General features: G+C 35.4%; 2 protein-coding genes and 1 pseudogene across 4 annotated transcripts in view; 2 read left to right on the top strand and 1 right to left on the bottom strand.

Moving 5' to 3' along the window:
* The first annotated feature begins 18,646 nt into the window (after positions 1–18,646).
* Positions 18,647–84,010, top strand: PCMTD1 (protein-L-isoaspartate (D-aspartate) O-methyltransferase domain containing 1). Of its 3 annotated transcripts, none has more exons than XM_011372122.2 (6): positions 18,647–18,902; positions 46,615–47,045; positions 59,730–59,832; positions 70,934–71,105; positions 73,429–73,552; positions 80,880–84,010. In XM_011372122.2, the coding sequence occupies exons 2-6, from the start codon at positions 46,739–46,741 to the stop codon at positions 81,245–81,247; spliced, it is 1,074 nt and encodes a 357-aa protein (XP_011370424.1). In that variant the 5' UTR covers positions 18,647–18,902; positions 46,615–46,738; the 3' UTR covers positions 81,248–84,010. The 3 variants fall into 3 exon arrangements, with proteins under 3 accessions (XP_011370424.1, XP_011370425.1, XP_023393585.1); XM_011372123.2 differs by lacking the exon at positions 46,615–47,045 and adding an exon at positions 65,795–65,986 and having other exon boundaries at positions 18,651–18,902; XM_023537817.1 differs by lacking the exon at positions 46,615–47,045 and having other exon boundaries at positions 18,651–18,902.
* LOC111746789 lies at positions 39,902–40,020 on the bottom strand (annotated as a pseudogene).
* Positions 84,011–90,528: 6,518 nt separating the features above from the next.
* Positions 90,529–103,518, top strand: part of LOC105300086 (peroxidasin-like protein) — a 519,573-nt gene continuing 506,583 nt past the window's right edge. The window contains 2 exon segments of the mRNA XM_023537816.1: positions 90,529–90,624; positions 90,626–90,693. Of these exon segments, the coding sequence (XP_023393584.1) occupies positions 90,529–90,624; positions 90,626–90,693 (164 nt within the window).

Raw genomic sequence — 103,518 nt, 5'->3', positions numbered from 1 at the left:
ATCCGTGCATTTGAAATCCAACGATCAGGGGGGCTGCAGAGCATGGTTTCCACCACATGGGGGGCTATAATCTGGATAGTCTGCCCTAAAGTCAACTTCAGTGCTTCTTTGGTGAGGATGACCGTGGCCGCAATGGCTCGCAAGCAATTAGGCCACCCTGCTGCAACACAGTCCAGTCTTTTGGAGAGGTATGCAACAGGTCTCTTCCAGGGTCCTAGTGTCTGGGTGAGGACCCCCTTCGCTATGCCTCTAGTCTCAGTCACAAAGAGTTGGAATGGCTTGTCTAAAGTAGGTAGAGCCAAAGCAGGGGCTGTAGTCAAGGCTATTTTTAGGGCTTCAAAAGCCTCATTTCTTCTTTTCCCCAGCTCAAGCCCTCAGACTTTCCTCCAGTGCTGGTATACATGAGCTTGGCTAACTCTGCAAACCCTGGAATCCAGAGCCTCCAGTAGCCTACGGCTCTGAGAAACTCTTGGACCTGCCGCTTAGTGGTGGGTTGGGGTATTTTTAAAATGGCTTCAATTCTGCATAATGACAGAGTCCGGTGGCCTCCTTGTATTAAAGTCTTTTCTTTAGGTAGGGGCGTTGGGTATTCTGCAAAACTGAGTAAGTAGCCCCCATATCCACTAAAAAGTTTACAGGTTGGCCCCCGACTTGCAATGTTACCCTGGGCTCCTGGGGGCTCATAATGTAGGAGCCCTGACCTCCTCATTCTGCATCCTCCAACCTAATGAGTGGGGCCTTTTTCCCTGGGCCCTGGCCCTTTTCAGGGCACATGTTCTTCCAATGTCCTTTCTTCTTACAGTATGCACATTGGTCCTTCTCTAAGTTACTCTGACCCCGGTCCGCCTTTCCCTCGGGGCGTTGGCTTGGCCCTTGCCCATCCTGGTCCCATCCCGGACAGGCGGGACCCGTGACTTATCCTGTCCAACAAACATAACCTTCTGGACATCATCCCTGTTGCTGAACACTTTCTGGGCAATCTCGAGAAGCTTAGATAAGTTCTCTCCCTCAAACCCTTCTAGTTTTTGCAATTTCTTTTCTGATATCTGGGGCCACTGACTAACAAAGGCTAGATTAATGGCTCCCGAATATTTGGGTCCTCGGGGTCAATGGGAGTATACAGTCTATAAGATTCTAGTAACCTCTCTAAAAATGCTGCCAGTGACTCATCTTTAGTCTGAATAACCTCACTTACTTTGGATAAATTAACTGGTCGGCGAGCCACTGCCCAGAGGCCTTGGAGTAACAACTGGTGATACCTCAGGAGAGCCTCCTTACCTTGATCTGTGTTGGGATTCCAGTCGGGTCGGGTGCTGGGAAATACAAGTTACCCATGTGGGGTCACTAGTGGGCTGCCCAGTGGGGTCCGAGACCCCTCTTGCAGCTTCTCTTAGAATACGTTCCTTCTCTGTAGTGAACAAAACCTGTAAAAGTTGCTGGCAATCATCCTACATCTGTTGGTGGGTAAAAAAGATGGATTCTAAAAGGGAGGTCAAGAATTGGGGTTTTTTCTAAGGACAGAGTTTGCAATTTCCAATTATACAGATCACTAGTTGAAAAGGGGACATACCACCATGAAAGAGGTCTGGGTGTCTCCCCTAGGTGGGGTTGTCTGTCAGAGAGGCACCAGGACAGCTGCAGGTTGCAACGAATTGGGGATGGGGTCAGGATCCTGTGGAGGGTAGTAGACAGCCCCTGTCCAAGTGTATGGTGGGCTCCGAAGAGGGGCTGCCTCCCGAGAATCAGGAGGCCTAAAGGGGTTACCAAGAGAGCAATAGGGAGGGGGATTGAGGATCTCTGGATCCTCCCGGAGGTGCCTGTAGAACAGGTTCAAGGGGTTTCTGAGGTGCCGGAGTGCTCCTTGGCTCTGCCAGAAGAACCGTATGAGAGGCAGGCACCGGCAGAGAGTCAGCCACTGGAGAGTCTGACTTACTCTGACAATTTTTCAGATACTTAGGAGCATCAGACACGATGTCTATCCAAACATTTTATGTAAGGGGCCTGATCAGGGTGACCAGGATTTCCCATAAACAACACTTCTGACTCTGAATGCAGTCTGCAAATCAAAGGAACCCTCAGATGGCCATCCAACTCCGAAAGGTCAGTCAGTCTACTTGGCAGAGCCTCTGAGATCGAACGGAGTGACTGACGACCCATAACCTTCGGGGCCTGTCGCCTGAAATCTTAAAATTGTCCACAAGGCACTACAAGGGAGTGGGTTTAGAAGAAGCCTGTCCCAGGCGGCAGGAATGGATGTGAATGAGAATAAAAGTCCTGTGAAAGATAAGAATGTTAGACAAGGTCCACTCGGTGACTAGGTGGCCACTCGGGCGGTGCTGTAGTAGCGGTGCTGTAGCAGCAAAAAGAAGAATTAATAAACTAACAAGAAAAATCACATGAGATATTCAGGGACCAGAACAATCAGACAATGAGACAAACTTGACGGAAACCAAAGTAAGTAAACTTATGAGGACCAAGGCAATAGGAGGGTAACAGTACATTCGACCAGTCCGGACAAACATACACAATACAGACAGACAAAACAGACTACAGATAACACAAAATGCTAGCGTATCAGAAACCGAATCCGAAACAGGTACTGGGTCAGGGTCTGAGGTCTCACACCTGACAGTACTAGGGAAGTTGTGCCGCGCGCGTCCAGCCTTCCACTAGTTCTCAGGGCCCACAGACAGAAACAGGTCTAAGAGGACTCTTAGACTAACTCACCAGTGAGACTGGAACAGAAGGCTCGTGTCCAATTTTCAGAAATTTTTGTCCACCGGTCTCTCCGATCTAGGGCCGCCCGATGTCCGGGGCTGAGGAACATCTCTCAGTGGCCGCCCCCTGGACACGGTCGTGCCCCGCCCGGAGCGACCGGGGTCTTGGGTCTCGGAGAAAACTCCCCTTCTCTCTCTGGGGAAAATCTCGCTGGGGCCTCCAAATGTTATGGCACGAACGATTCTGAGACCCATGGAGCCAATTGAGATTAATTATGAGCCTTTATTAGCCAGCACTAGATCAGCCCCGGCACTAGATCAGCCCCCGAGCTTTCGGAGGAGGCAGCTTATAAAGTTTAAGACCACATCCTGGTGGTCTTCTGAACAAGCAAGCAGATTACTGAAGTGGAAGTTGGCTGTTAGCATATCTTTGCCCAGAACCACACCCTTAATTAACAAGTGGATTACAGAAGCAGACATTGGCCATCTTCATGTCTTATACAATACAATTCCTAACCCACACCCAAGCAAGTAGGACAACTTCTGGTATCTAAAGATATTTCTTCCCTGTAGCTGACTTAGCTAGTTGGTTCACTTGAAAATTTTCCACTCTTTAACATGCTGAAACCTAATGGAGTTTGCCCAGTTGGATTTCTAAATTGCTTATAATCAGTAACTCCTTTTTTTCTTTCCATTTTCTCCCATCTTAAATAGGAATGTCAGTAACTAGTATCCTATACCTGTCCCACCATTATATTTTGGGAACAGATAACTTGTTTTCTAGTTTTACAGGTCCACAGACTTACTGGAATTTTGCCTCAGGCTGGATTATGCAAATTTAAAAGAAGTCATACAGAGCATGTTCTTTGAGTACAATGAAATCAAACTAGAAATCAATAACAGAAAGATAACAGAAAAAAATATCCAGACTTGGAAATTAAACAATATACTTCTAAATAGTCCATAAATTAAGAAGGAATCTCAAGGGCAATAAAGAATACATTAAATTAAATGAAAATTAAAACCTAATATATCAAATTTTGTGGGACACAGCTAAAGTAGCACTAAAAGGAAAGTTCATAGCACCCAAATGTTTAAATTAGAAAAGAGTAAATTTCCAAATAAATTATCTAAGCTCTTGAAGCACTAGAAAAAGAGCATAATAAATCCAAAAGAAGCAGAAGTTATTAATAAAGATATGAACAAAAATGAATAAAATTGAAGGAAAAAACATTAGAGAAAATGAAGGAAACAAAAGTGTGTTTTTATTTTTATTTTTTTGTAAAGATCAATAAAGTTGACAGGCCTCTAGGAAGACTGATAGAGAAAAAAGAGAGAACACAAATTACTAATATCAAGAATGAAACAGGGGATATCCCTACAGATCCTGCATTCATTAAAATGAAAAAAGAACACCAAGAAACTCTATACACATAAATTTTGCAACTTAAATGAAATTACTACAACTCATCCAATATGAAATAGATAAGTTGAATAGCCCTATAATTCCTAAGTAAATTGAATTTTTAACTAAAAACTTCCTGGAAAAAGAAATCTCCAGGCCCAGATGGTTTCATTGATGAATTCTACCAAATTTGGGTTTAAAAAAAATAACACCAATTGTACACAATCTCTTCCAGAAATTATAAGAAGAAGAAATACATTCTAACTCATTCAATGAAGACAGTATTACCCTGATATCAAAACCAGACAAAGGTGTTAGGACCAGGAAGGTCCTAGATACACACACACACACACACACCCCCTCTGTAGTGTGGGATGCAGACTCCTCCCTTACCTTCGTGTGGGAATCAGACCTTGCATCCTGGTTAGCAACACTACATGCTCACCTCCCACTTCACTGGATGTTCTTCCCTACCCCGCCAATTTACCCACCCAAAATATTTCCACAAAAAAAAAGCCTGCCTCAAGCCCCATATAATTTTCAGGTCCGCTTGCATTCGGAGCTGATGCCATCTTCAGTTCAGCCAGGCTGTCACTCTGATACAATAAATCTTGCTTAACCCCTTTGGCCTTGTGTGTTCCTCCTTCGGTGAATCTAACAAAGCCAGTATTAAAAAATGAAGACTACAGATCAATATCTCTCATGAATATAGATGCAAAAATTCTTAACAAAAAATTAGCAAACAGAATTCAGCATTAAATAAAAAGAATTTTACATCATAAGCAAATGTTATTTATTCTGCAGATGCAAAGCTGTTTCAATATTTGAAAATTAATGCTATCCACCATATTAACAGGCTAAAGAAAAATCACATGATTAGGTCAAAAGAAATAGAAAAAGTTTTTGACAAAATTCAACATCCATTTATGATAAAAACTCAGCAAAGTATAATAGAGGAAGAACATCTTCAATTTGATAAAGACTATCTATAAAAAACCTAAAGATAAAATTACGCTTAATGGTGTAAGACAATTCTTTTCCCCTAAGATCGGGAGTAAAGAAGAATTTTTATCGGTAATCAACATATTACTGGAAGTTTTAGGTAGTTCAAGAAGATAAGAAAGAAAATAAAGGCATACAAATTGGAAAGAAATACACTGTCCCTATTTGTAGTTGGAATGATAGTCTATATTAAAATCTCCAAAAATCTATTGACACATAAAAACTCCTAAAAGTAATAAGTGAGTTCAGCGAGGTCACAGGACACAAGGTTGACATACAAACACCAACTGTATTTTATATACTAGCAATGAATATGTGGAAACCAAAATTAAAAATTAAATATCACTTATAATCACTCAAAAAGTGATAAATACTTAGGTGTAAATCTAACAAAGTATATACTGAATTTGTATGTTAAAAAATACGAATAAAAAAATCAACAATGTTATTAATTGAGAGCTATCCTGGGTTCATAAATGGGAAAATTCAACATAGTGTGTCAATTATCTCCAAATTTTGAGATATAGGCTTATCATAACTCTTCAAAAAATCCCAGAAATATATTTTTATACATACAAGATTATTCTAAAATTTATATGAAAAGGCAAAAGAATTAGAACAGCTAAAAGAATTCTGAAGGAGAATAAAATGAGTTGAATCACTCTAATTATTATTATATAGCTTATTATATAACTAAAATAGTAAGACTATGTGGCACTAGCAGAAGGATAAAGTCATAAATCAGAAGAGAGAACACAGAAATGGCTCCATATGTATATATTGCCAACTGAGTTTTGACAAAGGCGCAAAAGCAATTTAATGGTGAGAAGACAGTCTTTTTAATGTTGCTCGAGCACTAGAATGTTACAGGAAATAAATGAACCTCAATTTAAACTCCATACCTAATATAATACATCAACTCGAAATATATCATAGATTTAAATATAAAATGTAAAACTACAAACTTTTAGAAGATAACATAAGAGAAAACCTCTGGGACATAGGGTTTAGTGAGGTGTTCTTAAACATGATTCCTAAACATCAACTTATAAGATAAACTCGATATATTGGACTGCATCAAAATTAAAAACTTTTGCTCTGTGAAAGACCCTGTTAAAAGATTAAAAAAAGACAAGTGATAGACTGGGAGAAAACATTTGCAAACTACAAATTTGACAAAAGAATCACATATAGAATGTCAAGAACTTTCAAAACACATTTAAAATACCAAAAAATTCAATTAGAAAATGAGAAAAAGACAAAGAAACACTTTACTAAAGAAGGTATACCAATGATAAGCACATAAAAAATGTTCAATGTCACTACAATTAGAACAGCTAAAATAAAAATATAGTGACAATATTAAAGATTGGGGAGGATGCGGAGAATCTAGTCTTATATAGAGGTGAGAATGTCACATGGTACAGACACTGGAAAATTGCTTGGCATATTCTTAAAAAAAATTACAACTAAACATATAATTACCATATGACCCAGCAACTGCACTTCTGGATATTTATTTCAAAGAAATGCAAGCTTGTGTTTACAAAACAACCTGTACACAATTGTTCATAGCAGTTTCATTTGTACTAGCCCCAAAATGAAAACCACCAAAGTGTCTCTCAATAGATAGATGGTTCAATTAACTGTGGTACATCTATATCATGGAATACTACTTTACAATAAAGAAGGACAAACTATTGATACATGCAACATCTTGGGTGGGTGTCAAAGACATCACCTTGAGTGAAAAATGTCAATCTCAAAATGTCACATATTATATGGTTTCATTTCTATAACTTCCTTTACATGACAAAATATAGACATGAAAGACAGATTAGTGATTAGCAGGGGTTAGGGATAGAAGAGGAAGGGCGGATGTGATTATACAAGGATAGAAGATGTGAGATATTTGTGATGATAAAATAGTTCTGTCTTGAATACAGTGATGGTTTCAGGAATCTACACATGTAATAAAATTACATAGTTATATATACAGAAGTGATATCAGCAAGATTATAGACATAGACTAGGAGGTCCTAGCCCTCCTCCTCCCACAAAAACAATGTTTGAACAAGTACTCATGGAATAAAATAGATCTGGAAAAGTTCCAGAACACAACAAAAATCTTCGGGAACCCAGAGGAGCATAAAAGCCAAGGATGGCCAAATAGAAAGGTGTAGGAAGCATTTTATCAGGGTCAATCTCATACCCTGGCACAGCTCAGCATTGAGAGTGATTCCCTCAGCTGCAACTTCCCAATTTGAGGGAAAAGGAGAGTAGCAGTCCTTACCACTGCAGTAGACACCCTCAGCCTTTGCCACTGACTCCCTTAGTCTACGCTGATGCTGATACAACTGCCCAAAGCTACATTGCTATACTGCACCTTCCCTAGCCAGAGCCATCTCTGCACCAACTGTCCCTGCTCAGCTGGAGCTACCTCTGGAACTCTCTTGCCAGGACTGGAGCCACTGCGCGCGCACATGTGCGCACACGCACGCACACACTCACACACATACACACACATACACACCAGCCATGATGCCATGTGCTCCCTCATAATTGGTATGACCACATATCCCCCAGAACCAGCATGCTCATGGACGTCAAGAACTGGTGTCCCATTTACATCCCTGAAATGGTGGGTGCTAGACCTGCTGCTTCCATGTACCCCAACCAACTGACAAACACACACATACTGCAGGTGAAGTTCTTTCTTCACCAAAGCCACTCCAGTCTGGAAGAGGTGACTATTCCTTCAAATGTGCAGACACCAACACAAAGCTATGAGGGACACAAAAAAAATTAAAGAAACACGACACCACCAAAGGAAAACAATAAATTTACAGTAACTAACTCCAAAGAAATGGAGATCTACAAATTGCCTGACAAAATTCAAAATAATTGTTTTAAAGAAGCTCAATGAGCTATAAGACAGATAAATAATTAAATCAGCAAAACAGTGCATGAACAAAACAAGAAGTTCCACAAAGAGAGAGAAATGATAAAAAAAGAACCCAACAAATTCTGGAATTGAAGAATACAATGCATGAAATGAAAACTTCAATAGAGAGCTTCAATAGTAGATTCAGTCAAGCAGAAGAGTTATACACGCATATTGTACCAACGTCAAGTTCCTAGTTTTGATATTGTATTATAAATATGTAAGATATTAAACTGAATAAAAGGTACATGAGAACTCTCTGTACTACCCTGGCAATTTCTTTTGACTCTGTAACCATTACAAAATAAGAAGTTAAAAAAAAAGAAACAGGTCGAAATGTATTCAAATAACAAAATGATTAAGAATCTTGAAAGATAATTTAAAAGGAATTTTTTTCTTGCTAATACAGAAAACAAAAGTAGTCTTCAGAAGAAAAATGACAACAAAATTTGTAATAAAGCAAAATGAAAATGGCATGATTTTGAGAAAATGGTAGACTATAACAAAGAAGCATCTATTTAAACATTTTTTTCTTAATTGGTATACTATTTCTAGAGTGACCAATATTTGCATAGTCCTAGTAATAGCTAGACTCAGGTAGTGATCTTCTGGCATCATCAGACAACAGCCATCAAAACTTTGGCAAGATTCCCAAGAGCACATTGAGGAGAGAAAAATGATATGAATAAACATGAACTGAAAATTTGGTAAAGACTGACAAAATGTGCAGAACAGCAGGATCCAGTCCAATTTACAGGTAGGTAATAAAACCATGTAGGTTATAAAGAGGTGAAAAATAGCTTAAAAACAATGAACAGGGCTAGAGTCTGATAACCCAAAAGTGTGTTACAGTTTTCTATTGAAACATAGTCAAAACAAAAGGTTAATTTTCACAAGGTATGCTAATAGACCATTAATTATGTGCATTAACTAGTTTATGGTTTTTACTCCTACTATTTAAGTTAGGGGGCTATACAATACACATATGTTTATGAAGTATGTATTTCTGTTGTATGACTTATTTTTTATTGTTAGTGTTATCAAACTAAAAAGATCTTGAATCATATTTTGGGTGTTGTTTTCTTGTCTGCTATTGATTCTCTTATTATTTAGTAACAACACTTTAGACCCTCTTATCTTGCCTTGAAGAACTGGGGCTAAAATCCTCAGAGAGCCATTGTTACTAAGCATGAAGGTAGTGGCAAAGGAACTTATCTGCCCATGTAAGTATAATTTTCAGCTTAATAATACCAACAATAAATAGGCCCCTTGGTACTCAGCTTCTTTGAATATCTAATGGTGATACTTACCATGTTCACATTGTTCTTTTCAGAAAAGTGGGAAAATTATCCAGGCTTCTGCAGATAGACTGAGCCATATAAATAGTTCTGGCCAATGAGTTCTGGGCAGAAATGATGTGGGTCACTTCCAGACTTGATCATTTATTTGCTGGCATAAGACACTTTAAGAGCTCTCTTTTCCCATTGTAAAAACTGTAGAATGCACAGCTTAATATGCTGGTGTCTGGAATGCTGAGCTAATCCATGGAAGACAGCTGCCTAGAACGTCAGCTGATAAACTTTTGTCATGCTAAGCCATTTTAATTTTGTGTTATTTGTTAGAACAGCATAATCTAGCTTATACAGATTGTTATAGTTGAATGAGTTATGTATCGGGAAGCCATGTAATTTATTATACAAACCTGGACACTACTAAGAGTAAACGGGTACACTATTAATAATTACAAGAGAAAAACATTCATAAACTGGGAATACCCTGAGCAAACTCGGATGTATGGTCGGTCACCTTATGTCTGCAGTAAGTAAAGGAAGAGGTGTAATACCTGACCATCAGACAGCTTTCCAATAGTATTTTCAGTGGTATGTTGGGAGTTGAAACCACAGCAGATTGGACAAGTTTTAGATCATAAATCAATATAGACAATTTTTTTCTAGTAATTTTGAATTTGAGTTCATACTTTATGGAACCAATAAGAAATTTTAATTTGAATTATACTTTCATGTCAACTATCTCCAGATGATTAAAAAACTCTAGGTTCTTATATAAGAAATCATTGAGGAGGCTCTGCTGGCCATGAGCCATAAGTTTACAGTGGTTACTCCTGAGATGACCACTGTACCAGGTAGTGGGACCTTTCACTTCTGTTTCTCCTGATCCCATTCTACCTTTCAGGCATGAGAAAATGTAAAGATGGAAAATCCAAGTCTAAAAATCCAGCCTCCCTAAATAAACCGGGCATCCATTTCTTCTGAAGTTTTGCCTCCTGCTTAGAGCACTGCTTGATAAATAGGTTTTTGTTTTATTTTGCTGCTCAGTTGGAGCCAGGGTTGTCAGTTTCATTCCCATTCTGGGGAGGGTATGGGGGTTTACTGTTGTGTAAGAAAGCTTGCTTTCTGCCTTGCCGATAACGTCATCTCTTCAATGAGGAAAAAATACACGACTTGGATACCTGCTAAAACAGATTAAGGGAAAAAGAAAAGGTAGAGAATAAAAACATAAACTAGTATCTCAGAGATATATTTCATCTTTCAGCCTTTTAATTAGAAATTGAAGAAAGCTAAGAAAACAAAAAGTCCTGCCTATCACAATCTAACTACAGCTTACCACTAAGGCCAAAAATTCACTATAATTAATAAAACATCATTATTTAATTCCTTAGTAAGAATTCTAGATTTTAAAAAGAGTTGTCTAAATAAAAAACACTCCTGGAGGAAAATCAAGCTGATTTTATATACTAGGCATCTTGGTGTGAATTTCCCTACTACATCATCTAGTCTTCCAACATGGTTCTAGCTGAGTGCTGAGTCCAACTGGACACACTGTAGAGAAGTAGAGAAAATGCTGGGTCATAGTACAACACAGACGAGGAAGATTGAATGTGACTATAGAGGGGTACCTATACTGCCTCGGGGAGCATGAAGGCACTGTTTACTGAAGTTAGCAAAAGAGGATAGCTGTGATACACTCTGCTCATGTTACACACTGATTTATAGCTAGTCCTGGCAGCAGGGGCAGTGGAAGCATTCTCATCCAACCATTTGTCACTTGGACTGCCTTGACCTTCAAAGTGGGTAACAGTGGACACTTTTCCAGACTGATTGGTGTGAAACAGAGTCTGTAAATATCCTTGAAAATTTGACATAGAATTTAAATCACATTCTGATTTATCCAGCATTTTGCTGAAAGGAATAGAGTTGATTATTTGGGCCAAGGCTCTGTTTTAGAATTTTTTATTTAAAAGTCTTTTTCTGCCCTAATAATGGATTTGTTGTCACAACCCCTATTTTTAATATTATTTTTAGCAAGCTATTCCATTTAATTAAAAAAAAACCTATTTTATCTATTTTAAGACCAGTTGGTTCTAGTCAATTCCTTATAATTACTGTGTTCAAGATTATCAACCTATTTAGAGAAGGAAATACTAGTTATCACTTCAGTGCCTGGACTCATTACTGTGGTTCAGTATCTGATCAATAAAGACAGGCTTCTCGACCAAGAAATTTATCACCTTCATTTCAAAATTCAAATGCCATAGCTTAAGCAAAAGTGTGCGTGTGCACGCGCACACACACACGCACGCACACACACACACACACACACACACACTTCATTAATACTGTGAATCATGAGGCAAAATCAAATGGTTTGATTTCACACCAATACAATGTACAGTGTAATTTTTAGTTCTGAAATAAGGCACTAGAGTCACACATTTATGGAAAATGTGTAGAAACGAACATGGCTCCTTGTTGCCTGCAGCATGAAATCTAATGACCACCAAAATCTGGTTGTAGTTTACCTTTCTAGACTTAGTTTCCATTAACCCTTCTTCTGCACTCTATGTTGTAGATAAATGAGATAAATCTCTGCTCTTTGAAAATGCACCATGAATTATCTATTTCAGTGTTACTCTTTATACTATTCTCTATCCTAAAATGACCACTCTCATCATCTTTGTAATGTAAAAATGCTAAACTTCAGATCTTGATTCAAGTTTGATTTCTAACATGGAGCATTTCTATAAAGCAACTGCATCTTATTTGTACTCTTATGTCATAGGTCACTTTGCATTGTATTATTTTAATGCATTTATTAAAAAGCAATTATGCCACTAATTGCTGTATATTTTCAGCATCTACCATAGTTTTTCAAAAAATGATCATTGAATTTTTTAAGATTCTTTACAAATTAATTTACAAATTATTACATAAATTACAAATTTATTACATAAGTTTAAAAAAGGTTATTTATAGTTTCAATGTATCTAGTTTACAACAGATTTTCAATGATGGAAAAGTGACTATGCAGATTAAAAACCATAATAATTTTATTATTATTTAATTTTTAATTTTTATAAGAGTTTGAGCCAAACTGATGACATATGCCAGGGAACAAGATCTTAAATGCTTTCCAAACAATATTAATTTTAATGTTAGAGTTAGTCACTATTTCCTGCAGATAATAAATCAGAAATACTTATTTTCCTAAGTTTCTTTTGATATTGTTTCCTTTCACTGAAACAATTTACAGTATCCTATCAATATTAAATCTACCATAATTGCCAAGTTGGTTAATACTCAATCTATCTGTAAAACATTAGGAGCTCATATTTTATTGCAGCATATGTAAAACAAAACGAAATACAGAATACGAATATAGAGAATTTCAGAACTAAACTTTAGAAGTCATTTGGTGAGCTCCTAATTATTTAACCTGCAATATCTCCCATGCCCAGCATATCTTACTACCTAAAAAGTACTTGCTGCATGTTAAGTGAATCAATCAATTATCTATAGTGTTTGTCTTCTCTTCCTCATAAGTTTATATATTATGAAAATTCTATTCGATACTATTTGTGGAGCCTCTACCTTGAGCAGGCCACCGTGCTGGGTCCTAGGACTCTATTAAGCTTCTCACAATCTATTTGGAGAGGCCTGTCAACAAATTAAATGTGAACACAGCTATAAGAGAAGTTAAAATTAAAGTAATATGGGAAAGGTAATACAAAAGGAAGAATCAATTAATTTGGCCTGTATAAACTTTATTAAATGGAGAATGGGAGGCACAAATGGTTTTTAATTTTCTTTCTCCCTTTCCTTTCCTCTCTTTCCCCCTCCCTCTCCTCCTCCTTCTTAGCAGAAACATAGTATTTTATTTACAGAATATAATTCTCATGGTATCAGGGAATAAATAGTATAGAAATGAGTACTTTCAGTATTTTTCTTTCTCTATTTGTAAAAAACTAACCTTATCAAATTCGAAGGTTACATGGCATTACTTTTCAAGTTTATAACATGTTATAAATGTTATATGCTAATCTCTGTAATTAGCCTTGGTATGAAAAAAAGAAATCTAAAAATGGATCTGAATCCAGATGCAGGATGAAGGTTAGCTTGTTCTTCTATTACATATTAATCCCTAAAAACTGAGTAATTTATTATTTTTTAAATTTACTAGTGCCTGAATACCCACAGTAGAACGGAGATAATGAAAACTTGGAAAAAGGAGGAGAGGAAGAGGTTGAAAGTTTTCATGGAAACAGAACATTTTAAATGCTATTTTTGTCAATAAAATAACATCCGCATTATATTTACTGCTTTAGTAGTTTAAAATATATATAACTATGATATATAGTTAGCTAATTAGGGCAATTCCTCCCTTAAACTGTTATTTTAATGACAAGGAAAACCACATAATTATATTTGAATTCCATAAAGCAGTCTGTTTTGCAAAATTTGAAACTAAGATATAATGTAAATATTTATCATAGGGAAATAATTTTAACTTATTGTACTTTATTAGGGAGAGAGGCAAAATCTGATATGTAAAGGGAAGACAGGTTCCAGGGAAAGAAGAAAATAGGCAAAGATACAATTATTCCAATTGTTTAAGATGAAGCAATTAAAGTTCTTATACCATCACTTCCAAATTGTTATTTCATATATTTAAATGTATATAGCAATAAATTATCTAACTCATCAACTTCTTAAAGCCTCCTGACAGAAAAAACATATAAAAATAAATATAGCATGTTAGACAACCCAATCTCTCAAATCATTTTATAATTTTCTCTTTCATAAGACTGGCACTTGTCCTTCCCTTCATATTTTCGCTCAATCGCTATCAATTTAATTAAATAGCAGATATTATACATCACTTTAAATACTATTTAGCCAATTTAATATTACAATAGGATAAAATTATAGTAGGCAAATGCAACAAATAACTCAACACTTCTCAACTTAGGTGATCAAAGGGGCTATCTGTATAGCTTTCTCTGTCTATAATGACTTCTAAGTTAGCTGAAAAGAGGTGATGAAGAAAACAGTAGCCCATTATCAGGTAAGCTATTTTAAATAAATTTTGTAAAGTGAGAAATGGGGCCTAAAACAGTCTGTCATTTAAATGTCTTCGATAGTTTTATATATTGTCAGAGAAGAGGGATCTATATATAAAAATAATATGACAGATAAGTACATATATTATGGTTTAACATGATTAAAGACATTACATTCCTAATTAATATTCATTTCTAATTGGATATAGTAAGCACAACAGATTTTGTTTTTAATATTAAACAGAGTAGAAATTTTGGAAGTATCCACTTAAAGAACAGCATTAAAAGAATTTGGGAAAGTATAATTTTATTTTTAATTGCAATTAAAAACATGCAATCCCCTATTAGATTTCAATGGTTATTAAATATGAGAAGTTAAAACAAATTTTCTGCTTTTCAGTATTTTGTTATGAATTCTTTTGGTGGAGGGAAGAGATAGGACACAGCGAGATATGTGCATTTACATTTTCTGTCTCATAAGAGTTGAATTCATTGATGTGCCATGTTGCTTTAAAGATTATTATAATTTTACATAAACTTTGTCATGCCATTTTTTTTTTTCACATATTCGGAAGTTTAAGAAAATATAGAATAGCTTTAAAATGCTGGAGTCTACTGACCAATTTGGTATTCCGGCTGGGTAGCTTCAGAGAGAAAAAAAATAAAGTAAAAATAAAGTATGGTTACTAAAGGTTAAGGCTCATTAAAATAGCAGTGGTGCACAATTATGGAAATTTTTCAAGTGTGGAAACAGTTTCAAGCTTGAGCAGTCCTTTTGGTCACATGCACAATCACGAATAGCATCTTTGAATGTGAACAATGACAGCAACAAAACAACATTATTTCGTGGATCAAAGGATTGAGAAAGGTTCATAAAGGAACAAATATTGGGGTAGGTTCATTGTCAATGAGTACAATTTCCTTAGATAGCAGATGATTATTATAGAGATTAGGAATACCAGAAATGGAGTATTTTCTCCAAAAGAAGCGTATTTTCTACCCAATTTCATGTTATAAATTATATGTATTTTAGGAAAAAAAATGTATGTACTGAAAAAGTATATTTCATTGTTTGAACCCATAGTTCTCAAACTTTAGCATTCTTCTGATTTGTCCAGAGGAATTGTTAATTTGGGGTGAGGTCCCATGAATTTGCACTTCTAAATTCCATTATGATTTGATGCCTTTGGTCCCAGGCCATATTTTTAGAACCACTAGTTTAAACAAAGTCTTTCGCTTTTCTCTAGAGGACAGATATTTTTATGTTGTCCTAGAGCTCTCGATCCTTAATTTTGACTATAATGTTTCTCAATACGTAAAGTAATGATAGTGACAACAGAGGAACACAATACTAAAGAGCTATACTAGAAAGTGCTAATGGCTACAAAGGTTGTAAATTAGAAGATATCCTTTAATCTCTGTAAACTCTAAAATCGCTTCATATTTTCTCAATTTGTAAATTATATAGGTATCACTTTGTAAAGTAGGGTATTAAGCTTTCTCTTTCATTTTCAAATTCTAGTACTACTCTAGAAAACATTACCATCTTCCCAACAAAGTAACTTTGTTTCTTAAAATCAGTAAGGAAATGCTGATGTGTTTTTGTTTTTCAAACAGAGAAAAATAAGTACAGTGAAACTACCAGAGAGGAAGTATGGGGGGGGGGCGGGGAGGAGGTGATGGTCTTATAGCTATACTGACAATAGTACAAGGAAATAAAAGTTGCAGAACAAAACAGTTCCATATTTAGCAGGATTTAGTTCTGGGTTTTTCTAAGACACTGAAGGTCAAATCAAAGATATAAGGAAATTCTTTCAGGCCTCACAGACCAGACTTGGCACTATAATCCAACACACTTTTTGTAAATAACTACATGATTTAAGGTTAATCTTGGCAATAAATGGAGACCTCCAATTCTGAGGCCTTAGAAAAGACACAAAACTCTGCCATGCTGTGGGAAATGTGAATTCCTAGGATGGCGATAGTAGTTTGTATGTTGAATTTGATTTATTTCAATAAGCATTTGTTGAATGTGTTATGTACTGAAAAAACAGAGCATTTCTCATACCACAAGGCTCCTACTTACACAGTATTTTGTATTCGCAAAGTACTCATTTTTTTTTTTTTTTTTTTTGCTTAATATTAAAATTGAAGCAACCTGGTATGAAAAATTAAGTTATTATAGCAAGTGTTACTTGCTGTTGCCAGGACCAGATTTGCTGTAACAATGGACCAACAACACTAGGAATAAATTGTCTGTGGGCTACCTAAATTATTCAAAGTTTAAATGAATCTCTAACTAGTTCTAGATGATGGAATAATTTAAAATGTAAATTACCCATTCAACAAATGCAGAGTACCAACATTGTTGCAGTGTACTAGGCACTGGAGAGTAATAGTGAACACAATGGGCAAGTGCCCAGACTTTGAGCATTACAAATTAGTAGGAACACACACACTCACCAGAAGTAAATTATACATGAAAGATGTTAAAAGGAAGCATAATTATAAATGGTCTGAAGTGGAGATGGGGTGGCACCATGAGGTATACTACAAGCAGGTCCATGCCTTTTTTGCTGTTCATCTATTCACCCACAAGAATAACACTTTGTCCTGTTTATTAACAAGGTATTAAAAACCTTATTAAAAATGATCTGTGGTCAACTTTAATACAGTAGAGGAAGAAGAGGAATAAAAGCCTTAGAACACTGAAAAATTCCTATAACTGAATGGAGAAAGTCAATACTTAAATGGGGAAGACTGTAAACAGTTTAATAATTTCAGCTATTTTCCTAACAACCATTTCTACTTATTTTGCTTATGGTAAGATATTTTCATGTGCTAAAATTTCTGTTTGGAACAGTAGAAAGCTAATCCTGAAAGATTGTTATGATTCCATCACAGGAGTGCTCTAGGACAAGGAAGAGAGCCAAAGCTTCAGTGACCACAGGCTCTAATTCAGAAGACAGATGAATATAGATTCTGCAGTTAGGAGCTGCATATATATATGCATTTATATTTTATATCCACTATATATGCATTTATATTTTAAACCCAAATTAAGTTGTTGAGTTGAATGTCACACCACCTTAGTAGCACTTTTGTTCTTCTTGGTAAGTTATTTTGTGACCTTGCGTGCATGTTCTTTCATGATATATTAAGTACTTTTTGCACACAGTCAACTATGGTGGGAAACAGTAACCTAGACATCAAGGATGTTCTAACTAATTCTAATTTACCTTTACATAACCTATAAGCGTGGGTGGCCTACAATCTCTGCCAACACATTTGAACATCAAAATCGAATAGAATTCAAGCAAAGCGAGCCTACCGGTGGGCTGGAGAGGTATACACAAAGATTAGTGAATAGTATAGCAGAACACCGGCACAAAAATTACAGTACTTAACAAGAAGACATACTGCATTTTATGCATACTGAAGCTCACTCTTAAAATTACAAAGAGCTTGTTGACTAGATTCATCAAGGCAACATTTTCTCAGCTCTCTAGAACCTACGTCTCCTCTCTTCTCAAATTTCTATCCCTCTTCCTCAAAAACCTTTCCTTCTGGTAACGGGCTATGGGATGTTTAACCAAGCCAAGAGAAACCTGCTTGGCATACCACCACCACCGATGGAAAGCACTCAATTTGTTGAATGAAGAACACACGTTACCGTGGGACCAATAAGCTCAAGTCCCTAGCCAGGCCGAAAACGCTGGCTCTACGGGTACTCAGGGAGGCGGCGAAGAAACCGAGGCTACACAGGGAAACACGCGGGCCCCAGCGGCGGAAGCGTTAACGCGAGATGGACAAACTTTCTCAAGGCACAATCTTGAGAAAAATTCTTGGCTCTTCAGATAATCTGGTAAGCACTCTTCACAAAAGCCTCCGTAGAGTTACCCTGCAGGTAAGCACCCTCGCAAATACTCCGACACCGAACGGTCTTGTTCCCGAGCGCGGCGGAGTTGAACGGCCTCACTGAGGTAGGGCGTCCATCCCTGTGATCGCAGCTCCGCCACCACAGCCCGCCTCACGGGCACTCTGCCCCAGAGCCTCCAAACGCAGGCAAGGTGGCGTGGAGGCTGAGATCCTACTCTCGCGGGATCTCTCCCAATCGCTACGGTGCCCAGGCCCCTGTCAAGACCTCGCGTTTTTTGAGCCTGGGGGCGGAGCGATCCCAGAGGGGGCGGAGCCGGATAGAGGCGTCCCCAGGCCTTGTTGACTTCAGCATCCTCGAGCGGCTCTCGCGCCTGAGGCTCTCTGCGCATGCCCAGGATTCCGACGACTCTAGAGGCCGCGACGGTCCGGCTTTCTCAGCTGCGGGTCCGGGCGCCGCCCCTCCCCCCGACGGCGGCGTTGGCGACTTTGGCGGCGTTGTTTGGCGGTGGCGGCGGCCGGCTGCTGCGGAGCCGGCCGAGTCTTAGCGCCTGACCCTGCGCGCCGCTGCGGCGGGTCGGACCGACCGCCTCGCCGCAGGTACTGCCGCCACCCGTGCTCGGGGTCGTGCGGGTCGGCGTGTTGGGCGTGCTTGGGTCAGGCGGGCGGCGGGGTGTCGAGGGAGGTGGGGAGATCCGCGGCCAAGGAGTTGAGGGGGTGAGGGATTGAGGGAGTCTGAGAGGTACGGAGCGGCAGGGAGGTCGGGGGCCAGGCGGCTGAGAGGGGCCGGAGGCGGACTGTCCTGTAGCTCTGGCCGGCTCGGGGGCCAAAGACTCCGCGACGCTGCGGTCCTCAGACACCCGCGGGCCTTTTCAGACCCACCCCGTGACACTGTTGTTGTTTTGATTTTGAAGGAAGAGAACCCAGCCTACGTAAGCTCAGGACAGCCTTGGAGGCCGAGGCTGGGGAGGGATTTAAGAGGCTAGACTAGGCGCTACGAACATTTTCTTACTTTCTGTTTTTCCGTGTAAGCGTTTACTACTGTTTAAGTGTGGTGCCCGCTAGTCCTTAGAATATTTTAAACAGTTTGGAGAGGACTCAAGTGTAGAAGAACCAGAGGGAGTAATTTTGCAAATTCAAGATTTCTTTTTTAACTCCTAGTACTGTTTTTGTATGTCCTCCTTTTAAAATTGGGAAATCATAACTATATTTTTAAATTAAAAATTAGAAGAATTGGGGTGTGGAGGATAAAGTATGGTTTTACCAGTAGTTATTTTCTCCCAGTTATTTTTAATTACAAAAGTACTACGTACTATTTAAGAAAAAAATTAAGCAGCCAAACACCGGAGACGTCGCTACCCTCCCCCCCCCACCTTTCCCCCCTGTTTATACCCATGGTAGCCAGTCTTCAAGTGTGATTAGCCATGCAGGGTTTTTCTGTGTGTATGATAAATATGTTTTAAAAGTAACATTGGGATCATATATAGTATATAGTTTTAGCCACAATATTCACAGATATTCTTCCATTTTATAACCTCATTCTTTTCAAAAGCTACATAGTTACACACTTTCTTATTGCTGAACGTTGTCTCCAAATTTTCTGTAATCTTTTAGCTTTTAAATAGCTTTTTAAAAGGGCTGAAACATTTTGCAACATAATGTGGTAAAACTTTCAGAATGTCTAAGGGCCAGATGGGGATACTTACACATATTAGGCAAGTTGAGTAATATGTTTACACAGAGCTTAATGGTAGTTTACATGAGGCTTAGATGACTTCATAAAGCAGGTTTCTAAAATAGTTTACTTTTTGAGTTTTGAAGTGCATTTTTCAAAGTAAATTTAAATTCCATATGGTCAGTTGAAAATAAATTCAATTCCTTAAACATGAACTGGTTCACGTGTAGTAAAAAGGTAAGGTAGAAGGCCAGTGGCTCAGAAGTTTGTATTTCATACAGGTTAAAAAAAAAAACCCTCAGAAAACAGCCAGGGATAAAATATTTTGATAGTAACCCATAGAGAGTAAGCCGTAAGCCGTAAGGGTAATAACTACACTATTAAGACGGAAAGCTAGGAACTCCCTATTACATTTTGTATTTCTGTGTGCAGAAGAGCTGGAGGCTTTGTTGGTTTAATCACTGATTTGTATTTATTAAAAATGTACTGTGTATTCATCTTGGTGCTAGCTTCCAGGGAAAACAACTGAGTAAGATAATCACAGAGAACACTCTGTCTGGTTCTAAACATGTATAGCCTGAAATCTTAGGCTCATTTGTGTAACATTTTATTATTTAGAGGGCTGTTTAAAAGGAATCCAAAGCATCCATGACATTTTAGTTACCCCTGCTGGTAATACGCTCATATATTTTTCACAACAACATAGGTAGTATTCTCCCTATTCTATAGATTAATAAATAAAAGCTCTGAGAGATTAAGCTGTTCAAGGTCCCATAGCTGTTTTAGTGGTGGTAACTGCATTAAACTCAGGTATGCTTAATCCAAGAACCTGCTTTCTACTCTGCCATGCTACCTTCCATTAATGAAGACTGCCTTAACATGTTCCTTAGAGACGTGAATATAATCATATGTAATAAAAAATAATCTAAAGGATAAATAGTGTGAAACTCAAATTGTTTATTTTTAGATGAGGTTTTTGGTGGTGTAATATTAAAATCTTAAATTCCTTGAACCAATGCCATTAATCAAGAAGATGAAGAGATGTGTTACTTTAGTCACTTCGCTTGATGCTCAGGTAAATTTGGATATGATAGTAAGTCGTAGTTTCTACAGGTGCTTTTGTTTCTTACAAACTTGAATAATCTCATTACATTTAACAAGTTTATGAACCCAGTTACACTATTTGTAAACTATAAACTGATGAAAAGAATAGAAAGAGGGCCCTAACAACATTAAAATGTGCTTATTTCATTTTTGGTTTTTTAAAGTCCCTTAAAAATGCACGATGACAATTTAATAGGATTTGTGTCATAATATTATGTTACATTAATCTATTTTAGTTTTCCAGCAGATCTGACAACTGTAGTTTAAAGAAATATGGCAAATACTGAATTTAATAAAGTATGGTCAGTTGTAACATGTACTTGAGGAAAAAACACCCATAGAGGGAAATATTTGAGCTTTTATTCTTGGCAATTGTTAAGGATAGTAATTGGATTCACATCTAAATGGCATATCTGCCATCTATTATCTCTTGGACATCTTAACACTGGATCTGAGTGGGTTTTATAGTTGTGGTACACAACAATGTTTCTGTACCAGAAAGAAAGTTTATTTTCAACCTTAGCCTGAAAATCCTTTTGGGGACATATATTCCTGAGTAGCCAAAAATCAATAAACTATTTAGATCCTATGAATGCTAACAGAAGCATCAGGTATGAACTCCTGGTGGTTTAACTATAAAACAACTATTGTGATTTGTCATAAAAGACCTATTCCTCGACAGTTCTGTTTTTAAGGAAACTGGTTAAGATGAAAGAGAAGCTGAAATACAGGGAGAAAAACCTGAAAAATGGCTGTCAAGTAGACAAAAGGAGAGAGTTTCCTCAAAGAGAATAGGTCATCAGAGTCAAACCTGTAGATGGATATCAAAGAATATGAGAATTTAGACATTGTAGTTCTTTGAGCTTTGACATACTGAAAAAATAGCTAATTATTGTCCTGTGTTAGAGCTGTGTTTTGCTGGAGGTTGACTTGGAATAAGGAACACTTCAGTAACTTGCAGGCTCTTAAAAACCTATAATAATCACATTATTGTAAATCAGTTCAGATTATAATCTAAAGTAAAAATGAGCATCTGAAGAGCTGTGGAATATGAAGTGCTGTGAAGTTCTTGTCTTCGTTATTTCTCCAAGCCATTATCTCAGACTTGTCCTTTTTGCGATTTTTGTTCATTTTTTAATCTCATTTCTTAAATACAGGTGCTACTTTAGATTGAGTTCTCATCTTTTTTAGAGGTTTTTTTTTTTCCCCCTCTTTTCTGGCCCTACGCAAACCCACGGTTTCCACTGTTCATTCTGTTCTGTTTGTCGAGGCCACAGTTCTGCATCACCAGCCTCATTTTCTTTTTCTGCGTTCACACTTGACTTTTGTTGTTCTCCTTGTTAAACTCTTTAAGTGGCTGTCATTTTTTTTTTTAATCTTGAATCAGTAGATTTAAAATTCAGCTGTTTCCTTTGTAAATTTAATAATTTCTCTCATTTCCTTGTTTATATTAATGAGTTTAAACATTTTCTTAGGCTCAACATCAACGATCATTTTTAATTCTTCATTCTCTCCTTTTTTTCAGAATTTTTTTGTCATTTTATTGCATTGTGGTACCTGATTCTCCTGTCTCTGTTCTATTTTCCCAGCAGCTAAGTACTTTAAATCCTTTTGCCTCAACTTCCATTAACAGGAGACATCCCTAATCTCTAGATTTTACCATTTATCATGCATACTGTTATCAAATTAATTGTTCTAAATGCAGCCCTGATCATGTTTTCCCTGCCTAACAGTAGCCAAACAGTGATTGAATGCTTTATCAACCATTATCCCTCTTTGTTCTAATTGGTCCTCATAATAGTTTTACATTGTAAGTACTATTATCCCACTTTACAGATGAAGAAATTGAGACATTAGCCTGAAGGTGTTGCTAGTAGGTAGAACTGGAATTTGAATCTTAAGCACGTCCTAACTTTCAAATCTGTTCTTGACATACTGCAGATCAACTCTGGAATAAAGTCCTTGTTCCTCAGTGTTACTTTCCAAAATGGCATTATTTGGCCCCAGTGCTCCTTTTCAAATTTATTTCTTTTTTCATTCAAACTTAAATTTACAGTCTTTCTGTAAAAATAAAGTAAAATTTTTTAGCTTCTCATGCATTTTCACTTCTTGGGATTTTCTTCCTGTCTCATCTCTGCCTTTTGAAGTCTTCCATGTACAGGCTAGCTTATATACAATATTTCACGACAGCTTCCTCTTCCCCTGACTTCCATGTACAGGCTAGCTTATATACAATATTTTACGACAGCTTTCTCTTCCCCTGACTTCCTCTCATTCATATAATTGTTTAACTTCTTAATAACTTTCTACTCTGAATTTATTTTTGAGTACTCTAAAGTAGTAATTGAATTATGAAATGCTTGAAAGCAGAAAGCATGTCTAATTGTTCCTTATATCTCTCATTGGATGCTCAAGAAATAATGTGTGAACAAATATGAAAATGATCACTGGTCAGGTCAGGAGCTGCTTTAATGGCATTTAAGTAGTATTTGATTTTAGTCGCTAGATGGCACACGATAGTTTATTGGCGTTTTTATTTGTATATGTAGCAAAACCAGATTTTTTTTTTTTTGTAGGATATCAGGTGAGTTTTTATTTTCAGATTGATTACTAGGTAATTATGATAAGCTGTTTATTTTTTAAAAATTCAGTTTTTTCCCTGTATGACATGTCTCATTGTTATAGTATATAAATTTTTTTAACAAGTAGCTTGACATTTGAATAATTTTCCATACTGTTGAATTTGACACATTTTCACATGAACTATATAATATTTTCATAAGCTCTCTAGCCTCACATTTTCTTCTGTGCTGATATGGATATGAAAAATAGAATAAAATTATGTCTATACTGCAGTGTCATCTTATTCCTTTTGGTGATATCAGGAAGCTTCAACTATGTGATCAGCTGAAATGCCCTCACACAGATTATATGTAACTCTTTGCTTCATAAAGATCCATGTGAAATTTTGGAGTTACTGAATCTCTCAAGATTAATAGTTACCATGAAGAAGTTACAGTGATATATTTCTCCAATATCTTAACCTCTACATCCTAGGTTGTATTATAGTTTAACCACTTAATAAGTAATTCCTGCTTTATTTATAATCTTTGCTGTTAGGAATTGCGAATGTAGGAAACCTTGGTGATGGTGGTGAGGGTGACATTTGATTTTTTCTTTTTGGAATGCTAAATGCATGATTAGAAAGGAATGAGATTGATTCTCTAATTAATTGGTCAGTATATTTGCTCTCAATTTTATAAAGTATTATAATCTCAAGTACTTTCCTGAAGATAAAAGTTTTAAGCAAGTTTGAAATCATTGATTTTTAAAATAGATAACCGTCACATAGTTCAAGTGGTACAAAAAGTTTTATAAACTGAAATTGTCTCTTCCTTAGCCTTTCACTTTCCCCACTGGGAGGTAGCAACTCATCTCTGGAATGATAGGAAAGAAACAATTTATTTGTATAGAAGTAAATATGAGTAGGTGACCTTTTTTTTACACTCACATAAAGATGAGTTGCACTGCAAACCTTTTTTCATTTGTGTCTTTCACTCAATATCTCTCGAATATTCCATATTGGATAAAGAACTTCATTCTTAAAAAAATTTATAGATCGAATATAATTTATTTGTCCATATTCTCTATGGATGGCATTTAGGTTGTTTCCTTTTTTTTTTTTTTCCTGTTACACCCGTTGAGGCAGCACTGTGAAGGAAGAAAATAAGTAGATTTTTCCTTGTGGGGCAAATAAAGTTTGAAATTTGAATTGGATGTTCCTTGGCAGGAAATGAAATAGATTCCTTTTCTGTCCTGATGCTTAATGGGTAAGTGAACAGAGAGGAGGTTGGAATCATGGAAGATGCTAGAATCCGTAGTTGGCAATTGAATTGGAAGGTTAGAGATGGCCTTGGTTGGTAACAGCTCCTATGACCAGTTGTCTGCTCTGGGCAAGAGTCAACCCTGCATGTATTGAGTTCTGTGCTTAGAAGTGATACTAGCCATCTGGAAACTGGTCTTTGGGACTATGGGCTATAATAGTATATTTAACATAGGAAAATCTGTTCAGGGGATGAATTAAGATCCTTGGATCATCTAGAAAGAAATGTCATGGCCTAAGGTGCAACATATTTTCTGTAATTTTTTTGTAGAATTATATGTTCAAAAATAAGATTTAAACTATGAAATAAATGAAGCTAAGCAAATTCCTTCAGTAAACCTCCGCCATTCACATGTTTCATGTGGGTTGCTTGGGTAATAGTTTTTAAACAGTGTGGTGTGAATCCTTTCAGGCTTTTTTATGTAAACAAAAATCATATAGTCATGCATCTTAAGAATGTCAATCAGAATCTTATTGAATAACAATAAGGATGATAAAATAATTTTATGAAATAAATGAATAGATGATGATGGGATATAAGGTAAATAGTGAATGCTATTTGGTTCCTTCAGACCAGGATGTTATAATTACAGAGCATTACTTTGTAAAGTAAAACAGCTACTTAGTTTCTGTACCTGGTCTATCTGGCTACTCCTGGCAAGTCATTTCAAGTTTCCCAAGATGTGCTTTTAATTAGCAGTTTTGACTTACTGAATAGTGATATGTTATTTTTTCTTCATTTTTTAATCATTCTGTGCTGTGAATGGGATTTGAGTGTTTCTGATAGGCATCAAAAATAGTTTTTAGATATTTGATAGCTAGGTCATTTCTTTTTACAGTTATACTGTATATGCTGCCTAGGTCTGTATGTTTAGATTTTTTTTTTTAACGCAAGTAAAAGGTCATTTGTTTTTGCATCTGTCCCCATCTAATAGCAGTAGGAATTCAATATAGAAAGACTAGAAAATATGGATAAAGTAGAAACAGATTATCAGCATATTATCACTAAGGGATAGTATGTCCTTTAGTTAGTTCTGAGAGACTTCTATGTTAACGAGAACACAACTAGAAAAGCCCAGCTTTATACATTTTGTTGCCATATAAGGCAAATAGATTTGATGATGGAAGCATGGAAAATGTGAGTGCTTGAGTTTTCACTGACCTAGATACTTTGTTTGGTAATCACAGCTGTGGTAGGGCCTCAACTTAGCATGTCAGGTGATCTGTGCACATATATGGCCAAGCACTTGACAGTTTAGCTGTTGGTGATGGGAGCTACAAGTGTGTTGGTGGATGGATCAGTCAAGTGATCTCTCCCTGCTTCTGGGTTAACAGTTTAGAGCTTTGGTTTTGATCATATGTCATTGTATTTTCATAGTTCATCTTTGAAATACTGACTTCAAGTTTGTTAGAAATATTTAGAAATGCCATAGTTCAAAAAATAAACACAAAACAATTTTCGTTACAGTAATTAGGATGGTTTATTTTATCCCTGTGACTCTTGTAAGTCCTAGTACTCTGCTTTCATGTTTTCGTAGTTTCTTGATGACTACAGTGGATTTTAAAATCCTTGGTCACCTTTCTATTTAAATATAAGAACAAATTTTGGAACACATAAAGGTAGTCATTATAGTTTGATCATCTGTCAGTGGTCCATGTATTGTAAATACCATCCTAAAAGAATTACTTTAAATACTTGTAAACCATTTTAATGGACTTGACTTTTTTTCTGCAAATAGAATGATTTGGATCTCTTTATGAACCAGAGAAATTGGAAAAATAAAAGATTTAGACTTTTCTGTGATTCACTTAAATATTTTTGTACTGTAACCATGAAATTAATTTGGATCTAGAGGAAAGAGAGAGAGAGAAATCACCATAGACTTATAAAGTAGTTGAGCTACTTGATTATGGCAAAAAAGCTTTATATAAGCTTTTTCTTGTTGAAGAGTTCAGTTATTACTGTATTATTAAAATACATTACTGTATTACTGTATTTTAATAATACAGTAATAACTGGTTTTTTTTTTTTTTATTATTCCGTTATTACTTGTTTTATTGTATCTAGATAATAAAATGAATGCAGTTCATACTCATAAATTTTCATGTCTGTGATTACACACACACATACATACACATACATGTAGACACAGCTCCAGTAGGCATTGTTCACATAGAGTACAACATAATTGGCATTCCCTGTACTGCTTCAGGAAAACTCATACTATGTTCGTTTGAATGGTGCTTCCTCGAATTGTGCAATATAAAATTGTAATATCTTTAGATGCTTTAACATTTTTTTGTTTCCATAGAACTTTCTATTTATTTAATCTTAACAGTTTTGTCAAAGAGGCAGGCAAGTATCATTCTCATTTTATAGATGCGTGAACTAAGACAAAGTTACTTCCTTTTCCTGAATCTGTCTTCTTTTTTTATAAAATGATATATAGTGTTTAAGGACACTGGACTTGGTGTAAGGTAGGTCTAGAACTCAACCCTAGTTCGGCCTCCTAAGCAAGTTATTTAATCCCTTTCTTTGGTTTCTCATTCTTGAAAATAATATTAGAGTTTTGTCAAGGTTGATTTAATGTCTTTAAAACAGGCTAGACCTTTAAATGCAGTTAAGTACTCAACAAATGATAGTTGTACTAATAACAAAGGTAATATTTTTTGAGTCATACTACTTTTTAAAGATTATGAGATTAACCAACACTTGGCAGAGAGCAAGGGACCTAATACAGTGGTGGTATTCATTTAATTAAAGGCCAGACTTGGGGGCAGTCTCACCATCAATACTGTGGACATGGAGAGCAAGGAGTTAAAAAAAAGGGCCTAAGGATAGCAAGAACAGTAATTAATTACAGTCAAGGACAGGCAGTTGAACCACATTAGGTCTAATATAGTTGTATGTAAAATAAAGCAGATTTGAATCTTCTAGTCACACAAGAAATGAGATATTACTGCGTTGAAAGGGACAGAAAAAATTCTAAATTGTGGAGTATTTATACAGTACCCATTGGCCTCTGAGGTGTTCTTGCCATGCCATTATCACTAATGTTTCTTGTAATGATTTGGAACCACTAAGAAATGGTTGAATTATGTTGGATATTCTCTAAGGCCATGGAAGTGTTAACACTATATATAGAAAGACTTTTGTTAATTTGTTTTTAATCTTTGAAACTTAAAGGAGGCATCTTTCAGTATCTAACAGTTCTTTTTCCAGTAGTGCTAGATAAAAATAACTTTATTTTACAAATTCGAATATGTACATTATTTCATTTGATTCTTAAAGCTGAGTTATAGTTGATGGTAAGATTAATGGCTGGTATGAAGTTAATGGCCACTGTTATGGTAAGGGCCAGGAGTTCAAACCTTCATAAATATGTTTGATTCTGGGCTTTTTTTCTTGTTGATAGCCCAAAGCTTGTTTAAAAAGTTTAGTGTCTGCTTGCCTCCTTTTGTACGTGTTAGTGCCTTCTGTTACATAGAGCATTATTAAAATCAAAGCCTACTCCTAAATGTCTTAATTTCCTTTTGCCTAGTATGTCTACCCATTCATTTTTAGTGATACACAAAAAGCATTTACCTGCAGGGCAGTCTGTTTTTAAAAGGGTGCTCCCTCTTGAGGCCAACCTGGAATCATGCTACATTAAAGTTTGGACAATTTTGGATTTGCTGCAAATATCTTGGTGGTTATCAAAAGCTAAGAAAAGGTCAAGGCTATCATGTGCAGAGTTTTATTCATGCTGAATTGAATTTCTTATAAGTACTCAGAATGACTCTGTAGTAGCTTTCCACTACCCTAAAAGGTCAGGAGTTAAGCAGGAATAGCCGTAAGCAGTTTTAAGCTTGATCTTTATATTTAGGCACAATTTTTCCCAATGGTGTAAGATAGTAGAAATATTGAAAAAATATTTTGTGTTACTGTGTCCAGGGGTTTGGTCTGGGCAAACATTCTGTTTTATAAGATAAAATGATTACGTGGTTTAATAATAACTAAACCGAAAGGTTGATTGTTTTATTTGTTGCCATGTTTCCATTTGTTACTACAGATTGAGTTTCAGGATCTTCATAAAGTTTTTGTACAGTTAGTCTATGGTATAGTTATTCCCTCAGAGAACTTGAGGCTGTCTTAAAAATGTTGCCATTCATTATATATGAGACAATAAATTCAAGTTCTATCAAGGAATAAGAGTGTATCTTGCCAGCGATTATCCTTGTGATGTGTTATTTTTTCCCTGTATTTGTGGGTGAGAAATAGGAGAGGTGGAATGGATTAGGGCTGCAGATGTACACATTTAAAGTGGATTTGTTTAAGTCCCTATGGAGCAGCATTCTGTTGGAGAGTAGAGGACAAATAAAGTTTGGGTGGTGTAATAAACAAATAATTCCTCCCTCCCCCAAAGATTTTCATATTTTAATCCCTGGACCTGTTACTTTATATGGCCGAAGGGAATTAAAGTTACTAGTCAGCTGACTTTAAGATAGGAAAACTATTCTGGATTATTCTGATGGGCTTAGTGTAATCACAAGATTCCTTAAAAGTGGAAGGAGGAGGCTGAGTGAGGAGGACTCAGCTGGATGTGTTGCTCTTTTTGAAGATGAGTAAAACGGTCATTGGCCAAAGAATGAATGATGGACACTAGACGCTGGAATATGCAAGAGAACAATCCCCTCTAGAGCCTCCAGAAGGGAATGCAGCCCTGTCTACACCTTGCTCTTAGTTTAGGCCAGTGAGATCTGTTAGATTTCTGACCTACAGAACTGTAATAAACTACGGTTTTAAGCCATTCCATTTGTAGTACTTTATTATGGCAATAATAAGAAACTAATTCAGTTAAGTGTATTGTGACCATTTGATTTAGGGAAATGATTGCAAAGCAACCTCTTCATCCAATAAAATATTAGTATGACATTTACAAAATTGATGAAACTAGTGTTACTGTGTTAAAAATAAATAAACTGGTGCTACTTGAGCCCTGCTGCATGGAATTTCCTGTCATTTTTGCAGCATCCCGAAGGTACCTCTGAATTTCCACAGCTTCTTTATTGATAAAAGTGGTATACTGGGCAGGTGAATCAAAATGATATAAAGGATGCTATTGGAGTTACAGTAACCTAGCTAAAATTGATAAGGATAGTGACAATGAGATTTTCAGTAAGAGGAATGGGAGTAATTGAAAAGAGTGGCTAGTTTGAAAGGTGAGGGCCTATGTAGAAGGTTTTGGTTTCAGACATATTAAATTTGAAATTATGGTGGGAACCCCCTCCCTGGGAAATTAATCTAGAAACTTATCAAATACATTGGAAATTTTATACTAAAGAGCAGGATGATTTTGAATCAGCAGAGCAAGAAAAAGGAGAAATATTTACCTGCCCTAAAATCCCTGAGGCAATATGTTGGAGAAAAGCAGTGACAAAATTAACAGCTGTTTAAATTGCTTTTCTGGCAGACAGAAGCTGAGGTCCTTGTACATTTGCTACATGGAACCTTCAATTTGGGTGAAAGTCTCATACTAGAAGAAGTTGTACATAACCTTTGTTCTCAGTAGGAAAGAAAGATTATGTCTGTGCATTCACTGTAAAAACACAAAAATGAATTTCTATTGTAGACTCACTAGCTATACAAAATGGAGAGGTTACAGTAAGGTAGTTGGATAAAAAAAATTAGTAAAATTATTATCTTTGAAAGTATTTTTGTTCCTGCAAAACACATGTCTCCTACTCAGCACACATTAAAATAAATCAAATACCATATATAAACTTAAGACTACCTTGTAATTATCACTCTTCTTTGCTGTTCAGTTATTTCATTTTTAGTACAGTAGCTAAGTATGTCATTTACTGTTGCTCTCTTCCAGAATTGTTTTCTGCTAAATGAGTGATATAACAAATTTATTGAATTCTTTAGTGCTTGTTTACATATTTAATTTTTCCTCTGTGTTCCTACAACTTTGGGATGGTTTTATTCCAGTGTTTTATGATGGTCTTTTTCTTCATTATTTGAGATGCCACTAGCAAAAAGTAACCTTTACTATTGCTTATCTCTAGCATTTGTCTCAAGAATTTGGCTTTGCTTTTTCTCTGCTCCTTTATTCCTTTGTGAATTTCTGTTTTTAGCTTGCCTACTATGCCTACATCAACTTTAATGAGTTTTTTTCAGTGGTTTTATTTTGTCCTTTTCCAAGTGTGCTAATAATCATGGAGGAAGAAAGAAACAGGGGTACCAGAAAGATCATCTGCTTCAGCTAAGAAACTCATGTTTCAGCTGACTCCCAGGACATGAGGCCACTAAAGCATCCTCCTGTCTAAAAGTTTGATGTTTTGATGAATTTCCTGAGATGGCCAAATTGGCAGCCGCTGCCCTTGGTTCTGTTAGCTCTTCCATTTCCCTTTGTGATCAGGATGGACAGCTCTCGTAACACAGAAAAGCTTGTAACAATTATTTAATATTTTGCTAAAAAACTAAAACACCTAAGTACTTAGAAGTTAAAAAAAAAAAGAGGGGTTAGTGTTTGCAGGATATAACAATTTAAGTCAAGTCAAAGGAAATGTGAAATGTTTTGTCTGGTGAAGTATCAGGATCTCTTGTGTTCTCAGTTCATTTTACTGCCTAACTTATTGTCTTTCATTCTCCAAATGATGTGAGTATATAGTCTCTCTGGTTTTCAGGATTGTATCAGTGAAATCCCAACAAGAAAGAGAAACCACACAGTAATTTGAACATAGAGAATTTAATATAAAGAATGATTAACTGTAACAGGATTGGTTAGTAAGTAAAGAGGATTCTAAAGAGTATAAAAATAGATAATAAGGAGCAGCCACTATCTCTAAGGGCTATAAATGAGCACCTAAGGAACAGGCCCATCCAGGGCTGAGATCTAGACCTTGTTGAGAGGGTGTGTGACTCACTATGGGTGTGAAGTTGCTGCGGTGCCTCCTTAATGGAGAATTTGCCCAAAATCTCTCTGGGGTGCCAGGGAATGATGTTCACAGAGAGGTTTCACCAGAGGCTGTCTTCTGAAAACCCCCTAAGAGCTAGAGAACTCATATACTGAAGGAGCCAGCCAAGCAGCTAGCTAGTTTCCTCCTAATAGTAATCTCCCTACTTCCCATCCTGAGGATACTGAACTATCAACTTTTCTACCTTTTGGGGGAGACTGTGTCATATCTACTGCAGTCTTCTCTGGTTCCCAACTTAACCATAGTGACATTAATTGAAACCACTGAAAATTACTTGTAAGTTTTAATACTTTGTGATAATAGTTTTGATATCATAGGTTTATCTTTCTCTGGCTGTTGCATTTCTTCTTGATTTGCTTTTATTTTAAACTCTTGACGCATTTACCTTGAGCTTTTTTTTTTTTTTTTTTAATGTAGTATTACCAACTAAATTGTAAGTTCCTTAAGCCTTTTGTCTCTTTTCCAATGAAATGTACCACAAAGGAGGCTATATAATGCAGTGGAGTATATAACTTACCTAGTGCATAGGTACGTGTGCTATTTTTTCCATATTTTAAATAACTGGGAAATAAATTATTCATTAGTTGCAGGCTTTGAATTATCTCCTCTTTGTTATAAGGCACACCAGTCTCAGAGGCAAAACAATCCATGGGGTCTGTGTATCTCAAGTATTGGTCTCACCCTTTCATTTTGATTAAATGAATGCCATGCCAAAGATATTTTACTCATTTAGTCTCTTTCACCATTTACTGATTGTTTTCTGTATATTAGACTGTCTGCCAAGTCAGTGGTACCCACCCTTTTTGGCACCAGGAGCTGGTGCTCCAATGAGAATCTAAAGCCTGATGATTTGGGGTGGAGCTGAGGTGGTGATGCTAGTGCTGGGGAGCAGTTGCAAATACAGATGAAGCTTTGTTCACATGCCTGCTGCTCACCTCCTGCTGTGCAGCCCAGTTCCTAACCAGTGCTGGTCCGTGTCCCCGGGAGTAGGGGACCCCTGTGCTAAGTGCTAGACATAAACAGGTATTTAGTATATAAAGCCTTTCCTTTAAGAGACCATAGTCAAATGGGTGGGAAGCAGAATAATAACCTTGTGGAGAGGTGATAGATATATTTAAGGCATTTGGAGAGCATTGAAAAAAGGCACTATTATGTGTCCCTGCAAGATTTGTATTGAGGAAGCCTTAAGCCCTACTGTAGCTATTTTTGACAATGGCTTCACTAGGGAAGTAATTAAGGTAAAGTGAGGTATAAATGGTGAGCTTTGATTCATTAGTGTCTTTAACAAAAGATGCTAGAGAATTTGTTCTCTCTGCACACACACAAAGGAAAGGCCATGTGAGGAGGACACAGGGAGAAGGCAGCCATACAAGACGAGAGTTCTCACCAGAAACTGACCATGCTGGCATCTTGACTTTGGATTTCCAGACTCCAGAACTATGAGAAAATTTCTGGTTAAGCCACGTAGTCTTTGGTATTTTGTTATGGCATTCTGAGATGACTAAGATAAGCATCTAAGTGTTCTGGAAATGGGCTTTGAGAAGATTTCTAGGAGGGGATTCCTTCTCGTAGAATGACTGAGAGAGAATTGTTGATTACTAGGCTTCTGATAAATTTAGTTATTTTAGTAAGGTACTTAAATTCTAATAATGAAGTAGACAAAATCAGGTCTGTCATTCCAAATGGAGGTTGAACTCATTATACTCTGCCTGCGGATGCATGTGCAAATGCAGCCATATTTGTAATACTGTTGTCAAGTGGGATGGAGTTATTAGCATGGAAATCTGGGAACTTAACTGCTTCTGTCTCATAACCTGTTTTTCTGTGGAAGATGAAGTATGGCCATTTGTTGAATAGAGACCCCAATCTTGTGAGGATGATGACAGTGCAAATGAGTTTGCTGTGGGGAATGGGAGCCAGAGGTGAATAAAGACACAGAGGTATTGCTGGATCTTACTGAAATTCCATTTGAGATTGAGGAACACAAATCTAGTGGTACCAGTCCAAGTAGTGGATTTCTTTCCTTGGTAGCAATACATAACATAAAAGACTTCACAGAGTATGGAGATTATTGGATTGGTCCAAGGTCGAGTTTGCAAGAGGAGTGAGGCAGAAAGTTAGAATGAGGGGTTTAGAATAATGGAGAGTTCGTGAGTGAAGCCATGTTCATGGGACCTATTTGCTTTGGGAAGAAAGTGATAACTGGTGTCAGCAAGTTATAGCCTATGAGCCCACTGCCTGTTTTTGCATAGCCTACAAACTAAGAAGCGTGTTTATATTTTTTAAGTGGTTGGAAAAATTAAGAATATTATGATGTGAAAACTATATGTAATTTGTGTCTATAAACAAACTTTTGGAACTCAACCATACTCCTTCATTTACATGTTGGTAGTGGTTGCTTTTGCTTGACAGGTAAAGAGTTAAGCAGAAACTATGGCCTGCAAATCCTAAGATATTTACTATCTGGCCTTTGATAGAAAAAGATTGCTAGAGGACTAGTGACACTGAAGATTAACTTAATTAGAAAAAGAATGAACAAATTACATGTAAGATGTAATTGTGGAATAAAAGAAGGATTCAGAAGTTAGTGGGTGGGTAGGTCTTCAGAGTTTAAGGAGAGTGTATTTGTTACCTTTGAAGCTCGAATGGTTACCGAAGATTCCCAGAATGATCCTAAAGAGTTGGGGATCAGAGAAGACTATAGTTGAGTTGCCAGAGGCCCCTCTAAAAATGGAAGAGTTGATACTTCAGTGTCTTCAGTATGAGAACTGGGGAGATTATTATTGATAGGAAAAATGTAATAAAAGTGCAAAACAGGTTCTCTTACACCTTTTCCAACAAGAGTGTTTTTTAAAAATCTATCAATCTTTTAGGGTTTCATAAACATGTATATGTTTTCTATATATATACATCTATATATACATATACATGTATATGTGTTTTCTATAGCTTCTATATTTTATACATATACATGTATATGTATATATATTTGTGAATGTACATATATTTTTTTTCTCTTACTCGAATCATGACTTTACACTGATTACTCCAAGTCCATCCAATCTCACAAGGTATTTTCCCAAGGTCTCCCAGTCATTCTATGCTTTGATATCTCTCAGAAACACCACAGAGTAATTGAGATCTCATTGAAAATTGGCACCTAAGATCCAAAAGATTTTTTATTAGTATTAGATAGACATGTTTTTATTTTTTTAATTGAAGAAATGATTTTAATTTCTAATAGACATAATTTTTTATACATTTGATAAATATTTTTTGAAATGGGAACTTTTTTTGTGTGTGGATTAAGTAGGTTTGTATTAAATAATAGAAACAGGTAACAGGGACTGTTATAGGCTGTTTACATGTATTATCTCAGATACTTTTGAAATAAATTCTGTGAGGTAATTATTGTTAATATTGTTTTTTACCACGTAGCAGCTGAGCCCTAGAGAGGTGAATTATGTTTTCTGAGGTCACGTAGCTAGGAAGTTGTAGAATTATGGTTCTGACCTACAACCCAAAATGTATTATATGATCCTTTAAGTATAATTTTTATTTATATTGAAAGCACATCGTTAGAATGATTCTTAATGGAACATACAACTTGATAATGAAATAATAATTTGGTATACTAACATGTATTCTACAAATGATCCTTCTAAGAATAGCAAATGAGTAAAGTAAAATTAACAATATTCTTGTTGATATAAATCCTGTTGAGTTCTAACCAAAATTTTACGTCGCTGAGTTGTGTGATTCACCATAACCTGTGTGGATTCAGAATAGGTATATTTACTCATTATTACATGATTTTTGTCTGGAGATTGATGATAATTCATGAACTTTCTTGGGAAGAAAGTAACAACAAGAATAAAAATAGTCAAATAGGAACACAATGATTTTAGCTATCCGACTTTTATTACTATGTTTAATATAATAGTTTAATTTTTGGTATTTTTTTTTTCCTTACAATCTCCCACAAGCTGTCATAAGTCAGGATTTAGTAATATTGTTCGCTCCCAATAACTAAAATACTGAAATTAAGAAAAATTTTAATTTTTTTTAAAAGAAAGCATTATGCTCACTTAGTTTTAAGAAATCTAAAAGGGATAGATTAGGTTTTTTGCACTTATATATTCTAATGTTTTAATAGATTTTTCTCTTGTCTAAAATAATTAAATAATGACTTATGAAACATGTGTTTCTTTCCAACTTATGTGATCTTGGACAAGGCAACTGCTGGGACTCAATTCTTTATCCATGAAATAGAGTGATCTCTTCTGTAATTTTTACCTAATAAGCCGTACAAATTGACCTTAGATTCTGGAATATGGTCTCTGAACCCTCCATGCCTATCATGGTTCCTGAGTCATAAATAAATGATCAGTTTTTATTTATCGAATAAGGAAATTACTAGATGAATTCTTTGTGCAAAACACTTAAAAAGTAAAATATCAAAATGTAAGATAATATTAATTGCTTTGATAAACTTTCAAACATTGAGTATTTTAAAATATACTGTTAAACATAATTTTACTCACATAATTTAACTATTATTTATACTTAGAAACTCAATCTAATTAGCATAATAGTTCTCTATGTTATTAAGAGTCTTTAGTTCTATGAATTCATTTTAGCCAAATGCAAAGTAATTGTTAGACATTTGCCTGAAAATACACACTAACCATTTAAAAGATTAATTTCCTTGAACAAAGACTGTCTATGTGAACTGAAGCCATCCATTGACATTCCCTCCTCAATGTGCCTGTGTCCTACTCCTTGCTGGGCCAATAGTGAAGATATTGTTAATGCAGCCTGAAGGGAGGTACTGAATTATAGTTTCTAAAGCTTTCACAAGCATTTTGGTTATTCTGTTTGGACCATTTTGTCCAAATGAGTTTTTTTGACTCTAGGAACCATCGATGACAAATTAATCATTTAAACTTAAGGTGAGCTTCCTATCACTTACTTTAGACTCTGTAGCACTATTATGATCTTATGACAATTCTTTTTTATGGACTTCTTAAACTTTCTCTGGGTCATAAATAAAAATAAGGATAAAAATTATTTGTCCCAATAAATGAAATGAAACTATAGTATCAGTGTGGATTTGTGTATACATGCGCGTATGCCACTTTTCTCAAGGGTCTCAGACCTACATTTTTAGTTGTATTTTCTTCTGATAATGTGAATATTGGTTGTAGTGTATGACATAAAATCTATGAATAAGTCCAAAACATCTCTGTGTTATTTGGGAAATGTAGAACAAATAATTTAGTCTTTTTTTTTTTCTCCATTCGTATGGTGTAGGAAATACCTAGGGTAATTATGAAATTATATGAGTTGGTAATGAAGAACTTTGAAAATTAAGAATTATATATAACTAGATATTTTGTTTTATGCAGCTTTTATTAGTATCTGTCCATAGGAAAATAATGATCATTTTTCTATTTGTATAATAAATGCACTTGGACTTTTGAAAGTTTTTAAAAGTGCCCTCAGTAGAATTTGATATAATATAGTGACTTTGTCTTCCAGATGGAAAAAACAAAACTAGAAAAGATAATGGCTTGCTCAAAATCATATAGTGTGACAGTGGCAATCTTTGCATTTCACAGTATGTTAAGATGTAGAAAGAGTATCTTGTGAGCTTGTTTTGGTTTACTCAGTGACATAATAGTGGAAGAGAAAAGCTACAGATCATTTGATGAGTAGCTCCCATGTTGTGTAATTTTGCTTAGAAATATTTTTAAAAATTTTATTTGAATATTCTGTGTGAATTCATAATTTTTCAAATAAAATAAGTCCCACTTTGAAAGCCTGAGCAAGAGGAGCTAAAAATGTGTACTTTTTTTAATCTCATGCTTCTCTCTTGATCTCAGTACATCCTAAGAAGCATCGTCAGTCAACGGACTGAAACCAAAAAAGCTCAGCTACCATTTCAGTGTTTTGGTTCAGACTTTTTCTGAGTTAGAAGAGATAAACGACTTACCTGTTTTAAAGGTTTTTCTAGGCTGTGGCTCCTGTAAGGATTTTTTAAAATTGTGTTAAGGATGGTTAGTATAGCACTTCTTATATTTCTTGAAAAATTGAAAGATGTTGAACAGTAATGCTGAAATCTGAGTCAGTACTCTTTGAGGATTGATTTTGTTAGCTCAAAGATATATGGAACTTTGCACGTTGAGGGCGTTTGTATATGGTTGAGGTTGTGTTTGGGAATTGTGCAGTGATATGGGTTTGAAGAGGTCATATATTCAGATCTTTAAAAGAAGAGGAGAGACTTTTTAGAGTTACATGATATCCTATAATTTTCAAAATAATAACATTTTAGATTTGCTTCATATCTTGCTTTAAAATTTTTTTTCATATTCCATTATTATAACCTCATATTCTATGACTTAAACTCTCATAGAACTACTACTACCCATTGTTTTTCCATCTTCTTGGAGTTCATGCTGTTCTCCACTGCTCCAGGGTGAGAATAGGAAAATTAAAAGTATGAGGGGGAAGGTGGAGAGAAAAAATAGGCATTAGAAGCAACACTGGAATAGTGGAATTGAGAATATAACTGAAAAGTCTATATGTGAATATAGGCATCTTAAAACTTGCCAAATATCAAAATAGAGAATGTGGATACTTCTAACAGAAAACTTTCTTTTGCTTAAATTATTTGTAGTAGTGAATTGAAGGGTTAAAGGAGTAAACAATCAAATTATTTTGAGATGTGATTTATCAGTTGTCTCATCAGATGGAGATTCCAGAGTTCAAGGGATATAGATAAAAAAATATACCTTCATTTTGCTGTAGCGAATGTTCAAATTTGAAAGGATTTCCTAAAGTAGAAACCTAGAAGTTACTCTCACAGTGTTTTACATTTATTTGTAATTTATTAAATGCTAAAACCTTTACAACTGTGATGAATATTTTAAATATAAAATGTGATTTTACCTTCATTATTTTATCTTATTGAGTTTACAATCTGGGCAGAAAAGATGTGTTGAACCAAAGAAAATTATACAAGAGAGATAATTTTTGCTAAATTACATAACAAATGCTCCATCAGCAAAAACAAAAATTAGCACAGGCAGAAGTTAGCTAGTAAAGTTACTAAGAAGAGATTAGGTCCCTGACTGCGACGTGAGCACAGAAGGGCAGTTGGTCCTAATTTAGGCGCCTCAGCCTAGTTTATGGCCCAGAGTGTGACAGAAGGTACTGCTATTTTTTTTTTTTTTTTTACATTAACCTCTCTATTTCAGTCAGCTTATTTGTGAATGTGTGTATTCTTTTGGCTTCTATATACAGTGTTCTTTGGTTTTTCTTCTTGACACTGACATTTCTAATTTCAGGATTTACATTTATTTTTGCTCTGTAGTTCTGTCTTAAGGAGTTCACTGGTTGATAACTTCACTGGATTTCAGAACTGGTACTTCTTTGTTTTCCCTTTTTGGTCTTTTGTGTTTAAAAATTAAAGTTTCGAATATGCCTTTTGTCATAGAAGTGAAAGAAAGTGAAGTATTTATTAAATATGTGTGTATTGGAGGTTTATATGCAGTGCACTATATCCTCTTCACAAATTTAGGATGCAGTTATTTTTCCCATTTTATAGACAACGAAACTGAAGATCGCAGGTTAAGTATATTTGCCCGAGGCTGCAGTCAGTAAACAATATCAGATGCTTTATTTCCTACTATCCATTCTTTCTATGGAACCACTAAAAAGGGAGGAAAAAGAGGAAATAAGAGGGTGAGAAATCTGAATCGAACATCTTTTCAATTAAGAGAATAAAAAGCTTTTGAATTATGAGTCAAGAGCTTCTGTACAAATTGTTCTGTTTCAGAAAGGTTTCATGACTTGACAGTCTCTCTGAACTTTTTTTTTTCTTTTTCTTTTTTTAGGCAAGGCAACCCTTGGTTGACCTCACAGATTGCAGGGACCTTGGCAGCTTGCAATCCCTTATTTTTTAATTTTTTACACCTGCAGCACCTGGTCTTCCTTGGTGGTCTCCCATCCAAGTACTATCCAGGTCTGGCCCTGCTTAGCTTCCGAGATCAGATGGGATCGGACTTGTTCAGGGTAGCATGGCTGTAGACAGTCTCTCTGAACTTTGGTCTTCTTATCAGTAAAATGAGGTTAATGCTTTTTCATAGGAGTATGGTGAAGAAATAGAGCTCAGTGTATGGTATGTAGTAGATATGTGGGGAATTGCATGTATATGTTGTCACTACTAAAAAATAGGTTTGTATTTATCATTGAATGTAGAGTTAATTAGATGGTCTTAGCTTTTGACATGTGAGTATTGAACCTTAGCTTAGCTTATTTCCTTTTCTTTTTTCCTTATTTTATACAGTTGACCCTTGAACAAAATGGGTTTGAAGTGCACAAGTCCACTTATACCTGGATGTTTTTCAGTAAATACATATAATACTGTAAATGTATTTTCTCAACATTTTTTTTCTCTAAATTACCTTATTGTGAGAATACAATATATAATACATATAACATACAAAATATATGTTAATTATTGGTAAAGATTCTGGTCAACAGTAGGCCATTAGTTAAGTATTTGGGAAGTCATGTTATACATGGATTCTCGACTCGGTGAGGGGAGGGGTGAGGAGGGTTAGGGTCTGTGCCCCTAACCTCCGTGTTGTTCGAGAGTCAACTATATTTATATTTCATCATAACTGTTTGTCATCATTGAGAAAAATTTTTCCCTCTGTAGTTGCCTCCACACTTAAAACAGCCTTGGTCCATGACTCCCATGACAAGACCTTTGAGGGCATGAGGAAGAAAGATCCTTTGTGTTCATGCCCTCAGATAGTGTGTTCCCCTTGGGATCACTGGTCTCTCCCCCACAAAGGTTAGTGAGCTTTGTCCTCACCTTTGCAGAGAAAGGAGCAGCAAGGAGCGATTGGCTGCTTGCCACTGGTTACTAGCAGGGACTTAAAGTGAGTCAGCATTCATTCTCTTCTCTTTCCACTCTGACATCTGTCTGCCATCTGTCTGCTTCCGACCTCCTTTGACTTGTCTTTAACCTTTTATAAAACACTCCCTAAGCTTCCTGAAAGACACCATAATATTGAACTGGGCCTTCAATAATTCTTCCCCTAAACCAAATACATTAAAGCCACACTTAATTTTCAGAGAAGAGCAAGTAACTTTTGTTAAGCAGTCAGGGGACTGGTTACATCCTGGTGCATCCATGTGGTAAGATATTTTGCCTCTTGATTTTGGAGTAATTTTTGATGGCATGAAAAAGTGCTTAGGACATATAGAATGATAATCTGAAATATATACAGTGTAATACCAATATTGAGATTTAAAAAGCATATAGATGCTTAAAAAGTAATGGGCGCTTTGAATGTCAGGATTATGAATAATTTCTATTATTTTATTTGGTTTTCAAATTTCCTACGAATGCATATACTACTTTTATAATCAAGTCAGTGAATATTATGAAAATTTAATATTCATTTCCCACACAATTTTAGCAACAATGAACATGGTAAAATGATGTATCTTTGAAGCTCCATAGTATAAATTATTTATATTATGATCTCTTTTTTGTTCCCTGTTTTCCTACTGTAGATTATTTTATTTGTAAATATATTTTCATTCCTTAGGAAATTATTTTCCATGTGTCTGTTATACTTCATTTCGTATATATATCCCCTTTATTTTTACCTTTACTTGTCAGTTTTGTTCAAATAATGCATGTACACAGTTTAGAGTCAAGTGATACCATAGGCCTTGAAGACAATGCATAACAGTTCTTGGATTCAGTCACCTGTTACCACCCTGTGGCTCACACTCCAGAAGAAACAATGCATTTAGCTATTTCATATGGAACTTACTTCCACATTGCTAACTAAGATGCTTCTGTTCTTCATTAATTTTAGACAGCATTTTTTACTTTCTCTTATGAAGGTGTTAACTCCCTTACCCCTCTTTACCTCTTCCCTCTCATCCTCCCTGTGGGGTTAAATGACTATTTAAATTTAAAGCAATTGCGTTCCCCATCCCCTCTACCAAATAATATATTGTAATTATATTCCCTTTCTTTTACAGTTTTGTTTTTTTCCTTAACATCTTATTTTAAAATTAGTCATACAGTATGCCTCTCATTCCCTAAAAGCCATCCTTGGTTCCTATTGTCTGTAGGAGAAAATCCAAGCTCAGTGTGTGTATAACCTGTGAGCTTACCTGGCTCACTCTTCATTTTTCCAGCCTCACCAACCACTACTTTCTACACCAGAGCCTCAACTCTAGTTACTGTTTTGTAGTGCCTTGAGTGGGCATATTGCCTCTTTTCTCCTTGTCTTTCCTGTGTACAGTCTTGAACACCTGTCCTTCTGCCTTCTGTGCTTACCAAGGCTTCATCTTCTCTAGGAAAGTCTTTCAGTCCTTTCATCCCCATTCCCACTTCCAGCATGTCTGGGTTAGGTGTCCCATAACACCCTTGTATATAATTCTACTGTGGCTTTACTCATCTGATTTTATAATTGTTTCTGCTAGCTGTTCTCCAGATGTGGTCTGGGGTCCCTCAGGCCTCCTAAGATCCTTTAAAGCATCTAAGAGGTCAGCTGCTAGGTTTTTCTACTATAACATCTGAAAACAACTAATGTTTGCAACACAGCTTGTGAAAAAAATAACCTTGGGGCATGCCACTCAAAACCTATGCATCTGTGTAACCAGTTTACGAGGAAAAACAATAGCAATCTTAAATTTTTAGCACAGCTAAATCTGTGGGATTTGCACCGAGCATCGCAGTCAGTCCTTCACAGCCTTAAATGCTAGGTAGAGTTCATCTTTCTCCTTTGAGATTTAGGCCTTGGAATATAGTTTGCTATGGATATCATTTTTATCAGAATTTAAAAATCTGAACCTGGATATAGCTTTCATTAGTCTGTTGTTTTAATTCAGGGACAGTGTCTTAGCATTTTTTTTTTTTTCATCTGCATTCATAGCTTCTAATTGCATCTAATTGCTATATATAATTTTCACCTTTTGCTTAAAGTCTTCCTAATTTGCTAAGGTATCTCTGTAATACATGAAAGCTTGTACCTTCCTGTCACTTCAGCACATGAATAGGTATTGTAAACCACCACAACTTCCTCATTATCTCTACATCATTACCCTAAGTACTAAATGTATGCGATAACTTGTGTTAAACATGCATTGTCACAGATTGTACCTCCTATTCCAGGAAACCTTTCTTGACTGCCTCCCACCTGGATATCCTCATGGCTTTCTGTTCAGATCTGTTTGTCTTTCTTACCAGACCAGAGAAAAAGGAGTTTGGGAAATCTGGTTTCACAATTTTGCACTGCATGTTGACAAGGTCATGTTTTTTGTAGCTTCTGAGTACCTGGTCTCAGGTCTGTTGGAGTAGGTCTGAAGCACAAATTACACTGCGCTTTCTAAGATGAAAAATGTAATTGTCCCTTCCTTGTTAATATCTGTGACAGACTCTGTTGTCTATAGTAGATGTTCTTAGAGTGGAATCATGGTGTTACTGAATAAAAGGAGATTGGTTTTGCCTGCATGCATCAAAGCCAAATGAGATACGAGCAGGCGTTTGCAGCAAACAAAGGTTTATTCAAGGAAATAACGCCAAGCCCAGAGACGCAGGTGAGCCAGGGCTCAAAGACCTGGCTTCCTGATGACCTCTTGGGCAGCAGTTCCCAATCTTTTTGGCACCAGAGAAGGACTAGAGCTTCTATGAGAATCTAATGCCTAATGATCTGAGGTGGAGTTGAGGCGATGATGGGTTGCAAATACAGATGAAGCTTCCTTTGCTCCCCCACCACTCACCACCTGCTGTATGTTTGGGTTACTAGTAAGCCACAGACCAGTACCAGTCCATGGTCCCAGAGTTGGGGACCCCTGCTCTAGGGCATAGGTTATAGAGGGGAAAGATCATTAGTCATAGTAGTTAAGGGAGTTTGGGTTGTGGGCTCCACTGATTGGTCAGGGCTAGGAAGGAGGCAGTTAATTGCATCAGGTCCTGATGTCCTTGTTCTCTCTGTTTCGAGGGGAGGTGGCCCACAGGGTTGGTCTGCCTTCATGGGTCTGGAGCTGAAATACAGCTGGACAAGATGGTATCATTAGTTTGACTGAAACTCTGTGGTCAACAGACATGAAGCTTTGTTTCTAAGACTCTGATGCTGACCAGAATCTGATGTCCTAAGGGCTTTAATGATTAAGAGTGTGGTTGTGCAATATGTGCAAAGGTAGAAGAATAAGGAAAGAAAAGAAGCAAGTGGTCATGGTGCGTGCTATTAGGCTAGGCAAAGCCAGTTTGAATCAAGGAGAGAAGAGAAAAAGTCATGTTAAAGATGTGAAACTTTTTGCAGTTACAATGGATCCCTAGGAACTCAGGAACCTTCTGAAATTGTATGTAAAACTTCTGATTTATATTTTAATAGAGAGGGCATAGATATAATCAGACTCAAAAAGATTCAGGCCAAAAAAGAAATCACTAGCCTGCAGGTCTTACAGTACTGAAAAGTACCCAATTGCATGTAATTTCTCAAAAGTATCACGTGGTCTCTTGCTTAAATACCAGTTCTTTCTTCATCCTATAATTCCTTTACCATTTTAAAGCCATTATACAAATCATACCTTTAAGAAGACGTTCCTTGATCCCTGGATTCAGTTCCCACTTTGGGTTCCTTTGGGCTCATGTGTTATAGCACTCTATCCATTTACAGGTGATTTCTCACTTGTAAGCAGACATGTGAATGCCTTCCTAATGGGCTCATTGTAACTTTTAATGAGATAATATACAGATAACGCTTAGCCCACTGTCTGTCAGCAAATGGTAGTAGTTCTTGTTTTCTTGATTCTTCCTCTTGTCTTTCTCACCAAAAGTGCAGTAAAGTCAGTGTTTTGCTGTGATAATTTTGGGTAGGTTAGAGTTCAGTAGGACTTGAGAAGAGTGAGGTCATTCTTCAGCCCTAGAACCAAACAAGGGGAATAATTTTTCAAACTAGTAAATTAATGGCATTTCCAGTAGAGCTATTTGTTAAACATCTATGCATAGTCAGAATTAGTTTTATAAAATCCTTAGGCATTTACCACAGTGGAAACTAAAGGAACTATCTTTCCATCTAGAAAAAGTAGTCACTTTTTCTTTAATCTTGGGAAGACATTCATTCTTTAGGTATGAAACCAGGTGAAAAAAGTTAACCTGCGCTTAGAAGCCATGTCATTAAAAAATAATCTTTAAATGCCAGAATTGCACTCAGGGACTTGAGATGCTTGAGCTATAAAAGGATGCCCAAACTACAACCCACTGAAGGAACAGCAGATTGACATCACCTATGCATTACATGCTATGAAATAGCACTCGTGAAGGAGAATGGTGTTGTAAATCCTTGTACTTTTTAAGTTATTTTATTTTTTGGATGTGGGAGCATTGGAGCCAGCCACATTTGTGTGAGTTTGAATGAATGTGATGTGAATTTACAGTATTTCTTCTCAGAAAGTTTAAAGAGATCATAGGAAAAGACAAAAGGGGATATAGACAGACACTGGGACAGGCTCTGGTGAGAAAACTGTCCAGTAATGTTGCAGCAGCTCTGTACCAGAGGTCTGAGGATCCTAATGAAGCTTGAGACCCAATTGCTTTTCTTGAGCATTCATCCTTGCCAGAGTTAGCCCTTGTTTTTGGTCACGAGTCTTTCATTTCTCGCTTTCCCTCTTTTAATACTTATTAACTATAGTTGAATAGAGCTTATTAACTATAGTTAATCTACTTATTAACTATAGTTGAATAGAGCTTAAATTGTGTATCCAGTATTGTGTATTGACATTTTAATTTAGTCTCAAGGTGCAGACTAAAGCACCTTGTTTCCATACAAAGATGCTGAGTTTGACTTGTTAAAAAAGTTAATTGTATGTGTATGTATGTAACATATGTTCTATTGCTTAAACTATTCAAGTTGTTAATGAAATTTGTGGTTTTATTTCTCACAAGGTTTACCAAATGAAATTTTTATACACAGAAACACACACACACACACTTTAAAAATGTGAGTCTGTTTTTATTTTTACGTTTTGTAATCAGTTTTTGGATATGTCATTCTTTGAGTTAACATTTTGAATTTATATGGTGTGTTTAGGAATTGTTAGCAGATTTTTAAGTGTAGGAGTTTTAATCAAGTAATCTGTACACATTAGACTAGGTTTACTATATTCTAAAGAAGGTCACATGGCTTGGTGAATAAGAGCATAGTTTCTGGGTCTGAAAGACCTGAGACTGTGTCCCAGCAATGTCACTTCTTAGAGCAGCACTATAATATGGCACCTAGTGGCCACACATAGCTATTAAGCACTTGAAATGTGGCTAGTATTGACTGACTGAATTTTAAATTGTATTTAATTTTAATTAATTTAGTTCTAGGGAGACACATGTGACTAGTGGCTACCATGAAGGGCCTCACAGTATGAGGTGACTTAACTTTTCTGTGTTCCAGATTTCCCATCTGTACAGATGAGGCCATATCTAAGCTATCTTTTGTGATTGTTCTAAAAACAAAAATTAATATATTTAACACCGTGCCTGTAATAGCATATGCCCTTGAGAAATGTTAGTTGTAATGACTATTACATATTTAATAAACTGAAATTACTTTCTTTTGAGCATTAATTTAAACCTGTTTATTTTTATTCCCTTTCAGGATTAATTTATTTTTGGAAATCAAGTGCAATATTAAAAGGAAATCAAACCATACTACATTATTGGAAGCCATTTCTGCTAATTTTATTACATTTTAAAATTTATGATTTGATTTGAATACTATCATGGGAGGAGCTGTGAGTGCTGGGGAAGATAATGATGACTTAATTGATAACTTAAAAGAAGCTCAGTATATCCGCACTGAAAGAGTGGAACAAGCCTTCAGAGCAATTGATCGTGGAGATTACTATCTGGAAGGCTACCGAGACAATGCTTACAAGGACTTAGCCTGGAAGCATGGGAACATACACTTGTCAGCACCTTGCATTTATTCTGAAGTTATGGAAGCATTGAAACTTCAACCAGGATTGTCTTTTCTTAACCTGGGAAGTGGAACCGGATATTTAAGTACAATGGTGGGCTTAATTTTAGGTAATTTTATTTTTGTAAAATTCTTTTTAAAAAGTAAGCTGTTTGTATTACTGTTTATAATTTACAGTGTTTGTAACTTTGTGTACAGTATATGTTTGTGTATACTCAAAAGTAGTTCTTTTTTTAAATGGAAACACAAGGTATTAGTAATCTTATTCTTAGCCTTGACCCTGATAGTTAGCTTCTACATTCAGTCCTAGACTAAAAAAAATCTTGGAACTGTTTCCCCAGTCATTGTCTGTATTTAAATTGAACAGCTGGTAGGCAGGAGACTCAGTAGTGTAATATAATGTATTTCAGATAAAGTATTCTGACTGCATAGATTTTGATGGTTATCAGTGTCTCATTTTAAAGGGAATGGTGCCAGGTTTTTTAAAAAAGATACAGGAGTATGTGGGATACAAAGAGTATGGCATTGGTGGAACAAAGCAAAGGATTGGAAAAAAATAGGAGAGAGAAGTATATGTTGTCACTAAGCTTTCAGCATACTTATTGTCTCTTGTGCCAGGCATTACTTCTGGTGAGAGTATACAGCAGTGATCAAAAGGGACAGATACCTCTGCCTTTGAGAAGCTTGTTGGGTGCTTACTACGGGAACTAAGCATTGTTTAAAGCATTTTATATACAGTAACTTATTTAAGGTTCCTAATAACGTTTCTGTGAACTATAAACTATTATGATTCTCATGTATATAGGTGAGTTAAACTGAGGGATAGAGAAGTTAAATAACTTGCCTAAAGTCACATAGCTAGGAAGAGACAGCTGGAAAGTATGGAATATGGGTGGAAAAAGCATGGCTGGAGGAAAATCTATAAAACATTATGATGATGAATGGAGGATGAAAACCATGAATTTTACTAAGCCATTTAGTATTTACTGAGTGCTACTGTGTGGTAGGCATTAATGTAGAGCATTAATGGCCCATAACATGGACTCTTACCCTTGAGTTCACAGACTGGTGTGGGTAGAGAGACAAAGACCAGTTTCTCATCCAGTGCGATATGTGTTATAATTGAGATATACGCCCAAGTTTTAGGAATGATACTGGTTTGAAATTTACTCTCAAGTGATGGGGAATCATTGAAAGGTTTTAAATAGAGAAATGACTATACTCTAGTAGGATAACTATGTCCCTGTGTGCTGCGACAGTCCTGGCTTATCCCTGTTGTTCTAGCTTCAGTATTAATAATGTCTTTTTCTTTCCCAAAGTGTCTCAGTTTGGACAATAAATTATGTGGTCACATATGGCACTCAAGGCATTTTTCAGTCCTGAAATTTCCCTTTCCTGCACACTGGCTGTCTTCTTACTTTCTCTCCTAGTCATGGAACCTGCAATGTATTTCTTTAAAAAAAAAAAAAAAAAAAAAGTACTTTCCTCTCATAGTTAAGTCAGTTCCTGATACATAACAACTGCTCAAAAATGGTAGCAAATTATTAATTTTTACCAATAAAGAAATTTATCGGCTAAATGTAAGCCGATAAACTTACTAAATGTAAGTTCTCCTTTCCTAAGACAGGAATTTCTCTGCAGATTGGGAAGCCTATCATTTCTATCACAGTGCCTCTTTGAGAACAGAATCTCTAGGAGTTGAGACTGCTTCCAAATCAAAGGAACTTAGTAGGGGAGTAGGGAGAGCTTCTTTTCAAAAATGAGTTACCCTCCTTGAACCAGTGCATTTCTTGACCAGCTCTGACAACTTTAGGCTGGAGTCCAGGCTTCTTACCATGTTTGGCAGTCTCAGAGCACCTGTTATCCTGTCTTCTACTTCTCCAATCTTGTCAACTGCCTCTTACTGAGGGAGGTCAGTGTAGCCAGAAGCCTGGCCAGAAGAGAGAGATCATAATTGGGAAACATCAGCAGTGAGGTGGCCCTCTTAAACCCCATTTCTTAGTCTCAGTCTCCAAGAGATGAGATCCTGTGCCCAGATGCATTTACAGGGCAACCTCAAAATTCATTGTATCTTGAATGTCTTACTTAATTCTTACCAGAGAGCAGTGTGGGGAAACAGACCCTTGTCTAAATGTTCCATAATGCGCTAGATATTTTCCTTCTGTTACAAAGCTCCAGGGAGTCATGGGTCTTTAGTTACATGCATGACTGGTCACTGGACATTATTCTAGGACTTAACTGTGTATGATCCTGCAATATGAAGACCAAGATATCGTTCTTCTGATGGGAAATATTCATTTTGTGAGACAGGTAAAAGTACTTCAAAGAAGAAAAGGGAGAAAGAATAGAGTCTGTAAAACTATGATTATAGCTAATAAATCTTGGATCTATCCAGCTTTCGAGGAAGCTTAATCTTTTTTTCCCATCTCTTTTTTTTGTTTTGTGTTTTGAGAGCGTTTGAGTCAAGGAAGGGAGGCTACATCCATAAAAATCGCTTGGAAACTAGATCCAAAGAAGGATGCTCACATGCTCCCTATAATTTTCTGAGCATGGTGAATCAGATATGTATGGTTCTATTGCTCCACAGTGACCTTATTAACAGAAGTTCTCTCCTTATTAAGTAACTCTAACACCATGGCTCTCGGCCACATTTATCTCCCAGTTACAAGATGGGGATGACAGGTGCTCACCATCAACAGTGGTTCTCATCTGAGGACATGCTCAGTATAATCTGGAGGAATCCAGGTTAAGGCAGGGAGAGCAGGGCATCTGTGCTTTGATGATACAGATAAGGAAGATATCCCTTGAGTTTTCATGCCACTCCAGAAACACACTTATAGAGAGGTTGCGTTACCATCTTGAGAGAGCTATTGTTGTTCACTGAGAGGAAGTTAGGTTTATATTAACTTCAGGAAATTTCTTTTGAGTAAAGGACATTTAAAACAGTTTTTCATAAATGGAGTTTATTTTTGCCCCAGATCTGGAGAAGAAATCACCTCATTTAGACAGTTTGTTTAGTTTCAAATTGAAGATAAATTCTTGTTCCACTCATTTCTTGAGGGTCTTCCTAGAACCAAGGAATTTCACAAAGAATCTTGTATTTAATCGATTCTCCTCTCAGTACTGTTTTCTTATATCTAGGCAATTCCATTGAAAAATAGGGTATAAGAAAAGAAGCCTCCAGGAAGAACCGGGAAGGCAAGTTATTCTGATAATCTTTCTGATTCAGGTAGGAGTGGTTCTCCATTCTGATCCTTTTTGCTTAGGGATTCACTACCATTTTCTAATATAACCCATAATATAAAAATTAAGATTTCTTATAAAACCTATAACATCAGGGACCACTGAACTTAATGACTTCCTTAGTCTTTTGCCTATTTCCTCAGTTAAAAGGAGTAACTGCCAGAATCATTCCAATACTCTGTATACCACTACCTCAGCACTGCAGTATTATTTTCTAAGGGTGAAACAATTGATAAGCTTGTGTGCCTAACAGGAAACACTGTCAACATGTGTAAATAGCAACAATTGCCGTATTGTCCAAAAGGGCTAATTAGTTAAGTGATACGATGTCAGCATGTTTGGTCTCTGTACTCTTTCTCTTTTTACCACAGGACATGGAATGGTCCTTATTCAGCTACCCTTATATTGCCTTTGACCTCAGATACTCATGTTTTCTCTTTCATTTTAGCCCCCCTCAGTTCAGTGAGTTTTATTAAACTTGCAGAGCTATCAATTACTGTAATCCAGTTTGAGAACACTCTCATCATCCCAGAAAAATCCTTCATGCCCAGTTGTATCTACTCCCTGTTCCTACTCCTGCCCCTGGCAAACACTCATCTACTTTGTCACTATAGATTTACCTTTTCAGTACATTTCTTATCAATGGAATTATATAATAAATGGTCTTTTGTGTATCTTAGCATTGTTTTCAAGGTTCATCCATGCTGTAGCATGTATTAGTACTCCATTCCTTAGGGCTGAATAACATTCTGTTGTATGGGCATAGCACATTTTGTTGCTCCATTCACTTAATGGACATTTGGGTTACCACTTTTTGGAAGTTATGAATGATGCTATGAATTTTCACATATAAATTTTTGTGTGAACATTTTAATTTCTCTTGGGTGGATTCCTAGGAGTGGAATTGCTGGGCTGTATGGTAAGTTTATGTTTAATTTTTAAAGAACTTGTCAAACTTAAAAAATGGTTGCACCATTTTGTAGTCCCACCAACACTGTAGAGGTTCCAGTTTTTCCATGTCCTCATTGATGCTTGTTATTTTCTTATTAATAGGCATCTTAGTGGGTATAAAGTGATATCTCATCGTGGTTTTATACTTCTCTAAGGACTGATGATATGGAACATCTTTCCTGTGCTTTTTGGTCATTCTTATATCTCTTCTTTGGTGAAATGCCCATTCATATCTTTCCCCCATTTTTTAATTAAGTTGTTAGTATTCTTATTTAATTGTAAGTGTTCTTTATATATTATTCAGATATTTTCCTCCATTTTTTGATTAAGTTGTTAGTATTCATATTAGTAAGTTGTAAGTGTTCCTTATATAATTTTGGATACAATCACTTTATCAGAAATATAATTTTTAAATATTTTTTCATGCCCTTTTAGAAGGCTCTTGGCTCACTTCAGGCCATAGAATCAGAGAGATCCAGATTCTCCCTCCGTGTGGTCCTCTGCGTCCCCCCACCTTGTTTTTATGGGGGAGTAAGACAGCACGTTCCGCAAGTTTCCAGGGTTCTCTTTAAGGTAGATTGTATTTTCTACATTTAACCAAACCCCAGTTTTCTCTCTGTCTGCTGTCCTCCTTTTTTTTTGGTGGTGGCGTAGAAGGAGGAAATTTTATTTTTTTTCTTTTGAGAAATTACAAATGTTGCTCTTGGTATGTGCTTTATTTTGGGATCTGAGCACATCTGTTTGGAAAAGAACCATTTCAATTAGGCTACTTGTCATTTTCTGAAATCAACAAAGCGCTTCACTGTTTAAACTGTTATTTCTTAGTCCTCGTTAGGCTTTCGTGTATCTTCTGCCCGTACACCCTGTATCGAGTTGCCACTACTATTCTATATTTTATGGGTTTTTTTCCCCCTCGTCACTTCTTTTGGTCGTGGAGTGGAAACATTACTCTTGAACATCTCCTCTATTGCACCTACCTCTGAAAATCAGTGATTTGTGTTTATGGATATTACTACTAATCATTCCAGAGCAACAAATAGTAAATAATAAAAATATATTAGGAAACAGTACAGGCTTTAGAAATTTTACAAAGTCTTCATAGCAATTTTTTCTGGTTATTATTTCCACATACTGTTCTTGGAAATTGTAAGGCAATCCTATCAGTGGTGCGAAAAGTCTTACTTAGGTGGTTCTCTGTGCATCTTGAGTTGTTAAATTAGGAATTAACTCTTCCCAACTTGGATCGTCTGTGTACCAAATACAGTCGATTCTTGTGAATTTGCCTACTTGCTAAAATTTATTTGTAACCCTCAAATTAATACTTGGTGGGGCTTTTGAGGTCATTCACACACGTATACAGAGGAGTGAACAATTTGAGTCTCTGTGAGCATGTTCCTCCCTAGCAGGGGTGGAACAGGTGAAGCTCCGCCCTCCTGTTTCCCCAGTCTTACAGGGATAGTCACAAGAGGGAGACAGAAGTGGGCAGTGCGGTACAAGCACCTCTGGCTCTGAGACCCATTTCTGGTTTCATTAGTGGGGCATCCTCACACAAATTACTTATCACTTTTGAAGTTTATTTTTTTCTTTTGTAAAATAAAATAGGCTTAACCAGGATGAGGTTTCAGAATTTCATATTATCTGTTTCATATATGTTCACATGTATCCATATTGCCCTGGTATCAGTGGTTCTCTTTTGCTAATTGTTTGCTGGACTTTTTATAACATAAACTATCACAAATAATGAGTATTGATTGTATATATTTCAGAAAATTACTAAATCTTTTTGAAGTTATATGTGTGAAATAATTTGTGAGTCTCTATCTCCCAGTGTAGGAGCTGGTGCCTACAGAATTGTCTTCTCATACAGTCTTACCTAGGCTGGCTTGGATCTTGTACTGAGTGCCGCAGATTAAAAACAGATTGACTTGAGTTGGTAGGGCTGCTTGGCCTGCTGAAGTTCTTGGTCCTTTCTGGAACCTGCCTTCACATTCTCTCTGGGTGGCTCCTGCAGGGTTAGTTCATCTCGCCTCCCAGACTTTTGACTTTCAAAGGTTGTTTCCCTGAATTTCAGATCTCTTTGCTTTGCCTTTATAAACACTCCTGTCCTTTTATGGAAGCTTTTTTGGCTTTAGCCTGTAGTGAAGGGCGAATCATTCTTCTGTCTTCAAGTAACAGCCACAAACAGAGGATTCACAGGTTTCTAGCACCAAGGTCTATCTGCCAAGTTCTAGACACTCTTGAATCTATCAAACTGTGCCAACAAAGTGGAAATTTAAATGTATAGTGCTTACTGCATATTTCTTCAGTGTACACAAGATTCTAAAAGTTCAGCCTGTCTCCAACTCAAGTTACCCTTTCTTACTCTATCCCACAAAATACAAAGCAGATCAGATTTTCTTCCTTCCTCCTCCTCTGTTTCCCATTTTGGTGAAAGGTGCTTTTTTCATCCCAAAATTACTCAAGGCAGAATCTGAACATCAGTCTCTTTCCTCTCTAATTATATTTTGTGGAGGTAATATATTCATAGGGTTAAAAAATCCAAAAGAATCAAAAGGCATAATTTGGAAGATTTTTCTTCTCTCTCTCTCCCCTCCATTTTATCGAGTTGCCTCCCCAATTCAAGAATAACTTTGTAGATTTCTAAGATTCTCTCCATTTTTGCATAATATAATTGAACCCATGAACAATGCGGGGGTTAGGAGTGCCTACCCCCTGGGCAGTTGAAAATCCACACATAATTTTTTTCCCACATGTAACTTTTGACTCTCCTCAAACTTAATAACTACATTCCCTTGGTATCTGTGGGGAACTTGTTCCAGGACCCTGCAGGTACCAAAGCCTGTGGATGCTCAAATCCCTTATGTAAAATGGTGTAGAACAATGCATACAGTTGGCTTTATACATTCGAGGATTCCCAACTGTGGATCAAAAATACTGTGGTGGTTGAATCCATGGCTACAAACCCTAGGGATACAGAGAGCTGACTGTATATATTTTTAAAAATCTGTGTATAACTAGACCTGTGCAATTCAATCCCGTGTTGTTCAATGGTCATTGGTACTTACATGATGATTATAGAGATGATAATTGAAGTCAGAAGAACTTTCTTAGGTACATAAAGAATATGTATTACATTTTAGAAGATTTCTATTAGACCGCTAAAATTAATAAGAAATTTATTTTGAATGGAATGTATTTTAACATTTACTTCTGTTAAATGCCTCATTCTGTGATAATATCAGACAAAATAGATTTGACATATACTTATGATTTTTTGCTAGTATATTTTTAAATCAAGACATGAAAAGTACGCATTTTTTGTTTTGTATGTATGATTTGCCTCAGTCTTATTTGTAAACCCTTTAAACTTGGGATCATAGCTACATTTATGTACTTTATTATTCTTTCAAAAAGTAGTTATATTTGACACTCTGTCAACTGCTGAGGATACAGTAGTATGCAAGACACATCTCATACCTTTGAAATTGTGCATGTCATTTCTGCACTAGCATTGTGTGAACTCTATGGGCCCTTCTTCATTTAGTTCAGTAAGTATTTGTTATTTATATTAATTGATCACTCTGCTGACCCCGGATTATCTTCAGGTACTTCACAAATACATATGCAGTGGAATGAAAGAGCTGATAAAAATGGCTTCCAGGAGAATGATACATTAAAAATGAACTTGGATCAAGATCTAAAGCTGTTTAAATTAGCTTTTAAAACTATTCTTTACTCTGTTATAGTTGAGCACATTTTCCCTCAGTTTATTGATTTTGCTTTGGTAGAAACTTATCTCTTTTTTAAATTCCAGTGTAGCTGTATGAGGTACAATCACAAATTGCTCTGGACATATTAGACTTGAATATTTTCAGCCTGCTGAGTAGAAATATGTAAATGAACTGATCGTGACATCTGTTCTTGATATTTTTGACATTTTAGACGTAGTTACATCGGGGTTTGGGTCCATTTTCCGTAACTGTTTAAACCAACATTCAGATTTTGTGTAAACATATTTCTGTGATTCACATGTAATAAAAACAGCACATATATCCATAAGCTGAGATGAGCCCAAGGGACTGGAACCTGAACTTTCTGGTAAATTTCAAGACTTGCTTCATGAGGACTTTACTAAACCTAGAGAGCAGAGAACACATCTGTAGTCTTAGATATAGCCAGCCAGCTGGAGAATGGTTAAGCTAACAGCAAGATTCAGTAAACATTTGAAAGTGTTTGTCTTTAATATGCTTTTTTAGTGTGATATAGTAGTATGATGGAGAAACCATAGAAAATTAATTATATCTTAATAAGTAGCAGTACATTAGATCAATGTCTCTTTAGTTAGTGATTAATTTTTTGCTGATTCTCTCCTTTACCTTTGCACTGTTTAGTGTCTACATTATACCCTAAGATGGTCATGGAAAAAAAGAATGAAACTTATACTTGTTTGCATTTCACCTGTTGTTTGTCTCTGAATTTTTATGAAGTTACTTATAAATCTTCTCAAAGATGCTTAATTTCGTACAACTAAAATTAGTAATAAAATAATATAACTTTTTTTGAAGATGTTTTTACATATATATATTTTAGTTCTCATTGAGAAACTTTATACTAGTTTCATAGAAACCAAATAACTGATTAACCTGCTCCCTCTTGTGGTAAATATTTAGTTTTATCCAAAATGATTTTATTTGTAGTCATGTACTCTTGGTATCACTTTACTAATGAGAACAGAGATTTGGATAGTCCAAAGAGATTTTAAAAATTATTTAGATTGGGCTTTGTAATAATTAAGAAGGTATGGCGGGTGTGGTTAACCTGAGCTGAGCTGCATGTTAAGGTACCTGCAGAACCAGAGCTACACCTGAGAGATCCCTCTACCTGTTGGGGGTGGGACACAAGCATTTACAGTTTAAATTAAATTTAATCTACTTTTAAACTTAATTTAAAAATTCCAAGGTTATTCTAATATGCAGTCAGGGTTGAGAACCACTTATATAGGTTATGGTTTTGTTTCTATGACTAACCAGTTTGGTATGCAATGAGAGGGCACATTATAAGTTCTAATGATTTGTACCCATCTTGTACTTTATAGTATGTGAAGCACTTCTACATAATTTACATGGTTTTCTCTGGGACCCATTTTATACAGTAGGAAAGTCTTCAAATGGTAAGTGACTGGTCTCAGATTGTATAGCTGTGAAGAGGAGGAACCAAGGTTGAACACTTAAGACATCTGCCTTTAAATCTACTATTTTTCTCACTGTCCCACAGTGTTTAGATCTGAGTCCTCAGTTGAAATGATGGATCTTGAATTAGTTCATCTTTAGAGCTTTTCTAGTTATGTATTGTGAAGTATATTTTGCTTGTGGCTATGTGTTTTATAAATTAGCCTTACTTAGAATTCTGAAGGTACCAAGAACTTTATTTAAATGTTGAGTGAAGCTCTCAGATTTCTTTGGCCTGCTTCAAGAATACTTCTACCCTGCACACTATACCCAAAACAGCTTTTCGAAGTACTTCAGAGTAGGGCTGGAGTCAACATAGATGTAAATAAGAAATGTAGATATTGCATAAATACTTCATACTTATATTTAGTAATTATTGACCTTTATGTATAATCTTTGATTATTGACTAGTAGATGATAAGTGAGCTAGATTAGATCCAACTACTACAGAAGAAAAAATCTCGGTTTTATTATATTGGAGTTTTATTATATTTGTTATTACTCTTATTAAATGGGTTATTAGCCTTAAAAATAATTTTTAATATGATATACCTGGGTTTTTCAAATAACTTTGTCATAATAGACGATTGTATATAGTTCTTTCTATTTTCTCTTTAATATTTAGCCATTTTTAAAAATGTGTTACAAAAATTAAGCATTTATTATTTCATAGAAAAATCTTCATATTGGCAAATATAGAGTAACATTAGAATCTATTGAATACAAAGTCAAATACTTCATCTGTTAGACGATGTTAGAAAGTGTTAATACTTTTCTTATGGATACCATTTCATTTTTTCTATTGACAGCTTGTACCTTTCTGTGTGTTTATATTGTTTATTTTTTAAAAATTTTTATTTTTAATCTCTGACAAGCTCATTTTTTATTGAAAAGCTGTACATGCATACAGTTAAGACAAACTTTAGACAAGGGGTATAATAAAAAAATCTCTTATCCTAGACCTCTTAGTCCCATTCCTTAGAAGCAGTATGTATGCTTTTTTAGGTTTCTCTGTTTCATCTTTCTGTTCTATTGAATACAAATGTCAAATATAAGTTGTAATAAAAAGCACCACATAACATTTTTATCATACATTTGATGTGTTCTAGTTGTATACTGCATTATAAATAAATGAGATATTGGTGACATTGCTATTTAAGTTCTGCCTTTTATTAATGCATTCTTTTTATTTTCAATATGTTAATTGTCAATTTATTAGTGATAATTATAGATATGTCTCCATGTTATTTTAAAAATAAACAATTACATCTATTAAAAAATCATAGTGATGTTGGCACTAGAAATCAATGCATAGTAGTATATTCTATGTATATGTTTATTGTCAGATCCTTTGTTGATGAAATTGTCTTCATCTGTGTCAAGGTGATGTTAAAAAGAAGTTATATGAAAAATGTTCTTGATATTTTCTTAAAAAACTTTAAACCTTATTTTCAAAAGTTGCCACTTTGCTTTTAGATAGTAAGAAAGCAAGGAAAGGAAAAAGAGACCATTGTCTTCTTTAAGTGAACAACCTATGTAGTAGTCTCTTTTGACCCAGAACTCTGAAGTTCACACTCCCTCTGTTCAGGCATTTTCAGATGTCGAATAGAAGCCTTGATTTTCGGATTATTTACTTGACACATTTATTATAGTGCTTATGCATTCGGTCTAAAGGAAACTTCAGATTCCAGCAATATTGACCTTTGTTGATCTCTTATAGCCCTAGTTTTCTTAAAAATGGTTGATTGATATAACTAGATTCTTAATGGATAATGGATATAAAAGTCTATTATATTTTAGGTAAAAGGTTAGAAAAAAGCAGATCAATTTCATTGAACAATATTTTCCGTACTATGTACCTAATGTTAAGTAGTTGTAGCTTAATTTGAGTTTTTAAATGAAAACATTAATCAGTTTTCCTAACATTCTTTGTTTCCTTATGGAAATTCAGATTTTGAAAATATTTAGATTCAATCTTATATTTAAAAAAATGACATCACTGCTTCTCTAGATTTGATTTTTTTGCCACTTTTATTTTTTGAAAAAAATTTTAGTTTTAATAAATTTATGGTAATGATAAGGAATCTCAAGAGGTCTTAAATGGCATTGGATGAATATTCCAGTTTTAACATAAGACCAATGAACAGTTCGTTCAGAATAATTTATTTTAAAAACTATAAAAACATTGCAAAGAAAATTCTGTTGTGGTTTGATGGATCAAGTACCTTTTTAATCTTTTTATTTGAATACATTTTTAAAGTAGAGTCATTTTTTTTTTTTTTGTGATAGAAATATATAGTAGGTTAAAGCATTATCTTTATCTGATGTTGGCTTGAAGATAGTATCTGAAAATTTTGGTGTAATTTTTATAGTTTAGGTACTTCCTAGATCACAAATCATTTTTTTCATGTGCCCTCTAAACATAATTGATAGCTGATTTTTTATTTTAAAATTTCAATATAGTATTTTTAATGATATTTAGTTGGTGGCATATCTACTTAAGTAGTTCCTAAGATAAATATAAGATGCAGATACAAAATAAGTCCATATAAGATACAGAAAATAAGGAACACACAAACACACACTTTTCCCTAGGAAACCAATCTCTCAGTAAAACAACAAATGTAAATTAGAAAACCCGGTTGACAGTTGCAGAAAGGAGCTGGCATAACTAGAAGAAATTGTGTGTTACTTTCATGTGGGTCATGGAGCATGCACAGTAGCCTTAGGAAACGTAAATCCAGTTAGTCATAATCGCAGAAAATTGTTACCAGGGTGGAGAAAGAGCCATCTCAGAAACATCTGGGGCTGAGAAAGCTCTCCTGTATTTCTCTCCCGTATTTCTCATCCCTAGAATGTCACTCATTCTTGGCTATGTATAAAAAAAATACCAGGTAAGAAGTGTGAAGTATGCTGAAACAGGAGAGTAAAATCAGTTCTGCAACAAGTAACTGATGGCCACATTCTGCTAGATGATGGGAGCTCCAAAAGGCAGGATGTGGTCTTGGCCCTTGAGGAAGTTAGCATTTACTGGATAGTAGTCAGATGTCATGAGATATTTATACAATATCTATGTCAGCCTATGGTTTCAGGATTTTAGAAATTATCAAATTTTTAACAATAAATATAATGATAAAGAACTTAAACCTCATATAGTGTATGACTATTTCTTTGGCAATATTGTCCTGATAGATAAGCATATTTTTAAGTTAAAGTAATGTTAATAGATTTCTGATGAGCTTTTTAAATCTGTGGCTAGCAGATATTCAAATATTTCACGTCTTCTTTAAATGCTCCTGTGATAAATGAACAGAAATTAAAAGCTCTGTAATGACATTAATTTTTTTTATAAAAATGCTGCTACGATTGCAGGTCCTTTTGGAATAAATCATGGGATCGAGCTTCATTCAGATGTGGTGGAATATGCCAAGGAAAAACTGGAGAGCTTCATCAAAAATAGTGATAGCTTTGATAAGTAAGTATATCTATAGTTTTGGTTTTAAAGCACTTGATAGATATGTGTGACATGTCTGTTTTCAATACTATTATTGATCCTGAGTTCCTCAGTTGAATGCAGTAAAAATCAATGTAGTATAAAGTGAGAGAAGAATTTAACTTAGAAAAATTATTCTATAGTATAATTTTTATTTTATAAGTCTGTAGTAAATAATAAATGAAAAAAATTTAATTTTATGCTACTATCACTTTATTAGTAGGGTAATATTCCATTTATTAAATATCATACAGGTACCTTTCTTGAAGATACAAAGATGCTTGAATTGGAATACTTTTCTGAAACTAGTTTTATACCTTTGGGATAGTAATTTAATAGTTCTGCCCTCTTTATTTGTAGCATAAGGGTGATAACCTGTTAGCATATAAATGGCTTAAAAACTCAATTATTTTGTAATATATCTAGAGGAAATTATGATAGAAATACATTGATATATCTTGTATGATAGGGTTTTGTTTGAGAAATTTGTTTATAAAACCATTGTATTGGACTCATACTTTGCCTTTGAGGAAATACTGCATAGACTCCTTGAGCTGGCAGGGAAGTCTATTGGGTGCATAACGTTTCTAAAATTCATCAATGATAGTACTATGGAGCAAGGGCTTCTTATGCTAAAGTCCATGATCTCTGTGACATTATATAAAATTTGGAGGGCATTTATATCTCAACTAAGTCATATTTTCAAAGAATTCCTCGAAGATAAAAGGAATCACAAGCTTAAAACTTACTCATTTTATGTAAGTAAGTTTTAGTGCAAAAATATTCACAATTTCAACTTAGCCTGCTGGGAGTGTGCCTTACTCATCTCTAGGCCCCGGCCATGACCATGGAGGTGAGCCACTTGGAAGAATCTGGATGAGAGCTGAGGATTTTTTTCTAGAGTTTAGGCTTGGGGCCAGTGCCAAGATGGAAGCCAAGAAAGCCCTGCGAATAGCCCCTAGAGTGTATCTTTCTCTGCGTCTCCCTGCCCCTTCCCCTTACCCTTTCATTTCCCCTTGCCAGTTTGTATCTATCCTCTGGCAAGTGGCGCTTGATTGGTTGAAGAACAGAAAACTGATACACTGCAGTAAAATCCTCAGTGTTGTAGAGGGAAGGGGAAGTTTTGTATCTACCAAGTGTGATTGTAACTAGGTTATTCTTCAATAACAGACAAGCTTGGGAAAGTTTGGAACTGTTATTTTGTTTTATGACTAATTCTCAATGGATATGAGCAAATCATTTGAATTTTCTGCATCAATTTGCTGAACATTCTTTATCTTATTTACGTTTGTCTTTATAAATAGTTAATATTTCACATTTTGAATCATTCTTCTAGTGCTTACCGTGTTGGTTCATATTCTCTTTCTAAGAATAACGTTGACGAATAAAATACTTTTTTGCCTAAGTAATTTTATAAGAAATTGAGATTCAATTTAGCATTCTTTTGTTTTTCTGTTTGTCTGATGATTAGTAGCATATTAAGAGCTTAAAATCTGGACCTAAATATTTTTATATTATTTATTAAAACTATAGAATTTTGTTAAATTTATTTAATTTCTACTATTTTAAGTATTGTTTTGATGTTGAAACTGTACACACAAGGACCTTTTGAATGCATTTGAACTTAGAAATTACAAAAGTAATATTAGTAAAAGCAAATTTCTGAGGTTTGTTGTAAGGTCTTTTATGTCTGTTAGCTACATCTCATGTATTAATACTTGAGGGCATAGATACTCAGTTTTGGGTCATAAATCAGGCAGAACAAACTCTAGGAAGAATCTGGAATCACTGAAGCACCTCTATACAAGTATCTATGGACCTCAAATTTATTGCTGACAAGTGGGCATGGTCCTGGGAAAAAGTAAAATATGTCTTATTTAAAGCATTTTTCTATGTTGATGTAACTTAAATAATCCATAACAGATAAGTTTGAAAACTATATTTAAGTGCCTCAATTTTTTAAAATTTTCTAAAATCATTTTCATGTAATTGTAAAATGATCAAATTTCCCCGGCTTATATTTCTTGAGTTTTCTTGTTTACTGAGTCATTTAGATTATTATTTATAAAATGATGAAGCATAAAATATGGTTATGTGACTGATCTAAATGTTTCTTTATACTTTTTAATGTTATTTTAGTTAAAGTAATGGGACATGTTATAGTTATTTCTGAAATGTTGCAACTAATTTTTAGGACAGATTCTTCTGTTAATAAACTAGTCTAGAAAATGAGACAGTTCTGGAAATGTTATTTATTCTGAATTTCAAGTAGCATTCTGAAATATTAGTTATATATTTCAGAGTATAAAAGTATTTTGCATACAAAGAGTAGTAGGTACCTGGGAAAATGTTTCATTTTGTGTAAAGTCGTGAGTGATTGAAAGTTAAGTATTCAAAGTTGATGAGTCATTTAGTGGACTCCTTTTTTGTCTTTTTATAACAAGTGATTTTAGTGACAAATTATAAAGATATAGTAGTTTTCTTCCTATCTTTTTTGTGTTTGATGATTTCCTTGAAATTTTTCTTGATGTTTGTGGATAGTATTTCTACTTATTTTCAGTTTTTTAAGTTAAAAATAACTTGTCCTCTAAAGTAATTTTAAAAGTACCATTTCAAAGAAGTTTCATTATATTTAGTTGTATACAGGTCATCAAAATATATATTTTAATTAATGAAATATAAAGTAACTCAGGAAAATTAATTACTATTTATGTATTTCTTAGTACCAGATTATCTTTGATTATGTATAACACAGAATTGATAACTAAAACCTCATACTCTTCCAATCTTATTTATCCTGTTGGTTTGGATCTTTTTTTATCAGTTCCTTTTTTTCAAAAGTATTGTCATGTCATGCTTTATAAAGTTTCTTACATATATCTATTGGAGATCACAGTGAAATTCTAAATATGGTAGGTGAGAAAAAATTGATAAACTCAACATTCAAATGTATAGTATCAAATGACTTTAAAAGTACAAATGTGTGTTTTCGTGTGTGCTCTATGAAGCAAGCTTGGTTTCTGAGTCTTCAAAGTAGTATGCATCCCTTGTTTGAGAAACAAGTATCCTTAGTATAATTTATGTACTTACAAACTTTTTTCCTATGTCTTAGTCCCTTATCAGCAGATGAAATAATTTGGAGAAGATACTTTGAATTTACTTTGCTTAGAGATGGGAAGGAAGATTTATTCCTTTACCTGTGGTATTCCCAGATTCCATATATGAAATCTGGTTTTCAATATATGAATTTATACTGATGTTTGATTCAAGTGTTCTCTAAAACATTGGCAAATGTTTCCATTAAAGGACCAGATAGTAAATATTTTAGTTCTCCTGGGCTAAATGGTCTTTTTTGTAACTGCTCAGCTCTGCTGTCAAAAGCAGCCATAGACACTATGTAAAGAAATGGGCATGGGGCATTCTGTGTGTGTTACGTGCTATTGAGTCGGCTCTGACTCCTGCTGACCATCTGAATGAGTGATCTCCACAGCATCCTGTTCTCAACAGCCCTGCCCCCTATAGAGTCATTCCTATGGCTTCTTTTACGGAGTCAGTTCATCTCATATTTGATCTTGGTCTTTTCCTGCCTTCTATTTTTCCCAGTGTTATTGTCTTTTCCAAAGATCTCTGACTTCTCATCATGTGCCTGAAGTAGGAAAACTTTAGTTTTGTCATTTTTGCCTTCAGTGATGTTTGAGGCTTAATCTGCTCTGGGACTCACTTGTTCATTTTTTTCGGTGGTCCAGGGTATCTATTATAGACACTTTATCAAAACAAGGGGTGGATGGGATTTGGCCTGTTACCCATAGTTTGCTGACCCACTTTCTATTCTTCCCACGCACTCTCCAGAACATCTTTATTTTAGCTCTCTCTGGTCTAAAGAAGTCTTTGGGCCTCTTAGGTATCTGGCCTTCATGAAGGAAGGAGAAGGTTGGGAAAGGTGAAATTAATATGAATCAGTATTTGACATATACAGTAAGCAAAATAATCTCTCCATCTGTAGTTACTTGGAAGGGTAAGTCAGTAAACCTTTACCTTTTAAATATTTTGCAAATGAATTAGTAATTGGTATAGCATTTATATATATAACTACATTTACGCATTTATATAATATATAAACATGTGCATGTAGTTGACTTAGCTTCCTAGACTGCATGCTTTGGAGTTTTCCATTTCCTTGTAAGACGATAGACCTATTCCCCCTCCCTTCTTGAGGATACTATAGCTGATTTTGGAAGTATTCTATCAGTAGCCAAATGAGTACAATATAGTTTGATTTATTGAAGATTTTCATTTTATTTGAATGGAGTCGTTTCTATATAGTTTGTCATATAAATGAGTCATGATATGAATACCAAAAACAGTAATGAGATGATAAAAATAATAGTGCCTAATATGTATTGTCTGTTGATTAAGTACCATGTACCATTCTAAGTGTTTTATCCACAGTCGAAGCAATATTGGTGTCCACATTTCCCAGATGGGAAAACAGAATTAGAGAGGCTGTAACCTCGGCTAGGTCAGTCTTTTTATTTAATTCTAATTGAGCTATGTTAATGTAAACACTGATTTATTCTAATATTTCTTCCAGCCATAAGCTGCTACCAATGAATTACAGCCAAGCAAGTTAGCCCCAGATACAAAGTTGAAGGAGTACTTTTATTTTCATCATTTATTTCCTTCTAATGAGAATTAAGGAGCGCTAACATGGTTAAATGCACTATAGCATTTTTATTACAAAGCGCTCCTACCCTGGTAATTAATGAGACCTACAACGAGAATTACTTTTGAGGACAGAAGCAATGCATTCCTCAAATTTAGTTGAAGTGTAAATTTTAAATTCAGAGATAGTGTAGTCTTGTATTTTAGAAAGTTTAATTGATTTATGGCAATATATAGTGTCTTAATTTTGTTTTTAATTATAGGTTTTAATTTTTCACGTGATACGATTTGCATTGGAAAACTTAAATGCTTCTGTATTGTCAGCTTTACCACTAAAGTAGTTCTGCTTCATCTTTAAGAGAATTATAGCATAATTGAACTAGTTTTGTTATCTATTAATATATATTCAACATTATTTCAAAATATTTCTCAGATATTTAAATATTTTTATATGCTGGTAATTTTCAGATGGTAGTTTTATAGCAATTATTGCAGTTTGTAAACAGTTTTTAATGACAAACATTCAATTGGCAGGACAGAGAAATGCTTAAAAATAGTCCTCAAGGCTGTCAGTTATATATTTTAACATCATTTAGAAATGGCGTAAAACTAGAATGGCTTCAAACACATTATTAAGAGAAGAAATTATTGTTAAAAACATGAAATCTCGCTTTTGCATGAAGTATTTGTCACGTTTCCTATATAAAGTTTAGAAATTGTTTTTCATCCTATGGATTTTCCTGAAGCTTCATTCAATAAAAAATCACTGGATTTACTTTTAACACTCTGCTTTAAATAATGCTTGAATTATTCTGAGGTGAGTTTGAAGTTGGAAGGAAACACTTGGAAAGGTAAAGTCTTTGGTTTTTAATTTTTAAAAAATTAATAGCTTAATTATTGGTTGTAAGAGTTTTTGAATAGTATAACTGCATTTGGAGATCAAAAGATTAACATTTCCCTGGGTTTTCTTCCCACTGGAAAGTTCTGAAGTTTTGTCGTGTTCTAATGAAACAGTCATAGCTCTTAAAACTCAAAATGTGTATTTTGACGAAGTGTTTTACGAAAAAGGAGTTTCTGTGATTCATTTGGCAGGTTGTTTTGGATGAGGTATGAGAACAAGGTAGGATTTTTTCCTAAGTCCTTGAAATCCTTTATTCCATTGGAATAATTGTCTAAAATTTCAATGACAGCATCCTGTGGCACATGATTAACTAGGTGTGCAAATTGTCAGCCCCCACTTCAACAGTGTATTGAAGGGGAATGTTGTTTTTTCTACTCTCAGTCAGCTCCTAGACCTAGACTATCCGTCTAAGAGGGAAGCTGCAGGGCAAGGCTAGGTCACCCTGATCTCCTAGCAGCTTATCAAAAGAATTATATGGGCAAGTTGGCAAGGTCCCTGCTGTGAACGAAATCATCTGTCCATCTCAAGATGAAGATATTCCAACATGCACCTATAAAGAAAACCACTGCTAAGGTAAGTGATTAGAATCCTGGTGTTATTTCGGGCAAGTGTTCATGTTGTAAACAAGATATATGTGTGTTCTCTATTATCCCACATGATTTTCAGTGTACATTTCAGTAGGAGTATGTCAAATATTTTTCCCTCTCTACATAAGAGAGTCTAAAAAGTACTCATTAGATTTTAAGGTTAAGTCTAAAGTGAGTGAGTTTATAGTTATTACCCACATTTCAGAACTATTTTTTTTATACAGATAACATTGTTGGGAGGTATAAAAATGTAATTTAGGAGTATGAGTCATCTCTTTCTGGGAAACTTTGTTTTGGTATTTTTCTTCAAAGAATAAAAATGATTGCTACTTTTCATTTTAATAACAGACATAAACTTTTAACGAACTCTCCTAAATCAAGTATAAGAACTAGGGAAAGAATGCATAAGCTGTACTTCTTTGTGTAGAATTATAACCACTTAGGAAGTATCATTTTGCTAGACCTCTTGCTGTTTTAGTATTTTCTTTTCCTCTTTCTTAGATTTCACTTAGTGTGTGGTTGATGTGAAAAGGTGGTGGAATTTGGATTTTCTCTTTCATGATTTTGAATGTAGATTTTATGTGTAAATCTATAAACAGTCTAGTACTATTGTATAATGACCTGAAAATTTCTGGTTAGTTTATTGCTACAGTCTTCCAGATTATGCAGAAATTGTATCTGTGGTTTAAATATGTCCTTTGCCTCTAGAAGTTTGTGGCAACTTAGGTAAGATGCAGCTTTCAGAAGATAGTAAAAGCCTAAGGTAGAAAATATTTTCTTTACTTTCTTTTCTACATTGGAAGAATTAATAGGAGTTATAATTTACTCTGATAACCTGGTAGCCATCATCTGTGTCTCAGATCAGTATTTACTCTTGATATATACTATATGAACATGATATATGGATATGAGCATATACATAAACATTTATGAAAATTTTTAATCAGATTTTTTTGAAAAAATAGTTCAATTGGTATGAATTTATTTACACAAAATGCTATTATAAAAATAAGCCATAATTTTAGTGTCAGAATACAAAATATCTAAGTAGTATCCTCAACTGTGTACCTACTCAGAAATAAAAAGCTCATCTATAAGTCCTTTAGTAGGAAAGATGATCCACAGTCCACGTATATATGAAAAAAATAATGTTGTAAGTATATGCAATTTGAAAATAGTGTTTTCTTTACTAATGTGAAGGATTCATGTATTATTGGTGGAAAAGTTCAAGTCATAATTTTAAGTTTAATAAATAATCCTTGGATAGAACACTTTCTGGTAGACATTTTTTAAATAACTAGTGTTATTGGTTGTGTTGCAACTTTCTTGTAATGTGTTTGGTTGGCCTATGAATTCTCTATTTTATTCTAGATATTTTAGTGCCAACATTTCAAAATATTACAATTTTTTTTTGAATTTTACTAATGTCCTTGACGTTTTACTATTTTGTATTTAGAAATAGTCCAATCCTTTTAGAATATTGTCTCAAGTCCAATTAAACTTTCAAATTTGAGTATTCTTGTAAAGGAAATTAAGTATGTTAAATGAAAGTGTAAAGACCCCATATGCATATGTCCTATTTGCACTAGTAGAAATTATTTATGAATTTAGGGATCTAATTTTTCTCTATAATGATCCTTTGTAATATACCCTAAGTAGAAGCAAGTATACTTGTTCTGATCTGTGTTAAAAGAGAAAACATTAAGTTGTTTCCTAGAATAATGGTGGCTTATTTAAGATCTTCAGAAAAGCTCCCAAAATGTACCTTTTAGTTATCTAGTTGATTTATTCATTGAAGGCAAGGGTTTGTTTTCTTTTACTATTTGGGTTTTCCTTCTTTTGGCATTTTGGGGGGAAACACATGTATTATGTAACATGAAGCTAGTTATTTATAGTAACCAATTTAGTAAAACAAGAGCCATCATGGTAGAGTGCCATAGGCATTTGTGTCTATTTTTTGTTTGTTTTTTTATTTCTGGGCAAGTTTCTAGTCCTGAGATTTTTGTGATTAATGTTTAATTTTTCAACTTTGGGTTCATATTCAAAGTTGGTAGATGGCAAAGTTGACAAAACATTTATGTTTCTTACATGGTTCACTTATTTAGTGAATGTTTTTTGAGGACTGGAATAGGTTAATGAGACACAATTAAAATTCAGAAGAAATATTCAGAGATAGCAGGTAAACAAGGAGAATGTTTCAAAGGGATGATTGTGTTAAGGAGAAAGTCTTTGAAACTCCTGTTTACAGGTGATAAGTAGAAAGATATGCATGTATACACACATATACACACATATAAAAGATATTGAGGTACTTTACTTTTTTACTGAATCTTTGAAATTCCAGGTGAATTTTATTCTTACAGTACATTTCAGTATGGATTAGCCACATTTTAAGGGCTCACTATCCACAAGTGGCTAAAGGCTGCCATCTTGGATAGTGTGGCTCTAGATTGTCCTGCCTCATTTTTAAGATCATAGCTTCTCATTTCTCCAGACCATTCTCTGATTCCCCAGATCTGTTAGCTTCCTTTCATCCTCAGTCTCATTGAATTGTGTTTCTTTCCTTTAGAGCATTTGTCATAGTTGTAAATTAGATTGTTTGATGTTTGTCTCTTCCACAAATGTAAGCATGAGGGTTTCCCATTGTATTTCCAGTCTTTACATACAACTGGTGCTCAATAAAGAGTATTTGACATAATGAATTTTGCTAATTACTAGTACACAAGGTAACTTGATCAGAGTTACACATTTAATTTTACAGTCGGGCATTACATTTTTTCTAATTCATTTTGTTATAATGAGAATGTATAAAATATCACTCATATGAGAAGTAGTTTCAAGTTGTTCACTTGTAATTGTGTTTTCCTAGGAAACAGTTCTGTAAACTCACGATTGTAAATAGTAGGAAGCTTTTAAAACTATAAGAATATTTTTGAGTTCATTTAATAGACTTGATGGTAAAAGAGGTTTAATAATTCAAAATATTGTTTGTTTTCTGTTCACATCCTGAAAATTGACTGACTTAAATTATTATAAAATTAAATTACTTAAAGTGACTCCTTATAAGAATGAAAATTTTTGGACAGACTTCATTGAAAATAGTAGTCTAACTTTTTAAAGAAATACTTTTTCTGAGTTTGGTAAAGTGATTAAACTACCAAATGTATTTTGGTTATATTTTAACAATTATACTTAATCTTGAGTATGAAAGAGAAATTAAACAGTTTCTAAAGCAGGTAAATTTACACTCTTGTGTGTTATTATGCAAGTGGAAAGAATTAGATACTGTTAAAGAGTTGGGTAAGATTTCATTGCAAAATTAATATCTTAACTGTATGTGGAAGGGATAGTAGGCATTTATCAAGGGAAGAAGAGAAGAAAGAGTATTTCAGTCAAAGGAACAGCACATACCACAGCTATAAGGTTTTGGAACACTCTGATAGTTCCTCTAAGTAATTAGAAGCAAATAATTAAATCTGGCTACAATAAGTAATTGTGGGTGGAGGGCAGAGACAGAAAATGAGTCTGGAAAGACACTTTGACACTAGGATGATACAGAGCCCCACATGACCTTTAAAGGAGCTTGAACCGATCTTGCCTTGTTGGGAGCAAACATTGGAAGGGAGACCTGAAAAGTGTAAGCAGTGACATTAAAATAAATTTTAGTTACAATAAAAGAAATAATGGGCATATACTACTTTAGTGTGGGGATATGGGTATACATTGTTTACTCATCCCCATCCCAACCCCTTCAACCCTTCCCACCCCACTCCTACACCTCTTTACCAATAAGACAGGAAATTGAAGACAAGAATACTGTTAAACTCTTAATGTCAGGGATCATAATGTGAATGTGTTTTAATGAGTTTTAATGGCAACTTACTATGTAATAAGTTTATTAATTACCAGAGAACAGGATATGTTTTACAAAGTAAAAATAATTGTGATTCAATCAGTATCATTTTTCACTGCATGCTGAAACTTAATGTAAAATTCATCCTCAAATGATAGCCTGATTTTGCTGTGTGGTCATATTAACTTTAATCAACTTAAAAGTAAAAGGATATTCTATTAATTTAAAAAAATGATTACATGTTTTATTAGAGTATTGAGGTTTTAATTATATGTCATTTATTAGAGAATATTTTCAGATTTGTCAGAATTTAAGTAATAAAGAAGTCTAAATAGGGAACTTTGTAAAAGCACAACTCTATATACCATGAACCAACACTGTAACCAGGAACAAGTCATCAGGATAAAATGCCTTTGCTTGGAAACCATATTTCTTCTTTGGTTGCACAGGGAGACCTCAGGGGCCAAAGGAGCAGTAAGAAAGATCACTATTCATTCTGCTCTCTGTCCCAGTCCTATAACATAGCTCTGCTAAAATTTACTAGGAAAATCTCCCTAATCTTAGTGGTTGCAAGGGTATATGGTCATACTGGTGTCTTCCTGACAAAGCTTTGCCACTGTTAACTGCAGCAAAAATGTCAAGCACAGATGAATACTGAACAAGCCCTTCCCATTTCCACTGGCACCTGAGCTTTTTTTGGAAAGGGCAGTGGAAAGTGAAGCCTTTTCTCTCTCTTTTTTTTTAATCCTTGTGATTCTCATTGTTATCATATATCATTCGTGGGGTGTCACAAGATTGTAGTGTGATGGACTTTTTATTTTTTAAGTCTTCAGTGAGGTTTCAGTGTGGCAAAAAATAGGTTATGTTTTCAAAATATGTATACTGTATCATTGATAATAAAATATATTTGATCAGTGTGAAACTTTACAAATGTGATATTTCAGTCAAATTTCACAATGATATTTTATCCTTAGAATTAATTTTGGTAACTTCACTATTTCAAAGAACTGGATTATGTTTAATTTTTTACATTAATTTTTTTCTTTAAATGAATTAAAATATATTTGTTTTTCCATACAGATTTGAGTTCTGTGAACCTGCATTTGTGGTTGGTAATTGCCTCCAGATAGCATCTGACAGTCATCAGTATGATCGAATTTATTGTGGAGCTGGAGTCCAGAAAGACCATGAAAACTACATGAAAATATTACTAAAAGTTGGAGGCATTCTAGTCATGCCTATAGAAGATCAGGTAACTTCTACTGTCTTTTTGCTTAATGGCATAAGAAACAAACATATTAGTTTAAGATGGGAAGTATAATATCTGTAAAAGTACATTGCAATTTTTAAAGAAGAAATACTCTTCTTAGGTGTGTTTACATAGAAAAACTTTGAAATGAACTCTTAACTATTTAACCAAAGCAGATATAGAAAAGATTCCTATATTAGGATTAGAAGAGACTTGGTCTTTCATCAGAGCTTAGCTACTGCCTGTATGGTGAAGTAGTCCCCCCTTATCCTTGGTTTCAGTTACCCATGGTCAGCCATGGTCTAAAAATATTAAATGGAAATTTCCAGAAATAATTTTGAGTTTTAAATTGGATGATATTCTGAGTAGTGTGATGAAATCTTGAGCCTTCTTGCTCTGCCCTGCCTGAGACATGAATCATCCCTTTGTCCATCATTATCCACAATATATACACTATCTGTCCTTTAGTCACTTAGTAGCCGACTCAGTTATCATCAGATCGACTGTTGCAGTAATGCAGTGCTTGTGTTCAACTTTTATACTTAATAATGACCCCAAAATGCAAGTGTAATGGCAATTTGGATATGACAAAGAGAAGCTATAAAGTGCTTCCTTTAAGTGAAAAGGTGAAAGGTCTCAACTATTAATAAGGTATTGTATCATCTCACATCATCACATGAAGATGGGTGAGTACAGTACAATAAAGTACTTTAAGAGACCACGTTCACATAACTTTTATTATAGTATGTTATAATTGTTCTGTTTTATTATTAGCTGTTATTGTTAATCTCTTACTGTGACCAATTTATGAATTAAACTGTATCATAGGTATGTATATATAGGAAGAAAATATTATAAATAGGGTTCAATGCTATCAATAGTTTTAAGCATCCACTGGAGGTCTTGGAACATGTCTCCTCTTGATAAGGGACACTATTGCATTTGCTGAGCTGCTCCCTCCTTTTCTCACCTGGAGGCATTACATTGAATGTGACACTCTCTACTAGCTGCTCCATTTCCAACATTCTTTAATTCTTGAACATATAAAGTAGAAATACTGTTTGGGGTTTGGTTCGGACTGCTTAACTCCACTAAAGTAACAAGTAAATTTTAAATCTTTGTTTAGACTCATTTGAAAATACTTTTCAGCCATTTGCCTGCTGTGGTGTGGAATTGTTAAGTATAATATATATATGAAATACTACTTTATTCAGAAAATGGATCTTTCAAAAGCAAATTCTTTAAAAATTTATAAAAATTATTTTTAAAAATATTTTTAATATTTATATTTACCCAAATATGAGATGTTTAAAACACCTTGTGGTTTATATGGTAGAAGATAGATTTTCTAAGATGCCTGGTACCTAGCATGATGTTTTGGAGTTTATATATCTTGGGGGGAACAATCCCTTCACATCACAACATGTTATTTGCATCTAAGTAGATTTTACCATTTTCATGTACTGTGCTTTGCAGCAAATCATTTGTCAGTTATTAAAAAGACCTAATATAAAAACATTCATAAAAAAACATTCCTGGAAAAATGTTGTTACTTGACTGTTCCCAGAGTTGAGATTCTCAGATAAACAGTCTTTTCTGTTTTTCTTTAAAGCTATATTTTTTGGACATTTAAAACATGGCTTGTGCTTGCTTCGGCAATACTAAAACATGGCTTTCCATTTATGTTTTATTAAATATTGTTATGTATTGTTATACAAATGTAAAATATAATAATGATTTTTATAATATAAATTGAAAATGTTAACTTGATCAAGCCATGTACTGAGCTAATCTTTTTTTACCAAGGACTGTTGGCGGGTGTTTGCTGAGTAAGTGCAACTTCTAATCTTATTGTGACTAATTACATTTATTTGTGAAATATCAAGTTGAGATTAGAATATCTTATTACCATCATGGAAGATCTTGAAGTTGACTCACTAGTACAGTAATCAAAACATGGTTTTATTAACATAATGCTTTAACCAAACAACTGAACCTATGTGAAACATATTTTCGGAGCCAGTGGCAAGCATGAATTGGAATAATACCACTAGAAGCCATCAGACCCCAAAAATGATATGCAGTCACTTGGCCATATTTGGATATTCTCTTTGCCTTGAAATATCTATCTTGAACAGCAAATATTTGTGATTCCTTCTGTATTATGTTATAGTAAATACTTAAATGAAAGTGATTTGGTTGCATTCAAATACAAGTGATTATATAGCAATCATTGGCAATTATTTCATTAAAACAAAATTGTGACTGGAAGGCAATTACATTTCCAAAATTAAGCTATTCTATTTCTTTTTTTCCCTCTAAATAGTTAACACAAATTATGCGAACTGGACAAAACACTTGGGAAAGTAAAAATATTCTTGCTGTTTCATTTGCTCCACTTGTGCAACCAAGTAAGAATGATAATGGCAAACCAGATTCAGTGGGACTCCGTAAGTAACCATTGGTCCTTTCCCATTGAACTGTGACTTTAACTTTGATGCTCAGCATTTAATGAACTATATGATTATGAAGAAATAAATATATATGCAGTAATATATTCAGTGGGTTTAGTCAACTATTTTTTTCTTTTTTGATAAAGCCCCTACCTTGTACCAGATACCGTTAGCTGCCTTCACAGAAACATGACAAGAAGGGGCAAGTTAAACAAAATAAATTTAACTCCTTGCTATAAGTGGATAGAGTTAGTTGTTTGAAGGTAGAAAAATGGTGGACTATATAGAAAGTATTGATGGAGGAAAAAGAGGTATCTAAAGTTTGCCTGGAACAACTAGCTGAGTAATGGTACCATTGTTTGATGTTTGGAAGACTGCAGGTGGAATAGTTTGGAAATAGGTGTAGGAAGATCAGATATTTTATTTTGGCCATATTCGAGTTTTCTATTAGCATATAAATATCAGGTAGTCAAGTGAGTGTACACCTACTGCACTTGAGATTAGAATATCTTATTACCAAGGGAGGTATAAATTGAGAATCCTCAACATAAGGATGGCATTTTAAGCTATGAGAATGGATGAGACCACTTAGGGGAGAGTGAAGATATAGGGAAGAGGTATTAGGATTGAACCTGTGGTCCACCAAATTCAGAGATGAAATGGAGGAAGATGTACTAGCAAAGGAAGGGCCAGAGAGATGGGAGGACACAGTGAGCACAGTGTTTTGAAACCAAGAAAGAAAAGTTTTTCAGAAAAGGGAGTGATCAGCTTACTGAAGGCTAGCTACTAAGACCTTAAGAAAGAAGAAGAAACCATTAAGTGAAGTTCTTAATAAATGAACCTTACCTTAGTAGAACTTTTGCTTTAATTTGCTTTTTAATTGAATTTATATCATAGGAACCTGGGTTTGTAAAGAGATTCAATTTTATTTTCAGTTTTCATTTTACCTTCTTTTGAGCTCTGATTTTATGGCCCTTTGGAATGATATAAAGAATTATATGAAGTAGTATTTTTAAAGTGCTTGGCATGTAATAATTGCTTAATAAAAAGTAGTGTTGGGATTTGGGGAGGATCAGTAAATTATACCTGTTTATCCCTGCTCAAGTTCTTACCAATGGAAAGATGGACTTGGGATCAGAAAGCTAGGAATTGAAATGTCAGCTTTTGTTACCAACCAAAGTAGGTGGGAGAATATGGTTTAAGTCTCCACCCTTAAATTAGACAGACTTACCCAGCCAGTTACCCATAACACTGGCTAAACCCCCTACTGTGTGAGCTTACCCTCTAAACATGTAGGTAAGTAGAGCTCAGTGTACGTACTTGTAAGTAGACATATCGTAATGAGGGATGAGATCTCATATCTGTTTTTATTTACCTATGTTCACAAAACTAATCATTGGCAGAAATAGGACTTGAACTCCAGTCTAGTCAAAAAAGATAGATTTTGGGTATGCTCTGGGATCAAAAGAGACTTCTTTCTTTCTAGACCTAGAATTAAGTAATTGTCACTTGTATTCAAATGAGTTATACTATTATTTCAATGAAGTCTACTTTTCTTGTTGACTATATACACCCCTCTCCACATATATACTTGTGTGTGTGTGTGTGTGTGTGTGTGTATGTGTATATGTATAACGTATATACTACATAGTATATAGTGGACTATGCTATAATTATTGAATACTTAAAAATCTCTGTGCTAAAAGCAACAGTAGTAACAAAGTAAAACTATTTTCCCTCCTTATTTTCCAAGTATTGGAATTATAGTTTATGACACTTTTGTTAAGCCTATTCAAACTGGTTGGAGAGTTGTAAAGAGAAGCAATGAAAAAATTCCCTGACAATTTGGTTTCGACAGTGGCCTAACCATAAGCATAATGCGCATCATATATAACTTTACTTACAGAGTTCCTTGTAGATTTCTGCATAATGGCTATTTAAGTGTTTTACTTTGTAATTGACACTATTACAACCTTCAGCATTCTTCTTTTTATCTGATAATCTTCCTAATTTAGTTTCCTTTAGAAGAGTCTTGGTTGTAAATGTGGTTTTATAGTAACACATTTTAAGAATGGCATGGATGATGATGTGCTTTAAACAAGCATTTTTGTTCTTCCTCATTTTTAAGGATGTTAACACAGATTGATCTGGGTAGTTAATAAGACTGTCATTGGTTGGGTTTATTGACATTTGTAACTGTGAATGTAAAGTAGGAATAAATTTGGTAGAAAAGGACAAAATGGGAGAAGAGCCTAAATTAAAAATAAAAGTCCACCATACTTCTGAAATATTTATAGGTAAAATAATGTCTAAATTTCTTATCAAAATAATATGGAGTGGGGATAGGAAGAGGAAATGGGAGTGCTGATGAAGTCAGGTTAGCCACAAGGGATAATTGTTGAGGCCGACTGTCAGGTATATGGGATTCATTATACTATAAACTCTATTTTCGTTTATATTTGAAAGTTTCTAATAAAAAATGAGTTAAGAATTATGAGTTTTTAAAAAATAACTTCATATAGTAATGTTCTTATATTACTTCATATAGTAATTTTTTCATATAGAATGAAAAAATTTTGAAAATTTGTCAAAATTTAATAGAATATGTGGAGAATAAGAAAAGTTTCATTTTTTGTTTAAATAGCTTTCTGGTCATAGAACATTATTTTATTAATCATAGGGTGTTAAAATATGAAAGAATGTTAGTACCAAAAGCCCCTAAGAAAATATACATGTAAATCCTTTGCCAAATGTATTTTGTAGCTATGGAATTGCTCGTGTGAGCAGTTACTAAAATGTAACAGTTCCCCAAGTTATGCCTGTATACTTAAGCCCTTATCACTCACACTGACTTTGAGTCACATGATTTATACCCTCTTTAATAAAGAATTTGTACTACCATAAAAAAAAAGTAACAGTTCCTCAGATTTATCACTAATTTTTATTCAACTTAAAGGCATATTCCTTTCTCTTTTTTGGTATAGAACAGTCTAAAAATAAGGACACAGTGCTTAAAGTTCAGGGCAGGCCCTTTAGGAGAGGTAAAGGAAAAAATGCTATACCAAACTAAAAGAAAACTGTTTTCTCTGCATACAACCCACCAGTATTTCTGTATTCCAGATGTGTGGATTTTTCCACACACAGCAGTGCTTCAATTTTTTGTGAATACCAATGAGGTATCTATGATCTCATTGATGTTCACAAAAAATTGAAGCACTGCTCTGTGTTTCAATCTTTTATGTCTGACATAGCCAGTCTTAGCACAGACCCCACAGGTTAAGAGCTCTGTCCCAAAAGTCTTAGCACAGACCCCACAGGTTAAGAGCTCTGTCCCAAAAGACTTCCCCCTCCCTCCAGCTTCAGATACCAGTTGCACATCCTGTGTCATCTGTGTTTCTGACAACGTGCTATAAATTAGAGGTTCCCGTGACCACCTCCTAGAGTTTGATAGTTTGTGGCTCACAGAACCTAGGAAAAGTTTTACAGTTTACTTACTAGACTACTAGTTTATTTTAAAGCAGGAACAGCCAGATGGAATTGATGCATTGGACAAGGTATGCTACCTGCTTCGTACTTCCACGTGTTCATCAGCCCTGAAGCTCTGTTCACCCTTTTGGTTAGGGTTCTTTATGGAGACTTGATTGATTAACTCGATCTCCAGCCCCTGTTTCCTCCCTGTGGGGGGAAAGGGGAAGGGTGCTGAAAGTTCCAGTTCTCTAATCACATGGTTTGTTCCCCTTGGCAACCAGCCCAGTATCCTTAGGGGTTTACAAAGTCACCTTATTAACATAAACTCATGTGGGGTTGAAAGGAACTCCTATGAACAACAAAATATGACTCATATAACTCCTTTCACCTTTATGATCTTATTTAGGAAATTTCAAGTGTTTTAGGAGCTCTGTGTCAGGAATGGGAAGCCAAATGTATATTTCTTATAAATCACAGTATCACAAGGAATTAAGGAGACTCCATAAATTTTGGCGCTGTACCACATTGAGCTATGTGAAGTTGCTTTTTTTGTAGGGTAAAAATGGCCAAAACTGGTTGATTGGAGGGTTTGACCTAAATAAAATGTCTTTTTCAGTCTATGTTAACAAATGAACATGAAAGTGCTTGACTGCTAGGTTCTTATAAAATCTGTATAGAGATTACCTTTTGGGAAATGAATAGAGCTTACACGTATGTGTTAGAGATAACCTTAATTGTAATTATGGAGTGAAAACTTCAAAATAAGATTTTATAGCAGTCAGGATTAGTATTATCTGGTCTATTAAATTCTTATATCTGGAAGCATGGGAGTGTCAAAGAATAAAAAATATTAGGGATTTTTGAATAGGTAAGGCTGAGGATTATTTAGAAGTTTTTGTATCATTCAGAAGAACTTTGAAATGAAGCTCATGTGGATGCTATTTTTGTACTTATGAGTGTTAGAAGCTACTGAAGTCAAATCTGACTTCTTTTCAACTCTGAGTCTAATTGGTTCTTTATGAAGTTCAGGTATTCTGACAGTTTGGGATTGAAAAGTTCATCATTGTAAGAGTGTCCCTGGAATAGCAGACAGTGTTGGCAGAGAAAAGAACATAATTAAGGAGTTTAAAGAGAATACCAATAATGTGAGAGAAGTTCAAGAGACAGCTGAGACGACTAATTATAGCTTCTATTTCTTAACTCCTTTATAATTTCCAAAACTCTGAAAGGTTTATTTTCTACCCTCCTCTTTTGCAGCATTCACTCACAATTCTAGGCCTTTTCTTTGTTTATACTCCCTCTTGGGTCGTTGCTTTCCTAATCCTTGCCTGTCACGATGGGCTGGTGACTCCCACATTTCTATCTCTGTTCCTGACCTTGCTCCTAAATCCCAGCCATATTTAACTGCTTGATTAGAAAGGAGCATAGACTCTGAAGTCACATGCCTACATTCAGGTCACAATTCATGTCACCTATGACCTCTGTGACCTTGAGCGAGTTATTTAACCTCTCTCTACTTCATTTTCCTCATTTAGCATTAAGTGAATTATTGCATATAAAATGTTGTCATTACTGTTCCTGAAATCTGCATTTTTGATATGTAATAGACACTTCAGATTTAACACAAACTAAACAAGTATTTTCTTCTCTCCAAACTGTTCTTCCCCTTTGTCATGGTCAGTAATTGACATTGGCATCTGCCTTTTTGATTGGGCCCCAAACTCCCACATCAGGTCCCTGTCCATCCTGTCTTCAAAATATATTTCAAATCTGTCCACTTTTCTCCATCTTTACTGCCATCCCCCCTTACTCTCATCTCTTATCAAGTGTGGTCACATCTCACTGGATCACTTGGGTGTTCCAGCTGACCTGCATTCTTTCATTAGAATCCATACTCCACAGAGGAGCCAGAGTGTCATTTTCATTGTATTACAACCTCTGCCTTCTTAAAACCCTCCAATGGCTGCATGGCAAATACAATGTGCATTCTTTACCGAGGCCTACAAGACCGTGCATGATCAGATCTCTTAGTGTTTTCTTCCTGCTCTACACTTCATCTACACTAACCTTCTTTTAGCTTCTTGAATCTGCTAAGCTTGTGTACCTCTTAGGGCTTTGATAGTCCCTCTGCCTCAAGATATTTCTATGGCCGTTTCCTCATGTCATTTAGATCCTAGCTCAGACGTGACTATCAGGGAGACCATTTGGACTACTTAGTTGAAAGTAGCCATACCCTGATGTTACTTTCTACACCATTGGTGTGTTTTTTTTCCATATTCCCTGTTTTTTTCTCCCATAATTATTTGTATCTACCCCCTCCCCCAAATATATAATCTCCATGAAATCAGGGACTTTCGTAGGCTAAATCATCCACTCTGTATAACTTTAACAATTCTAGCATATAGTTCTTTAACAATACCTGGCATATATTTTAACACATAGTTGTTGAATGAATATTAAATAACTTAATGAACAATTTTGGGAGGTAAGCAGAGTAGGTGGTATTTTACATGTTTTAAGATGAGGGATGAGATCTCATATCTGTTTTTATTTACCTATGTTCACAAAACTAATCATTGGCAGAAATAGGACTTGAACTCAAATTGTTGTGTGTTGTTTCCACTTCATATAGTTGGGCGGAGGTCCAAACGAAAAAAATGGTTTCAAGCTAAACCTACCCAATATAGATCTTTGGAATTCTTTTCCATTTTAGGTTTCAGTAGGGAGTTGAAAAAAGACAATTTTGTAAGAAAAGATTTTTCTTTTCTCCACATGTAATAATGCTGAGAGATCTTTGAATTGGTCTAAAAGATCTCCTACTCTGGGGTTTTAGGAAAAGCCGCATCTACTATTGCAGGGTGTATCCAGTTTGTGATTGGCCATAGCCCCAGGTACTTGGGTATGGTAGGCTGTTGCCGTGAGCCTTGGATAGGATGTTGTATTGTGCAAGGCTGGCTCCTACAGGGCCCTGTGGGATGTACAAAGGGGAGATGCCACAGCTCTTCCCCTCCTAGAGCTTGCAGTCTGATGGCAAAGACAGACCGTATACGAGTAACTACACAAGGCAGGATTTCAAATGTTATAACAAGTTTGGAAGGGAGGTATGCAGAAAAGAGTACCAAAAGTAAAGAAATAAAAAACAAACAAGGATTTTTTGATGCTGTTTAACTGAGGAGGATTGTGTTTTGTTTTGCTTAGGTATTTGAGAAAGATCTTAGATAATAGTTTAATTTTCCCAGGGGAGAAATGAACTTTAGGTAAAAACTAGAGAATTTATTTATCTATGTATAAAGTATTGGAACAGGCTACAAAGAAGAGTATGTAGTTCTAGGGCTTATTTATGCATTTATCTATCTGTGGGAGATGAGAGTGAAGAATAAAGGATGTGTTTCAACTTTGTGATGTACACACAGGCTTGTATCTAAAATCATAGCTTTAGAGCTTAGACTCAGGCAGCTGTTTTAATGTTGCCTTTGAGTTTTTTAATAGACTTTTTCACATCAAAAAGTATAAAAGAAATACGTATGGTAAAAATCTCTGCCGTTCTTGTCCCCTAACTATTTAACTCTCATGTACTGTTTATAAGTTCTTATTTTTCCTTCCAAAGAATTTTTATGAATATACATGGAGACATACACATCTATACATAAAAACTTCTGCACTGTCTACTGTTCTCAGTACTTAGAATGGTGATTGGCATTTGGGAAGCAACCTGAAATCTTTGTTATTTGAAAGTCAGAATTTTTATTCTTTCTTTGTTTTCTAACATTCACTAAAAGATATATATATTTTGTTCTGTGGGGAAATGAATAATATGTTTTATTTATGTTTTGTGCGTGTTGTTTGTTTGTTTTAGCCCCCTGTGCTGTCAGGAATCTACAGGACTTGGCTCGTATTTACATTCGACGCACACTTAGAAATTTCATAAATGATGAGATGCAGGCCAAGGGGATTCCTCAACGGGCTCCACCCAAAAGGAAAAGAAAGAGAGTTAAACAGAGAATTAACACTTATGTGTTTGTGGGTAATCAGCTTATTCCTCAGCCTCTCGACAGTGAGGAGGATGAAAAAATGGAAGAAGATAACAAAGAAGAGGAAGATAAAGATCACAGTGAAGCCATGAAACCAGAGGAGCCTCCTCAGAATTTACTGAGAGAAAAAATCATGAAGCTCCCCCTCCCTGAATCTTTAAAAGCTTACTTGACATATTTTAGAGAAAAATAACTTAAATCAAGAAGAAAGAATGCCTACTGATAATTCCTTTAGTCTTGAAAATGTAGCATTTGTTAGAAGTTAAGAGGAGAGCAGTCTCTCTCAGAGCGAATTATAGTGGGAAAAAAGTATAACTTGTTTCTGTCTTAGTAATACAAATAATGTATTCAGTGATTTAAAAAATCCTTTTATAAAATATATTTTTCTTTAAATCTTGGAAAAATTACTGTTTTAACTCAGTGACTTCAAGAGTGGAATGCAACAATAGTCAAGACTGTGTACTATAAATCCTTTTCTGATTCCTTACAGATTTGTAGTCGTGAGGATTAGATTTAATTTTATATAAAGTTAAATAATTGTTAAGCATATATGATCTTATTTGAATTGCAGTTATTTGCATTTCCTCTATGAAAATTTTCTTATCTAACGAAATCAAATACTTTGTAGACCCACTTACCATACTTTTTTTTGCAGTCACTATTGCTGAGTTACTCTAGATGTATTCCGGGCATATATGAGTGCAATAACAATACAGATATTGAATAATTTAGCTTTAAAAAAAAGTTTCATGGAATTCAACAGCACTGCTACTTTTGCTTTTGAATCTATTGCCAAAAGACATGGGGAAAATATTCGCTTCTCTCATAGAGATTTTAAGAGCACATCAAGTGATTGATTAAAGTAAAAAGTATATACTTAATACAACTCTTAATTTGTATGGACCCTTTACATTTTCAGTATTTAAAAATAATGAGGTTATATTACTCTCTTGAGTTTTAGAAGATAGTATATTTAGGACTTTTTTTTCTGTAATATACTGTATAAAGTATTTAGTTTAAAAAAATCCATCGTTCTATGACTGTTGATAGCACAGATGGTGAGTGAATAAGTACCAGTGATGGCCACTTTTTGGATCATGTTTGGTAGCACGGCCAGAGCAGATTTGGTCAGCAGGGTGCACTTTAGCAAGTGGAACTTCTAGTTCATCTGAGTATTTATCTTTGACAAGGTAGGGCTGAGCTAGCCTACATTTGCTTTAAAATGCATCTTTGTAGTAGAAGAAATACTCACAGAAATTGTATGTAGTTTAGAGTCATAGTGTAATCTTTGGGACCTATGTTGTGCTCATTTTATTTCTTCCCATGTTTTTCTTGTTATTTCTTTTGGTAAAATAATGATTTTCATTTTTTGCTTAATGTCACATACTTAAACTATCCATCATTTGAATGTTAATTGTAGCTTATCAGTGATAACACGGGTAGTGAATGCCATTATTAGTTTCTTTTCATCCAATTAGGGCCTGAAAACAGTCATTCCTTGTTCAGAAGGTATACGCGTATAACATATTTAGTAATTAGTATTACAAGGATTATATATTTTTAAAATGAAAAATTTGAGAGTGTCACTTATTACCACCAGCATCACTATTACAATAGTTGTTCAAATATGTTTAAAGAAACCCAATCAGTGTACAGTGAAGGGATTATCTCTCTGCAAAGATTCAACTATTAGTAATATATAGATGGTTTCAAAAATTTCAACTCTGGTAATTCACATCTACCAACAAGTATTTGAAATATTCTAAGTATGAGTTATCCCAAGTAAATGAGCATATTTTAGTCGTGTGAAAGTAATTTCATGAAAGGTTATTTGTTTTATACCAGTGACTGACAGAGGCTATGAGTTGAGAGTATCTCCACAGTTTTTCTCAGATGATTACTAAGCTGTTATTTAAAAATGCCCCATCTCATTTCTATCAAGGAAAAAAAAATTTATAAGTTGTCATCTATTAAAAATGTTGATTTCATATTGAATTAAATGTTAGTTTTAGAATTTTGATCTTGAGTTCCTGGTGACCAGGTATTTTTATCTATTACCACCCCCAGCCCCCCCACAATACACACATATACATGTGCATGTGTGCAGACACACACAGACTGTTGTTTTTGGAGCTGTGGTCCAGATATGGAAACACTGATATTCTTAAAGGATGATTTTACTGTTCAGGAGAGAGTTTTTGTTAAGGATAAATTTGAAGATTGACTTTTTCATATTTTTTTTTTCTGTTGACCTTGGCAAAGTATTAAGTAGATTTTGTGATCATTGCATATTTTTGGTCATTGAAATGTATCTTCGTTTTTTCAATGCATTCATTTTACAGTTGTGACTTTAAAGAAGTAGAAATAAAAAATGAAAATTCAAGTGAAATTTATCTATTAATGGAATATTAGAATGATTAAGAATACGTTGGGGTTTGTGTTTATTTTTTTAATGCATTCATGTTTACTTGAGTATAGGTAATCGTGCTTTGTAAGTGGAGAAGTAGCAAATAAAGATGAAGTAGAATTAATTGAAAATGGTGAGGAATATATTCATGCAATTTTACAGCCAGATAAAAGAATAGAAATAATCTAATTCAGTCTTATTTTGCAAGAGAAAGTAGGCCTAAGAAAGTAGCATGGTTTTCCTAAGTCAGACAGCTAGTTGGAGTCAGCTCGAAATAGCATTCAGCATCTGATAAATCCCGAGAAGTTTGTCAATGGCAGCATAACTACTAAGAAAATAAATCTACACTGCTTAATTGGTCAATATATTTCATTCTAGTATTAATAAAGGAAAATGCCATTAAAATGGCATATACGGTGATTAAAATAAAATATGAAAAATGTAAGTGTTGGTTTCTAGCTGTCTGAGGGAATAAAAGCAAAACCTGTTAAACTATGGGAAGACTTGGAAAATTATTTTAAATAAACAATTGCATATAATTAAGCATAATTCTCCAGTGGCGTGGCTTTTTTTTTTAATTTAGAAAACCTCTACATCTATGGATATATGCTGAATTACAGTTACAGTTGTCTGGATTTTTTTTTTTTTTTTTTAGGCAAGGCAACCCTTGATTGACCTCAGAGATTATAAGGACCTTGTCAGTTTACAATCCCTTATTTTTTATTTTTTACACCTACAGCACGTGGTCTTCCTAGGTGGTCTCTCATCCCAGTTCTAACCAGGCCCGACCCTGCTTAGCTTCCAAGATCAGACGGAATTGGGCTTGTTCAGGGGTAGCATGGTTGTAGACCCAGTTGTCTATATTTGGACACCTCATTTCCTTTTGACTATCACCAGCTCTAAGGAGTGTAGGGTTTTTTAAAAAAATTATTTTTATAAAATATTCAGTAGATCTGAAGCTTATTCATAAGATGTGTAAAGTACAAGGAATAATTCAGTGTACATGTAAATACAGCAAGTCACAGCATCGTTGATAAGTTCTTGGAAACTGACTTGAAATGATGTATAATGAAACCAATTTTATATGCTAATCGATATAAACAAGAGTTAAGTTTCTACCTTCTATTTCTGGTCACATCTAAATAAAGACCGAAACACTGATGATATTAAACATTGAGATATGAATGATACATTTAAGAAGATGAATGAAAATAAGATCTTTTCCAACCCACTTATTCCAGCTAAGAGTTGTGGGTGGCCAGAATGTATCCCAGCAGCTCAAGGGCACGAGGCGGGACAGGACATCCTTCCATCGCAGGGTGCACTACACACACCCACACACTGGGACAATTTAGACATGCCATTTCACCTCAAGTGCACATCTTGGGGTGTGGGAGGAAACCAGAGCACACACAGAAAACAGTATCTGCCAGGAATCAATTTTTTTCTCATAACAAAATGATGTTGAAGGAAATGACTTTTTTTTTTTTTTTTTTTTGGTGAGGATCTGCTTTAAATGTGTGTTTTGACCACGAGGCTTGATTACCATTACCTGTGCCCCTTCCCAGTCTCATCTTAATTCCAACCTCCTCATGGGTAACCCTTTTGTGTTTATCATTACTTTGCTTTTTGCTATAGTATTTTATCATGTGCTTGTATCTGTGAACTATATTATTCGGCTTAATGCATGCTTATATATGTGTATCATGCTATATGCATTCTTTTGTAGCATACTTTTTCATTCCACATTACCGTTCTGAGGTTGGTCCGCATTGTATATAGTTAGGTTACTTACATTCACAACTCAGTTTAATTATTCATTCTAGTGTTGATGGACACTTGTTGTTCCATCAAAAAGTTTAATCTTTAACATTCTTCAATATGTCTTGTGGCTATACATGTGCAAGAGTCTTAGTGTATATATCTAGGATAAGTACTGGGTCACGGGACAAGTTTCTATTCGCCTTTACTAGATTGTGCATTTTTGTTTGTCAAAATAGTATAACACTATATGTTCCTTCTAGCACTGTTTAAATGTTTCAATTTTTTCATATACTCACCTACATTTGATAGTTTTGTCTCTGGTAGTGTGAAGTGATATATGGGCTTTGTTACTAAAGAGAGTTTTTTTACAAGTGTTTATTGATTTTAGGTTTTCTTTATACAAAGTTCCTATTCAAGGATTTCATCATTTATTTGGTTGATTCTTTTTAAAATTAGCTTGTAGGATTTCCTTCTGTAATCTGGATATTGATCCATTGTCAGTTAAATATGTCACAAATATTTTTTCTCAATTTGTGGTTTCTGTTCTCATCTTTTTTTGTGGTGTCCTGATGAATTGGCATTTTCAGTTTTGATTGTGTTCAATTCATCTTCTCATACTCTCAATCCCAAGATCATGAAAAAAATTAGCATAAATATATATATATATAAGTATATATAGCTCAAATCAGTAGGATATATATTTTTTTTTTTTAACTAAAGTCCCACGATTTTTGTGATTCACATTTAAGTCAATAGCATACATGCTATTGCTCTTCATGTTAGGTGAGAAATAATAGTTCAGTTTCTTCATTTTACCTTATCAATTGTTTTAGCACCATTTTTTGAAAAATCTCTGAACTGCATGTTAACTTTATTATAAATTGTTTTCTTATGTTTGTGCTCTGTATCTAGGCTTTCTTTATTAGTTGATACATTGATCCCTTTGCTTCACTGTATTGTTTTACTATAAATGTATAATACTTGATCTAGTAAGGTAAGTTCCTTCAACTTATATTTCAGAAGTTTCTTGGCTATTCTTAGACCCTTAGACTTTTATATACATTTTAGAGTCAGCTTCTGAGATTAACACACACGCGCGTGAGCACACACACACACACAATCCTCTTGAGATTTCATTTGGAATAACATTGAATTTATAGATCAATTTGTGTGAGAACATATTTATGATGTGGAGTCCTTAAATTTATGAATATGGTACTTCTCTCTTATTTAGGTCTTATTAAATATCTTAATAATATACAGTTTTATCTCTGACCTCTTTTATTAGATTTATTTGTAGATATTTTGTACTTTTCAATGCCATTGTACTCATTAAAATTATATTTTGCTCCTTTTATTGATTTCTGTACATTATTTAAATCGGCACAGCCTTATGATTCTTGTAAGTTTTCTATAAGAAATAGAAAATCAAGTCACCTTTAAAAAAAGATAGCTCATTTTTTCTTTTGAGTTTTATTTTATTTTGCCAGACTTGTTGGTTGGAGCCTCCAGTATAGTGCTGAATAGAAGTAATGAACAAGAGCAGCCTTATTTCTTATTTTTTCACCTCTATATAGTCATTTTTAATAAATGGCTTGGTGTGCCATGCACACACACACACACACACACAGACACATATACATATATATACATATACACATTTCTGCAGTTCAGAGTAGTGTTCTATAAATGTTAGTTGAATCATTTTTAATTGTTAAAACCTAATATAGTCTAAACATCTTGTGTGTGTGTTACACCATCAGTTTTTTAGCAAAACTTTTCACTTTGATGATGAAATATCATCAAATACTTCCTTGTAGTTCTTTCAGTTTTTGCTTTGTATATTTTGATGTGATGATACTACGCTTTAGGTTTGCTACGTCTGGTGATTTGAAACTTTAACATTTAAGGACTCTGTATTCTTTGTTTATAGCAGTTTTTTTTTTTTGGTTAGTAGCTATTGTATCTAGTTAGTATTGTATTTTTTAAAATTTCCAACCTTTTCTGTATCCTTATGTTTAAAATGTGTTTCTTATTAATGACATATAGTTGAGTTTCTCAAAAATGTTTGGACAGTGAATTTTATTTGAAGCATTCTACTCATACATTCATTCTAAAAATTACTACAGAATAATATTTTGTGCTATACATCTGTTTTATGTTTTTGTTTTCTCCTTTTTTTAGGATTATTGTTTCTCCTATTTTTTTGTCCATTATTCTCTTTTTCTGTTCTTTTATTGGTTATCCTCAACATTTTAATACACGCATCCAAATTATCAAAGTCTAAAGTTATTCACACCCCTATCTTCCTCCTAAGTGATACAAAGCACTTTGGAACACTTTAATTCTGAAGTCATCACCTCAGAATTATATGCTAGTGAATCATATGTTTTATTTCTAAAGTTTTAAGCCTCTATTGTACACCATTACTAATGTTTATTTAATCAATGCTTAATTAACTTTACTCCCACATTTACACTTTTTTCCTGCTCATTTTTTCCTTTTTCTGTAGTACATCCTTTTGAATTTCTTTTAATGAAAGACTGCAGGTAGCTAACTTAGTTTCGTCTGTCTGAAAATAATATATTCTTCTCTTGGCATTGATAATTCTCTAGTTTCATATACTATGCTGAGGTATAACACACACACACATATATATATATATATTTTTTTTTAATAAATAATTTATCTTACCTGGTATTTTGTAGCTGTGTGATTTGGTCTCTCATCAGTTCTGGAAATTCTTGGTCTTTTTTTTTTCCTTACGAATATTGCTTCAAGTTTTTGTCTCTCAGCATTGCATTCTAAAGAATTTGTTCAAATATATCTTCCAATCACTAATTCTTCCTTCGATTGCTTTAAATTTACTATTAAACCCTTACACAGTTTTAACATGTTAATTTTTAATTTCTAGTTCTGCTTTTTCAAATCTGCTTGGTTTTATAATTTTCTACTCAAATATGTCCAATTCTTTAAACACACTGAACCTAATTATTTTATATTTCTCATATCTCATTCCAATATTTGAATACCAGTAGGTAAGCTTATGTTCATTATGTTTCTGATGGCTAGTTTCATAACTCCATTTTTCTTGCATTTTGTGGGGTTCAACTGAGCTCGTATTATAAAACTTTATATGTGAGAATTATTAGAGACTTGGTTCGTTCTTGCCAGAAGCACTACTAGCTCATGATCCCTTTAAATTCTTGGTTTAAGTATTTCTAACCACTTAGGTATAGTGGCCTAAAAGTCCATGTAAAAAATTTAGTGATATTACATCTCCAGGGAGATTTTATTCCCTCATAGCAAGATTTGAAATGGGCAATTTTCCGTGTAGTATCTGGGTAGATGGAGGAAAGGGCTAAGGTGGATTATTTCTAGTTCATCCTTAATGAATTTGACGGAAATGCAGATTTTCCAATTAAGTCTCCCCATTTAGGAAAGAGCTTTTTTCTTCTCTTTCCCGTACCCCTGCTATCCCAATATCTGAAGCTAATTTCACTTGGTTAAGCAAATACTCGAGCTGGACCAGCCTTCACTGCTTACTTACCTTTCTGGCTCCTCATTTTCACTTCATTTTTGGATTCTTGTATATATGTCCTATTGCACTGAACACATTGATGCATTAGAAACTTCATAATATCTAGAACATATATTAGTTTTCTAATGGAGATTTGTCCTAGAGCATTGTCAAACCTACAGTCTCCATAGTGGCTGTGTCATGCATTTGGTTCTTCTGTGCCTTACAGTTCTCACCCTATACCCAGAGTAGGTAATCAGATTTTTTTTCCCTCATTGAATGTCAACTTAGCATTCTAAAGTACAAAGTTTTTAGTTCTTCCTTCTGGAAAAAATTCTCTATGAATATAAAGTCTGTTATATTTTGAACTGAAAACATAATGCACAAATGTGCATGTCTCATCTAAGTACTCCAAAATCACAAGCATTGGCAAGAGCATAGTAATTATAGGAGTGGAATTAAGAAGAAATTGGCTTTTTTGGTTAATGCTATACTTAGACAATAAAAGACACATTAACAACATCAAACATACTTAAAGGTTAATGTATGTTAAATTGTTCATGGAGATTTAATTTTTTTCTTCTGATCATATTTTAATCAAAAGCCTCACATATTTAAATTTGAACATTTTGCCAAAAGAGGGCAGTATTCACCTATAGTAGAATGTAAAGGGCCTGACAATTTCCTGGGGGAAAAAAGACTATAAAATTTAATACAATTTGACAACACTAGCACTCCACTCACTAGATTTGTAGTCTTGTCTGGTCATCTGGGATTGTTGCCTAAATTGGACCATCCAAGTTTTAATTTGTTCTTCTGTTACTTTTACATTTTTAAAAGTGCTAGTTTAGGGATGATATTTGTTTGAGATTTTCAGTCCTTAAAGATAAAACCAAAAACCTTTCTCAAATATTTGTTTACAGAGTGATCAAAAAATGCATGTTTAACTTAAGAAGGCTGCTGTTTTCACCAGTGTCCCTGGAGAGAATCCGCTCACCCTAGTGAAACGTGGCCAGTTAAAACTGCTCATGAAAAATGAGACTCCAGCCAACAGCGCAGCCAACAGCGCGGCCACCGAGTTCAGAAGTGTCTCAGCCTTGTTCTGTTTTACATACTTAAACATGTTTGTCTATCATTCTGTCTCCTCTACAAGTAGGTATATGAGTTTGAGATTTAAACATAGTTTTAAACATTAAATATTAAAGGAAGAAATCCGAAGTAGCTGGTTTGAATCCTATATGAATGAAATTCTATAGAATAGAATATATAGAAGGAAATGAAACCATTTTTCGAAAACAAAGTTTGGAGACTGGGAAAGACTATGTGTTCCCAGATCAACTAATTAGAATTCTGCCTGCCCTTTAAGATCTGGTAATGTTATCAGATAAGACCAAACGCTCTTCTGTATGGATACGATAAATAAGTAATCAACTTGAGGTTCAAAAGGACAACTAGGGGCTAAAAGGCTGGAGCTCACAAACAATGTGCAGTGGAAGCTGGAAAAATTTGTTTGCATTATGCTGCCTAAAGAGCACATTTGTTGCACAGAGAGGCTTTTGCAGTGTGACAAGCTTCTCCGGGTCCTGGGAGTCCAGCTCCCTCTATAGCCACCTGGTGCCCTCGGCCCTGTAATGTGATCCTTCTGGATTGGGCAGGGGCTGCGTTTTCCCTGGGAGACACACTTAGCCAGGGCTCTCAAACTCGGCACAGCCCAGCAGCAACCACCACCGCGGCTGCGGCTGCTCTTCCTTCTGCTGCTTCGCTTCCAGCAGCGAACGGAACGATGGAAGCCAGATTGCTCTGCTGGACCACTTGCTCTCTTCCCGCCACGCGGTGCCTGCCAGTGCTGCCCTGCCCTAGCCGGTGCCTGGGCTTGAAGCGCGCCTCCGCGGCATGTGGTCTTGACGCTGGATCACATTCCTCAGGTGCCGCGGCAAACCGCAGTCCTGCAAGTGCCCACGGTTCCCCGTTCAGTGCTGCGTCATTGCCCTCTGCCATTCTTTTAATTTAGGATTCCCGATGCTCACTGCTTGGATATTTGGAAGAGATTTTTCAATTTTCAATTTTCAAACAACTTAGAAAATGTGAGTAATGGTAAGCTGAAATACATATATTTGCCCTAAGTGCAGTTCTTTTTTCCAACATCTTCCAAAACTCACCATTGAGAATTTTCATCTTTCTTCTTCAGTAATTTTCCTGAATAGGTTCTCTATTACCTTTCATCCTCTCAAATTTTTCAGACTCTTAATTGGGTCAGCATGTGTCTGTCCCATTTGGAAAGAACTAATTTAGCTTCTGCATGTGGTTCCAATTTACCTGCTGGCAAATTGCATTTCTTTTGTTTATTTTTGGGCTTTGTATTGCGTGTGCATTCCAGGTGGGTGATGTTCTCAGCCTGACGCCCTTGAAACACTATTGGTTTTCCAAAGCAGACCCTCCAATGGTCTGCTAGAACTCTGGGTGCATAGAAACCTTACTGAGCAATGACTAACAACGAATCAGCACCTAGGAGGCATTAGGGGATGGTAGAATAAACCAGAATTTGGGACTCAAATGGGCCTGGATTCAAATCCTACTTCCTTGTGTTTAATACGGGATAATAAACCTGTATCACTGAATTGACATTTAGATTAAATTAAATAATATATGTGATGTGAAAATCTTTTATTATCATAATTTTCAAGCTTTACACCATGAGAGAAGAAAAGAAAAAAAATACAGAAAAGTTATACTGATTTAAAGGGTTCATTGCCCTAAGATAAAGTTTTTGCAGATTGTGTCATGTCCATGGAAGAGAGAACTGCTTTCACTTTTTCAAGTTCATTCTTGAACAGAGAGAAAAAACCTAAGACTACTGGAATTTTGAGATAAGAGACGATAAGAAGCTCAGCACTGTATATTTTTGGTCATAATCATTAAATGAGGATTTAGCTTGGTAATGAAAAATTGAAGTTGGTAGTTGATAGTTCCATAGAAAATGACATATGTGGTTCATCATCTTCTTAGTAATTTTTGTTAAGCATTCTGTTAATGGTATATGCTTGAAAATATCAATATAAGTCTTAATCTAAACTAACAGGACAGTTTCTTGAACGTGGGACCATTGCACTGCATCGTCGGAGCACAGCCTTAAAGGGGCCTTCGTACTTGTATCCACTCTTTTGTTCTTTTGTAATGGTTCTGGTAGACAGTAACAAAGCCTTAGATACAGGATGGCTTGTCTAATCAAGTGCTGTGGACTTAAATAAAATGTTATCTAAAATCCAGTCTGGACTAAGATTTTGCTTCTTAGGTGTTTCAAAGAAAAAATATTAGAATTCATTAGACACTGTCTTTTGGAGGTAATGAATGGAAAAAAGAGAACATTGTCCATGTCATTGTGAAAAGCCTTCCACAGTGTGTGGAGATAAAGGCTAACGCCTGTCTGTGAGCCTGATGGCACTACTGGTAACATGAGTGTTGCTTTGGGTGCGTTCTCAACTTCTTGATGTGCCTCAGTTTCCTAATCTGTAAAATGGAGATACTAATAATGTTCACCTTCTAAGATTATTCTGAAGATTAAATCAGTCAATGCATGTTAAATGTTTAGGGAAGTATCTGGCTGTACCAAGCACTATGAAAGTTTTCTCAACTATTAATGATTATGTTTACAGTTAAGGACAGGAGCTACAAACTCAAATACCTGCAGGAAATTGGCTGGCAAAGTATTTGAGGGATGTGGGGTGAATGGAAGATAAACTACTATGTAAGTAGAATGATGGACAACAGCTGACCTTGAGCTTGGAGTCTATGGGGGACAATGAGGAGAGAGAGGCCTGATGGCCCAGCTCAGTTACTGAGCTGATTGCTGCCCTGTGGACATTTGGGCTTACTGTTGATGAGCTTACTAGATTTTTCAAGAAAATACGGATATCAAAATAAAAATCTCTGATTTTTAAACATTAGCAGATAATTAATTTTTACATATAATTTATTGGGGTGACATTGAAATTACATAGGTTTCAAATGTACAATTCAATAATACATCACATGTATATTGCATTGTGTGTTCACTACTCAAAGCTAATTAAATTTTTAAAAGTGAAAAGCTCAACTGCACATATTTGTAGGTTACTTTTAGCCCAGGACCTTTAGTTTGTCAGTTCTGTTAGAGAGAGGGTATAAAAGCTGAGAAATATATGTAAACTCTATAAAAACTGGTACACTACTTCTTATGGGCCAAAAATCCTGGACATAAGCCTACATTTTCAGGTAAACAATATCATGAAGGACTACAACTGACCTGCATTAAAATAAAAAATCTGAAAACAAAAAGCCAATCAGCTTTTGAAAGCTAAGATAAATGGGGCCTGGCTACATTTCCCCCTAACAGTAGAATCAAGAGGTTTTGTTAAACCACACTATTCAGTGTTAACATTGTAAATAACATATTTAACACTATAAATAGCCAAAGTGCTTAGTAAGCATTAATTAGGAGTATTGTTATAATTTCCCTGATATTTTACATGTTTTTAAAATTTTAATCTAAATACAGAAAATATTTTCCTCAACCATAGATAAGAAAACTTCACTATACTTAAAGGCTGATTATGGTTAATCAGGGTTTTAAGTTTAAAAAGATGAAAAACTGCTCTCCCAAATATTAATTTGATTTCATCTACAACTATATCATTGAGCATTCAAAGCAAATATTATTTACCAAATAGTCTACTACTATTTAGAAACTCTCACTCCACATACTATGTATTTTAGTAAAGCAAATCTTTCAAAATTAGAACTAGCAAACGAAAAATTTCTATTAATGAATACATCTTTAGGGAGCCTGCCGAATAATCAGAAGCATTCTTTAGCTTTGGCTCATTCTACTCTATTCCAGGGTCTTTAGGTTATACTTTCAGAATATTAGTTGCTGGTTAAGAAAAGTGATGTTCTTAGAAATCCCGGGAGTGGAAAGATTGAGACTCAGATGGACTCAGATTGCAATTGAACATACTCTAAATACCATCTTGATTGCATTAGAAAAATGTATAAGCTTAGGGCTCATTTGATGATTGAGGATGTCCCCAGAAGTTCACAAGTATGTACAGTGCGAAGTTTTAAATATTTGATTTAAAGGCATTTCCCTTATGTACAAAGCTTGCTTTTCCCTTCAAATAATGCAAAACTAGAGCAAAAAGCTGGGGGTAGGAAATGGGAAAATAAGATTTAAGCTCAGTCGTGAAAAAATGTATCCAGCTGGTAAAAATTTCATCTTGTTTAAGAAGAAAGTGGTATTACTTCAGCTCTTTCCAATTTCCATTCCAGCTAGATTTTTTTTTTCTTTAATCCTCAGGGGTTACTTTGACTTTTGAAATGGAATTTTTCATAACTTTTTTATAACTGACATAACTTATTGGCTTTGAATTATCACTTAACAGTAGTGAATAGCCTGGAACTCCCTAAATAGTTTCCCCATTTGGTGTAATTGAAGTGAGGCATGAGGGGACCCAGCTGAGTTACATCCAAATTCAAACCTAATCCTGTTGACCTGTTAAGGAAAGAAGTGGAACTGAAAGTCGAAATGCGCTTCTTATGTAATTGCCTATTAATAAGTCAGGGTAGTCTATTTCATCAATGTCCCCAGTCTTGGGCGTTAACATGGGTTCAGCCTCACTGTCCTCATGATGTAGGCCAGCATGGTCCTATGAGAGGAGCTGGAAGAGTCTGTTCTGGAAGGCGAGGCGAGTACTCATGGAGCCCAAGTGAGAAGAGTGGGTGAAAGGATAGTGAGAAAGCAGTCAAGGGGTGCAGAGAGATAAAAGTCCATTGTCCAGAGTGCGACCTACCCTTGGTATTTGGGAGTCATCTTTCAATCAGACCAACTTATAGGAAAATTAGGTCAGGAGATAAATAAATTCCATTTGGGACATGTTAATTGTGTATTCCCCTGTGGGACAGTTGAAGATGTCCAGTAGGCATCTGTAGGAACCCGGAGCTACGGCTCTGTGCTGCTCAGTGCCCCTGTAAAGTGTGTACCAGGGAGGTGTGCGGTGAGAGGGGTGAGACCAGACCAGGTCTCCAGGAACACACCACTGAAAGGGAGAAAGTGAGCCCACAAATGAGACAGAGAAGGAACGGCTAAGAAGGCCAAAACAAGGAGAGGAGAAGGATGTTTCCGAGAGTGAGGTGTGACCCAGGTGCCACAGAGCCCAGCTTAGACACTGAAAGACAGCTAGGCAATCAGGACGTTGGATGGCTTGGCAAACACAGTTTCAGCAGTGAAGTAGGAACAGAAACCAGTTTGCAAGCGTTAAGGAGTAATAGGCTTGCTTTTCCAGATTTCAGAACTTGACCCCCACCAAGGAGGTGACCCTTAGCATCCCCATCTCTGAGCCTCAACATCCTCATCTGCATAATAGGGATGAATAATTGCCTAAGTGATGCCTGGATCCACGTTGGTCTGGTCTCAAAAGTTCCTACAGCAGCCTGTACTTAGGTGAGAAAAGCTGAGTAAGTTAATGAAATAGCAGTGTTTTCTACACTAAACTCTGCATTTCAATCCCTACTATAGATTCTATGACCGAGATGAAGGGAAGCATTACACAACAACAGCTTTTGGCAGAGTAGTTACAATACAAGGCAGTAAAGCCATGGTCCCCATTCTAGTTTTAGAACTAGTGCATATGTGAATAGTTGAAGTATAGGTCTGGTTCAGGAAAGACCAATCTGTTTTGCATTTATGGAGTAAGAAAGGATTGCAAATGTCCTATTTGTCGATTGGATGGGTAATGCAGATAGTAGAAATAAATGACAATAAAGGAGTGAAAATTTTGAAGAATAGACAAAATGTGTTGAGTTTTTCCTGGGTATGATCATGGAGCAGGTAGGGGCTCAGAAATACGGTAAACTAAGGAGAAATACATAGGCAAAGAATGCAGTCTGAGAGTCACTGGGTGCGCATTAAGTTGAAGGAAAGACATGAGATTTCTTAGGAGGCACTTGTAGAATGAGAAAAGGTTACAGAGACTGGGACTCTGGAAAGCCCATAGTCAAAGAAACAAAAAATGTAAACAAGAGTCTGGATTGTCTCCTGTGGTGGTGTAGGGTGTGCACTGCGCAACTCCACATTGTGAAGAGAATGGTGCCCCTGCACTTGTACAACATGGTGACTCTGGGGGCAAGAAAAGAAGAATTAGAGAAGAACACAGCAACCAGGAAAGGAGGAGGAGTACCAGGAAAGGGTATTCTTAGTAGTTCAAGAAGGAGAAGGAAGGTAGTCAAACCTGGCAGAGGATGTTGAGGTAGCAGGGTGAAAATTTTGCCTTCAAGAAGTTGGAAGAGAAGGAAATCAAAGTAATTTTATTGTTTTTGTTTGTTTTTTAAAGGACGAGGGAGTGTTTTATGTATGTGGTAGGCAAAGGGAATGAAAGCCGGATAGGAAGAATGAGGGTATGAAAGAAGAGATGGGGATGTGTTTTCATTGGACCTGGTAGTTCCAAGGAGAGGTGTTAGGAAGCATATTAGTGTAGCAAGTAACTGAGAGCTTGATGTCTGGATAGACCAGGCAGGATGCAGACCTCTTATATGAGAGGCAGAAAATCCAGCAGGATAGTGAGCCAAGGCATCTGAAGGCCATCTGCAGCAGACGTCCCAACCCAGGCACAGTATGAGTCTAACACTGATGTTTCTGGCTCTAAAAGGAGAGAGAAACATTATAATAATGTTGAGAATAACATTATTATAATGTTAAGCAATGAGATATTTTTTGTTAAGTTATTTTGCTGCTTCAATGGCATCTTTCACAAATAATTTCTGTAAGGTATTGCTTTATTCAGTGAAGTGGTAAATTTACTTCAGGTAATTGGCTTCGTCAGTTCAGGCTGCTATAACTAAATATCATAGACTGAGTGGCTTCAACAACATTTATTTCTCACAATTCTGGAGTCTGGGAAGTCCAAGATCAATGTGCCAGCTGATTTGCTCTCTGGTGAAGGCTCTCTTTCTGGTCCAGTGAGATAGCTGCCTCTCTCTGCATCCTTACATGGAGGAGAGAGAGACCATCTTTCTCCTGTCTCTTCTGATAAGGGCACTAATAATTCATGAGGGTTGCAGCCTCATGACCTAATCACCTCTCAAAGGCCACACCTCCTAATACCATCACATTGGCGATTAAGGCTTCAATATATAAATTTTGAGGGGACTCAAGCATTCAGTCCATAGCAGTGATTCAGGTTTGAGTTATCTAAATATTTATCAAAAACAATTAGGTTACTGATATAACTTAAACATCCTCGTGTGTCTTTTATTTAGCTTGTATGTTCCTTTCTGCTCTGAGATACAATAAACTACTTCCGAGGATACATGGAGGGCATGTGTTACACAATTCTCCTTTTTGCTATTGCATAAAATTGACCATGTGTGACCAAAATTGAAATTGCAGGAACTTTTCCACATGCAAAATGAAAACATTTAAGTATTCTGCCTTTCTTTCAGGGTAGCCTCAACAAATGACACAACATAGTTTTATTGTCAAAATCCAGATTACGTATTGAAAAACTAAGTTATGTTTAAAAACTTTTATTTTATTGGTCTTTCTAATCAGCGTAGATAACTTTGTCAGTCCTTTCCAGTGATTCTTTATCTGAGTAGCAAAAAAACCAAAACACAAAAACTATGCAATTCTGACTGTTTTATAAATATGATTTTAGCTAAAGATACTTAAAAAAATTTCCAAAGTCTACTAACTTCATTTTTTAAACAAACCAAACTAAAAAGACCTCATTTAGCCTCAAATGCCACAGAGTGCTAATGATTAGATATAATATGATCAGTCTCCATAATATTTTGTCTAAATGATTTTTAAGAATAAGAACATAGATTTTAAAATTCATCTACCAATGTCACCTGGGGTGTGAGTCCTGTACTTAGAAGAGGCAACTGCCTACACATATGGTTTGAAAACAGCTTAGAGATCTCCCAAAGACAGCTTCCCCAACAGCTTACCAGATCCTGGCTATTGCTGTGATCTGCCCGAGGGTTACATCATCTAGGATCCCAATGAAAGGTATCCATTTTATCTTGCAAGAATGTTGTACTCTTATCAATTAAATAAGATCCCCAGATCAGTTCATTAACTTTGTACCTAACCAGAGTCTAGCCCCTGATACAATTCGAATGTAAGTGTATGGTGCTTCCCAATAGGCTTTGTACATGCTGCTCTCTCCGCCTGGAATGCACACCTGCCTGCTATTCCTCACTGACCTCACTTATCCTTCAGAAGTCTGCTTGGAGCTCACCTCTAGGAAGCTTCCAGGTCTCCTTTCCCTTACCTCCAGCCTGCACAAAATGGCTTTTCTGTTTTATCTGAGCATGGGAACTTTTCACACGAGATTGGTATCATTCACTCATTCTTGATGGATGGGGTCCCTCCAGGGCAGAGAAGACAGGCATCTTTTTTCTTTGAACGCCTAGGGCGGAGCCTGCCAACATAAAATATGTTGAATGAGTGAATGAATCAACTGACAAAATGAAACTTGAGGGGTGCCAATATCACCCATCTGGCAGTTTTGTGAAGGCAGTACTTGCATTCTAAGAAAGCTGGAGACAGCTCTCTGGCATGGAGATGGCCTGACCGAAACGGTTTCTGAATTGCACATCTTATCGATTGCCTCACCTGTGCTGAAGATGACAATTCTCACAGAAAGGACATGTGGCATTTAACTGCAAGCTTTGAGAAGAAAACATAACCCCAGAGGAAAAAATCTTCAAGGAAAATCAGGTAAGGGAGAAAAGAGAATTAGAGGCCAAAAATGTGGACAGGTAAACAGGAGATATCTGAGTGCTAACCGAGTGTGTGACGCTGTGTGTGCTGGGGGGATGGAGGTGGGGATGGGGGTGCTAGACAAGTAGGAAGAAACTTACGAAGATCTCTATTTCTTAGGCTTCATTCTCCTCCTCTGTGAAATAGTGCTTACTATATGTGAGGAACTATTTAAATGTTACCTGCTGAAATTAGTTATAGCCATTGAAGCCCAGAGGTACAAATGGCAATTCTGGAAGGTTCAGTTTCTAGTTTTAAAAAATAAGGTAGGTTATAAATATAATTTACAAAGGTTGATAAAATGATCGAGTTACGGTATTTGTTGAAACTAAAAAAGTTACTACTGAGAAAGCATTAGAAACACTCCCTCTTAAGCGTGACTTTACTAAGGTTGCTAAGTGTCTGAAATGATTTAATGTTCAGAAAATGTTATTTTTTTCTCAAACTCAAGTTTTTACAGGTTGTGAGAAACATGAGAGTCAAATTAGTAGCATAGAGACTAGGTTTAGTAGATTGTAACCTTTTGATAAAATTTGTATATTTCGGCTTTCCAGTATAGCACACGTGTTTCAATATTATGGTCATCCTGCTCAGGTCTTGTTCTGGTCCCAACGTCACCACTTTATTTTAGCAAGCAGTTTTGTGTTCCTAGAAAGGAGGAGATTCTCCGAAGTCCCCATTGATTATAATATAGAAACATTTCCTAGTTCTCCTGGCCATGAATGGCACAGCTTTGAACGAAGTTTTATACCAATTTAAACCATAATTATAAATTGTTAACCTTTTCCCCCCCAAATTTCAGTGTGTATTTATAAGGATTCTGAGATTTATGTTGTGGGAAAATGTTCGCCTCATCTCTCCTTTGGGAGATATGTGTAGGGTAGAAGGAGAATCTTATTATTTTTTATTATTATTAGTTTCAAGTTTACAGTACATTGATTAGACATTTATGAAGTTTATAAAACGATACCCTTGATTGTTCTCTCCTCTGGCTCTCCACCTAGCCATTACATTATTGTTGACTGCATTCCTTATGCTGTGCTCCCCATTTCTGTGACAATCTATCGACTGCTAATTTGTACTTCTTTACCCCTTCACCCTATTCTTCCAGACCACCGATTCTGGCCGTCACCAGATTGTTCTCTATATTTGTAAGTCCGTTTATGATTAGTTTGTTCTTTTTGTTCCTCAGATTCTGCATATAAGTGAAATCATATATTTATCTTTCTCTGTCTGACTTATTTTACTCAGCATAATAACCTCTAGGTCCATCCATGTCATTGTGAATGGTAGGATTTCATTTTTTTTTAATGGCTGAGTAATATTTCATTGTATATATAAACTATAACTTCTTCATCTAAACTTCTGTTGATGGGCATTTAGGTTTCTTCTATATCTTGGCTACTGTAAATTGTGCTGCCATGAACATAGGGGTGCATAAAACTTTACAAATTATTGTTTTGGTTTTCTTTGGATAAATATCCAGAAGTGCAATTGCTAGATCAAGAGGTATGTTCATTTTTAATATTTTGGGAAACATTCAGACTGTTTTTCAAAGTGGCTGTACCAATTTGCAATCACACCAATAATATATGAGGGTTCCCTTTCTCCATATCCTTGCCAACACTTGTTCTTTAATTAATTAATGATAGCCATTCTGACAGGTGTGAGATGATATCTCATTGTGGTTTTAATTTGCATTACTTTGATGATTAGTGACCTCGAGTATCTTTTCATGTGTCTATGCGCCATCTGTATGTCCTCTTTGGAGAAATATCCATTCATGTCTTCTGCCCATTTTTTAATTGGATTGTTTGTTTTTTGTTGTTGTTGTTGAGTTATATGAGTTCTTTATGTATTTTTGGATATTAACCTCTTATCAGATGTGTCATAAACTAATATCTTCTCCCATTGAGTCAGTTGTATTTTTGTTTTATTGATGGTTTCCTTTGCTGTGCAAAAATTTTTTAGTTTGATATCATCCCATTTGTTTATTTATTTATTTTTGTTTCCCTTGCCTGAGGAGATATGTCCAAAAAGAAATTACTAGTAGCAATAGTGGAGAGATTACTGCCTATGTTTTCTTTTAGAAGTTTTATGGTTTTGGTCTTACATTTAAGTCTTTAATCCATTTTGAGTCTGTTCTTGTATACAGTGTAAGAAGGTGGTCCAGTTTCTTTTTCTTTCTTTCTTTCTTTCTTTCTTTCTTTCTTTCTTTCTTTCTTTCTTTCTTTCTTTCTTTCTTTGTATATATCTGTCCAATTTTCCCGACACCATTTATTGAAGAGAATTTTTTAAGTGTGTTTTAGTGCATACACAGCTGTAGTAGTATGGAGCTTTAGAGTTCTTAAAAATAAAAGAGGATAGAGATAGTAAAAAGAACAGTGGTTGTCAGAGGTGGAAGGGAGGAAGGATGAATAGACAGAGCATAGAAGATTTTTAGGGCAGTGAAACTATTCTGTATGATACTACAATGGTAGATCAGTGTCATTATACATTTGTCTAAACCCATAGAATATACAATACCAAGAGTGAACCCTGATGTAAACTATGGACTTAGAGTATAACAATGTGTCAGTGCAGGCTCATCATTTGTAATTGCACCACTCTGGTAGGATGTTGATAGTGGAGGAAGGTGTGTGGTCATGGGGTGGGTAGGGCTAGAGTATATGAGAACTCTCTGTTCTTTCTGCTCAATTTTTCTGTGAACATAATACTATTCTAAAAATAAAGTTGAATTAAATAAGTAAAAGAGAATCTCTATGGGAGGCACAGTGCAGTGGTCTTGAAAGGATCAGCAAAATTTGGAATACTAGAAAGTACTCAGAAGGAAGGGGGAGGAAGGAAGCTGGAAAAGCAAACCACTTCTGAGTTCAAATCTCCTGGGTAAAGTTGCAGATGAACCCAGTTTTAGTGTGTGTGTGTGTGTGTGTGTGTGTGTGTGTGTGTGTGTGTGTGGCAGGGGGACTTGTGACAGGTGTACAAAGAAATGAAGCATCTCGGTGTGGATTTGTTTATAAATATGAGCAGCCAGTCATCAAGATCTGAGAGCTGAGTAAAGAAAGCATACATACATTTGTTTTAAAAGGTTAGGTCCTAGCAGCATTACTATTAATAATATGACAGTGGTTTCTGTGTGGCAAGTGTTTCCTAGGTGCTTGGCTTGACTAAATGTAGTCAGACAAGCAGACAGTTCTCACGACTCCCCTGGGAAGGAGGTATTATCTTTACTGTTCTGTCCTATCACAGATTCAGCTTGGGGCCTGCTTCTTGCTGGGGCTGAGACAGGCACGGCGGGCTCCAGGAGCTTTCATTCTAAGGGAGGACACAGACGGTGCTGTAGGAGTGGCTTGGTCTGGGATGAAAGGATTCACTTGTTTTGGTGGAGTGGTCCCAAAGGCTCATTTGCGTTTTGCGGTATCTGAATGAGCAGAAGGAGCAAAATTTCCAGAGTATAAGCTGACCATAGCCAAGTAGGGACTAAAGGTAGGGACAAGCATGGAGCTTTTAAGGAGAGAAAGGGCAGAAAAAGATGAGGAGAGAAGGTAGGCAGGAATACAGCAGGCAGGGTGTGGGTGGCTGTGATCTAAGTACAGAGACAGCAGTGTGAATCCAGCATGACTTTGGTTACAGAGTAACACAAAATCCTGTCATCATGGTGAGAGCAGGTGGGAGGAAGGGTGGGTGAGGAGACAGAGCCCTGAAGTCAGAGGACAGTGAAGCGGAGGGGGTTAGATCTCCCCACCCAGTGCCAGGCCTCACCCTCAGAGGAGCTGGCGCTGCGGTGGGGTGGACCATGGTCATCTGCCCCGTCTCGCCTCCTGACACACACTACCTTCCTGATGGCTCTTCTTCCCCTTTGCCCCCCAAAGCCTCCTCTCAGTGGAGCAGCAGAATAAAGGATTTCTTCCAGATGCTTCTCTCCATGACCCGCAGTTGGGTCCCCAGGCCCCATCACACACCACCCTCTCCATCCCTCCCTGCTCCAAGTCACCAGGTCTTCCTACCTTTTGTACTTTGTGTTAATTTGCTTTTGTTGTTTTAAGCCAAGGCTTTTTACATCTACAGGACTGTCTCCAAACTCTTGTCTTTCCCTTAAACATTGGAGTGTAGGACAGAGTCTGAGAGAGCAGAATCTGTCATTGTCTGGCTAAAGGAATAGAAATCTGGAGTCCCTGCTTTAGAGGAAAAAATAATGGTGCCACTCAGTTGCTCCTGGATGCTAGAAGAGGAAATAAGAAAAAGTCATAGCCTTAGAAAAGGCTTTCTTCTTTATCTTAAAAAATGTGATAGAACCTTCCACCAAAATAATAACAAATGAAATATAAATTTAAAAGAAAACTTTAAAAGTAGTTTAGTGGATTTTTAAAAATATTTATTTTTTGGAGTCTAAGGCAAGTTTTTTGATAATCTTCCTTCTTTAACTCTTGCCTCTAGAAGGTTGTCTATATGTAATACATTTTTCTTTCAAAATGGGATTCGTGCAAAAAAATCTATCAATGAAAATTAAAATGAAAAAAAAATTAACCTGTTCCCAACACTATGCCTAATTTAATCATTTTGTTTACTTACTCATGTAGTGATACCATGATTTTCTTCTTTAAAAAAACAGTTTAATTATCTATTAATAATCTCATAGATTTCAATAGATTGGAAGCTATGGATATTTCATTATGGGTCTTGTTGCAATTTAGATTAATGCTATAAACTTCCCATAATTGAAAAATAGGAAAAATTTTACTAGAGAAAATATTTTTCATCTATATTATGTTTAGAGCAATAATAATAATGGATACAATAATTCATTTTTCAAAAGTGATTGAATCTGAAACACAAACTCCTTTTAATTTCCAAATATTTGTTTTTATTTCTAAACTCTAAACTCCACTATTTCTGTGCTCTTTCTCCTAAAAGATCCTCATTGGGTGAAATTATCTGGTAAGAATAAACCTTTTTCTGTTCAAGAACTGGTAC

This window comes from Pteropus vampyrus, unplaced genomic scaffold (assembly GCF_000151845.1).
Source record: "Pteropus vampyrus isolate Shadow unplaced genomic scaffold, Pvam_2.0 Scaffold201, whole genome shotgun sequence".
NCBI lineage: Eukaryota > Metazoa > Chordata > Mammalia > Chiroptera > Pteropodidae > Pteropus > Pteropus vampyrus.
Note: the sequence above shows the minus strand (reverse complement) of the source record. Positions and strands in the feature narration are given on the sequence as shown.

Bases quoted from the DNA above. Each gene is read 5' to 3' on its own strand.
- PCMTD1 (XM_011372122.2), top strand. From the start codon at position 46,739: ATGGGAGGAGCTGTGAGTGCTGGGGAAGATAATGATGACTTAATTGAT. The intron at 59,833-70,933 runs GTAAGTATATCT...TTTTCCATACAG, and splicing joins AATAGTGATAGCTTTGATAA to ATTTGAGTTCTGTGAACCTG. The intron at 71,106-73,428 runs GTAACTTCTACT...CCCTCTAAATAG, and splicing joins TCATGCCTATAGAAGATCAG to TTAACACAAATTATGCGAAC.